The sequence below is a fragment of the Oryza glaberrima genome, chromosome 10 (assembly GCF_000147395.1).
Source record: "Oryza glaberrima chromosome 10, OglaRS2, whole genome shotgun sequence".
In the NCBI taxonomy this organism is placed as follows: Eukaryota; Viridiplantae; Streptophyta; class Magnoliopsida; order Poales; family Poaceae; genus Oryza; species Oryza glaberrima.
Genome location: NC_068335.1, coordinates 20766710 through 20892130, shown reverse-complemented (window position 1 = coordinate 20892130; position 125421 = coordinate 20766710). Strand labels below are relative to the sequence as shown.

The window sequence follows — 125421 nt, the reverse complement described above, 5'->3', positions numbered from 1 at the left end:
AACAGTATTTACTCTCTCTCTCTCTCTCTCTCTCTCTCTCTCTCTCTCTCTCTCGATGGACACCGTAATCGGCACCATGTTCATGCCAAATCTAGCCAAAAATCTCTTGACAGATACGTCTGCTGCTTAATTACTCCGATACCATATCATCACGCAATTTGTTTGTTTAGTACCTTGCAAGCGAGCTTTACTTAACTGAACATGAACATATATAAACTAACCCCAGCTGAATGATAATCAAATAATTTAATCGCTCCCAAGTTGCAGTTGTTAACCCATCCATCGCACGAGATTAAACATAGTACCGACATCAGATGCAGATGTTTCCACAAGCATCCACATCAAAAATCATGGTGCCGGAGGGTCCTACATACGATTGGCACAAATCGAGACTGCAAAAATCATAAAATTTGTCTCCTGTTGAGGGTCGCCTTCTCTGCTGCTGTCCCAATTTGCAGCTCAGATCCAATCAGTTTTTAGTTTTGGTTTCCGAGCAATTAGCTCATGCCATGGAGGTGTGAACTCTCGATGGTGATTAGACTAATTGCAGTTCTCAAAGAAGAAAAAAAAGATTAGACTAAATTAATTTAATTGCTGCTGCAATCAGACTACTGGCAGCTGCACCGACAGGGCCATGTACGATTAATCGAGCGGTTAGCTAACTGCCCCATGGGGGGAAGAACAGGGATTAATCAATCGATAATCCGTTTTCTTTTTTCGGTCTCTGTTAATCAATCATCAGTCTGTGTTTGGGATTGCGAAATAAAGTATTCAGGGGCTCACATGGCATTCATTGTTCGATGTGTCATGTCTCCTCTAGCTCCTCCAATCTCTGCAAAAAAAATATAGTATACTTCAAACAAAGCATCCGTTTTTAAATCAGCTGAACAATCAGTTTCAGTGCTGCAAATTAAAATTCAGAATGAGCAACAATCTCCTACTACAGAATTCAGATTGCTCAAGCGAGAACGACATGTCTGAATCCTCGTTTGGTTTATCTGTCGCAGCTAAAATCTAAATTCTTAAAGTTAATTTTAAAGCTGATTTTCCTTTCATTATTGTAGTTTAAACAACGCTTTTTAAATCACTAATAACATACATATATAAAAGTTTTACTCGCAAGTTATTTTTAAGTTGGTTCGTGGCTGTTACTGAGATTAACACGGCCTGTCAGGCTGTCAGCATGGTAATCTAGGTATGGTAGAAGTAAGTTGAGTTCATCGATCTGCAGTTGGATATCTGCGTCAGTTTTGTTGATTGGTGTGGCGTTGTTAGGGCCGCACAATGAGAGATTTGACCGGGACAAAGGGCAGCTAAGATAGATAGGGAGGCAGGCAGAGAGTAGACGTCGCACGCTTTGATCAAATCCTGGCTTAGAAGCACCTCAAAATTGAGACGTCTCGTCCGAATAAAATGGACGAGAACCAGATGCCATTTTCCTGTTTCTTGTGGTCACCTCCATGCATGCATCAAATCTTTTTGTTTCTTTCATCCCAAAAAAAGAGATCTCTCTTCTTCTTTTTTTATAGGAAACTATATTGGTTTGTAGACAATGGAAGTTTTTATTGATCTCGATTGTCAAAAATCTACAATTGTAACTATAACACTGTTGTTTTTTTTAAGAAAGCAGTAATTGATATGGCTGATTAATTTGAGAATTGTGTATGTGTTTTCATTGTTCTTTTAGCTATACCAATGATATGGGTATGTTAGTTGCAATTGGCGTCTAAAACAATTCTAGCTAGCTAAGTAGTTCGAAGAATTAACACACAAGCGATAAATTATTGTGTGACGAAAGACTAAGACCAAGCATGTTTAGGTCAACGAGTAGTAGCAGCATGCAGCATCCAAATCGTAGGGTGACGAATCAAGCTGCTATCCGTGCACATTCCTGTGGCGTTGATCAGTGAGAGGAGCACTGTCTTGAGGCATTGAACCACGTTTTAATTTGCAAATCCAAATTAGGCGTGATAATCTGATGGCCCTGTTGATTTAGATTGTTGAGCTGATTAATGTTGCGGGATTACAACTTAATTTTAAGTATGAATTAAATAGTTTTAAAATAAACATAATAAATAGCTTAAAACAAACCGTCTAAGTTGACCAGTAATACAGTAAAAGAAATGCTTTTTGAGAAATATATTTTTCGAAGTTAGCAATGAGCAAATAATCCCTTTAATATCCCGTGAATAAGCTGAAAAGAACAAGGCCGATCGTCTCATCTAAAGGCTGGATTGATTGCTAACTTGCTACTAATGATTTTCCAAAGCACTGTAACTGTGCTTTCATGTGTACTCCCATGGGCCATGGTTAGGCTGACTAAACATAGTGGTAACATTCGATTTCAATATTTATCTTGGGTCCTAGTTAAATCCTCACCAACTCTTTCACATGTACACAGTAGTCCAATGCCCCACTAATGACTGTGCACATGACAGTTTTTACAGTATCTTGTAGTAGATCAACACAACACCAAACAATTTTACTGACATCATCAAAAGGAACAGTTTTACTGAAACTGAGAAAGTACTACTACTACTAACCGCTTACTAGTAATTAACAAAGTCTTGAAGATTACACTCTCTCTGATAGTCTGATGAGAGAATTAAATACAGCTATGAAAGATTGCACCTTTTGTCGATAAAAGCAAATGGTGCCTTGGCACGCTGTCAAGCAAAGAAAATTCAGGGAGAGGAAGGCTTCAGATTGAAATGTTGCTAGCCGGCAAGAAGCAGCATGGGGCCTAATAACTGAAGAAATGGTGCATTGATTGATTGGAGATCGAAGAACTCTGAAGCAAGCAGTGAGCTGCTGCACTGCAGCAGCAGCTTGAGATCTTCAGAGAAGTTCAGAGAGTTCATTCAACTGGTGGATCGTCAGGGTCAAAACCCAAAAGCCGATCGAGGCAGGCAACAAATGATGACGCATTTTGGATGAGCTGCATCAGCAGCAGCACAGCTCCAGCTTTACACTTTACTCCATCCTTTTGGTTGCCAATTGATTATACTCGTCGCCTTTGTGAGAGTTGCAGTCGTGAACATGCTCATCGAGATGCAAGCTCGCACGAACAGGATGTAGCATGTATAGCAGCAATGGATGTAAAAAAAAAAAGGCTCATGATGCAGAATGAACTGCAATGGAGTGTACTACACATGATGACACTTTTATTAAGTGTCTATTATGCTTTCTGATGAGCTGATGAAATTTGGTAGTATGGCCATGGAACTGCATTGATGGCACTGGAAGAACAGTGGATGGAACTTCACATGGAAGCGAATTGAAGTAGTGGTGTTTCATTTTTAGTTCTTTCTCTTTTCACATCTTATTACTGCTGTCGATGTGTAGTGCTTCCATTCTAGGAGCAGTAGAGTTTCGGCAAAATGGCAGTAAAATTCTCATGAGTGGCAGCGTGGGATTCTGAAAGAGACCGGTCATTTTGTTGCCGGTACAAAGTGAAAAATGTACTGGAGTACTAGTGAAACAACAAAATGGCGAGTCGAGCTTGAAATGAACAGAAGTTTCTGGCAAGCAAAACAACAATGAACAAAGCAGCAACAGCAGTAGTAGCAGCAGTGCACATGAATTGCAAACAGTATTATGTCTGAAGAAATTCAGATATCTCCTTTTTACTACTACCACTACTCCCCTGCATCATCAGGAATTTTTGCACAGCTAGGCTTTCGTCCCTGTTGTGTTGCCACCAAAATGCTTTGATAGATACAGTAGCCCCAAAGCCGTGCTCCCTTTAAGACAAGTTTTTATGCAGCATTGTTCAGGGAGAGAGAAAGTGATGTTGCTACGGCCTGTTTAGATCCATCTTAACAAATTCTACACTATGTCACATCGAACGTTTGAACACCTGCATGAAGATTAAATATAGACTAAAAATAACTAATTACACAAATTACGACTACTTTGCGAGACGAATTTTTTAAGCCTAATTGCTCCATGATTCGATAATATTGTGCTGCAGTAAACATGTGCTAATGATGGATTAATTAGGCTTAATATATTCATCTCGCGGTTTACTGATGGATACTATAATTAGTTCTTTTATTTAGTGCCCGAACATTCCCCATGAAACTTTCTATATAATAACCGACGTAACACGCTAAAACTTTACACCTCTGGATTTAAACACTCAGCTCATTAAAAAAAATTACATTAAAAAAAAGAGAGAGAAAAGGAGAGAGGAGGAAGAAGAAGAGGAAGGCAAGTACTGAGCGAGAAGGCCACTTTATTGCCTTTTTCATGTTGCACGCTATCATTTCGAGATCAAGACGCTGCCCTCAACGAATAAAATACTCTCCCCTCCCCCACACACCCCTCCACACCCCTCCCTCTCCTCCTCTCCTCTCCTCTCCTCCTCACAAACATAAACACAAACACATCAAGAGCAAGAACAACAAGAGAGAGAGAAATCAAACTCCACCACCCACCACGACATCGAGCTCGCAAGCAAGAACAAGATTGCAAGAAGAAGAAGTTGTTGTTGGTCGAGGCGAGGAGTAGGAGGAGGAAGAAGGAGTTTGTGTGTTGGTGTTATGAGGTGTTGGATTAGATGAGAGGAATGCCCTTTGGTGGGAGCGCGCGAGAGGGGCACGCGGGGACACTGCTGCAACACCACCTCATACACGGCGTTGGCCTCGCCGCGGCCGGCAAGCTCGTCTCCTCCTCCTCCTCCGCCGCCGCCGCCGCCGGAGCAGGTGGGTTCTGGGAGCCAAGGTCGGTGCTCGACCACCGCCACAGCCCGAGCCCCAGCCCGCCTACCTCGGCTTCCACGCTGTCGTCGCCTCTCGCCGACGTGGCGGCCCTCGCCGGCGCCAACGCCAAGAACGTCTCCGTCTCCCCGCCGCCGCCGGGATGGGGAACGGGAGGAGGAGGTGGTGGGGGGGAGGAGGTGGTGGCGGCGAAGGAGGAGTGGGTGCACCAGCTCACGCCGCTTGATATGGGGCTCGGCGCCGGCGAAGGGTGGGATGCCGCCGGGAACGTGCTGTCCGACGCGGCGGCGGCGGCGACGTCGGGGATGGCGCCGGACAACACGTTCCTCCGCTGGATCATTGGCGGCGGCGAGGACGCGTCCGCCGCGATGGCAGGGGTCATGGACCCGCCGGTGCTCGAGCTCGACCATGGCGGCGGCGGCGGCGGCGCGCCCGCCGCGTTCGGGCCGTTCGCGCCGCCGCCGGCCATGGAGGACACGAAGCCCGTGGTGCCGTTCGCGGCGGGGCACCCCCCGCCGAACTTCCTCCTCCAACACCACCACCACCACCCGCAGCCGCACGCGGCGTTCTTCGGCGCCCACCACCCGTCGTTCGACGCGGCGCCGCCGCCTTCCAAGCGGCACCACCCGATGGCCGCCGCGCCTGCGCCGAAGCTGCCTCCGTTCCCGGCGGGCGGGTTCGTCCCCGCCCTGAAGCCGAAGGCGGAGGCGGCGAACGACGAGGCCGCCGCTGCGGTCGAACAGCTAGCCGAGGCGGCGAAGCTGGCCGAGGCCGGCGACGCCTTCGGCGCCCGCGAGATATTGGCGCGGCTCAATTACCGGCTCCCCGCCGCCCCCACGGCCGGGACGCCACTGCTCCGCTCAGCCTTCTACTTCAAGGAGGCTCTGCGCCTAGCGCTCTCCCCCACCGGCGACGCCCCAGCGCCATCGGCGTCGACGCCGTACGACGTGGTCGTCAAGCTCGGCGCCTACAAGGCCTTCTCGGAGGTGTCCCCGGTGCTCCAGTTCGCGCACCTCACCTGCGTCCAGGCGGTGCTCGACGAGCTCGGCGGCGCCGGATGCATCCACGTGCTGGACTTCGACATCGGCATGGGCGAGCAGTGGGCGTCGCTGATGCAGGAGCTCGCGCAGCGCCGCCCGGCCGCCGCGCTCAAGGTGACCGCATTGGTGTCCCCGGCATCGCACCACCCGCTCGAGCTGCAGCTCATCCACGAGAACCTCTCCGGCTTCGCCGCCGAGCTCGGCGTCTTCTTCCACTTCACCGTCTTCAACATCGACACCCTGGACCCCGCCGAGCTCCTCGCCATCGCCACCGCGGGCGACGCCGTGGCCGTGCACCTCCCCGTCGGCCCCGCCCACGCCGCCGCGACGCCGGCCGTGCTCCGCCTCGTCAAGCGCCTCGGCGCCAAGGTGGTGGTCTCCGTCGACCGCGGCTGCGACCGCTCCGACCTCCCCTTCGCGGCGCACCTCTTCCACTCCTTCCACTCCGCCGTCTACCTCCTCGAGTCCATCGACGCCGTGGGCACGGACCCGGACACCGCGTCCAAGATCGAGCGGTACCTCATCCACCCCGCCATCGAGCAGTGCGTCGTGGCCCGCCACCGCGCCGCCTCCGCCATGGACAAGGCGCCGCCGCCGCCGTGGCGCGCGGCGTTCGCGGCGGCGGGGTTCGCGCCGGTGCAGGCGACGACGTTCGCGGAGTCGCAGGCGGAGTCGCTGCTGAGCAAGGTGCACGTCAGGGGGTTCCGCGTCGAGAAGCGCGCCGGCTCGCTCTGCCTCTACTGGCAGCGCGGCGAGCTCGTGTCCGTCTCGGCGTGGAGGTGCTAGAAAGCCCTCGCCGCCGTCGCCGTCTCCGGCGAGCGGCGCAGCCGTGGAGCCGACGTATCAAGGAGCCGCGGATTTTAGTTAGGGACTAATGATCCTGCTACTTCTTCCTCTCCAAGTGAAAGTCAAGTGTTTTTTTACCCTTTTTGTGTAACTTTTTTTTACTCCTTTTTTCTTCTTCTTCTTTGTGTTGCTGTAATGATCTCAGCTGAGCTGATCAGTGAGCTGATTAGTGAGTGTCCTAAGATTGTCGTGTCACCTTGCAGCTTGGCTCTGCTTCTGCTTCTGCTTGTGCAGATGCAGAGTGCCATGTCGCAATGGTGTTGTACTGGTACAGTAGCTGGCGCATTCTACTTCACCATCATCCATCCATCCATCCCCCTGTGTTACTACTCGATTCCCCGTGAAAATCAATGGCTATGGCATTTGAAAATTTGTTCTTCCATTTTGATCACCAGCTTTGACATGTTTTTTGTGTCGTATTCTGAATTCCTGTTTGTACAATTTGTGCAGCCCTCTTATCAAAGAAAGAGAGAAAACGATGGAATGTACACCTGGTTATTGTATTAGTTGTAAGGACTCCTTTGAAACATAAGAATTTTACGAAAAAATATGTAGAAATTATAGTTCAGTTCCTACGAAATCCTCGCAAATTCCCCTGTTTATAAAAGAGTGCAAAAGGTATTAAAAAACGACCGATTTGTGGCCAATTGACTTAGGTGGTGTTTGGTTGAAGGGACTAAAGTGGGGCTAAACTTTAGTCCCTCTCACAAAAACATAAGTCCTACCGGGACTTATGTTTTTGTGAGAGGGACTAAATTTAGTCCCTGTTTCCAAACACCCCCTTACACTTGATTTAGAAATTCCACGAGGAATTTCGCGGAAGTTTCGTAAAATCCATTACATTCCCGTAAAACCGAGAGAGATAAAAATTCCGTGCAAAAATGGAATACACGTTTATGCTTCACTCTCCAAGAGTAATAAGACAACTGGAAAGGTAACTAGATGATACTAGCAGGCAGGATTAGACAAGAATTTGCGTGTGGTTAGGACGTAGGAGCACACGAGAAACGTTCAGGGTTTTCCGGATAGTTCTACAAGGTGGTTTTATTCGAAACCACACTTCTTCTATTTATTTGATATTATGTTTTTCTCTAATATTCGTGTCTTTTTAAGGATATAGCAGCACACACAGTTGCAAACAGCAGCCTCCGGAGCTAGCAATCGCGAGGTAGAACTAGAAGAAACAAGGATTGGGAATAAAGCGGCCATGGGCGACCCAAGCAAGCATAAAGGCGTCAGACAATTTCTTTTAGCTCCTCTTCTACGAGTGGGATTCTGAACTGCACTCGCCCAGCAACAAACAAGCCCCCTATATTTGACAGACTTGGCTAATCAAAGCTCAACACTAGATTAGGTTAGTTGCCTTGCCTCCTTAGCTGTTAATCATAATTCATGCTACATCATGGGCTCATGGCTTCTTCAGCAATGCATCTTCCATCTACTCATAATTCTATTATACCCTGTCTGCCTATGTAGTGTAGTAGTAGTAGTATCGTTTATCTATCAATGTGTTTTGGTATCTGTCACTTCTTGTTCTGCATAATAGTATATATTGTCCATACTTCAGAGATGTGTACAGTTTGTTACTGTAATGTATTGGTACTATACCAGTATTAATACATTTATTGGATTACTGAAAATGATTACCAATAAGACTATAGATATTAATTAAATATTTTAATAAATAAACTTAACAAATACTAGTTTAGGACAAGAGATCTAAACAATACTACATCCGTCCTAAATTAGTGATCGCTTTGACTTTTTTTCTTATAACGTTTGACTATTCGTCTTATTTGAAAAATTAGTGCAAATGTATAAAATGATAAGTTAAACTTAAAATGCTTTTGATAATAAAGCAAGTCACAAATAAAATAAATAATAATTTTAAAATATTTTGAATAAGACGAATGATTAAAAGTTACAAATAAAAACTTAAAGCAATAAGTATTTTGGGACGGAGGTAGTACAGCGTAAGAAATTATGTTTTAAGAAAAGTATCATTTATCTATTAATATGTTTTGGTATCTGTCACTTCTTGTTCTGCATAGTATACTGTCCGTGCTTCAGACATGTGTACTGTTTATACAGTAATACTATGGTAACAAGCCTATGTAAAAAAAATACAGAGATTAGCCATGCAGGCAATGTGTACTGTTGCCATTGTCTGGGCCTCATGGTGGCTTCCTTGTTACTCAAACGACATAATTAAAAGCATACTTAAACATTGGCTCCTTTACTGTTAATCAATGCAGCTGAAGCACACCACCATCCTGTTACTGTTATTGCTTTATGCTCCTGCCTTGCACCTCTAATTCTGTTTGCACTGGACCACAGGGGAGTGATGATTTGTCAATCCGAACTCAACTGTTTGGACACATGACAGCCTAACTAATTAAGCTCTCTAATCTGCTCCTTCCAAACTGGAAGGCCACATTTAATTTAGATTATTGAACATATTATTGTGAAGGACTATCAATTTAATTATGAGGATAAATTAAACATTTTCAGAGACAAAATTAACAATAACATGAAACAAACAAAAAAAATCTAAGCTATGTAATAGATGAAGTTTTTCCTTTCAAAAACTCATATTTTCCGAAACATGGAAAAATAATCCGGTGATCCAAGGCCATGTTTAGTTTCCCCCTATTCCCAACTTTTCATCAGATCATATCACATCAAAAACTTTCCTACACACATAAACTTCTAACTTTTTTTCCAAACTCTCAACTTTCTTCAAACTTCTAACTTTTTTTAGGAACTAAACACACCCCAAGCTGAAAAGAACCAAAGGGAAGTAGGAGGATATGGGGGAGAGAAAAATAAAATCCTGTCAGAATATAATGTCTGTCTAAAAGCTTCAGATAAGGGCATTGCATTTGGCAAGCACTGTTGCACATTGAAGAACATATGGTGATGGGGTGCCAACGCGTTTTGTCTTGGTTTTTTCCCCATCTATCATGACAGAATTCTTCACTGCAACATGAACCGAATCCTTGCTTGTTCTCCAGCTGCTGCCTCTGCCTGTGCTGGAGATGCAAAGGAAGGGGGGCAATCATGGTGTAAAGCGTCCATGCTTTACTGAAATGGCGGCAAAGCATCTTAGGGTAAGGTGATTAGGGTACCGAATTCGTCCACGTTTTGTGCACCCTGGTTAACGATGGGGAATAAAACATCCTCTCCAATTAGCCTGAGGTTGAGAATAATATTGTAACTTGTAAGATATAGATGGCATCATCACTGAGCGAGTGAGACTGGAAATCACCTCATTGGGTTTACAAGAGGGCAATGTATGCTCAAACTTATGGATGCAAGTCCTTGTTATACCATATATACATTTTTTGTGGTTTTGAGGACTTGCTATACCATATATAAATTCCATCGATGACATTTACATCAGCAAAAACATTTATAACACGAGTTTAAACAAGCAAATATCATTGTCATTTCAAGTAAAATCACTATGAACAGTGTTATTTGTTCGATTTCGAAAATTAAGGATGAAAATGTGGTCTTTTTAGTTTAGAGTGAAAATATACTTTGAGCAAATTTTAAAGAACAAATGAAAACTTTCTCTATCTCCTAGCATATCTCATTGTCTACTTGTTGGCCTAAATTTGGACCCAAAGTTATTTTTAGTTACTTTCTTTTACGGCTTAAGTTAATGTTCTTTTTCATCTCCTGCTCTATTCAGTGGAAAGGTACTGCTGTGCTGTTTTCCGTTCAAAAAAAAATGTTCTCTTTCATGCTACTCACCGAATTACTGAAACAGATTATTTACTGCACACTTTGAAAAGTACATTTTCTTATAAATCTGTCACCTAACCATTGTTTACACCACTTATTTCAATCATACACAATAATCCATCCAATGATCTAAATCACACTACTCTATTAGGACAAAGGAAAAAAAAACAATAGCACCACAAGAAGCATAACAGAGTGGAAGTCAGGCAGAAGATCTGTCCAAACTCCAAAGCTTGCAATGCATTTGCAGCCAGGATTGGAGTTCACCAAGAGAGCATGGGGCTGGAAGACGAACATGTGGGGCCATTCCCAAAAATTTTCATAGAATCCCTGCATTGTCTCTCGCAGTCACTGCTGCTCATCAGCCTCTCACAGACCTGTTTGCCTGCTGCTGCTCTCTTTTCATGCAGTGAACCTGTTGACCACACACACACACACACACTGACTGGGCCCCGGGCCCCACCCACGCCTGTCCAGCATCGGTCAGTGAGGACTTGTCGATCCGATGATCCAATCCGTGTCGGGCGGTGTGGCGCCACCAAACTGGCGTGTGGGCCCCACCTGCCCCAACCCTTTGCCACCATGGTTTTAGGGCACGGATCCTATGCCGTAACGGGCCCACGTGTAAGTGGCTGTCATAAACTGTGTGTGGACAGTAGTATTGTAGAGAATCCTTATTACCGGTAGTTTCAAAATGCGACCATAACCGCTTGGTAAAGTTGTGAACTTGTCATGTTCAAAATAGGCTTTGTTCGGCAGCGATTGCTAAGGCTCAAGTCCACGACAACTAAATCAATATACTCACCCGTCTTAAAATATAAAAGATTTTATTTGGATATGGTATGTCCTAATTCTACGAATTTATTAATGTTTTACGTTCAGATTCATAATACTAGAATATATTATATCCAATCAAAATCCTTTATATTTTAGAACGGATGGAGTAATAAAAGTACTCCTCAGAGCTGTTTGAAGTCTATTTGTAATTGGATTTCAAACATGGCTAATATTGAAAGTAAAATTCAAATCGAAAAAAATGTTTAGTTTCATCTTTTTATCTTTCATTATTGAATAATGAATGGTAACCGGGGTTTATGAACGGAGCCGATAGGAAGTGGTAAACGTACTCCTTCCTTCTGTCCAAATTCATAATAATTGAAACATTATATCCTGTATTAGGTAGTTATATTTTAAGATGGACATAATACTTTGTAAAACAGTAACAAGTCGCATTTATAAACCCTGCTTGCCGCTCTACTTTTTTTTTTTTAAGTATACATTGCTTGCTTATGCTCGGTTGCTAAGGCATGTGCTCCATAATTTGGCGTTTGCCATGGCTAGATCTGGTTTGATTTCCCCTAGTTTGTTTAACATCCGAATAAAAAACTTACCAGTCTAAACAAATAGCAGTAGTGTTTTGTTTTGTTTAAAGGCTAAACAAATACTTTGGTTGGCAGAAGTGGCCGATGCATGCCATCGATGAACTACGCATAAACAAATCTTTCTACTACTAACTTAGCTTGTAGCCACCAACAAGCAGCCTCAGATTACACAATACCCATACATGCCTTCCCCCAAAGTCCCAAACCCTAAGGTACAGGCACAGCCACACCGAACTCCCATGTGTAGCGTGCCAATGTGTCGACTTGTTGCCAAACAGCTACACAAGAATGCATGTGGCTTGCATCACTCACTCATGGCATGTTGCTTCTTGGCCTCGCCGTTTTTTGTCCTCTCCTAATCCTCACTCAATTACCTTACCTAGTTTTAGTTACTTCATCCGTTCCAAAATATAAATATTTCTAGCTATAAATCTGAACAATTGATTCATAGAAAAAAAATGTTATATTATGGGACGGGGGAGTTACTACCTTACCCCCAACTGCTGCAACGATGAACAGCAATCTTTTGTATCATGCAAAACAAAACCAAAATCCTCACCGTGATACAATGTAGTAGGAGCTAAAATGCTTTGCCTGCTTCCATCGGTTGAGATGGAGCTTTTGCTTGGGATGAGCTCCCAGTTTGAGCCACACCGTTTGTCATCTCTCTTCTCGCAATGCAACGCCAGCTCGTCTCGTGAAGATAGGGGGACACTGAACAGAACTTGACTGGACTTCACTTGTGATGTTTCAGGACAGGCACATCAAGAACAGCAGCAGCAGCATTGGATGGGTACACCAGTTTAACCTGGGACTCAGCTCCAGAATGGCCATGGCACCGTATGCACAAACCGGATAGGTTGAGATGGGCTCACTGGAGAGTCACTGGAGAGCCACAGTGTGCAGCAGGAGCAGTAGCAATAGGTCAGGTTAACATCATAGCCAGCAACAACCAGCCTCACTGTTCCCTTGCCAACACTCTTCCAGCTTCCCACTGTAACAAGAACAACCCCACCGTGTGCCGCTGACGGGTGGGCCAGTGACGGCGACGGCCGGCGACGTACGAGTGCCCGTGACACACGGGACGGCGATGGTGCAGGCCGGCCGGCAGTGTGCATCCAATCCAACAAAACTATCTGTCCCGGCCATGCTCACAGTCCCATTCTGGGCACAAACCGCAGCAAGGACCGCGTGCTTGTCATCACTCTTAAACCGGCCGAGCTTGTTGCTGCACTGCCTATGCCTTAACACTGTTTCCTCTTCATCGCCACTGGCAGGCAAGTGGCCACACTGGAGTACGGGACACTGCAGGAGCAAACTGGCAAGAGACCTGCATAGTAGTTACAGAGATGGATGTTAAGCTTGCTGATAAATTCAGAAAAAAGTGGTACCACAGTTCAAAACTTCAAAGTAAGTGAGGCCAAGATCCAGTCTCAGACACGGTGCATCTTTCCCAAGGCGTATCTGTACTGCCAAAATGTACCATTTCTGACGAGGTATTTCGTGAATCATTCCTCAGCCATCCAAATTGCTCGCAATACAAAAACAGGCTAAAATGTGGTTTGTGCCGGCGACTCGCAAAGCGCCCAGGGACAAGAGTTCGCTTTATTCCCCCCTCCAACATCTGCACATTTTAGTCGTAGCTTGGTTTCACACCTCCAACCGTTAAAGTACCACGAATCAATCGCAGAAAGAAGGTGCACTGTTGGTTTAATTAAGCAGGACTTGAAAGTTCAAAACCAGGGAGGGGAATCAGAAGCCAGTAGACACAAAGGCCTCCAGATCTCATTCAGACAGGTTCAGATTTCATTGCGGAAGCCAAATAGGAAATGCAAGCATAGTGGCCAGTGAGTAGTAGTAGCACATTGTGGGCTCGAAGTACCCCCTCCCTTGGAAAGAGCTAAAGATACGCAACTTTTAAGAGCCAAAAGGAAAAGAAAAGGCAGTGAGAGATGAAGCAAAGAGATGGATGTGTCATGGTGAAGCTGCCTTGGAGAGTGGGATTCGGTGCCAACTACAAGGTTGATGCATGGGGTCGCACCATGCATTGGCCAGCCTTTGTATCCTCTTTTCTCTAAAATAGAGTTTCCGATGAGGAAAAGATAGTATAGGGCTGTTAAGCCCTCACTGTAGCTAGTAATAGCCTAGCAATATCCGTACGTGCAATGCCTATGAATTGAGCTTGCAGAAAATAAAAGGCAGTAAAGGAGGTAAGCAGTAAAGAACGATAGATTTTTATCTACTTTTGATCAAAAGGAAGGAAAGAATGACCAGAATGATGCATTTTTTTTCCCTACGGCTGTTTCCTGGGCTCTCTACGATGAAAATCAACAGCTCGAGTCCCTACTCGCTACTCCCTACCACGTGAAATGATTTCAGGACTGCAAAGTTGATCAATGAGAATTGCTATTACCTCTCCACTAAAATAAACAACTTAATGATTTCAGGACTGTAAAGTTGATCAATGAGAATTGCTATTACCTCTCCACTAAAAGAAACAACTTAAAGACAAAAGAGGTAATAGAAATCTATAATCAATATTGGGGGGGTTAATCTGATACAACATATTTGCAATTCCCCTCGCCCACCTCCTCCTACAGTTTAAATTCACTAATGCAGGCAGTTACTATATTTAAGTTTTGTCGATGTGAAAACATGGAAAATGGTTCATTTGTCAGAAAGTTCAAGATAGGTTTTACAGAACTTCACTAAGACACATAACTTAAGCCAAGCTAAGAGTAGCATAACATTGTTAGCCAATTGCCTGGCTCCTAAATGGAAGTCAAGTCACAGTATTATACAAGACATCACGAATCAGTTCTTTGATGGTGATGGAATTGTGCTCACAAGCAATGTCATTCATCTGAAGTAATAGTCATGGACAGGGCATAAATAATGGCAACATGGTTCAATGGTTGTCTGGTTGATATTACAGGTCAACTACATATGCTATATTTATGCTGAAGAATTGCATCCACTCAAAGTTATGTTCAGAAATACACAAGCAAAGATATGCCAAATAGATGTCCAAAAATCCTAGCTCAAGTTGGTGACAGGATTATTGATCCACCATGCAATAGATGTTTTAAACAGTCAGTTACCTTGGTTATCTTCATTCCAAAATTCAATCCAAACTGTGCAGATAACTTATGTTTTCCCCCTGAGCCAACAAGTATTATATGTATGATCTGCATAAACACTAACTTTATCACAAGCTGATTAAACTTGAATATACCTTAGAAAGCTCCGTTGAGGGAAAACAGGCAGAACCTTCACTAATGTCACAAAACCAATGCAGAGAAACTTGTATATGCAAAAAAGGAACTAGGAAACAACATGACAAAATCATCAACGCAGAAGGGAATCAAAGGTATTGCTCTCAAATCCTTCATTGCTAAGAGACTTCCGTGCCGGCAAAGCTCATGAAGTAAGCTTTTCTCCAGAATATAATGTCCGTATCAAACATGCAAATTTTGTTTCTAATACTAAATGCGCAACGCCACTTGCCTATCACTAAATTGACAAATGAATTGACATTACAATAATATCCAATAAAAAAAATTCTGCAAAGCAGGAATGTATCACAAGAAATTCGCTAATGCGTCAATACCGAACCACATGTCTGCCGTAAGGCATCTGATCAATGAAAAAGAAGATGAAAGCAGATGCTCTTTCATCTTCCTGAAGAAGGTTCTTTTGCGAAATATAATTTATAGAGAACCTTTGACACATACTTTCCATGATGGCTAAAGTATGATAAATGTACCTGGAATGTTTATCATGTTGATGAACCGGTCATGCAGAATGAGGTTACATCTAGACTGTGAGTATTGGTTATCCCATAGTTTACTGCAGGATGACATGCATATCCTTCAGGAGTAGATCATGAACTTTCCAGACCAGATACAAGTGTAAAAACAGATGAATGACAAAAATAATCATAGTCATTATTTTCTACCCACGATAGTAAATACATGTAACAGTAAAGGATATAGTCAATTGCTACCTGATAAAAAATATAAGCAAATCGATAAAGCTGTTCAAGAGTTGCAGTGTAGCATAAACAATAAAGTAATAAACAAGGCAAACCAAAAATTTTAATCCCATTGAAGTAAAATACATGAATTATTTAATTCTCTCTCCCTCACAACGAATGCATCCAAGCAAGCAGAGACCTGCATAAACTAGTACTATATATTATAGCGAACTAAACAGATTACACTTAAGGTAGCATTGCAATAAGAAAAAGTAGGTGTAGGTATGTACGTGTGCAACTATATATTGAAAACCTTTTGAAATATTTGAGCTACAAGATACAGAAAGAGAAAATAGCTTATCCTTGTTTACAATTGCAGAAGAGCAAAACTAACTAATTCAATAGCAACATATCGATTTCCCTGGAAATTTTAAGTGTCTTATTACTTGAAATAGGGTGGTATGCCATACAGGCTACTTAATAACACGAATACTATATCATATTTAAGTTCATTGCATAAAGATAATTTAAGTAGTAGACATCGGTAGGTATGCATGACACACACTGTGAAATATGTAGCTGCTCCAGTAATGTACCATCAAATGCAAACAGCTTCTGACCAAAACCTGATGAGAGGACCCTTAAGAATCTCATCAGCTTGTTTGTCAACACTTATCTCCAGGTGTTCAGAGATAACATATTTGATCTTTTTAGGGTTTATCATGCTCTACTAATGTATTTGCCTGGGATTATAAGCTTGGTCTGTTATCTAGAAGTTCATGTTGTTTAGTCATCTTTGGTTTCTACAAAACCCTTGCAAAAATTTCTTTGTCGACTTTTATTCTTCATACTATATATATTTCAATAGAACTACTGTTCTCCTAAAAAGTACAAACATGTAGCAAAAGCTGATATTTGACAAAACTATAAAACCTGTGCGGCTTAAGAGTAACAATCTGCATAGATATACAAACAATGACATAATCACAAGGGACAGGTGCTTTTTACTTTTTGAGTAAGCCCGATCACTACAGAATACAACCATCTTCATAGGTTAAGTAATGCTACAGTTAATCTGATAAAGAAGAAAGAGAGAAAATCCACATTGGAGATGGAGATGATGAGGTCACGAGATCTCCAAAGATTTCAAAAGCAGACTTATAGGGAGAATATATATGGCCATATGGGAGTGCACGAAATTACATTTACTTTAAAAAGGGCCCAGGTATGACAACAAGCTTCCTAAGGTCAGTGCAGGACTAGACATAACCAACAAACATCGCTGGAGCTTCAGTATGTATTCGATAGAAAGTGCAGCTAAAACATGGATCAGCATTTAGGTTGGCATCAATATCTGCAGAGGCCATGTAAAATAAAAAACCTACTACATTATGAAAATACCGACCATGTAATCGATTGTATCAAACTTGGAAAGCGTGATATCATATATTGGTCTAACATCAGAGAAGTGGACGATTCTGCTAATTTCTAAAATAGTTCAAAACAGTCAGTACTGAAAAACTAAATTCCCTAAGATCACACATGGCATGTCATTCAGCTTTACAATAAATAGATACATGCAATACTATTCTAAGGAAAAGGTTTTGCTGTATGATGCTGTTTGCTGAAGGTGGTTGTGCATTTATCAGTTTGGTGGTTAAAGTTCGCTGTGCTAACAAAGCCTCCTACAATAGTAAGCCAACACTTTCGAATAAATCAATGCGTATTCATTTTACACAACATAGTTCCATAATTGCACTTACCTGAACATGGCCCAACAAGTGTACAGATTGGAAAAGTGACTTATCTTGCTTACAAGTTAAATTCATAGGCTCTCTGAAGTTAAATCAATAATAAGTACACAAGGAACATGGTATGCTATAATCTAATACTTTTGTTGCTTATACAGAAGTGTGTAAAGATCATCATTAAACCTACTAAATTGATTGTAAACTATTAGCCCTATTTAAGGTATAAGGTTTACATGGAACGAACTGTAAAATGTTACCTATGAAACACTGAGGAGAGCCAATCATCCTTCTAGCTTGAGAGAGGTTTCGGCTTCCCTCGCCTTCTACATCCTACTCTTCCTCGATATCCCTGATCGCGCAACCACATCCTCACCCATGAAGCTCCATCCATTGTTGTCTGCAACAACCTCTATCGACCCATCCCCTTCCCTCACCAGCGGAATCGAGAAATGCAGCTTCTGTTGCAGTGCATCAACCCAATAACCAATTCCCAAACCCTGTTTTTCTTCAGTCTCCTGCACCCTCACCTTGGAGAAATCCCTGAGCATTGTCCTGCCCCTCCAAGCCACCATTTTAACATTACACAGGTAGCGCCCCCTGATCGGAATCGTCCTTCCTCGCCCTAGAATCTTCATACCACCACCCTTCTTCCCATTGGGGATGGACGGCGCGAGCCGCGAGGCCACGCTCGATCCCCATTGACCTCCTCGTTCCCATCAGCGGGCGCCTCGACTCGAGATTGGAGCTGCCCAAACCCCTCTCACCACACCGGCGCACTCATCGGCGCATCCTCGTAGTCGTAGATCCACGCGAACTCCCGGCTCTCGCCGCGGCGAAGATGAGGTCGTCGTCCTGGACCGGCGCCGCCGATGGATCTCCCGCTCGCGAAGACCAGCAGCGCCTCCGACATCGCCGCCGGCGCCAATCCATCCATCTGATGGAGAAAAAAAAAACCAAAAATCCAAACCAAACCGATCAAAATTCACCTTCGCAAATCGAACACGGATGCCTCGCACGAACGAAATTGAGATACTGGGTGGCGAATTCGATCGGAGACTCGCTACTTTTTTGGGTGGTGGATTGGGTTTCGTCAGCCCCGAAACGCGAATCCGAAGGAATCATCGGAAAAATTCTGGGGTTTTTGTTCGTAGAATATTCATATGCTTGACTGGCTCACTGCCTAAAATGGAAGAAACCAAACTGGCTATAGGCCGAATTCCAAACAGAACATGAAAGAAATTTGGGCCTTGAAGCCCAATAATACAAGTACACCTAATTAGCCCAGTAGCCTCGGCCTGACAAATTGTCCACAGCTCTCAACTAGCCCGTGATCTCAAGGCCCATAATAAAAGGATAATTCAAAATTCTGGCATCCTCATCCACAAAAGGAAAAAGTACGCCGAAGGTCCCTCAACTTGTCATCGAGTTACAAAATCGTCCCCCAACCGCAAAACCAGATATATCATATCCCTCAATTTACAAAACCATTCACTTTAGGTCCCTAGGTGGTTTTCAACCCGGTTTTGTCTGACGTGGCAACTGAGTCAGCGTGGGACCCATGTGACAGGTGTCCACGTCACCTCTCTCTCTCTTTCCCCTCTTCTCTCCTTCCTCTCTCATTTTTCACTTCGATGTGGATGGCGGCAGCGTCTTCGACGCGATGGGGAGGAGGGCCGGCGTGGCCGGCGGCTGGCAGGGGAGGAGCGCTGCGGAGAGTAGGGCCGATGCGACGGGCGCCGCCACCGATGGCTGCTGTCGTGCAGATGGCCGCGGCGGTCGTCCCCCTCAACCGTCGGCCTCGATGCGGCCCAGCAATCCGCTCACGTCCACGATCCTCTCCGTGCACCTCCGCGCCGGGGACGCGTCGTTCGTGGAGGTCATCGTCGCGCAAGCGCGGCCGCGTGGGTGTTCGACTTCCGGTCGCCGCTCGTCGACCTCCTCGCCGTCTTCGCCGTGCGCTTCTGATACTCTGCTGAGGCGCGGCGTACCTGTGGGTGGTGGCGATGAGCGCAGCGGGGTCGGTCCGTGGTCGCGCGCGCCGCCCATCCGCCTCACGCCGCCAGGTAGCTGATGGCGAACCCGCCGCCGCCGAACGCCATGCCGTACGAGTGCATCACGTCCTACTCCACGCTCTCCGACGGCGCCCCGACGTAGTACATCTCCGCGTGGTCGTACTTGTTCAGCACAGCCACCAGGTTGTCCGGGAAGAACACTGTGTCGTTGTCACCTATCACTCCCAGTGCATCGTATCACGTGGCACAACCATCGGAAGAGCACCCCGGAACGGAATCATGGCAGCGGCGGCGACAACGAATAAGCTCCAGACGATGCGGTGGAGCGACCTCGACGAGGACGATGACTACGGTGGCGGCAGCAACGTCAGCACCCTGCTCCCACCGCGTGTGGTCATCGGGCCGGACGAGAACGGGATCCGTCGAGTACCGCTTCAACGAGGAGGGGAAAGTGGTGAAGGTGACCACCACCACCCGTGTCCGTGAGGTCGCGCACACGCGCGTCACCAAGTGCACCGTCGAGCGCCGCGGCTGGGCCAAGTTCGGCGCCGCCGCGCACAACGACGACGCCGACAAGCCAGGGCCCCACCGGTTGCTCGTCAAGCCAGACATGGCCGCACATCTCCCCGGGGCACCACCACAGCTCCGCATACCCGCGCCGCTTGTCCCCGGCGCGGAGGTGCACGGAGAGGATCGTGGACGGGAGTGGATTGCTGGGCCGCGTATAGGCCGACGGTTGAGAGGGATGACCGCCGCGGCCATCCACGCGACAGCAGCCATCGGCGGCGGCGCCCGTCGCATCGGCCCTCCTCTCCGCAGCGCTCCTCCCCTGCCAGCCGCCGGCCACACCGGCCCTCCTCCCCATCGCGTCGAAGACGCTGCCGCCATCCACATCCAAGCGAAAAATGAGAGAGCAAGAGAAAAATGAGAGAGGAAAGAGAGAAGAGGGAGAGAGAGAGGGGTGACGTGGACACCCTGTCACGTGGGTCTCACGCTGACTCAACCGCCACGTCAGATAAAACCGGGGTGAAAACCACCTAGGGACCTAAAGTGAACGGTTTTGTAAGTTGAGGGATGTGATATATCTGGTTTTGCGGTTGGGGGACGATCTTGTAACTCGATGACAAGTTGAGGGACCTTCGGCGTACTTTTTCCTCCACAAAATGGTTTCAAAATGCTTTGCTATGCATAAGCTTATTTGAACAGTTGTTTTTTTTATAAAAAAAAACGAAACTGTGCCTTCCTCTCTCCCCTACTTAGAGCAAGTTTAATAGTATAGCCAACTACTAGCTTCAAATCATTTATAGCTAATATAATAGTTAATTCATACAATAGTTGCTTACTATACTATTAATACCTGGTCTTACCTGTCATACACACATTACGTTTTTGAGTCTGTGCTGTAGCTGGCTACAGATCTGTAGCCCGCTGCTCTTCTATCTCTTTAAAATATGTTTATAGCTGGCTTATAGCCTGCTATTGTACCTGCTCTTATGACAACTAGGCTATGTTCGCTGGATTGTGTTCCTAACCGGAACAGTACACACGGAAAACAGAACGGTCCATTAGCACATGATTAATTAAATATTTGCTATTTTTTAAAAAAAGATGGATCAATATGGTTTTTTAAAAGCAACTTTCGTATAGAAAACAAGAAAGATAAGTTGGGAAATCTGCGTAGGAACACAGCCTAAGCGTGTACGGAGTAATCAGATAGCTCCCTTGATACTTGAACGTGCCCTGCATGCCGTACACGAGCAGAACCTGCATAGATCTTGAACTTGTTGCGCTCATCAAAGAGGTCAGAATGCCACGCATCTCTGATCAAAACACACACATGTTCGATCGGCTTCCACGCATAGTGCAGGTGTCACCTGTTGTTCAGCATCGTCAGCCCAATTGCAGCCGACAGGAGTATTCTCCAGAAACCGCACGTGGTGGACAGATTTTGTGATGACAGAATGAACCCTGCCTGAGCTGCACGATGGTCTGTTCGAACGCTGAATTTGAACGATAGCCTTCGAAAACGTGTGAAGATTTTACTTCAAATTCCCGGGTCATCCGCGAAGCGCGCATCTGGAATACGTAAAATGGTGGTGTTTTGTGACGATAAGTCGTCCGTGCAAACGAACTTGCTGGAATTTGAAACGCGTTTACGGAACGGAAGCCTCTCGATTCAAGATAAGATCAGTGCAGCACGAGCACATCATTTCGTTGATGATTCAGTTTATTCAGAGATCACGATCGATTGATACACCAATGTCTGTTCTTTTTTCAGAATGATAGGAGTATTTACAAGTTTACGACTTCTACTCATGACTCGATCGCTTCACTCCCAAGTCCCAGCAGCAACACAAGCAGATAAGGCAGCCTCAGTCTTCTGCCACCTCACTTTCACTCACGTCCCAGCATTGCAGCCTTGAACCTCCTCACAAGCTCCTTCCTGAAATCAACAACAAATCACCCAAATTAATCTCATCAATTCATATAATTATAAAATCTGTCGCAAAGATTTGAATCTTTTTGGTATAAAAAAACGATGGGAGATTTTGATTTGTGGATTGCAATTACCGGAGCAGCTGTCTGTCGAAGGAGGAAGACGAGAGCAATCCCCTGTTCTCCTCTGCTCGTCTGATGAGGTACGGGATGATCTGCTCCACTGGACCGTACGGCAGGTACTTGCTCACCTGGAACCCGGCGTTGCGGAGGCCGAGCGAGAGGCCATCCGCCATGCCCATCAGCTGCGCGAACTGCAGGCCGCGGTCGCCGCCGCCGCCGATGCCGAGCTCCAGCGCCCTCGCCGCGGCGAGCTGCCCGGACTCGACGTTGTGCGTGGCGAGCGTCACGGCGGCGGCGCCGCGGCGGACGCGGTCGAGGAGGAACGCGGCGCAGCCGTTGTAGCAGTCGTGGGTGTCCTGGATGCTGCGGTGGACCGGCGACGGCACGCCGAGGGAGGCCGCGAGGCGGGCCTCGCGCGCCAGGTACGCGCCGCGGACCAGCTTGAGCGCGAGGCACACGCGCTCGCCCTGCGCCGCTCGCGCCATGGCTTCCAGCCGGTCGCGCGCGTCGCGGAGGTAGGCCTGGACGGTGCCGTGCACGATGGGCCTCCCGCCGCCGTTGAACGCCAGCGCGCCGGCGAACGTGAAGTAGTCGATCGCCGGCTGCACGGTGGCGTACTCGGCGTCCACCAGCAGCGGGATGTCGTACTCCGCGCACCGCTCGCCGATCGCCAGCAGCCGCCCGTGCGCCATCTCGAGCTCCCTCTCCTCCTCCGCCTCCAGCGCCGGCGGCTCCGCCGCCGTCAGGTACAGCGGGCTGGAGACGCACAGCACCGGGAACCCGTGCACTTTCCATGGCAGCTTCGTCGCCGGGTGCTTCTGCTGCCACCGCAGCAGATCACTCGCCTTCTCCAGCAACGCGACCGGGCACAGCGCCGTGATCTTGATGCACACGCTCGCCTGCAACGAACACGCAAAAATCCCAAAGCAATTCAGCAACCACACAAATACTGTCTTAGCTTAATCACTGTGCTAATTATGGTGTAGTAATCTCGTTCTGTAGTGTTGTTGAGTGTAATTAAGAGTGATTAGAGATGTCTAAAAAAAGGATTAGTTGATGGTATTAGGAGGGTTTTGATGAGAAAACGGGTGGAATGGAAACGAGCGGCGGAGAGAGCATGTCGGAATCATGTGGCTAGTTTTCAGGGCCCACGAGGCAGTGGCATCCGTGCGATTCACTGGCAGTTTACTACCGGAAGATTCCCAAGGAATCCGCGGGTCCGCTCGCGCAAGATTCCGTCCTACGTGGCAGCCTCCTGGTCCCACAGCCACGCACGCCGACAGCGAGGAGAGAGAAACACCGGCGAGGGTTAAGCGGCGGCGGCGGCGACTCACCGAGCCAGGAGGCAGCGCGGCGGCGACGTCGATGGCGGCGAGGAATCCGGCGGCGTTGCGGTCGCAGGCGGGGCCGTCCTCGGCGTCCTCGATGCCGTAGTCGAGGATCCCGCCCATGCCGCCGCGCCAGAGGCGGCGCACCGCCGCGGCGGCCTCCTCGGCGGTCTCCCCGGCGCAGAAGTGCTGGTACGCGGTGGCCCTCGCCGCGGCGCGCCCCGCCGCGCTCCCGGCCACCGCCGGCGACCTCAGCGCCGCCGTCGCCACGTCCACGAGCGGGCCCACCGACAGCGCCTGCAGCACGGCGAGCGTGCGCACCAGCGACGTCGACCTCTCCCCGGCGAACAGCCTCTCGGTATCCCCAAACTCCAACACCTGCGCTCCCTGCACCTGCACCTGCTCCTGCACGGAAGACGCGACCTCCTCCACCGCCTCTGCGGCGCCTCCGGCGGCCGCGACGGCCGCCTCCGGGAGCTTGGCTGCGGCGGCGGCGGCGAAGGAGGCAAGCACGCGCTTCTGGATGCGGGAGGCGATGGCCATGGAAGGTCGGACTTGTGCCTGACACACCCAAGAAAACACAAACCAAAGCAAGAAATGCTCTCCTCGGAGGAAGAAGAGATTCAGAAGAAGGCAATGAATTTTTCTCCGGTGCAAAACTAGCAAGACGAGGAGGAAGACGAGCACCAGGTCGGGGCTTATAAAGGAGAAGGAGGAGGAGGAGGAAGTAAATTGATCAAAAGGCTGTAAATTCGCGAGCTGGTTGAGGTTGAGGTGAATCCAAGAATGGAGGAGATATTGCGGGTTTTTTTTGTTTCTATATATAAAAAAAGAAAAAAAAAAGGAGAAGACTCGCGACAATTGACAGGGAGAGGATGAACGAGAAATGGGCTGGAAAACAAACGGAAACACGACCAGAGTGAAGGCGAGGTTAACGCGCGCGTGAGGCAAAAAAAAAAAAAAATATATCCATGCAACGGCGTGTGAGAAGGGACATGACGAGGAAAGCGAGCGGCGAGCGAGATCGCCGGAGGATGCTGCTGACTCGGCCCTCCCTTGGAATGCGTTGACTGACTCGGATCCTGCGTGGCTGGATGGATTAATCTTTTTTGTTTAATCCCTTTCCTTCCACGCCTCGATCTCTTTCCTTGCAAGCATGTACTCCAGTAGGTAAGGTTGTCAGGATCGGGATACCAGACAGTATCATTTTGCTTAAAGTAATATCAAATTGTAGAATCGTATCATAGTATCGGAATATTATAAGATTTTCTTTTTTAAGTTTAATTAATATTTATATTAATTATATATAGACATTCTATATAAAAAAATATAGTAATTATATATGTCATGCAAATAGAGACCTTTATCAAGAGAAACCACGTTGGTTTTGATATATTTAACTGATTTTTATATGAATTTGAGCATATTTATTTACATTATTTTCAAACCAAGATATTTTAAATAATATTTTGTAGTATCGTAGAGATCGTATAATCGGGATACCACCTAAGATTTCGTAGGATCGTGTAGTAATGAATAGTAGGATCGAGATATTATGAAAATTAGGATACTATGTGGGATCGGTATCGTTTCGGCTTGGTAGGATCGTAGTATCGTAAGATACTAGGATAGAAATCGGGATACTGACAACCTTGGTAGTAGGAGTAGCACTTTCCAGTTTCCAGGTCTCTTTTAGGTGTTTCTCAAAAGGAAAAAAAAAAGTCATTTAGGAACTGAAAAAACGTGCTGGAATCCGTTTCTCTTAAAAATTGTGCTGATTTTGAAAAGAAAAGATAGAGGATAATTTACAATATATAGACGGGGTCTACAGAAGGAATATAAATATGTTTATGATAAAGACATTTGAGACTATGCCCTTTTTTTTTAGTATTGTGCTCTAATTTACCCCCTTTTTGTTTACTCTCTGGTTTTACGACTTTAATTTTTACCACTTAAATCTCTCTGGTTCATTTGAGATTTTTGGTTGTGCTAAATAGCTCTGCTGCAAAATGGGATAGTTTATCACGACATGATTAATTAAATAATAATCATTATAAATTTTGAAAATGGTTTATTTTATTTTAAAACAAACCTGTATATATAAAAAGTTTTTTTTAAAAGGTAATACGAAAAATAAGTGGTCAAGACAGTAAGTTTTATTAATCCACGAGACTTTTTTTTTTAAGAATCACAGTACAACACAGACACCCACAAAGCACACGCACTCACCCCTATGAACACAGGCACGTAAACCCTACCCCTATAAGGGGGTTCGAAGACTGGGCCGGTAAATTCTAGAGAGATTGATGAAGTCACCACAGACGTCTCGCTGTCGACGGGTACGTCGCCTACCACTAAAATCACAACGCCGTTAAAATCCTGAAAAGTTTGCTCCCATGGGGAGTCGAACCTAGGACCTCAAGTGATACTGAGGCTCTTGTAACCACTAACCTATAGGCCCTTTCGCGAGACGTTTTAAAATTCTAATGACAGCACTAGCAATCTGCACCATTCTTCTTGATGCCGACGGTTTCTTTTTCTTAAGGTGATAGTTATGGTTTTTACTCACCTATAGTTGTTGCCTTGCTGATGGCTGGATAATCAGCAAATTTCAAAAGCCATTTTCTGACTTGACAGCATGAAAATATATAACCTTGCTATCCCTTTCTAGTTTGAATTTGGATTAGTCATTACTAGAAAATAGAAATGTTACTCTGACTTACTTTTTTTTTCTCACACGATTTAACTTGTAACACATATATCCGACTATTTTAAATCTAAACATGGGTTTTGTTTGGAGAGCTTAAAATTCTGAGAACCAGCTAGTTGGTAGCCAGCTTCAAGAATGTGAAAAAGCTGGGTTTTCCAGTTTCTGGCTTCTAGTTCATTTTCTGTATTATACAACTACAGCTTCTTAAAATCTGAATCGGAAGCTAAACTGTTTGGGTGAGCTTCTAATTTTGGATGTTACATAGGATTGGGAATTCAGGGTCCTCTGCTTTGCCAACTGCAGAGTCATCAGTATCCTCCTTGCCTTCCAGGTTAATTTCAGCTCTCACGAAATGCCAGATCAAGCTGGGAATCTGGGATACGACGAGCAGGATATGAATCCCTACAGCAAATTAAAAATTCTCATAACTATTAAAGAAAATATATGCTTTGGTAAAAATGTAAAATGCCTGACCTGAGTTCTCTGTCGTATTGTGTCTCCTCGGAGGGCGACCGGTGCAGCCAGCCAACGGCGGCGGCCGGCCGGGACTGCGGCCAGTGCAGCGCGCGCCCCACGCGCACGCACTCGATACCGACGGCTGTGCCGACAGCGACGCGGACGGCCGTGGCTCGCCGGCGGTCGACGTCGCCGGAGACAGCCGCTGCAAATTATGACGGCGCGCCCACACACCCACACACACGTGAGGCTGCCTGCCTGCCCAGCCTGGGCTTTGCTCATCAGCATCAGACAGGATCAGATCACAGTCTTAATTAGCTGCTGCTGCTGCTGTACTAATTAATGGAGTAGGAGTACTTACCATAGATGCATAAGCTGACACTCGCCTGAGCTGGACCTGCATCAGCGTCTACTGTACCATGATCTTGATGACTTGATGAATCATCGATGCGTCGACCTCCCGGTTAGCTGGCGCGCCGACTTATCGATCCGTGCGTGTTAATTAATGGCAAGGGCTCCCACATAACCGTGAAACTTCTGCTCTAAACCCTGCGATTATAATACGTTATCATCTCTGATGGTTCAGCCATGTGAGCTATTGCTAATAAAGAATTGAATTGCAAGTTGCTGCTATGTGTATCGTCGTCATGGCGATTTTGACAGTTCTGCTCCCTCCGTGTCCAAATATATTTTTCAAACACGTCAAACGATTGCACATTAGTATATTAGAATAAAATTTCATTCTTAATATATTTGGATGGAATACTTCAGTCTACTCGGCGAAAAAGAAGTATATTACAAGAAAATAAAGTTTTACTTACACAATGCGATAGGTCGTACCGGCCATTGCTGAATTACAAGAAAAGAACTGCAGGGGGAGAAATAAGGAAAAAATAAAAACTAAAAGCTGCCGCTCCTAAAAAGAGGGAGAGAGGAGGTGAAGGAATCACATATCCTCCCAACAGGGCCCCAAGCTCCGCGCCCAAATACTTTTTACTATTGGCTGTCACTGTTCCAATTTTTATCGGTTAATGGTTTTCTTAAACTCTGTCCGTTTGTGTTGTGTAACTATAACTCTTTTCTTCTAATATATTGACATGCAATCTTTTTGCGCGTTCGTTTTTTTTTTCTTTTTCTTTAAGATGGTTAGACTATGATGAGTGGGATATTGAATTATTGATACTTATGTTTAGGACGTAACTACTTTGATAATACCAAACTATTTCTTAAGATTTTTTTTGTTGTAAAAAAAGACGTACAATCAAAGTTGAAATTTGAGTAGTTCAGTCTTCACCCGATAAGTATTCCATGGAAACGGAGGGATCGGAGTACCATATTTTTGTTAGCTACACGGCTCTTTGTGTGTGACGGTCGGCATGTATATATGGTGGTAGATGCCAGCAACCTACGCGGCCTTTGCCGCGCCGTTGCTTAGCTACTTCATCTCTAATTATCTTCCTTTTGGCTAGTGGTTGAGGCAGCGGTTGTTATCTGTCTCCGTTGTCGCCTTCCTGTTCTTACTCTTGATTTTGCTGTCGATTTCCTCAGCTCACAAGGGTCACAGTCGCATGCATCTCTGAATTGAATTTTGCTGTCGATTCTTGCAGTTCAGTTGGATGCCGTGATCAACCACTGTACTCAGCCGCGGTTAATTCTCTGAATCTCTTTTGTCCCACACGGCGAGAGAGAGAAATTATCAAATGAAAATGAATCTGACGAAGCTTCGTAAGCCGCTTTCATCTTACGACGATAAAATCAAGTCAAATCAGGCCAAATTACCCGTCGGCCTAGCTTTGCGTGGGATGCGTTTGGTCTCGTCTGCATCATCATCGCTGCCGGTGAAGTGGTAAGCCCGCCGCCGCCGCCGACCACCGCCTTGAGGCTTCCTTGGGCCAGGCTCTATGCGTTCTGGGCTTCACCTATGCACTGGGCCGTCGTGACTTGGGCCGTTCTCAGCTTTGACTTGGGCCGGCCTCAGCTACTTTACGGGGCCTGGTTGCTTCTTCTGGACTTGGTTTTCCAGTGGAATAAGTTCATCTAAGGTCCCTTAACTTGTCAACGAATCCGATTTCCGTCCTTCAACCGCAAAACCAGATACAACGGGTCCCTCAACTATCAAAACCTGTGCAGATTAGATCCCTCGGCGGTTTTTATGGCGGTTTTGGCTGACGTGGCGCCTATGTGGCTAATTTGACTCGGTCTCGATCTGATGTGGCACTGACGTGGCACTTACGTGGCAATTTGATCCGGAAAAATAATAAAACCAGTGGGACCCACATGTCAGTTTCACACACAAAATAATTAAAAAATGGTGGGACCCACGTGGGCCCCATATGTCATCCTCTTTCTCCCCTCTCATCTCTATCCTCTCTCTGTCTCACCGGTGGGAGAGGACCACGTGAGGTCCACCGTGCCGAGGCTCGGGAAGGCCGATGGCGTGCAGGAGGCGGACCTCGCCGTCGACGCCGCCGCCTGCTCCGTGCACTGCCACACCTACGTCGCCAAGGACACATCCAAGTTAAGCAGAGCACCACCGTTGCCACGAACACCATTTGATGACAACACTTCTTGAAGAAATCGATTGGATCAAGCAGGTGTTGCGGATGCGCAGCTTCCAATGAAACCTCGTCTACACGCGCACGTGCATGTGCCTCAACATCATCCCTCTCTCCCGGTCGTGCGCGATCAGGTGAGACGCCGTCGTGCGGCGACGCCACCATCACCACCAGTCCACCACCACCACCACCTCATCACCATCTCGTCGTCTCTAACCGTTCGACGCATTAATCTTTCACATACCTGTCGATACAGTGGGGCATCGACCTATCCAAGGTGGCGGTGCTCGTCGGCGAGAAGGGCGATACCGACAAGGAGCGCCTCCTCCCGGGGTTGCACAGGACGGTGATCCTGCCGGGGATGGTCGCCGCCGGCAGCGAAGAGCTCCTCTGCGACGAGGACAGGTTTACCACGGAGGACGTCGTGGCCATAGAGTCCCCCAACATCGTCACCCTCGCTGACGGCCAGGACATCGCCGCCGCCGCCGACCTCCTCAAGGCCATCTGAGCAAGCTGGATGCTCTGCTCTGCTCTGCTCAGCTTCACTTCACTTTTGCAAATTAAGCTTGCTTCCATAGAATATTGGAATGGAAGTATAATTAATCGAGTCGGCTCAACGGCGGCACGCGGCTGCAGCGGCAACCGGCGAGGGGAAGAGGAAGGGGCCTCCCGCAGCGCCTCCTTCTTCGCAGGGAGGGCGACGATGGCGGCCTCCATCTCCCCCGTCGTCATCTCCATAGGCAGGCCGTGCAGCCCCGGCGTGCCGCCCGGAGATCCTCGGTGTCGAGGTGGCTGCGGCGGAGACGGCCTCCCGCTCCTGCTGCCGCCCGCCACGGCCTCCCACGGCGGAGACGACCGCTGAGAGGCAAGAGGGGAGCTAGGAGGCGAAGCGGCGGCGAGGGATGTGGCGGTGGCAGGAGCGGCGGCGGAGTCGGTGGTGGTGTTGCTGGATAGAGAAGAGAGAGGAAAGGGGATAGAGATGAAGAGAAGGAGACGAGGAGAGAGAGGAAGAAGAAGGGAGGGGTGAGAATGACATGTGGGTCCCACCATTTTTTTTTCTGTGAAACTGACATGCGAGTCCCCGAATTTTATTATTTTTCGGATCAAATTGCCACGTAAGCACCACGTCAGTGCCACATCAGATCGAGACCGAGTCAAATTAGCCACGTAGGCGCCACGTGAGCCAAAACTGCCATCGAAACCGCCGAGGGACCTAGTCTGCACCTGTTTTGATAGTTGAGGGACCCGTTGTATCTGGTTTTGCGGTTGAAGGACGAAAATCGGATTCGTTGACAAGTTAAGGGACATTAGATGAACTTATTCCTTTTCCAGTAGAGAGAACTATAGGGCCATAAGGTCCAAGGACCACCGGCCCGGACCAAGGCACGATCATTTGGCCAGGCCCAAGCACGACATGGCCCGACTAGTGTCGGGCCCGTGCTGACACGGCCCGACAGTTGCCTTGGCACGATGGGTCGGCCCGTCACAGTACGGTCGAAGAAAAATAGTAGAGGGATACAAAATATACTTAATCAACCATATAAGGCAAGGCCCAAAGAAGAGAGTAATACAAAATAGATTATTTCCAGCCATATAAGACACATCCCAAAGAGTTGAGGGGAAAAATAGACTTATTCTATGGAGAAGCACAATGGACTGTCGTGCCTTCGGGCCAACCCAGCATGACCCGAGTCTTATTGGGCCATGTCTGGGCCATGTGTGTAGCCCATGGGCTAGCACGGCATGCCCCGACGTGTAGGTCGGGCCATGCTGACCTGACTGACCTTGGCCCAGCCCGGCCGTGCCAGGCAGCCCATTTGGCCATCTATAGAGAGAACAGTATCTGTAGAAAATATAAATCATTGAGAATCTGATAGGAAAAAAAACATTCAGAAACCTGTTCTTTCAGAATCTGATAGTAGGAAAAATCATCCAGGAACATGTTCATTCTGATTCCAGTAGGCAGCCAAGTAGCCAACGCAGTGACGCACGGACAGCCACCGTATGGAAATGGAGTCAATTCATGAAGCTAGCAATTGAGTACTGTAGTACCATCTGGAAATGGAGTCAATTCATTTCATGGAGCTATCAATCACTGTTGTACGAGTATACCATATGAAAATGGAGTCATTCATTTCATAGTAGTAGTAATTACTGTACTACAGTAGAAACATGTAGCTCCATGTTGGTTGGAAAGGAAGTATAAATGGAGATGCAGCCTTGCAACTGCAGGGAGCAGCAAAGGCAAAGGCAGGAGTGCAGGAGGACACAGTGGCATGGGGCTCAATATCATCATCAGAGTCAGGCCAAACCTGGGTCAAGGCTCAAGATGGTCCAACCTGTTGTTTGTCAGCTGATACCCATCTCTACCTGCTTGTCTTCCCTCGCGTATTCTCGTGGGTGGGATCACCAAACAAACCAAACTAGTGGTAGCAGCTCATTTTGCAGATCCAACCTCACCAGATCCACAAATTACCTGGCCCAATTATGTTCTTCAGGATCAGGATCAGGCTCAGGGCTACTAAAGTCAGAAGCAGATGAACCAAGCCAACAACAACCAGTGCAGTAATTGAAGCAGACACTGCACCAAATGGCGCGGTTTCTTGCCAAATTCCAACTCCCGCCTCTGGTTCAAAACTTCTGGAGCAAAGCAGTGCATATTCAGGTACAGTACAAAGCAGAACAAAGCAAATTTGTGTTCAACATATTGGTGTGAGCAGAATAGCAGTTAGAACCTTCTTCAAGCCGAATGAAAAATGCAACCACTGGTGCTAAAAAAAATCTTACAGAACTCTCACAAACAAAGCCATTTGATTTAACTAGATGGGAGTTACAGGAAATCTAGATTGACTCACAGCATGCCACATCTGCGTTTGTAAGAGTTCCGTAAGAAAAAAAAAATTGGTACGCAGGGCCAGTTCAATTTACCAGGCTCCAAAAAGAACTTGAAGCAATGGAGAGCAAAAGAGTGATGTTCTGTACAAAAAAAAGGGCAATGGCCATATTCTGTCTCTTGTAATTGGTTCTACTAAGAACCGTGTTTGCTTCAGGACTGATACAGATTTATAAACCTGGCAAAAATCTAATGGCTACTGCTATAAACTGAAGAAGGTTACCTCCATCCTTATGAACAGGTCAAAAGGATATTTTTCCCTTTTATCGCACATCCAAATGATCATGATCATAGTCAGATCATGACCGACAATGTTGTACATAATGACACAATTCTGACTTGTATTTTTGTTCCACCGGGGTTACTGGTCCGTTGATTATACTCTTCCCATGGGTGAAAACGGTGGGTCAAGGACGATGGATGGAGGTGTTTTTTCTTTTCGCCTCTTTGTTTTCTTCTTCTTGTTCTCTTTTGTGGTTACCGATTCAATTAGCTGCTTGACTTCATCCTTCAGGAGCATCTTCAGTGAGCTGGAGTACAGCTTATGCTTGAATTTCTCAATACCAATGGCAGAAGAAACTTCAGAACAGTGAAGCAAACAAATGCAGACTGAAAATGCCTGCAATGCTGACAACCGTGCGTGGAAATCCACCGAAAAATGTCCATTCCCAACTGCCTTCATCGAAATGGCAGGGAGAGCCTCTTTGTTACCCTGTTTCAATGTTTGGAGAGCACTAATCAGTAACGTTTGTTACTAAAGCATGTAAACTGCCGTGTCTATAAGTAAAGATGTAGTATATTTCTCCAGTACTTTTAAGGGAGGATTTAACAACATGATCTTCAACTACATCTATAAAAAATATTATGGCACTGCTAATTCATGAATATTCAGACATACTACGGTCATGATCTGAATGCAGGAATTTACCGCCTTAATTGTGTTTGCAGTAAAAGTATAACAAGGAGAAAAATTATAAGGCGTACCTGAAAAGGTAGTTCCATAGGATGCTTGCTTTCAGTCATCACTGAATCAACCCAATGACTATCATATGCATTGTCAAGGACAACAATTGGGCAAGACATATCCCATCCACCACAATCGCAACCTCCACCAGTCTTCAGGCGGTCAAGTAGAGGTGATGGGCTGCTTTCATCATCCCTCGGTAAACCATGTGCCCCGCCTGCTGCAGCCACTTTAATGGTACCGGATGATGAGCCGTCTTTCAATTCTTTGGATTGGGTTTTGTGGAACGGCACTTGGATTACAATAGCAGCAACCTCCAAATGAGGATGGAGATCTTCTCGGGACCAAAGACTAGATGTTGATGCATCCGAGTTATTCCTTGTATTATTTTGCCGCTCCATCAGATTATTCCTCTCTAGAGAACCCCTAGATATCGAATTATTTACAGCACTGCAGAATTTTGGTTTGCTGGAATCTGTACATTGAATTCTTTCAACAGCAGAACTTCGTCTCGCATGAGCAATATCATACAAGACAAACTCACTGATGGCTGAGTTATTCAGAACACCATTTTGTCCAACTTCAGAGTACAAATAGGAAGACACATGCATTTGGCCTACAATTGGAGGCAAACATCCCCGTCTATCCTTTGGGGTCTTTCCAACAGTACTTGTTCGCTTCCCTGTGCTATGGAAAGTGTAAATCCAATTCAATTCGTTTCCGGCTTTCCAAATGTTAGCATAAATGGATTCTTCTGGGCCCTTGGTACAGAACTCAAAACCAAAAGAATCATTAGTGGGATCCAGTTTAAGAACTGCATGAAGATGAGTTGGTGATGAAGTAACCGTCAAAACTTGAGCTTCCTTACTTTGCTGGCAATTAGGTGTGAGGCTTTGTTCAGTCCTTGAGATACCGCTCAACAAAGATTTCCGCAATACACGGCCTTTTCCTTCAACCAGCAGGCTACTATGTTTGGCATCTTCCTTTTCCATAAGAGACGGATTCCTAAGAGACTTGGACTTCATGATAGGATCCAGAATTTTCTTGAATGGACTAGATCGAGCTTTTGTGGTGCTGTTAGCACCATGAGTACTCTCTGGTGGACATGTAGCATCAAAAACACCAACCTTTGTTGACAAGGACTTGGGCAGTTTATTTACTAGGTCACCTTCACCATGCTTACTCCCATCAGAATAAACATCAACTGAATGTTGGCAATTCGATCTTGCATCTTTGCTACAGGTTCCTTCTATCTGTCTCGTGTGGACACTTTTGCTGGTGTCTTCATCAAGAGATATCTCCAGGAAACCATCTCCTGCACAATCTTTCAGCAGATTGCAGTCCTTGCGTGGCCTCCCAAGTCTTGAATGTTCATCAGGAAGCTCACGCAATGAAAGACTAAGGAACTCCCTGGTAGCCTGTTGAACTTTACTACTTGCATCTATGGAAGAACTCGGTTTGCACGAACGGCTCTGTTGCCGCGATAAGTAAGGTCCACTTGTGCTAGGCTGAGAGGATGAGTCCACAATCTCAAAGGACATAAATGAATCTCTACTGAGTGCAGAATCTATTTTCCTCCTTCCTTCTTGGAGTTTCCTCAGTCTGCTAACATCACTAGAACTCTGGTACATAGAGCCGCGCTTGTGCATGATGCTATCATCTTGGTATGCCTCACGTCGGCTTGAAGGCAAACTTTTGCAATGGAAATTTGGAATCTGCTCGAGGTGCAGTTCTGGTTTTCCATCTGGGCATTTCAACATGTGGTGTCTGCCCGGTTGCACTTCCCTGCTAGGACTGTCTGCCTCCTCATTGATAGATTGCATTGCTTCCTTAGCTACTCGTTGTCGAGAACGATTTCCCATAGATAAAACCTGCATGTCATCAAACTATTATACATTATTAGATGTTTAGGTCCGTAGCACTATTCAAAGAATCATTTTTTTTTTTTTGCTGCAGGAAAGGATTACCGCCTTCTTTTGTTTTGCCACCAAGCAAATAATTTCTACTAGTACACTGCAATGAAAAAGGTGGATCAATCTTAAGATCCACCCACCCTTCTGTATCTTATAAAGGTAGAAATCTACAGTCATACACAAGCATACAAGCAGTTTGAGCAGGGAATGATACTAAAATAACTAACCAAGAGAAATTGGGGTAACAAACTGGATGCTGGGATGCAAAACGAGATAGACAATAGAAGAAATGTTGAAATGATGCCCTCATCAGTAAAGGAAAAGGTGGGCGCAGTGGCGTCATCCCTAATCTTAGAACCATAAAAGGCAACTACTATAAACTCCATATTAGTAGCCTAGTAGGCAAGACAAGTTTAAGAGGAAGAACACAATATGCCTAACTAAAAAAAAGATCTACTTAATCTACTGAATATCCACCCTATATTATCAGGAAGGATTAAAAAAACTGTTCTTTTTTTTTCCTTTTTTAAGCGCAAACTGTTTCTTTTCTCATATAAATACAGTGCAATGCATTTCTTGCATCCAAGGAAACCTCAAATCTGTTAAACAAAATCTGAGAGAAAGATGAACATGTCCACATGAATGCCAGTCAAATCCCTCCACCAAACAGCCAAAACTCTTCCTGTCCAAAAACTCCACAGCACTCTCGCATCTGCAGCAAATCCAGCCAATACAAGTCCCACTGGGAGCTCTTGAGGAAACACATAAACAGCTTCCTCCAAAGAAGAGTTGTCCCTCTCCAGACTCCACCCGCAAAACCAATCCAATCTCAATCTCCCCAACCCAAATCCCCAACCAACCACCTCAAGAACACAGCCAGCCAAGAACAACATCTCCCATGAACTGAAAAACCTTCTGAAGAATGAATCAAGAAACGCCCATTACCTTTGCAAGGCGAAAACCAGATCAACGCTGAAGAAGAGCTAAGATTCCTCGAGCTCCTCTCTCACTCACTCTCCCTCTTGAGCGAGTGGAGTGAGGATGCAAGAGGCATTGGGGGCAGTCGCCAGCACACTCTTCTTCTTGGTTTCGCCTCTCCTCTTCCTGAGCTGAGCTTGCTGCTGGCGGCTGGCGAAATATTCTGAAATCTCTTTGCGCGTTTACTAGCTATACTAGCCAGATACGGAGATGAAATATCGTCCTGACACGAAGGACTAAAGTGCAAGATTGTGTAGGAAGTGAAGTGAGTGGCCTCGGATATCACGAGCTCGAGGGGGTGTCCTCCTCCAGCTGTTGATTAGGCCACCTAATGATTAATTAGTGCTCAATTAGTAGCAAAGGGTATTTTAATTGGCTCTCTGGGAGAACGTGTCATTGCTGGGGAGTAGTCACTGCTCACAGTGGAGTTCTTTCTTGTTTCTGAACTGCGTTACGATGCAGTTTAGCAGTACTACTGTAAAATACGCGTGAATATTAGAGAGTGACTTAATATCAAATATAATTAGGAAAGGTGAGGCTTCGAATTTAGATCGTCTAATCTATCATCTTATAGAGATAGCCGAAAATTCTTGGGCGTTTCTCTACCAGTACCACTATGATCTGCATTGCCTTCAAAATGGTCTTGTAAAGCTTCCTTTTTTTGTCGTTAATTCATTAATCTTTGCTGGAACAATATTCATATTAATATATAGAGTAAATAAAAAAGCACTGACCTTGGAGTGATGGACCAGTGCGGCGTTGAGAAAATTTTCAGCTCAAGACACGAGAAGAAATAATCGCCATCCTGGTGGTTGCTTGCAACCTGGACGATCTGAAATTCTGAATGCTGTTCGTCTATCTCGAGCCGGAAGAAATCATAACGCCGCTCCACCCACTATAGATTGCGTGCACTTGACTGGATCATATCAGAAGCTCTCCTGCTTCTTTCTGCTTACGGCCATGGCCCCCCACATCACCGTAGTAGCATATAGCACGGCTGCACGACGAGCAAGGCCATGGATGTCGCGCAGGAGTGCGGACGACGTCACTGACACGTGGCGAGATCTTTGAGGCAGGGAGGGTGTGGGGACCACTTTCTGATCACCGTGGGCTCCACTCGCCAGTCGCCACTGGTTGCTCTTCTTCTGCCCCCTATCATCATCCACCTCCAGAATCTCCTCTCCACCTTTGCCTCTCTCTCCCTTTCAGCTTTTGATGATTCGATCACCTGGTAACATATGAACATTCTGATTCAAGTTAGCTAAACAATGCTCAAAGTACTCTGTACTCACCATTTCATCAAGTAGGTAAATTTGATGTTCACATCAGACACAAAATCATCTGATCAAACTACCGACAGTGATTTCTTCAGGCTGGAACATATTCGGTAAAAACGAGCTAAGTGTTGAAAACTCGTGAAAATCATACCTAAAAGTTTTGTATATTGATGGAAAAAATATTAGAGATAAATGTAGATATGAAATACATTCTCATCAAATCTCAACTACAAACTCAACTTCGTTTAAGAGATTTGGTGAGAATATATTTCATATCTACACTTATCTTTAGTATTTTTATCATGAATTTACGAAACTTAGCTCGTTTCGAACATTTAGCTCGTTTTCACCGGATATATCCTCGTTATATAAATGTTCAGTTGCAAGAACTACTAGCTATAGCAGCATACCTTGACTACTGCCCTGTGATCGATCTTGAGCTTACATTAGGCTGAACAACCTAATGTATGTAGCTGGACAAATATTTCTGATGCGTTGGTCGCATTATACTTAGCTTAGGTTAATTAGCCATAGCGGCTACACATCTAAAGATGCAGTCACGTTGTGCTGCCTTCCAAAAGCATCAACAGCAAGCATGCAATGCATGATGCGTGGCGCGTCCCCCACAAAAAAACACAATCCGACGACTAAACAAACAAAAGCATCGTCATCAACATGGGGTGAGAACCTGTCGTCAAAGATTCTTGGCCTGATCCACAAACCATCAGCTTAATTAGTTAGCTTGTCTCCTAGCAATTACTACTGCTAATTAATCAGTGATCACACACTTGCTGCTGGTCCTGAGAGGCTGAGATGCCCTGTGCCTTTTACCCACATCTTTTACTAAAGTCATCCTAGTGCTAATTGACTATATATACTTGCTAAGTATTCTCTTTTTTAATCCAACAATTGAAGAAAAAAACATTGGAATTGGTCTATTTGCAAGGTGCAAAATAGCAGAAAAAAGAGAGAGAAGAAATTACTCAGGGTGCTGATGAGTTATGACAGAGATGCATGTGCTAACCTGCAGAAACCTCAACCCTGTAGCCTGTAACTCTCTGCAATAACCAAACAAGCGCTTGGTTCCCTTGCTGACGAGCAAAAAACTGGCCTGAATGCGACTATGAACAGTGTGGTATCCTATGTGGCTAATGCAGCCGTGCTTGCATTTCAGAGTAATCAAGTAATTGGTCAGAACTACTAGTTACAGAAGCAGAAGCGATATATAGTATTTATCATGCAAAATCGAACCTGCTAATATTCAGAGTTTCAGAGGAGGGATGATCCTGTTTCAGTAGCTACCTGTGAACTAACCCGTGCCGAATTTGTACCCCCGAAAAATCACATCCTGTCACAGTGTCATATGTTCGTAGCCGGTCGCAGCGATCAAGGTGACACCAATCCGAAAGCCTGAAGCTCTTAACTGTGTGAGTGCCGTAGTAGCAGACAGAGGGAAAGACAAGGTGACTGTAGAATGATTAATTGGCTCGCTCCATCATCCACTGTTCATGCACACGGCCATGAAATCAGACAAGGCAAACATTAGAGTACACTAGCGTATTTAATAATGTACTGCGTAGATTGGAAAAGGCTGGAGAAGCTAGTTTTACCAGAGCATTTCAGAAGTTACCTTGATCACGAGACCGATTTACTGACGAGCAAAACAATGTGCCAACAATTCGATGTTTTCTACAGGGTTTGGCATGGCCTTTGTTGTGCTTCTTGATTTGATCTGCAGTTCTGTGCACTTGATCCATGGATGCATAGATGCCAAGTACAAGAACTGGACACGGGAGGGTACTAGCACTTGATTAAGATCATAGTTAATTAGTAACTAAGAATATCGATGCATGGACGATGCTGCTGGATCCCGTACTGTTGTCTGCCCAAGGAACCCCTAAAATTAATCGAGTCAATGGCCCTCTTAACTTCAGGTCTTCAACCCTCGTTAGAACTAATTAAGCATCGTGGAGAAATTAGGGTTGGATGCATACCTCCATCCATGAATCTAGGAGTCACGCGCGCGCACCGGCGACGGTGGTCACGGCCACCGGCGATCGCCGGCTTCGCCGCCTCGCCGGATCTCGTAGCCTTGCCTCATTCTGTTCGGCCATCGGCCTGCAGGCTAAGTGGGCTGGCCCATAACATGGGCCAACCTTTTGGTCCTATGTGGGCCGTATCCGTTGGCGAATTGGGTCTACATTTTGGTGGACCTTTCATGGGCCTCCTCGACAGCCCGAGGACCAGACTGGGACGGCCCAGGATTTAGTGGGCCTGTTTAGCGATCCAAACAAGTATGGACTTTAAAGTCAGATAATCAGAATTGGGAAAAGTACATCAGAGGTCCCTCAACTTGTCATCGAGTTACAAAATCATCCCCCAACCACAAAACCAGATATATGATACCCCTTAATTTACAAAACCGTTCAATTTAGGTCCTCAGGTGGTTTTGACCCTGGTTTATCCGACGTGGCGGCTGAGTCAGCGTGGGACCACGTGTGCCCCACTTTTCAGGTGTACACGTCAGCACCTAATCTCTTTCCTCTCCTCTCTCTGTTCTCTCTCCTTCCTTCCTCCCTCTCGCTCTTTGCTCTCGCTAGGGATAAGCACGGCGGCGCGCGCGGCCTGAGGGTGGTGCGGCCGGCGATGGAAAGGGAGGCCGGCGACGAGCGGCGGGGTGGCGTGGCGATGCGGCGGCGGCGGGCCGGGCGCAGGCAGGCGACGCGACTGCGGGCGCGGAGGTGGAAGCAGATGGATGCGACGCCGGCGAGCTCAGGGCAGAGAGAGAGGGGGGGCGAGTGGAGGGGAACAGCGGTGCCGCCTGATGTTCCGCTCGAGCTGCACCTTCTTGATCTGATCCCGCTCCATCTCTTCTTCCTCGCTGGCGTCGTCCTCCTCCTCCTCGTCCGGGCTATGCCGCCGTCGTGCTTTCCGTCCGGCATCGTGCATCACGGTCACCTCATTGTCTTCGCTCTGCTTCTTGGCCATCGCTGCCGCCGCCGCCGCGGGGCACCCTCCCTATGCGGCGGGGGTGGGGGGGAGCGGCTGGCGACGGGGCGGAGAAGGGCGATGAGCACTCATTGGTGAAAAGGCTGCAGCGGCGGGAGCACGCTCATCGGCGAAAAGGCTGCAGTCACGGCTGGTGGTGGAAAGGCGGCAGCGGCGCTCGCCGGCGGCTGCCGCGTGTCGTCTCCGCAACACTGGCTTCCGTGGACAGTAGCCCTACGCCCCTACCCTCTCCTTCCCGCTAAGGAACCTCTGCGAGCTCGCCTTCATCAACCCCAAGGTATCGACCGCCGGCGAGACCGCGAGTTCCTTAAGGCCATCCTCGGCAAGCTCTAGGGCAACCCCGACGTCTTCCACCGCCGCCGCCTTCTTCGCCCCACCGTCACCACTGCGCCGCAGCTCGGAGGGATTCGGCGTGCACCAGGGTGCATCGTTGAACGAGGAGGCCCCGATCGCTCTCTCGATGGACGCCTCTCCCTGCCAGCCGCCACCACCTCGGGGGGATTTTGCTTCCACCTTCGCCTCCGCCATCGTCGGAGCTTGTCGGGGTCACTTCCCCCAACCCTCCGAGGCGATGGGCCTACCGACACGGACGGCGATACGGGCGCCGTCTCCGCTTGGAGTGTTGCCGCTAGCGACCAAGCAATCCCTGCCGCACATCGGCGCCGTCGTGCCCCTCCTCCGCCGCACACTGGACTCCGATGGGGCCGATGGTGGTTAGAGCGAGAGAGACTTTTTTTTTCTGTGTGTTATGACACGTGGGTGCTGACTCAGCATGGTTGACTGAAGTCAACTCGCCACGTCAGCTAAAACCAGTGGCAATACTGCCTTAGGACCCAATGTAACCTGGTTTTGTAAGTTGAGGGATGTTATATATCTGGTTTTGTGGTTGGGGGACGATTTTGTAACTCGAAGTTGAGGGACCTCTGATGTACTTTTTCCATCAGAATTTGTCGGACCAAACTTTGGTGGGCCAACGGCAGCATCTTATCCGTATAACTTGGGGGAAAAAGTACACCGGAGGTCCTTCAACTTGTCATCGAGTTACAAAATCGTCCAACCGCAAAACCGGATACAACGCATCCCCCAACTTACAAAACTAGTGCAAACTAAATCCCTCGACGGTTTTGACCCCCGTTTTATCCGACGTGGCGGTTGAGTCAGCGTGTGACCCACGTGGGCACCACATGTCGGGATGCCACATCATCTCTTTCCCCTCTTCTCTCTCAGTTTTCTCATCTAGGTGGGCAGGGCGGCCGGCGGGTTGGGGAGGAAGCCGATAGGGTGAGACGGGAGAGGAGGAGGTTCGGCGACCGGTGGGCAGGCAGGTCGGTGGCGGCCTCCCCCACGCCATGGACGACGACGGTGATGGCGGCCTCACTCTCCCCATCCTGTTCCACATCGGCGCCATCCGCCTCAGCTCTCCCCTCTCCCCGCTCTTCTCCTCTCTCCGCCCTCCAGATGGTCGACGTCGACCGCCGCCTGCCGGTGCGGCCTGACTTCCCGCGCCCCTGCCGCCGTAGCCCCTTCCTCTCCCGCAGCGCGCTTGCCCACCGCCGGCCGGCCGCTCCGGCCCTCGCCGTCACCCGCTTTGCCCACCGGCCACCGCTTGCCCGGTCCTCCGGTAGGCCGGTGCGGCCACCGCCGGTGCGGCTGCCACATCGCCGGTCGCCGGCCACCGGCCACTGAACCTCTTCCTCTCCTGCCTCGCCTCGTTGGCTTCCTCCCCAACCCGCCGGCCGGCCTGTCCACCTAGACGAGGAGAAAACTGAGAGAGAAGAGGCGACGGGCAGAGCGGCGGCCTCGCTGGCGCGTGCCTCCACGCTCGCCCACGCCTTCTTCTTCGGCTTCCACTTTTGGGTTGGTGCCGGCCTCTCATCCCGCGTGGCAGCCACCGTTGCCTCTCCGCCACTGTCGCCTCCGCCCTCTCCGCCACACGGCTCGCTCGCCCGCCACCGCCTCTCCGCCACGACGCTGGCCCGCTACCTTCCCCTTCTCTCGTGTCTCAGCCACCGCCGCATCGTCGGCCGGCCGTCAGACCTCTCGCCCTGGCGACCCCCTCCCCACCGCCGGCCGGCCTGCCGACGACGTGGCATCCTAACATGTTGAGAGGAAAGGTAGGGAGAGGCTGGCTTGCCGACGTGGCATCCTGACATGTGGGTCCCACGCTGACTCAGCCGCCACGTCAGACAAAACCGGGGTCAAAATCGCCGAGGGATCTAGTTTGCACTGGTTTTGTAAGTTGGGGGATGCGTTGTATTCGGTTTTGTGATTGGGGGGCGATTTTTTAACTTGATGAGGGACCTTCGGTGTACTTTTTCCTAAGTTGGGCGAGGGAAGAAATCCAAACGGTCCAATTAAAAGAGCGAAGTAAAATTCCAAATTAATTCGAAGAATCGGCGTCACCAAATCAATCTCGCCCTTGGTTAATCTTGTACGATTGTTGTGAAAATCTTAACATCAAATTAAGAGATTGATTTAATCAAACATTACACCAAATTAACCGATACACGTTTCAGCATGTACGTAGGAGTTAGGATAGGAGAAAATCACCAGCAATTAAGCCATTAATTAACAATGACCGGAAAAGAGAGCGCGTGATCTACCTACCAATAATTCCAATTCCTAAGCCAAGAAACTAACTAACTAACGTACGTGCTCACTGCCATTGTCGTCATCGATAATCGTCGGTTGCAATATCCTCTTTTCCGTTGCCATTTCGCTTTCCAAGCCTCCAACTTTTATGCTGTTCATGAGCATGACAGCGTGCATACATGGCATTACAGAATCTACAGATGCACAGGCTAGCTGCTCTGCTGAGATAGGCGCAGGCGCAGCGCAATCCAAAGCAGCTGACGCCTTTTGCATCCTGCCTTCTTTGTAGGCTTCGTCCTCCTACCTCTGCCATGGCTCAGCGACACTGGCCATGGCGGCTCGCCGTGTTCGTCGCCGCCGTCGTGACGCCGGTGGCTGCCGAGGAGAGGCTGGTGGTGGGCATGACTCTCCTCCAAGCTGCCACATCGACAGGAGCAGGCGAGGAATTCTTCTTGTTCTTCTTCTTCTTCTCTGTGTGCGATTTCTTAGTGTTCGATCGATTGCATTGCACCGCCGCTCGCCGAGCCGACGGCGAATCGCCGGCGAGGTCAACGAGAAAGGAAATGGAGATTCATTTACCAATTTACCATGCAATTGGAAAATTCCTTAATTAGTTGACCTTGCTAGGCACACACGTACACATCGTTTGCATTCTTGATCGTGCGCGTTGTTTCAATCGATCTTTGCAGTGTGCCTCGACGGGAGCCCGCCGGCGTACCACCTCCACCGGGGCTCTGGCGGCGGCGCCGGCGGCTGGGTGCTCCAGTTCGAGGGCGGCGGGTGGTGCAACGACGCGCCGTCGTGCGCGGAAAGGGCCGGCACGCGGCGAGGCTCCACGCGCTCCATGGACAGCCTCGAGGTGTTCTCCGGCCTCCTCAGCAACGATCCGGACATGAATCCAGGTGCGAAGTGTACGGCCAATATAAATTTCCAAGTTAAGTCACTGTGTTTCTTTCTCAAACAACAACAAGTAGCATTGCGCAAAAGAAGAAAAAAAAACATTGATTTATACTCCCTTCAGATTAGTAATCTAAAAACAAATTTTATCACACATTTTATATGATAATATCTATGCTATTTAAAATGATATTAGTGGTTGTATCCGAGTCTGCCTCCAATATCATCTGATATGTGGGGTCATAAGTATAAAATCATCAACTCGTGAATGGTATTGGAATTGCTAATTGTAGGAATTGTAAAGGGTTACATACAAAACCTTCAAATTTACCTTTCACCCCCTTTATCTAAAAAAATTTACCTTTCACCCATATATGAGTTATAAGCGTTCAATTTTGTATATCCGACCAAATGGCTTGTGAAAATAGACGAAGAGGATAAAAAAAAAAGAAGATCATCTAGCAACATATTTTAGTTTTGACTTTGGATATGATATTATATGTCTAATCGAGTGACTATGCTATAACTTTATAATTTTTTCTTTGCTTTTATCACTTATAATATCCACTGTAACACACGGGTAGTATACAGAAATATCAACAAATATATGATTTTAAAAGATCAATAGCGGTAACAATAAATATTATGAATCCGGAGGTAGTAGCTCGTAATGAGATGCCTTTTTCTTCAAATAACTTCGTACATTTACCAGTTCATACGGCAAGTTGTTAGCAACAACAGACGTTTCCGTTCTTGGTGGTACGTGAGTTTGCTTTTGCAAAAGGTGACAGCGAGCAAGTACAGTCACAATCGGGTAGGTACCATGAAGGGATGAACAGCTCATGGTCAAGAATAGTTAGTGCCGGGATGGAATGATAGATTCACTATGCAAAATGTGGAATCGTGCAGTAGTACATTTACTAGTCTAGACTCTAGAGTCGGCACATCGACATCAGGCTAGTGTAAATTCAGGTTCATCACCCTACAACACAACTTATTAGGTTTCTCGAGTTTTAGCCTTTCAGGTTGTTGTTTTAGAGGATTCATAATGTATATTTGCTTGTTTGGTGATGATTCAATCGTTCGACTAGTAATTTCAGACTTTCTAAGTGACTAATTAAGTTGGCGTTCCTAATCTGCTATATCACTTTTTTATTCTAACTTTGATTACTTTGATGCAGACATGCAGATTTTATACAGTACTTTTGTTTTCTACTTTCTCCATTTCATATTATAAGACTTTCTAGCATTGCCCACATTCATATAGATATTAATGAATCTAGGCACACACATATATCCACATATTCATGAATGTGAGCAATGCTAGAAAGTCTTATAACCTAAAACGGAGATAGTATTTGCTCTTCTTTTACCGTTCAATTATTCTATTTATCATTTAAACAAAAATGTAGGGATTTTAACATAGTGTTTGTCGTCAATTTGGCAGATTTTTACAACTGGAATCGTGTCAAGCTGAGGTACTGCGATGGTGGCTCCTTCGCCGGTGATTCAGAACTCAGAAATGGCGTACGCTTCCCTGTTTCCCTGACTGAAACAAAACATGTCTTCAATTGAATTGCTTGTGTTTTTTTTTCTTCTGCATTGTTCAGTACTCAACTCACTGTTTTGTGTTTTACCACTTTGCAGTCTTCAGTCCTCTACTTCAGAGGTCAGAGGATATGGGACGCTATCATCAGTGATCTCCTTCCAAAAGGCCTTGCAAAAGCCCAAAAGGTTCATTGGTTCTCCTGAAAACAGTTTGTTCCATTTCAGTATTTTCTGCACAAACTCATTTTACAATTTTCATCGCGATTAACTTAAGCTGGAATCCAATTCTTTGATGCCAATGTAAGCTTTTCAGAACTAACAATAACTTACTAGCTACTCCGAGAATCCTAAACGGCATCATAATTCATAACTCACTCATTCTTCAGGCTTCAGAGCTTGCCCTGTTGCCTTTGTTCTTAACAAGTTCTGAATTTTTCAGGTATTGCTCTCAGGCTGTTCAGCAGGAGGCCTAGCTACATTCTTCCACTGCGACGACCTCAAAGGACGTCTCGGAGATGCTGTCACTGTGAAATGCTTGAGTGACGCAGGATTTTTCCTTGATGTGTAACAGTGGAGTCTAATCAAGCAAAAAAAAATTACTTTGGTTGACTGATTCTTGAACTCATTGGGTTGAAACACAAAAATTTACTTTGGTTGGTGTCCTGCAGGGATGACATTACTGGCAACAACACTGTTGAACCTTTCTTTAGGAGCCTAGTAGCTTTGCAGGTAACCGACTAGTTAAGCGTGTTTCTGCACATTGGATTTCACATTATTTGGTAGTGTTTTAATTTTTAAAGCCATGAGTTTTTCACGCAGGGAGCTGAGAAGAATTTGAACAAAGACTGTTTAAGTTCAACAGACTATCCATACCAGGTAGTATCAATTAAGATTTTTTTTTATCTTCCCTTTCAAAGTACTGAATTTCATTGTTCAAAAGTTACAACTTTTTATAATCTTCTTGTCTCACTTCTCTGCGCAGTGCTTCTTTCCGCAATATATACTTCCATACATCAGAACCCCTTACTTCATTTTGAATTCAGCTTACGACGTATATCAGGTAAAAAAATGACATGGCGCAACTTGATGTTTTTTAGCATATGGTTATACAACTCGCAAGCAAAAACGCATGATTTTTACCTTTTTTGAACAGTTCCATCACAATTTTGTGCCTCCTTCATGTGATCCTAAAGGCCAATGGAGCCACTGTAAGTCGGATCCTGGTGCATGCAGCACATCCCAAATTGCGACTCTCCAAGGTTACCTTTTCTTTTTCTTTCTTGGTAGAGCTAAATACTAATCTGTGCAATTTTCATATAAACAATAGGTGCAAGTCTATTGCTCTTACGAAATTCACACTAAAGATTATTCAGATTTAGATTCCATTGAACAGGCATATGTGAGATTTCTGGATTCAAGTTGTTGTCTTCGTGACATTCTTCAGAGTTCTGAATCTGTCTGCAGGACTCAGGAATGCAATGTTGACGGCTCTGAAGCCGTTCCAAAATGAACAGGGTGTAGGGATGTTCATAAATTCTTGTTTTGCACATTGCCAGAGTGAGCTGCAGGAAACATGGTTAGCACCAAATTCGCCCAGGTTGCATAACAAGGTACTGGCAATCTACATGAAAATGTTGTGTATATGCGGTGTATTTGCAGGCAGACATAGATGATATCTGGTTTGTTTCAGACAATTGCAGAGCTGGTTGGTGAATGGTACTTTGAGAGAGGGCCTGGCATAGAAATCGATTGCGCATATCCTTGCGACTCAACTTGTCACAATATTATACCTTCTAATCAGGTTTGTTCCATTCTAGAGGAGTTTTTTTTTTAACACAAAAATACAGCATTGTATCATGTACCATATCCAAATAACTGTTTGCTTGCAATTCAAACAAAATGAATGAAACTGACAAAAAATGCTTGGTGACTAGGAATTGGGGATTTAGGAGTTTGGCAGGGGAGTATCCATGCCCAACTGTGATCAAATAACAAAGATTTCATTTAGTTTGGTGAATAAACTGAAGGATGAACACTGTTACAATGTAAGTACACTTCTCTGCAGAACAAAAAAACATCTTAATTGGATAGGATCATCGGACAGAAGGTTAGCATTAATACAATTCATATCTACTGATCCATTAAAGTAAATGCAAGAAAAAATCCAAAACAAAAATAAAGTAAAATGTATGGACTACTTGATCTTAGCCTGATAGAAATTGGGTGTTCAGTTGAGATTGCTGTACGTTGCTGTGGATGTTGCTGCAGCTGCAACCACAATAACTACTAGTTTATATCAAGCTATACTAGGCTACTGCAGCGCTGTGACTGTGCAGCACTGCAGCCACAGCCACAGCCACAGGGAACCGAACATCCCAAATGAATATGCAGACACAGTTAATCCTGATTCCTGAATGAACCAAATTTCAGTCCAAACAATTCGACATCTTGCACTCTGCATTTCTGCAACTAAAGACTGCACCCATGTTTTATGAGTTCCAACATCACTTGATTCATGTTACTAAATATGCATCTGTTTATGCAGAATGGAGACTCAGGCATCCACAATGGAGGTCCCTGCATGAACATTCCTCCCAAATTCTACAGCATCAGCCTACAGATGATTCTTTACCTGTCTATATTGCACATTGCAGAACAATTCATAATTTCATACGACATTTGATTGAACAGTAAAACAGAGCCAATGCTCTTGTAACCACTGATGTTCTGACACTTCTGTTTTCCTCTCACTGATACATGAAGAAACTATTAAGTCTATAACCTCAGCATAGTTAACAAAAAAAGCGAGAGAATATGCATTGCAGAAGCAGATTAACATGCTACTACAGTATCAAAAGCTCTACACAATTGATTAGCGCTTGAGATCACCATTGCAGAAGCAGGACTCATATATGACACTGAACTGTAAACTCTGTAAGAGGCTAAAGAGCTAAACCATGCACATCTGAGTCATGATGCTATCACTATCTTTACCCTGATTTGCTTGAGCTGCTTGACAATACATGAAGAGAAAAAATCGAAGCTTTTCACCTTGCGTTCTCATCCGGATCAACTGCTGGGAAGAACCAGAACGAGTCGCCGTCGGCGGGGAACTCGCCATGGCGGTGCGGCACCGTCTTCTTCAGCACCAGCAGATCACCCGGCGCCGCGCCCACCCTCGACTCCGACCAGAACCACGCCTGGCCACGGGCGGCGACGTCCACGTCGGGCAGCGTCGACGGCTGGTGCGCGAACAGCACGGTCCCCGGGGCGCGGCCGGCCGCGGAGGAAGACGGGACGGCCGCCGAGCACCCGCGGCCGAGCAGCAGCACGCGCTCGCCGGGGCAGGCGGCGATCGGCAGCCACGCCCTCGCGTCCCAGTTGAGCTTGTAGAGCGCGACGCGGTTGTGGCGCTCGTCCGAGAGCACGAGGAGGACGTGGCCGAGCGACTCCACGAGGTAGTGCCGCCTCAGCTCGAGCGACGGGAGCGCGAACCCCGTGTCCCTGCGCTGCACCTTGGGGTTCTCGTCCGCGAGATCGGCCCGCCACAGCCGCCTCCGCTCGTCGACGAGGTACACCGTGGCGCCGACGGCGACGACGTCGCTGAGGGCCGCGTGGTGGCGGAACCCCGGCGCGCGCAGCGTCTCCCACCCCTGGAAGTCGGCGCCGGGGCGGCAGAAGGCGAGGAGCCTGTCCGCGACCACCACGAGGAAGCACCCCGCCTCGCCGGCGGCGGGAGACGACGTGAGGACGGCGTGGAACCGCGCGTTCCACCTGGCGAACGGCCACGCCATGATCCTCTGGTCGCCGGTGATGGGGTTGAGCAGCATCACGCGGCGCGGCGCGTCCACGGCGACCATGACGACCCACCCGTGCCCCGTGGCGACGCACCGGTGCATGTCCCTCGAGGGCACCCGGTACCCGTACGACCGCCCGCCGGGCACGTCGTAGAACACGCGGCGCGCCCCCGCCCCCGCCCCCGGCGGCGACTCCCGCTCGGGGAGCATCAGCCAGGGGAAGGGCGGCGGGGCGTGGCCGACGCGGCGGCAGTAGAGGCGCCACGCGCGGTCGACGAGGCGGAGCCTGAGGTAGTCGGCGAAGGCGAGGAAGGGGGTGACCGCGGCGAGGATGGCCCCGCGGCGCCTAGGGTTTCGTGGGTTGCGCGCCGCCGCCATCGCCGCCTCCGCCGCGCGCCGCCGCGGCGCGAGCGACCGACGCATGCAGCCCACGCGACGCGACCCGACCCGACCCGACCGAACGGGTTCGACTCAGCCGCGCGCTCTCTCTCTCTCTCTCCGCGTCTCCTCGTGCGCAGCGCACGCACACGGCCACACGCCTAGCCTTTGTATGATCCCGCGACGCCACGCCCCTCTCCTATATACCCCCTCCGTCCCACATTATTGGCATTCTAAATTGTTTAGCACATATTAAAGTTAAAAAAAAGATTATAGTACCCTTTATTATTTAATAAAATATATTGTTGTATATGGAATGATGGTTGAGGGTAGAAAAGAGACAAATTTAAATTAGAAGTGATTAATGGGATAAGTAGTACTCTATTGTGACAACTATTTTATATCCTAAAAAGACAACTAATTTGAGACGGATGGAGTATATTTATATGAATAAAAATGTGAAATGGGGAATTTCCAGAAAAGCAAACTTGAAATCTAAAATTGGATACAAATGAAATGGTTTTTATTTCAGTATAGTGAATAATATTGAGGGAGTCTATAAATAAATAATTAAAGAGCTTTCAAGAGAAGTGGATTAATTATTTAATGTTAGTCTATATGGTTATTCAACAGGTGGTGATCAATTAGTCATTCCCACATTCTTCATGTTTTTCTTCAATCACAGAAACATGTTGAGCTTGAATACCAATGCATAAAAAACATGGGTAAAATTATCATGAAAAAAATCATTGTACAATATTATTTTTTAAAAGAAAAATCGTGCTACGAGAGAAAGCCATAGTCCAGGATGTACCATATCTCTAAGACCGCGTCACTACTCACTACCCAAAACAACATATTTTCTTTATATAAAAGAAATATGTCTTATGTGCTTGCGTAAGCTCTATTGTTTGCTCTTTGGCTTAGCAGCGGCAACAAAAAAATATTTTTTAAAAGTTGATTTTGATGTTTTTATCGTATTTATTTGTCAGCATTGGTTTTTAAGCAAGTAAAAATACATATAGGAAAATTTATGTATATTTTTTCGCTAATAACCGTTATGATTAGATGTAGGCAAAACGATGGGACTGCCAATCGCTTGATCAAGTATCTTGTAACGAGGTGGAGGTCGAACAAATAATTTATATTTTCTTTTGAAGATTTTGATGCTGTTTTAATGTAGTATAATTTTGCATGATCTCCAAATAAATGCAGGGTCTTGTCTATATTGGTATAGCAAATCTGCTGCTTTGATTTGCAGTAATAACTCGAGTTGGCCTTTTCACATCCATTCCAAAACCAAATTCAATGTATGCAGTATGGCACAGCTAAGCATCCTGCAGCCATCCAGCCAAAGGGCGTTTCAGTTCTCGTTTGCATGCAAACAAAAGGTCAATACTTGTAGTGCACTGGCAAGCATACACGGTGCTAGTCCAAAAACAAAATTCAAATCTCCCCCAATTCGGGGAGAAATCAATTTGATTAGCCCAATTCGGCCTGGATTCGGAGCGTTCAGAGCCTGGTTCTCGGACTGACGTGGCGGCTCATGAAGGCCCACCCAAATTGGATCACTGCTAATCGAAATCCATATTGGACCGGAGGAGAATTTTGGAGGAACAGCCCACGTTAATTGGGTCTTAGCAAAAAGGCCCAGGACAGGTGGCATCGTTGTCGGGCCCATTTTAGCCCATCCAAATCGAGACACATAGATCGGCCCAGACATGTAGGCCCACATAAGATTGATCGGCGGACTGGTACGGCCCATATAAAATTGCATTGTGGCCCATTTTGGAAATCCACGTGGCCCAATAAGGTTTGGCCCACCAGTGGACAGCCCGCCGTTACTGGTGCTCGTCGCCACAAAACTCTGCACTTCTCTGACAAATCAAGTGGTAATCAAGTCAGCGAGATGATTCTATCAGTTCTCAAAATAATTTTACAAGCATTTTTAGGCACAGCTACACCTACGTAGTAGTTTTGGTTTGTTGGCAAGTAAACCGCTTTCAGTCACAAAATTCCCGACGAAATTGATATATGTAAATGTAAAAAAAAAGTGTTTTTTTTCACCGGGCAATATAGATTTTTTTTTTCACCAGGGGCAATGTAAATGTGTTCTTGTTCCAGCCAGCACTAGGTTCTTGGAAACAGAAGGCCTAGAAGCAGAGAGCAGTGCTGAACAAACGGCAACACCGACGAACAATGTCAACTCTGACAGAGAAAACAAGCTAAGCTATGTTGACCTTGATGATGTCCTACTGAACAATCGATCTCCAATCCTACCAACTAATAAACAATCTAATCCTTTTTATCGTCTTTTGCACAATCACTCGAACTCTAGGGAAAAGTGAGACGATCAAATTAAGCAATTCGATTCATAATTCTCTCGAGAAAGCATAAGGTCAAACCATTTTTTTTTTTAAAAAAAACAGAACATCCTCTATCCTGTGCATTAATGGCGGGTACGTGCAATGCACGCCCTCTCAGTACTAGTAACATGCATTAAGCAAAAAGAAAAAAACAAAGATCAAAATATCAAAATTAAAAGGGCGATTAATCTATACCTAAGGTAGGCATCGTGACGGGCACGTAGTGCCCACGACTCCAGAATCCTGATTAGTACCCTCCAGATACAATTCTTTAAGTATGATAAGAGGATGTGATTAGTTGGTTAAACTAATTAAGGAGATTAATTAGCAAACGTTTGGACGCCTGAGCTAAGCATCTGCTGCAAATATTGTATTCAGGCATGCTCCCCTTGATGATGGCTGTGGCTGCCGTTTCATGGAGCTCATGTCTCTCATGCTCTGGGCAATGGCTGTCTCTAGCCATTGGAGCCATTCTGACGACGTTTTTACCCCGGATTTAGCATGTCTTTTCTGAGTTTTGGCTGCACTTCTTCCACATTTCAAGTTTCTAGATACTAATTTCATGTTGAATCTGCTTTTTTTTTTTAAAAAAAAAGGGGGAACACCAGTGACATTATTTCTAACAAAAAAGGGGGATACAGTATAATTACATGGAATAGTGTAATTCAGATTGTAGCAACTAGCAACAAGCTTGCTGCTTAAACTGAAAACTATCACTTCAAATAGGTGCAGTTAATAGCAAACTGTAAATGATGCTCTCAGATTACGTGTAGGTCAGAAAATGGAAGTGTCATTAGGCTTGGAAATTTATTTATTTTTTTTAAAAAGGCTTGGAAATGACTAATGAGCATGCAGTTAGTACAATATTGTCAAGCTATCAGCATAGCTAAACATGCTTGCACGCTGGGGCCTAATTAAACTAAAATTAATTAAAAGCAGAGGCAAACCGGCCATGCAACCACGCTGCTCCGATCCCAATAACAATTTTCGAGAGCTTCTATGCTGCTCGTGCGCAGCTGCAACTTTCTCCCCTCAAAAGAGGCAACCGGCCTGAACATTCTGAACGTGCGAGAGAGAAGAATTCCATTGCAGTGCCAATTTGTCATTTGTATAATCTCCTAATCCAAAAGAAACCATCCTCTGTTTAGCCGTCCGTAATCTCTGCACCGTCCATTCAAATCTCCTAATGCTAAAAAAAAGAGTTATTTTGCATGTCACACTTCTATCCTACTCTGAATCTCTGAAGAATTTCAACTCTGAATTTGTAAAGTTCAGAGCTGCGTGAGGTTGCACGAAACAGTGTATTAATGGCCGTTTGTGCCGTGCGAGATGGAAAGGTCGATCAGAGTTCTTGGCCATTCTGCACGCAAAGTTATACTGTAGTTAGTTGCTCGTACCTAATTACTGAATGCATCGATGATTAGTCATGAGTGTACTGTGACACGCTGCACTGGCAAACAACCTGGCCTGATGAGTTCATCGGCTAATCTCAATCATCATCTCTGCTGGGACTGCTAGTTCTGAACCTGAACCTCGCACGAATGCCTGAATAATTTGAGTTGCGTTGCGTCAGCGTCATACATTACACTAATCCTTCAAATCTATCACAATTCACAACTCATCAGGCCATGATTTGTTGCTCATCAATTAATATTGTAACCAACTTATCATCCAATCATTAGAATCTCTGTGGTCTGATTAGTTCATTTCAACTGGTTTGGTTGAACGTGATGTGAAGATGCTGTCAAATCCCTTTGTTTTTAACTGAACTTCCATGTGTACTTTGTATAGTTTCAGAGCAGGAATATCAGTAAGGATCAAATCCATTAATATCATGGTTGACTCTCCCCTAACATCAAGCAATTACTACTACTTTCCAAGGTCATTAAGCAAACATAATCTTGCCATGATTTTTATACCCATGCACATCCTTTCCACGCCTAATAAAAAATAAACAAAAATCAGCCATGTCTCCCAATGGCATGATCACTTGCCATGGACCAGAAAACACAAAACCATATGCAAAACAGCACATCCTTTGCTTACCATTGACTCCTTTTTCCATCCAAGCCTAAGCAAGAGAGGAAGCTGATGCAGGAATTCTTCAGAGGAAACATGAGCTTCCAATTCATGGCAAGAAGATCATTGGCTTGAGTGTCTTAGGAATCAAATCAACATCACAAAAAAAAGGTAAGAATGGCCAATCAATCCTTTTCTTGTGCCATCTTTGGGGGGGGGGGGGGGGGGGGGGTTCTATCCTTTCCATCTCCTTTGCAGCAGTCAAGAATATTGCAAAAGCAGTGCTTGTTTTCTTTCAATGTTTTTTTCTGAATCTTGGAGATGACGACGACGATGGCAATGCATGCATGCGTCCAATTGCACAAACCCTGCATGTAAAGAAGGTTCAAAAGCAAAAGCTTCTGAAATCTTTAGAGCATACTGGTCCTCTCAATTCCATTTGCATCTGCATCTTTATCTGCATGAGATGATTTAGTTTATGACTTGGTGTCGAGTAGTACTACTAGTAACCTCACTATCATCTAGAAAGCAGCGAGCTTTGTTGCTAAACAAACAGGGGCATTTTGCAAGATTTTCTCACCGCTGTCCTACATAGGCACACAAACATTGGCAAAATGTGTTTAAATTAAGCTACAGTTTCAAATTTAAACCTAGGACTAGGAGGTTTGAAATTTTTTTAGTGAGATGGGTTTCTCTTGTTTCGATGAACTTGTCGTGTCCATTGCAAAGAAGAACTCGTTATATATAAAGCTCTCTCTCTTCTTGTTTCTTGCAGCGTTGAGAGCTCGTCGGCATCAATCGATCGGCAATGGAGAGTAGCTCGTCGGTGTCGGTGTCCGACGAGAGCTCGGAGGCGAACGGCGGCGGGTGCTGCTCGTCGTCGACGACGCCGAGCATGGACGCGGTGAACCTGAGCCGGACGTTCTCCGACGTGTCGTCCTTCTCGGAGGAGCATGGCGGCAGCGGCAGCAGCGTCGACCACAGTGGCCCGTTCGAGCCGCCGTCCGCCGCCGCCGTGTCGAGGCTGATCGGCCGCCGCTCGCCGGCGGCGGCGGCCTCCGCTCTCAGCCTCAGCCGCCTCAGCATGAAGCCCCGCGCCGACGTGCTCGACCGGCGCTCCACCGACGACGAGCTGGAGCTCGTCAAGGAGAGGTTCTCCAAGCTCCTGCTCGGCGAGGACATGTCCGGCGGCGGCAAGGGCGTCTGCACCGCCGTCGCCATCTCCAACGCCATCACCAACCTCTACGGTACGCAGCGCGATCGACATGATCGCCGGCGAACTTGTTCTTGCTAATCCGCGACCACCATGACTAATCCGACGAGCTAATGCAGCCACGGTGTTCGGGAGTTGCCACAAGCTGGAGCCATTGCCGGCGGGGAAGAAGACGATGTGGAGGAGGGAGATGGACTGCCTCCTCTCCGTATGCGACTACATCGTCGAGTTCTACCCCTCCTCACAGACTCTCCCCGATGGCACCAAAGTCGAGGTATCCATCCATGATCCATCCATGGACGATTCAATGGATTTCTACTTACCAAACGCCATGGCTGATTGATTGCTTGCTCCATCTCCATTGCTGTTCATCCTGCAGGTCATGGCCACCAGGCCAAGATCCGACATCTACATCAACCTCCCTGCTCTGGAGAAGCTCGATGCCATGCTCATTGTAAGATCCCAACAAATTTGTCGCAAATTAAAAACATGCTGAATTTGACGAATTTTGGATGAGCTGAATTTCGAATTTGTGCAGGAGATACTGGAGAGTTTTCAGAAGGCGGAGTTCTGGTACGCGGACGCCGGGACGAGGTCGTTCGGGTCGGCGACGTCGTCGTCGACGATGTCGTCGTCGTCGTTCCGGCGGTCGACGCACCGGAACGAGGACAGGTGGTGGCTGCCGGTGCCGTGCGTCCCCGACGGCGGCATCTCCGGCAAGGCCCGCAAGGAGCTCCAGCAGAAGCGCGACTGCGCCACCCAGATCCACAAGGCCGCCGTCGCCATCAACACCGGCGTCCTCGGCGACATGGAGGTACCCGACTCCTTCATGGCCATCCTCCCCAAGGTAATTAAACAACATCACCAACTCCAATGCAACAGTAACATCATCATTTTTTTCCGATAATAGAAGCTTTATTAAAAATCAACCAAATACACTAATATGATATTTCCTCCGTTTCACAATGTAAGTCATTCTAGCATTTCTCACATTTATATTGATGTTGATGAATCTAGACATATATATCTATATATATTCATTAATATCAATATGAATATGAGAAATGCTAGAATGACTTATATTGTGAAATGGAGGGGGTACATTCTAGCTGAGCTTACTCCCGGCCTCCGTATGAAATGCACACGGCCACAAAACAGGATCTAACTAGACCCTCAACACAAAACAAAGAAATTAGTGATTATCAAGCCGTAAACTAGATAGCCACCCATACTTCAGGGTAAAAAAACTCCTGTGCCACCTGATCCAAACGACGCGATACCACCACCAATAGTATTTGTCGTCATCATCTTCTTCTTCGTCTTGTTCATCATCGTGTTCTTGGCAGAGTGGGAAGGCGAGCGTGGGGGACGGGGTGTACAGGGCGATGCTGGGGGCGGAGAAGTTCTCGCCGGAGTACCTGCTGGACTGCCTGGACATGTCGTCGGAGCACGAGGCGCTGGCGATGGCGGACAGGGTGGAGGCGGCGATGTACGTGTGGCGGCGCAAGGCGGGCGCCAGCCACGGGAGGTCGCGGTGGGGCGCCGTCAAGGAGCTCGTCGCCGACGACGAGGAGCAGGACAAGAACGTGATGCTGGCAGGCCGGGCGGAGAGCCTCCTCCTCTGCCTCAAGCACAGGTTCCCCGGCTTGTCCCAGACCACCCTCGACACCAGCAAGATCCAGTTCAACAAGGTAATCAAACTAACTAATCTACAATTCATACAAATGCAACAGCATTAGCATCCAACATTAGCATTCAACTAATCAAAGTACGCGAATGCAAGAACAGCATTGGCTTTCAACTAGTAAGAGCATGCAAATGTAAGAATGAAATTGGTACTCATGATTCAGCTGATCAAAGCATATAAATGGCAAGAACAGCATTGGTATTCAAGTAGTAATTCAGAGCATGAAAACTCAAGGATACCATTGGTATTCATGATCCAGCTGATCAAAGCATATAAAATGCAAGAACAGCATTGGCATTCAACTAATTCAGAGCATGCAGATGCCAGCATTGGCATTCTGTGATCTATATCTTCTTTTCAAATTCAAAATTTGATACGTTCCTGACCAAATGAGATTGGCAAAATTTTTCATGTAGGATATTGGTCAGGCAATCCTGGAGAGCTACTCAAGGGTGCTGGAAAGCTTGGCTTTCAACATCGTATCATGGATCGATGATGTCCTTTTTGCTGACAAGACGGTCAGGAAACAGTGAGCGACAGCCAGAGCGTCTGGACTCTGGATTGAAGCTTCCCAACAAGAGCTTTAGATGTTTCTGTTAGTGTAGCTGCCAAGAGAAAAAAAATTAAAGTAACAGTAGGTAGGGTGATTTTGCTGACCTTAGTGAGGGAACTGTAAGCTTTAGCTTGCAACAATTATGTCTTGTATGACCAGCAGTGGTTGTATGTATGAAGTAATCTGCTCTGTATTCCTTTTTGTTTCCTAACCTGGCCTTTCTGTCCTCTTCCTTATTACCAAATCATGGTAGTACTGCACAGGTTTAAGAGAGTAAAAAAATCTGTGGTTGCTAAGAACCTAGGACTGACTCACTGAACATGTATGAAAATACCTGGACACATAAAAAAGTTTCAGTTTAAATCTAGAGAGCATCCAATTTAACTGAATACGAGCTAATCCGCACTTCAAATCTAGACGCAAACTACCATTGCATTTGCAGATTTGCTGCCTCCATGATCCTACTCAATTACATCTCATACACTTGCGTCCATCGATGGATTGAGTCTTTGTATTCAAAATGGAAAATCCACCGAGATGATAAGTTAATAGCATAGCACGAGACAGGTAAAAAACAGGATAAGATCTGGTTAAACAAATATAGCTCCTCCCAAGAGCGAATTGCTGACATACAAAGATGATTCTCTCAAACTTTTGCTCGGCTGTATGGCATACAACTCGAAGTTCAACCCAAATATAAACGTGGTTTATAAACATTACAACGGTGAAAAAGTGTGATAACTAACACAAATACTAACTTAGTTCAACTTGAAAATAATAAACATAATAGATAATGCATACTACTCATAATAATCACTCGAAGCAGCATGGCCACTCTCATACAGTGTTCCATCCTCTGGATGCTTAAGCTCATCTCCACAGAAATAGCAGTGTTGTTTGTCAATGGGAAGACCTGGAACACCTCTTGGATAATGAACTCTGGCGCCATAGTAACCACCTGTAAAAGCAACTTGTATATGTTACTAACATTTTAAATAGAATATCGAAGTTTTGAGTTCTATTTTTGGACTAACCAATTTTTTCTTTCCCTTCAAGAGAGACCATGCAAGTGGGTATATATCCATTGTTTTCCCAGCGTACTTCCGCGAAAAATAACTCCTCCGAGTTCTTGCAATCGCCCTTTGCAATAAAATTTACATGACCATGAAAACCTTCGTCCAGATTTCCACAGCTAGTGATCGTCCTGACTAACTCATATTTGATCTATGTTTCAACAAAAAAAAAACAGATACCAGTAATTAGGCCACAAAGATATAGTGTGCATAATATTGCATTAAGAAAATGAAAATATACCAAGGGCCAATTTCAAACAAATTATTCACCAGACTATTGCCACGAATTATCTACTTGATTATAAGGATAAAATCAAATATTTTAAGAAATAAACTTAACAAACGCACACAAGCTTCCGGTGTACACACACCAACTAATAAATGTTATAAAAAATTCCAGAAAAAAATGTATACAAGTACTTCCAATAGTAGTACACATGTATGAAGTCTAAGCATCAAATTATTTTTAGCCATAACAAAAAAAAGAACATATGACAGCTTGTAAGAGTATAAATCTGCCAGATTTTTTTCTTCTTTTCTCTCTCCACATGATGAATTTAAAGATGAGACTTTACGCATAGGTGTAATACTATTAAATAAATGTACATGTACAAAATTTGCTAGAATTTTTTGTGAAATTTTTTAATTGGTGTACACGATCCATGCACACAAAGTTGTTTTCTCACTGGCGGTACAAGGAAAAGGACTGCGAGCGCGAAAAGACGGAAAAATAAAAAACTGAAAGTTGTTGCTACTATAGAGGAGAGAGGTGGTGGAGGAACCTTCCAATCTCCCAACAGGTCCTCAAATATGCTAAGCTATTCTCGATAGGGGGGCTAGCTAATTTGAGGATATGATAAGTACCTCGAGCTCGGACTTGAAGATAGATTTACAGAATGAGCTGTTGGCAACTCCACCTCGACCTCCATAAGCTGTGGTTTGTCATCATCAGGAAGTGGAGGACTTTTAACGAATAAAAGAAGAGAAAATCAATATATATATAATATAAAAGGGAAAAAAAAAGGAATCAGCATCACTTTTAATGAACGAACAAAAGGAGAATAATAAGATCAAAATCAATGAATAGAGCAAAGGGTAAAGAGGCACAACTTGAGATCCAATCCGTGTTGGGTCTCCGAGGGGATCAGCATGTTGATGTGAGCGGAGGAGGGAAGTGGAGGCGGTGGTACGGACGCGCTGCGGCAGATTTGATTGATTATAAGACCAAATCCCTCCAAATTAACAACGAACTTGTGGTGCTTATAAGGGTGGAGAGGGATGGATGAGCTAGTACAACTTACGCAAGAGGTTCGTATCCACCTCTTCTGAAAAAAAAAAACAAGAAGGCCTTCTTTGGTTATTTTTCTTCGGAGTAAGTTCACTTTTTGACTCTGAATCGGATTCGTATAATTTGACTTGTTTTGGAGAGCGGTTTGGCCTTCCCGACCTGGGGACTTGGGGAGAGTGCTTCCTCGATGCCTTCCGGACCTCAGCGAGGAGGGCTGCGGTGGCGGAGGCGGATCTCGGGGCAGTGGAAAAGGGGGGAGCTCAGCGGCGACGTGCGACGGGCGGCCGGTGGCTTGGGCGGCGTCCCCTCCATCGCCGGCGGCGGACGACCTCCTCGGCCCGCCACCGCCGCCGCTCCGTCCCTCGCTCGCCGCCCAACGCCGCCGCCGCTCCAGCCCTCTTCAGCCCGCCGCCGCCGATGGCCGATTGGCTCAAGAAGAACAGAAAGGAGAGACAGAGGGAGGAAGAAGGAAAGAAAGAGGGTGATATGTCAGTGGGTTCCACATTTTGGTGTGAATGACAATGTGTCCCACACGTATTTTTTTAATTTTAATACACTACGTTAACTTCACGTTAAACAAATCAACACGTCACATAGACATCACGTTAGCGAAACTATCCTTTTAAACCACCGAAAGAATCAAATACACCGGCTTTAATAGTTGTGGTTCTAATATATTCGGTACTAGTGTTTTGGGACACGAATCAGATCGGTCAATAGTTTAGGGAGTCAGAGTAGACTTATTCCTTTTTCTTCCAACAATTCCATTCCAAAAAAAGCAGTACGTACACAATTGGGCTTCTTTCTTGGGCCTCCAGGCGCTTCCGCAGCCCCAGCCTATAGCACTTGGATTTGTGGATTCATAGTTTCGGGAGTGGAAATAAGTCTATTTTGCTTCCATCGACCGCAAAAACGGATATAACCCGTCTCTTTAACTCCCAAAACCGTCTCTTCTTGGCTTCCCAAGAAGAGCTTTAGATGGTTCTGTTAGTGTAGCTTCCAAGAGATAAAATTAAGGGATAAAGTAACAGTAGGTAGAGTACAGTAGGTAGAGTGATTTTGCTGACCTAGAGAGGGAACTAAGCTTTAGCTTGCAACAATTATGTCTTGTATGACCAGCAGTGCTTGTATATGTAGTACTCCCTTCGTTTCAAAATGTTTGACACCGTTGACTTTTTAGCACATGTTTGACCGTTCGTCTTATTAAAAAAAATTTGTGAAATATGTAAAACTATATGTGTACATGGAAGTATATTTAACGATGAATCAAATAATATGAAAATAATAAATAATTACAATTTTTTGAATAAGACGAATGGTCAAACATTTTGAAACGGAGGGAGTATGAAGTAATCTGCTCTGTATCAAAGCATGGTGGTACTACCCAGGTTTAAGAGAGTGAATTCTGTGGTTGCTAAGGACTGACTGACTGAACATGAATGAAAATACCTGGATACATAAAAAAAAAGTTTCAGTTTAAATATAGAGAGCATCCAATTTAACTGAATATGGGCGAAACTAAAAATTAATCACCAGTCGTGGGGATAACAACGCAAAAGTTGATGGATCAAATGCCTTCTGCATACAAATTTAGTTGACCACAATGTAAATAATGCTACTAGTTGATTAGCTACAATGTAACAGATACCTGATTTCTAGCACTTTTTATGCTCTTTAATCTTTAGTAAGCCATCAGCCATCCCTGCACAAGCCAAAAACAAAAGGAGACAAAAATATTCACTGATAGCAGTTACAATAAACATGGTAACTCACATACATCACAAGCGTGGATTTAAATAAAACGCTAGAAATATCTTCTCATCACTGACATAACATGACTTGCAATATACACACATAACAAAATATCTGAAAAACTTAAAAAAGTAGTCATCGATAGAAAATTGCAGATAAATTTATTGATCAGAGCAGCCGAAGGGGAACTTTTACCCAAGTTCTCCCGGTTTTGTCCTAAACATATAATAGCAAAAATGTACTCCTTGTTGTACTTCAACCAACAATTAAAAAAAGAGTAAGATCCATGAATACATGGCAAAAGGAGGCCACCCTGATTCATATTACCAATGGATTATGGGAGACCCAAATCTTACTAGTATACAAACACCCCCAAGGAGAACTCCGACTAACTATATAATTATCTATGTCATAAAGCTAAATTTGAGCTACCTTGCAATGCAGCCTACTAAGCGCAACCCTTAAGAACAAAGGAGATAGTTTCAATAAATTACATCTAGGAACTATCCACTCCAGGGTTAAACTGAGTCCATCTTGATTGGAAAATGCTATAGCACTCTTCCACACCATGTTTTTAAAGTACAGAAGAATGCTCGATGCATTGCACATATGTATTTACAACCTACGGGTTTGCAACAAAATTATGAGGGGGAGGTGATAATTGCGCCGGTTAGCTGTCTTCATCCAGAGAGCCAATGTAAGTCAGGTCAGTCCTCCTCACCCTTACAGAATCCTTGAGAAAGCTGCAAGCTTTCAGATTGGCATGGTCACCGGTAACACCATTTGCAGAATTGCTGCCACTGTTGGTATTTGGACAGCTTGTACCGTCTTCCAGCAAAGTCCAAGGATCTATTTCCATGTTAGGATCCTGTGAAGGCAACGCTGCCTTGCATCTGCTTGAGAGATTGGTAGGAATCCAATTGAGGGGAAATTGTTGGTAAGGCCCTGCAGTAGATGTACTGCACTGGAATGGTGATAGTGCAGCAGAGGACAGTAGAGGAGGACCACATGTTATGGAGGAGAGGCGGGAAGTAGGTAGAATCGGCATAGCCACTTGAATCCGCCGCCTGATTGTTGCTGGCAACTCCATGCGATCTAATGCACACTGCAATAGAGCAGATAATGCAAAGAAGCCATCAGACCAAGTAAAGAGAAGTCACAGGCTTGAATAATTGCAGAAAGCAAAAGAGAGCAATAATATGCAAAAACTAAACAGACCTGCAAGCTCTTAGTGACCTCTTTATCAATTGTAGAAAGATCACGCAAAAATTTAACAGCTGGCTTGGAGCTTGGCTTAGTCTTCAGCCAACTTGGTTGGCTATTGCCAAGCAAAGCATGCAGGACACATAAAAGCCTATCGAATAGGTTTTCACTTGGACAAACAAGCAGGACATCATCCATGTAAGGTTCAAGTGAATCTGCATCTTCATAGACCACACGTGTTCCAACCAAGCTTAATAAGGAGGAAGCTAGCGTTTGCCTCATGTTACTACAAAATATCCAAAGCCAAAAAGTTAGAATATAGCATAAATATTTCAAGGACGTAAAGTGCAACTCTGTGAACTTAAGATGTCACACAACTAACAATTAAAGCAAAAGTATCGCAAGGAAAGATTAAGATAACTTATTTAAGCATGCTTAAACTCATATTTATCACATTTCTCCAGCTATTCATGGCAATCTAGAGGAGCCAGAACCCACTCAGCTAACTAATCCAGTCAAGCTCGTAATGCAAGTGATTCAATTCTCTATCTAAAGTCGATGACATGATTGTCATAACCACTGAAGGCTTGATTTGCAACAACCCACTACCCAAGTACTAACCATCCTGCTTAAATATTTATTAAGTTCTGTTAGTTGAATTCCAGATGCCACTCGCTGATATCTACTGATAATTGAAAAGTAGCCCTCTATTTTCATAAAGGTGTTCAGATTGAAGTCCCAGCAAACAGAAAAAAAAAAACTAAATCGCTGACTGTTCGTCCCAGACCGGTTTTCTAATTTTTAGGACAAATCATGTAATGCTAGAATGTGCCACAAAATCGTTAAATATTACCTGTCTGCAATAATTACTGGAAGTAGCCTAATGATGAATTGCAGGCGCAACCATATTGATGATCGTAAAGCTGATGCGGAAGGAGTAGTTGAATCATTAGGTACAGGGCTATGCTTCCTGATATTCGGACTACCACTGAAGATTCCTTTGCGGCCATTGGGTTTACTCAAACCTTCATTTCCTGAAGGATTTGAACTATTCAGTTTATTAATACCGTTCCACACTGCTGCTTTAATATGCTCACTGATCACACCCATATGTTTGATCAAATCACCAGCAAATACAACGCGAAACTCGCTAGAACTTCTGTCTATGCATGGCAAAACTAACTCAGCAAGGGCTTCCTGAGTAAAATATTTTTGGGTAGATCCATGCCCTTCTGGGCTTGTACCCACATTTAGCGACTTACTATTACTGGATTTTCTAGAATCAATCAAGCCATCAACTTCTCTTTCCTCAATTGAAGTAACTTCTAACTTCCTTTTGGAGCTTTTATTAGCATTAGCATATCCGACTAATTTTGACCATCCCCATGGCTTCCAAAACTGTGTCTTCATTGGAAATCCTTTGCGCTGAGTCAAGTTAACAAGCTGTTGTCTTACAGAGTTGTTTCCCAAAAGAACATCTTGCCCTTGTAAGAACCATTTGATACCCATCACGAATGACTCTTGTAGCTTTCCAAGAAGGTGAATAAGTTCTGAGTATAGAGGAGCAGCATCAGGTCTGACAAGTAGCCTAGACAAAATAACTTCAGTAAGTCCCTTTTCCCTTTCAGAGAGGGTAAAATTCTCAGCATTAGGGGATAGGGATCGAAGTGCTTTTACATATGGCACATTCTTTGGTTTCTCAATAAGAGATTGCTCATCCAAAAGCAGCCTCAACTCAACCCATTGCCAATGGAACTTTGCAGGCTGTAGGACATTCAGAATTTCTATAAGCCTCTCTGGAAACTTTACATCATTCTTGGTACTAGCTTCTGCACAACCAGGCTCTAAAGCATATGTACCATCGTCTCTCATTGTTACTGGTATTTCACAATCAAGAAGAGCATTCAGGAAAACCCGGGCACGAAGAGGTGAAAGAGCTTTCAAACATTCATCAGGGCTTCGAAGTTCAACGATTGCAGCAAACTCTGAATCACCAACATCCGCAGCCAGAAGATCATAGAAAAGATGCATGTTACGGAAGCAGACATCTCGAAAAGGCTGATGTCTTGTGATATCACTAATTGCACCCAGTAGAGACTGATAAAGCTGAATGTCTTCATGATTCGATGTACTGGTGTCATATAAATATGGTCGCCAAAGGACCATAGCAAATATTGAATAAGCTGGAGGAAGAACTATACCCAATGGAAGCGTCCGTTGCAACCTTGAAAAGGCAAGGACATAAGAATCACCTAGAATCTCTGCGATCACTCCATTATAAACTGTCTTACAGTTCCCTATTAGAATCTTAAACCAATGTACCAAAACTTCAGTGGAACTGTCAATTTTGAAATTTCCAATGGAGTGGGTCACACCATTTGTGCTAGCTTTGGAAATTCTTAAGAACTGCAGAATGTCCAAACCTTCTTTTAATCTTAGGACCACCATCATCCGCTCTAGACTGACAACCCCATAAATAATAGCTCCAACAACTAGTGCAGAAACAGCAGCAGAAACTTTTACAGCCTTAACATTAAAACATTTTGACGGATTACTTGGAACTTCATTTGCATGATTTCCACTTTCATCATGGGTCTCAGAAGACTGTTGACTGCGGTGAGCCTTAGGAGGAGCAAAAGATGCTGCAACAGCTGAAGAAGCTTCAACAGCAAGAGATATTTCAAATATTCTACTAAATCGATCACCTAAAGTTTCTCTTAGCAAGGCCAGAGAGTTTATGTGGATATTCAAAATGTGTTGAATCAAGTTTAATGAATTAATTGAGGTAACACCTGGATTGTTACCACCTGAAATATCCAAGTGTTTAGCTATTGCATGCCCAGCATTGTCAACAATTGCAGAAACAGCAGAAGCAACTAAAGAATGATCTCCATCTGGATTTGCTCCTCCATTTTGTCTGATACAGTCTGCCAATCCCAAAACAATGTCATGAGCAGTTTGATAGCTATCTTCCGTTTCAGAAAAAGATGGGTTCTTTGGTGCTGTAGCATTATTTTCCCTTAGGTTGCGTAAAAACTCGTCAGTTTGCCGTTGCACTATCTCCTTCATACTTGGAAGTACTCCTGCTTTCCCATTCAATTTTTTATGGACATGCCCATCAAGTTCTTCACCTGATGAAATTCCAGAAATAATTGAATCACCAGTGATTGACTTTCCACTATCCAGTTCAGCAAGCAGCCTTTTATCAGATGTGGACCTAAAATTTCTTTCCCACCTAGCAACACTAGTCACATCTCTGTATTTCCTTAAGAAATATCGAGCATAAGCAAAAGCTACTGAAGTAGACTGCCTTTCACCTGACTTATGAACAGTTCTATTCATTGAAACACTCAAAACCTCGGGCAAAAGATCCATTGCAATAAGGATGTTCTCATACCTGCAATATCCAAAAGACAAAGAAAACAATAATGTGAACAGCAAGATTGATTTTTTAGAAACAATAAAATCATTAGTACAGTTATAACAAAATTTGAACATGCATGTCTGGTTCCAACTACAGCTGATCCATTGGATACTTTGTACTACAAGATCTCACATACTCTTCAGCAAACACTAAGTTTACATCTGCAGCTGTTGCCACTGCAGTGTATTTGCCCATTTTTCACTTCTCACAAAGAAAAATATGCATGGCATTGTAGTTTACACAGGTCATTGATAGGACTCACTAGGTCATGATGAAGTGATGAACTACAAGTAGATGCACCAAGAGTGTTTTCCAACAAAGCATTCAATGACGCAAAACAGTCCAAACATGATTGCTTGAAAATCAGATGCATTGCCCTCTTCAAACAATCACCATTAAACCATATAAATGCTACGTGTATATAATGAAAAAGAAACGCCTTAAAATATTGCACAACACAAATACAGATGTATTATAGTGTGTTTCTGTACAGCCAATGACATACGATGACTTGAGACACAACTTGAAAGCACCACAAAGTATATTGGTGAATCTGCCATCCCCTCGAGTTGATGGGATCTTCTAAGGGTGTGTTCTATACTACATGTTCCCAACTTCTACTCCCTCGTTTTCCACGTGCACGCTTTCCAAACTACTAAATAGGAAAGTTGCTTTAAAAATCATATTAATCCATTGTTAAAAAATTTTATAGCTAATACTTAATTAATTATGTGCTAATGAGCCGCCCCATTTTGCGTGCGCGGGGGAGAAGTTCCCAACCTTCTCTCCCTTCTCTTCCAGACACACCCTAAGGATGAATAAATATTTCTTTTGTGCATGTGGCTTGCCTTTTTTGGTTGGATGTTCGCTTGCTAATTCTATATATTTTTTCCGAGAAAGATACAATTTCCAAGTTAAAAAATTTGATATATTATTTGAAATTCATTGCAGTGCATGGGTATTTTGCTAGTTTGGAAAGCGTGCACGTGGCATTTCAGTGTCTAAGAAGGGCCAAACAGAGAACACAACCGAACTATATTAGTCATAAATAGTAGTGGCAGAACAGAGAAACCAATAGAACCATAGAAGCCATAAAAAAATAGAATCTGCCCAGAATATTTTGTGCAAAGATGGATGCAAAAGTACAAAACCAACAAACAGACAGAGACAACACAAGTAACAGTTTAATTGGTGTTTTCACGCGTTTCTTTTTTTTTTTTTTGCACTCTTTTACCATTTGCAAATTCATGCAAAGACAAATTTGGAAAGAAATTTCTTAGTTACATTATAAGTGAATTTAAAGGACGAAAGTCAACAGTACTTCAGAAGAAAACAATAGAGAAAAAAAAAGCAGCTTACCTGAGCAAGGATGAGAACAGAAAAGCTTCGGCTACTTGGAAAACTTGGTTTTCTTTATGTTTTGGGTGCATAACACCTCTTCCAACTTGACCAGATGTGGTCATTCCAATATAAATCTTTGATAGAAGCCATATAAGCAACCTTACAGAGGAGAGTAAATCACAACATGTATCCATTATGTACAGCACTGACAGAAGTTCATCTTCTCCAAACCTCCATCCAGATGCAATTTTACCACTATGCTGCACAGTGGAGGCACTTATGGAGTTATTAGCCTTAGAATGTTTCACTTCATCTCCTTCAATTAGTTGTTTTATGGACTTCAGCAGCCAGATTGAAATGGATCTTCTTTCAAGCAATCTAAGTCTCTTAAGTGATTTGCCAACTTCAGCCAGAGTCAACATACTCATATGATAAGCGTCTTTAAGAATGTCAGAGTTAGTGCCAGGTTTATGGTGGGGACAACTCAGATTGTTATCACACACGTGACTAGTAGATGCCCCCTGGCTACCATCGATTCTAGCAGCTGCAAGTTGTGCTATATTTTGTGTCATTTGCACTACTGTTGCCTTACCTCCACTTGTTTGTTCAATTGACTGATGTATTGTTTCAACAGTAAACAATTCCTGCTTCTGCTCTTTCCTTGCCCACCAAAAATCTTCCTCATCTGATTGAACCAATGGGGACCCTTGGAAAGGAAACACGTTCTTATCCAACTTCTGTCTCTTGGTCCTACTACTATCCTTACAGCCAGTTTTTGCATGCCCAACATCTTCTTCTGAATCTACCAAATCTGTTTGTCCTTTCTTGGTTTTTTTTGTTTCTTCTCTTCCTGATTCAGCCAAGAGTGTAGAGTATCCCAAATTCAACAGACCTGATATCATAAGTTTTACCTCTTCTACTTGAACTGCCACTCTGCCATGATTATCATCTGTTGAATCCATTAGAAGATCAGGCTGTTTCTGAAGGCAGGAACTCAAAGGGACCCTGCCTTCAACATTTGCATCAGTAGCCAGACCACTTGAAAGCTCAGAAAGCACAAGTCGACGCTCACTAGAATATGTTGACACAATTTCATAAAGGACTTGATCTTCAGCAATCTTAGCTTCCTCAAGGATATTAAATAAGCAAAACCCTGGCAGGTGCTTCAGAATTTTGTAATGCCTCGTTTTCTTTTCCAGATCAAACAAGCTATCATTCCAAATGGTGATTCCACTAACAATTAGTTGTCTCACATATGTCTGAGGATAAAATATACCACTGCGAATAAGTTCAGTCATGAAAACATCCACACTTTTGAATCCCGAAGCATCACTAATCTCATGTTGATCCAACCAGCATACAATAATGTCATGCAGTGGACCTGGACTGCTGAAGATATCCTTTTTGTTATTCTCATCAATGCTACCTGTACTGTCTCTAAATCCAGAAGCAGTCTCCATTGCTGTCACCTTGATAGAAGAATTATTCAGAGTACCACTTTTAAGGTGATCCTTCATTGCAAGCTGACTGCTGCTCTTGGAAGAAGATAAATTATTTATCTCATTCATTTTATCCTTCAACAGGGAAACTGCCATATAGACCTGAGAGAAATCTTTGCTTCCTGAAAATTTTACATTTTGGCATTGTGATGTACGGCAATCACGGAAAGTACATGTTGCCCACTCACAAATGAAAAACACAGAGCAGACAAGGGATAACTCAACAGCTCCCATCCACATCAGAGAAGATCGCAAGCAAGGGCTGACTTCTTTAATCCATGTTTCTTCCATCAGGGTATCTGATAGATAATTGAATACTGATGTATATGCTGCTGTCAAGTTTCCAGTTACAAGTGCTTTGTCCAAAGCTTGCACTACATTGGCTGCCCCACGAACTTGAAGATTAGGATTAGCAACTAAAGAAAGATCAGATGCACGTCTTTGAACTGAACAAATGGCATAACCACAAGAGAGGTGTCGAGATGCATTCTGTCTCCTAGAGCTAGCAATTTTACCACCACCTGCTATTTTCAGAAGAGCACCTTTACCGTATACATCAGGAGCCACAACTGATGGAAGTGGAAAGCAATCCAAAGAAACAAATGTATCGGGAACAGCAAGTATCAAGTACTGCAGTAACTCAACTAAAGCAGAGGTAATGGATGACCTTTTTGGGTTATTCTTAACACTTAAGCTGCCAGGAGAAGCATCACTGAGACGTTGAATCAGTATTTCCACCAGCATGTGGATATATGTCTGTGAGAGGGTTATGGTATCAACCAAAGAAAGTACAATAGGCAAGAGTAATTCTAAAACCTCAGTTGAGTCTCTCTCCTGAAAGGAAGTGGGTTAGAAAAAAAATTGGCATTAGAAGATCAACATAGCACTTGAGAAACATCACTAAGCATGAACCTACTTTATCAATGTACTCTGTACCTGGAGCTGATTAAATACCCATTCGATAAGTAACGACGGAACAAGTAATTGTTCCATGAGATGACATTGAACAATACGAATCATATACGACCATTTAAAGTGTAGCGAAGGCTCCTCAACATCTGCACTAGCAGGTGATGCCCCGGTTTTTAACTTAATTGGGCTGTCTCCAGCAACAAGGCATGGCAATGACTGTTCTTGAGAAGATGGAAGTCCAAAAAAGCCATTTTTAGAACACAATTCGTCCAAAAGCAGCTGCAAGTATTCAATGACATCCTTTGTCCAGTGCTGAGATCGCAAACTATCAGGAGCAGCAGATGAAACATTATTGGATGATGTTTGAACCTGCAATTAAAGAGGCATCATCAAGCGAACATCATATAATTTTCTAATAAGCATGAAATAACAGAACTAAATTCTAGTGAGCAGTAGCAGTTTGGCACAGAAATAACGGACCTGATTAAGGTAAGTAACCTTCACAAGCCATGATGCTCTTAACAGTGGGACATTATATCGGATAAGATAATTAAAGAGTGACTTCCTCCGAAAACCACGAGGAACTTGCTCTGCTAATGACCATAGACGCCTGTTTGGTTGCACAAGGGCCTGCAAAGGAATGAATTACACAGCCATTTCAAGTCAGGTGGAAGATTAAGGTTGCAATGAGATTCCTCGCAGATCGGCAAGACAAAAAAGAAAAGACTTTAGAGAAAATCGTTTTCTAATTATATTGCAGTTAGTCTTCAATTCTACCAAAAAAAAAGTTGGTACCAATGTCGCCCTAAATCTGTAGTTTCTTAAATGAAACATTAGGTGAGATGGACGGCACAGTGCTCCCGTTTATACATAGTGAGTCCAGTTTGAAATGCATCAGTTTGATACAGTATGAAATGTTTCAAGAACTCATAATATACAGAAAGATAGCTACTTAAGATGAAGGGTTATTTGGATGGCACACTCGCCGCACTTAATTGTAGCAAACTTGCCTCACTTTATTCAATAAAGTGCATAAATGAAATGAAATATTACATTACAGGAAAAGAAGATGAGAATGACAGGCTAATTTGATTGACCTCAATCCATTTTCTGCGTGTGTCTTCATTGCTATGCATTTGCTCTGGATACATCCCAGGTTTTGTCAGCAACGAGCCAGAAAGAGGGACCCCATAAACTTGGCCAGCCTGTTAGGAAAGAGTATTTGGAATATTTTAGACCAATATTAACTTTAAAAAGTTCAAAGTTTTGCAGGAAAAATGTAAATAGATGCTAGCTATCTAGAATTAGGTGGTAAAAATCTAATTAATGCAGTTAAGTCCCCATTTGTCAAATTTTCAATACAAACATTTTGAAGTTGTGAAATGGTTTAACAGATCCTAATCATAGTAACTACAACAAATCAAAATACCTTCCTCTTCTGAGCACGAGATTCATTGATCGCTCTGAACCGCTTCTTTAGTGCCTTGATAAATAAAAAATAAAATTGTTAGTCAAAGTATAAGTTTTTTCACAAGACATATCAGTTAGAGAAGGAAAGCACAATAATTGGGTAGGTCAAAGGGGGAAGAAAAATATTAGATTCAATCCATTCAACTATTCAGTTCAATCCATCAACCTTAGGGAAAAGAAGCAATTCTTCAGCATCTTCCATATGGATCCACGTATTCACATAATATTAATCCTAAGTTTCTGACAGACTATGCAGCCAGTAACAATCCAAAGGTGGCAATTATCCAAAATTAGCACCAAGTAGGCTGTAGAGTTTTGGCTGTTAACCCCCTGTGATGCATATCTCAGCTTATATATAAAAGATGTGATTCCCATAATTCTACCCATCTTAGTTCCTGATCTCCAGCAGCATTCAATCATGCCGCATAGCAACCTACTTCTCACTTCACTCTGACAGGAAGAAATGTTCTAACAACATAAGATTGCATGAAAAAAAAAAAGCTAGTTAGGTTGATGTTGGTTGCCTTTTTACCTCCTTGCATTTTGTAGCAATATCTGGTTTGCTCAAGTATGGAATCTGACTGAGTACAATCTCTCTGGCTTCCTGTAAAAACACCACCAGGAACAAATTTCAGTCAAAACAAAACAAAGAAATTGCGGTCCTAATGTACACAAAATTATGGACTCAAGATTTTAATGGCATGAGACTCGTGAAAATGAGACAAACAATATATGAAACAAGATTAACCCTAGATAAGCAGTGTCACAAAAAAGGGATAGGATTTGAAACTTTTGGTTTCTGGAGCACACCTCAATTCCTTCAACGGTATCCTTGTACCCAGATTGCACATATTCTTTGGTTAAGGTCTCTTCTGCACAACTCAATGTCTGGGGATAGAAGTCAGGTGCACCAAGCCTACAAAAATCCATAGTACAAAGGAAACACTAACTTTTAGTTGTTTTCGAATACAAATATGCAACTTCTCCATGCAAATGAAAAAAAAAGTAAGAATATTGAAGAATAGAAAAGCTAGATATGAGAAAATGGAAAACATTTATGTACATAGTCAATAAGACAATAGGAACAAATCAGTTGTTGAGTAAAACATGCCTGGCATTGAGTGGTTCCTTGTCACACTTCAGCTTGTAAGGAGCTACCTGTGGTTGCCGCCTGAAAAATAGAATCATAAGCATATTAGGAGGTTCATATGCTCATCAGTCAGCACTAAGTTAATGTCTTAACAAACATAGGTAGAACCTTAGTCTGAACAAAATGTAGAGAAGTCCTTTGAAAAAAATTAAATGTGGAAGATCATACATTTGAAAGTGCTACTCCTACAACTAATACCCCCATTCTTCCTGAAAGAGAGAAAATAAAAAAGGAAAGAGCTAATGTTCTCCTATAATTTCTTGCTGAGATTTTAAAGCAAAATTGATGCAAACAGAACTATTCGACGGTGTTGGCGATAGCTGTTTCCTAGAATCAATATTCTAGCAATTTTCTCAAAAAAAATATTCCAGCAATAAAATATTATCCATGTGAGATGTCACAGTACAGCATTGGCCATGGTTACATTCTCAGCTGGTGCAATTGTAGTTTACCCGCCACTAACAAATAATCTTCCCATCTTCAGCTGGAAAATAAGAAGAATACAATCTTGTCATCCATGCCAATCTAAATGCATTTGAAGTCCCCATAAGAACAACCATCCTATAAACTACCCGTCAGTTACTTGGTTCAACCATATTGCTTAGCAAGGTGCAGGAGAGATGTGCCAGAGTGATGTAACAGGATCTTGTGTTTGTTATCTTTGATAATGGAACGTGGGGAGTTACCCTCATGGAAAAAGCATTATCTATTGATCAATAGGTATAAGCTGATAGTTACATTATGCAAACAGGTTTTTTGTCTGTTCCGTTTGCCGACCTCTCAAACTGCTAGTAAGAAGCCTCCATCAGCCAGAATAAGGTAAAAAGTACTCCCTCCATCCCATTTTGATCATTTCCTAAAGTTTTTGAAGTCTTCCTAAAATGATCATCATCTAACAAGTGTCTTTTTGTTTATTTGTGCAAAGAGTACATGTGCATCGTTGAATGTGTTACATGCAACCAACCAAGATTAATTTCTATTGGTGCAATGGCATGCAATATTTAAAACATGAGCAATCCACGGGACACGAAGCGATGAAACACTTTAATCGATGAGGATTAATTTGAGAATGATGAATATTTTGGTGTCTTTGGTCTTGGTGTCATTTACTTAGAGGATGATCAAAATGTGATGGAGGGAGTAACAACCATAAAAAAGAGCACTGTACAGTGAAGATTGTTTGACCTACTAAAGAACAAAATGTTTTCTCTTTCATTTACCATAACTAACAGTGATACGTTTTCAAATGATATCACACCATAAAAATTAAAAAGGCAATTTTTATGATATTCGTCTAGTTTTTGAATTAAAAAAATGTCCATCTGATTCAAAGGACAAATCCCACTAGAGTAGACTGCGACTGATTTTGATTGAATTTTTGTTCAGAACACAACCATCTCTAGTGCCATAATTTTAAAAATGGACCTGATCAGCAGACAGTGACTCATCCAAGTTGGACACAAGATAATCGAAGCAAGTAAGCAACTCTGAACTGGTGAAAATACAATTCGATGAGCTAGTTTCATGATATATTGAAGCAGCGGCGGATTCAGGGCCCGGCCAGCATGGGCAGCTGCCCGGGCTCCCAGTCTTTGCCGCAATGGACTTCGGTGCTGTTCCTCTGCTAGCCAATGGCATTTGCTCCCGGGCAACAAACGGCACCAGGCGTCATGCTTCTATACGGTGCAGTTTGTAGTTAGTATGGTGTCCTGCACGACTATTTGAGCACCAAAGCAGGCTTTTAATTGTGCACTAGTTTAAGACAGGTAGAAAAAAATGGCAAACAAGCAGAACATGTTATTGGACTCCTGATGCTGATAGATTATTGTCAGAGGTCACTATCTCTCTTCTGCTTTGTTATATTTTTTTAAAACTATGGATAATTAATACCTAATTAACCATACCCTAATCACTCGTCTCGTTTTGCATGTGGACCATAATCTCATCATAGATGTCATCTCAAACACAGCCTAAGCATGCTCAGGCCCAAGAAAATTTCTGGATCCACCACTGTATTGAAGGAATCAATTGGACCGACTACTTCACAAATCACATCAAAGGGTTTACATGCAACATGGGTTTCGAAACTGGGACAATGAGCTTGAATTAACTACTTATTCGTACCAGGAAAATTGTGACTGTTTCTACCAAATAACAATCAAGTATCATTTTTCCATCTTTTCATTAAACCAACAGTTGAGCTGTTAAACTGACCAAACACTGAACAGTCAATAAATTCACCAGGATGAACACTGGCAAGACTTTTGAAGCAACAACAATGGTCCAAAAGTTTGCTATTGTTTTTCTGAATTCCTTTTTATATTTTGAGATGTTCCTTTTAACTTCTGTAAGAACAAGGTTTTGTAACAGACTACATGGCAGTGGCCAAAGTATTATTGAATAATATACTTTAAAAAATATCAGTAGGAAGTTCTTGTCTTCTTGATATGAGATGGCTTTCTTCAGGTTAGGTCATCACGAGTAACGACAAATCACAGTAACCATTGCCGTGGTCACCTACTGGTTGCTAACGTTGCCACATTATCGTCACATCATCATTTCTTCTACCGTAACGAGTTAATAACTTCACAGCAATCACTATCAGCAAATATCACAGTCTACAAAGCCGAATGCATTGGAAACAAGACTACTTGAGAGGGGAAGAAAAACAGCAACCACCTCAAGTTCGCGGGGTAATTGGCACCATGGAACGAAGAAGGCTCCAGCCTGCCCTTCTCCCTCCCTCCTGCCACCACCCCCCTGCCTGGCACGCCGCCGCCAAACCCAGCATTGTGCCCAGCGCCCGTGTACCTTTGCATCTTCCCTCGCAATCACCACAACACTGGCCCAGCCATGGCGACAGAGCTAACGCAGGCCATGCCTGTCCCAACTGAACTCCCATTTTTATTAAAAGAAAATAAAAACAAATTGGTATTAGTAACTCCAAGCATCGAAGCAATCCGGGGGAAGAGAACTGCATGTGCTGTGTTTGGAATGGAGGGCGAAGAAATCAATCCATGTCGGATTGATCTCCATTCCATCCACGCCCGCCTCATGGAAGCGTTGCGGGCGAAGAGGAAGGAAGGAGGAGGAGGAGGAGGAGAATGACCTTGAATCCGATTCGAGCCGAGGCCCGCGCCGCGCCGCCCCCTCCGAACCTGTTCGCCGGCGGCGCGCGCGACGAGGCCGCACAGGGTGGGAGGAGGCGGCTAGGGCGGGAGGGCGGGCGGCGCGGGCGGGAAGGAGAGGGCGAGCCGGTTTTCTCGCCGTGACTCCGGGCCTACTCGCCGGCGGCGAAGGCGGCGGCGGCGGCGGAGGAGACAGAGAAGGGCGGGGGCGTGTGCCTCCGGCACTGCCGATCGGAAAACGCACAAGGGAGATGGAGAGAAGTATTGGAGTGGAGAGAAACAAAAATCCAATCTCTTTGAAATTGTGATAATTGATTTTAAATTGGTTTCTTTTTGGGTTATTTATTTGACAAAAAATGGCCCCTTTACACGTCTTGGTTTTGTTTTCTTGTTTTCTTTATTTGTTTGTATTAGGTGCTTTGGGCTAAAAACAAATTAGTAAAGTATAATAGTTGGCGTAGAGATATTGAGAAAAATGAAGAGTCTATCACGCAACGAGAGAGAGGCCCGTTTGAATTCACATGGATCTCCATAGCACGCACAACAAACTAGTTTCAATTCATGTGGGTCTCTATAGCAAACACAACAATCTAGATGGATTGGAGCAACCGTGTTGTAAATAGATGTGAGAAAGTGAAAGGCTTGTTACCAATAGATAAACTAATCCAAGTTTGTGGTGATCTTTATGGCGTACACACCAAACCAAGATTATAGATCTATAGGAACAACTCAATAAGAAAGTAGTAGGAAGTAAGCGAAAAGTCAACCGTCAAAACAAGAAATCAATACTATTTTGGATAGATCTCAACACCATAGGAAACAAGCTTAAAGATTAGCGATTGCCAGGGTAAAAATAACATGGAGAAAAGGAAAAATCCATAAAAAAAGATAAACCAATCCAAGTTCGTATGAATCTTAATAGCATCAATAACAAACTAGATGGATCAATGCAACAAACTTGAGAAATTAGTTTAAAAGCAAAAGCCTGTCTCCTCTAAGAGAAACCAAATATGAGTTCGGATAGATCTCCAATCTATTTCGATTCAATTACGGAGTAGAGGGCTTGAAAAACTATACCTTTTAGTCAGACATCTTGGTGGAAGAGGCTTTGACGATGTACCAGAGGAGAGAAAGAGGAACTGATGCGAGAAATTTGAGATGAATAGCGAATAGAAGATGGAGCGACAGCGAGAGAGAGAGGAAGATAGATACCTCAAGGGACCAAGGAGGGGTGTATTTATTGTTGTTGCTAGTGCTAAGCATGCATTGTCGCCTGCTATCATATATGTTGCTCTGACGTCATATGCATCGTTCACATTTGACATATCCTCTACTGGTGACTCATATTGACACCCTCTCATCATGCTAAGCCAAGCTTCTCCGTCATCAAGCGCACCGTTCATGTTAAAACATTTCTAAGGTTGGTGACTCACCTTGACAATCGTCCCATTAGATATGATAAGCATGTCATGATGGCAACTTTCACGTGGCGCATATAAGAGTGGAATTGCATCCCTCATTACACATTTGTAATGTGCTCTCTCTCTCTCTCTATAAAAAGAGCTCAACATCGTCATTTTTTTTATTTAAAGTGCGACATGCTAACTCCCTTTTCTTTCGACTTTGGTAATCTAATATATCCTTATATCTTTCATCTTTGCTAACTCCTTGTGAATTTTTTGAATAGATTACATAATGATCAAAATAATTTGAAGTGCCCATACTTTTAATCTCTTTGGACATTTTTTTTGCTAGCACTCAATCATGGACATTTCAAATCTCTTATACTCTTACTCCATCCGTCCTAAAATATAACAACTTTTAACCCTCTGGGTTTGTCCCAAAATATAACAACTTCTCCACCAACATTCTATTCCCAACCAATCACAACCCTCCACCATTCACTTTTCCCACCTACGTCCATTACTCATTCAATCACAACCCTCCACCATTTAATTCTACCTACTTTCTTAATAACCGTGTCCAACTATAAAACTTCATATATTCTGGAATAGAGGGAGTACTTGTTAACCACAGTTTTTTTTTTTTTAAGAAAAGAAGAAGAAGAAGAAAAACCTGTTGCTGTTTTGCACAAGCACAACTGCGAACGCGAGAGGTCCAGTGACTAGTGGTTTAGGCCATCTTGCAGCAGACTGAAAATAAAATAGGCCCAGTAGCCCATCCTCACAAGCCCATAAATATCCGGCAGGGCTAGTGGTTTAGGCCCATCTTGCCGCAGAATCCGCCAGCTTTATTAATTATTAACCTCTTCTCCGCCATTTTTTCGCTCCACCATTTTCGTTCTCGCGCTCTCGACGAGCCAACCATGGCGGACAAAGTGAGAGGATCGTGTTCGTCTCGTCGCCCACCGAGGAGAGGAGTCCGCTCCAGCCTCCAGCTGCAGACCAGCCGACGAGGTGAGTGGATCGATCCCCAAAATCCCAATGAATCCGCGTTCTCTTTTCGGGGTTTATTCGGTTGGGGATGTCGAAAATCGGCAGCGGCATTTGGGAGTAGTAGCTGCGGCTGCCCTCGTACGTGCCGATTGGAGGGAGGGATTGGTGTTTGGAGTGACCGATTTGCCGTTCGAATGCGTAAAATTTGGGTGAATTACGCACCGATTGGTCCATTTTGTAGGAATAATTTGAATCGCTTCATTTTATTTTATTTTATTTTTTGCTGGGTTGTTGGGTTTGGGGGCAGTTCAAACCCAATGCGGCATACATGGGGATCTCACGGTGTCTGGAATTTTGAACAACGGATGAATTGCGTCCTGTGCCGACTGCCGAGTGCTTGGGTGGTGTGTAGTGAACTGGTTAATCCCAAGCTCCCGCCTCCCGGCACTTCTGGATTGGGTGGTTTTGACAACTGAGCCGCGTTGCAACTAATGTAGTTTGCACTTTCACTCACATTAGGAGTTGGATTTTGGATCTACTTGTTTTACCGGTTGGTGTGCATGTTGGCAATTGATTTAGTAGGGATGCTTATTTCTCATCCTTTCAGTTGCACAAAATTTAGCGCGCAAGTGATTCTGTTATTTGTGCTGTTTGGATTTGGCATGCTCATGCTTCTTGGAGGTTTACATGTATTTTGAAGCATAATTCAAATAACTGAATGCATGAAAACTGTAAGCTTACTGAGTGTTGTTCAGGAAAAGAAAAAACCTCAGTTGAAATGTATATTGTGTGATTTGTTTAGAAAGCCTTTTACACATGTACTTACAAATACAAACATGTACATTGAAGTGATCTAGCCCTCTTTGTTGACAAGCGTATCGGGGTAAGGTTCACAAACATGCACACAATGGACAAGAGAAAAATTCGGACTGCTGTATGCCTGGGTGCCTAGAGGCATGGCTGTTACAGACTGTCCAATTTGATCCAAACAAACTGAACAAGTCAGATATTCACAGCATTGTAACTTCAGCTGTCATTCACAAGAAACTGTCCACTCCAGTCAGACATTTGGACCAGTAAATGTCTCCCCAATCACATGATACTTTCCTTGGGCCGCCAGAACATAGTGCCCTTGTTATTCTTCCGCATAAAATGGGTTATTGTCAGCATCAAAATCAAAACCTCTACAGTTCATCTACATACTGCCTATACTCGTCACAAAGCAACACTGATAAGGGATCTGATCAGAACTTCAAATCCACAAATCAAAAACCGCCTCATCTATCAATTCATCTAACACAAACTCCCATATCTCCACGACAATTCCTTCTGTCTTTGATCTAATGTCCATCCATGCCTGAACCTCCAAATCCCTTTTAATTATCTGTTCCAATGTACTTGGGAAACTACACTTGAGATAACCATCAACATATTTGTCAACTTCTGAGATGAGTTTTTCTCCTACCGGAGGTGTCCGTATGTCATGTTTGACAAAAGATAACCAAGAAGAGAGTCTAAAATATCTCTCTTGGATCTCTGTTAGTGCTTCACAGATGCAATCAAACAAAATCTTCATATCATCTATTCGGTCCCCTTGATTCTGTAGTTCTTCGAACATGCAAGGGCTGATTAATTCATCCTCTAGATACCACACCTCTAAATTTTGCTCTGCACATAATTCTGAGAGCTCTAGCACCAGCATTATATAATCTAACCTGGCATTCTTATCCTCCCAAAAGACCTTTACACCTGATTCATTATCTGGGAAGTACAGGGTCCCACAGGAAACTTCGTGCAGCTCATCTGTATGTCATAAAATGGTGAGTAATACAGATACTAGAGTACATAATATTTTTTATCTGTGCAGGGAAAGAAGATAAACTAATTTAAACCATTGTTCTTGCAAACAATTGTATTAATTGGACTTACATTTTTTCATTGTTTTGCATTCAGGAGAGCTGTCATCTTCATCGAATGAATCAAGAACCGATACAGGACTTGGCTGTTCTTTCTTCTCATTGCTTTGCTCAGGACAACCATCTGGTAATTTTGGTGATGATTTTGGTTCAGGTGTTTTTGGATCTTGTTGCTCCAAATTTTCAACCATGCTCTCAGGAGAGCTCATGAACATTTGAACAGGTTCTTTTCCTTCAGTTCCTTCTAATATTTCCTATAAATAGAAGTATGAACATGTACATCTTAAAATACACTAACAAAAGATGGAATAAGGCTAGGCATTCATTTGAGCTTACTGGCAAGGGGCTGTCTGTGTATTGTTCTGCTGGGATGCACTGTATGTTGCAAATTGTTTTGGAACAATCCAATTTGCCAACTCCTTCAACAGGCACGGTGTCTACCTCATCAGTAGCATATATGATACCTGCTCAATATTCAGAGTTATTTCTATTTAAAGAACAAAAGAGCACTACGCAGACCACTCTGATGATAATTGTGAATACTAAAGTTACCTTCTTGGGTGTCTTCTTTGATGCCACATTCTTCTAGAACCGCCACCTGATCATCAACTACTACACTAGTACTATATGCATTGCTCTCTGAGTTATCATGCAGTTGGCTTCTCTCTTGGGCTGGTTCTTCTACATCAACAGCTTTTACAAGACAAACTTCTGGCTCTTCAGGTGAGAAGGCATTGTGGCATTTTCCCTTATGGTCACTCCTAGGAGGTGACACGTTGTAATGAGGTTGAGAAAGCATTCCTTCCAAAGATTTTGATACTTGGGCTGTCGGATAGCTGGCAGATTGACTAGTGTTCTTTAGCATATCTGCTAAATGCTTCTTGGCTTTCTCATAGAAGATAGATGCTCCTGTTGTATGATCACTGATTTCACTCTGGCTGTCATTTTGTTGCTTTTGCTTACTGCTGGCTGAAGATTTGATTCCATTCTTAAAATTTGATGCAGCTTTGTCTGGCAAGCTCCCTTCAGTGAGATGTCTAGGATCCTTATCTTCAACGACAGAATCTTTGAGCTGATGTGAATCTCCTGGAAGGTTCTCTGCAGGTATTGCATTTTTCTCTCTTTTGCTGTCACCAGTCACAATTTTGAATCTCCTCCTGACTTCCTTGATTGAAAATTTTGAGCTTTCCCTTCCACTGAATTCTGGAGCTTGCGATGTACATGGTTGCTGATGTAAATATCTTGAACTTGTAGTCTCTGTCTCATCAATCCGTCTTCCTTGATTTGGCTTTAGTATAACTATTTTGCTAACAGGCTGGGGTCTATTGGTTCTTTCTGGCTTTTGCTTTCTATCTGACCTATCCTTTCTCCAGAAGAACACATGCTTGGTCTCTTTACCCTGTGCTTTTGTAGCCAACTCATGATTTGAGCCCCTTTTCTCTTCAAGAATACTAGACCGTCCAAGACTTTTGTCAGGTTCTAACTTGGTTGTTAACCTGCTATTTTGGTATTTTCGGATATTGTCTAATATATGTGAATTTGGCTTCTGAAGCAGCTTCAGGAAAAGTTCATTGTTTGAACTCAGTATTTCTACCGCATCCTTGAATTCTTTGAATTGAGCTGCCCTGCTGTTAGAACGACTATTCTCACCCAGTAGCCCTTCTCCCTTGCTCTCTGGAGATTGCTCATTACCATGAGTGGCATGGGGATTATTTAAATCATTGAGCTTGTTATGGATTAAGGACTTCAGTGAAGGACACAATTCACTCTTATTCTTGCAATCACCATGCGGGCATTCACCATGGCACCTATAAATTTCACCTAAAAAATTTGCCAAGACAGATTCAAGATCATATTCTTCAGAATGATTCAAGCTCTTGGAACCCTGAGAATACACTGATCCCGATAAATAAGACGCGAAGATGTCCGTGTGCTGATTTAAGGCTGCCACTGGTTTATTTGTATGCTCTGAGCCTCCATCTAGGGAGACATCATATCCCAAGTCAGGTAATCCTCTTTGAATCTCATTGCTTGGAATTTTTTTCAAAAGATTTACTTTCCCCAATTCGTCCTCCATAAGTTTTTTGACTGTTCGTTTCTGTGAAGCGCATTCTTCTTTGTTCTGAAAAGAAGAAAAGTAAAATGATGTTTAGGAAAGTTGCGACTTTCAGATGCATGCATAATCCAGTATACTGAAAACAATGATTTGGTTGTAATACAAACTAGCCATTGAGTTGCTTTGTAACAAGATGCTGTCCAATACCAAATTGTGTCAGTGTTGCTATTGATAACAAAGATGATTTTGGTGTTTATGGTTAAAACAACAACAGATCATGAGACAGTTACTTGCTTAGTTCTTGTAACTTACATCATCATCATCATCTGTTTCCACAAATTCACTGGAATTCTTAACTGAATGCCTTCCGTCTGAAAAATACAGCGTACATCATCAGAATAATCATCCAACAGCATAAAAATTGGATAGAAAATTTATGCGTTACTCAGTTGAACTATCGTAGCAATCACCATTGACTAATTCTCGACTGTAAATCAGACGCACTGATAGGTCTTATATGACTTCAACAAGTGATGCAGAGAATGAAGAAACTACGCTGCACAGGCTCCTGAATTAAGTAATGAAGCCAGCAAGAATAACCAAGTACACGCAAACAAAATTTTGATAACATTAGCATTTTTTTCTTGTTTTTATTGAAAAGATAGTGAGCATTGGGTCAAATGACAGCATTTTTTGAAGTAATAGAAACTTGAAGCAAAACACGTAGCTTTTTCCGTACTGCTATAAGAAACTACAACTTCATAGCAACTATGATTACCGAAGAAATTACCTGCTAGCTCCCGGAACGTATGCCTCCTGCTCACTTGCTTTGTATCCAATAAGAATTTTGCATCACGCCGGAAATAAAGCATGCGCATGAGGCCCCACACGCAGCCTACATTGTTTTCCTCTTGTTCAGTGGACCGCTTGTGGCTTCGCCTTCCCATTTCAGATAATCAGCGTTCTTTCTGTAGTGGAAATAACTTTTCTTGTATCTTCTATTGATTGTTCAGTTCATCAGGGAGTTCACCGCTAGCCGGATTTCAGAAACACTGCATGCAGATCAAGATCAGCAACCGGACATATATTGATGGAAAATGGCAAATATCTCTGGAGAAGCCAAAACAGAAGAACTGTGCTTTGTTCAGCAGCATAAGGGAGATGGCTGGCCATGGAAACCTGCCATCCAAGGTATCAATGTACTGTTCTTGTTTTTCTTATATTAAAAAAGCTAATCGTTTGTACAAGCTGTTAAACCAATCCAATTAATTAAAAGAAAACATGGTAAGGACTAGGGAGAACCCCTGAATGCTTGACTGAATAATCAATACAGAACCATGGTAAAGAGAAACCTGATGTCAAAAAAGAAAAAAGAAACCGAAAGTTTCAGTTAAATTTCTGTACAACCAATCCAACTAATCCAATCAATTAGTTGCATAATATTTCATAAGTTTCCCCCCTTTCGCAAGCATGGGAGCTCATCAAACTCCCCACTTCATGGATTAAAACAGAACTCCAAACTTTCAAGGGTTCCAAACAAATCAGAGACAAAACAGCCTAACAGTACAAAACCAACAAGAAGCACATCCAAGAGCAGGGCTTCATGCAAAACCTACCTGGGAATGCAGAGATCATGAAGAGAAGCTCCAGCAACCGGCCCTCTCTTTCTCCCCTCCTCTCCTCTCTCTCACTCAGCAAGTCACATACAAGAAGAGCCAACAGATTACTCAGAACATGTTCTTGACCATGTGAACAGGCGTTGGGACCTGCAACCTTGAGCTGTCCATCCTTTCGGCAATCCGGCGACGACGAAAGGAATCGGAGGCTTTTCTTCCGCTGTTAGCTAGCCTAATCCAATTCCTGGTCAGTATCAGGCTATCAGCTTTACTCTCCCTCTCTTCTTCTTCAGTCTTCTCTTCCCTTTGTTTTCCTTCGCTTTGCTTTGCTTTGTGGAATGAGCGCAGCACGCTAGCTACGGCACCACAGCAGCCCACCACATGCCATTTCTCAAGTAGAACGGACTTTCGGCAAGTGCGCCACCGCTTTCCAGTGCAGAAAAAGTGGCAGTAGACAATAGCTGCAAGCAAGTTACAATTGCTGGACCTAACTCTGATTAATGGCTGTGTGGTTAATCCCTGTGGTAATAATAATGGACTAATGGTAAGTAGTAGTACAATGAATCCTGTGGGGGCACACCGATGAAAAAGATTGACACCACTACCATGGATGGAATCGTGTAATACTAGGCAATAGAGATCTTTCCTTTGAAAAGAAAAATAAATAAATAAATTGGTTTGAGATAATATTGACATTTTTGTTTCTAAGGCCCTTGCTGAGGAAAAGCCAAAAAGAGGAGCGCGTGTTACATGTCAAATATTGAGATGGCGATTGAGTGCTACTTTGCTAGATGCCCAATACGGCACAGACTTTAATTGCCCAGCGACAATCTGCAGGGGCGATCGATAGTTTGTTACCTGTCCATCCGAGAGAGAGCTGCTATACCTCACCTCCGATTTTCAGAGAGCACTAGTTTTAAGGAAAAAAAGAACTTGCAATATCTGTTTCTGCCTACACGTTCTATACACAGTGTAGTGTTGTGTACTCTGCCTTGTGCTTAACAATATTCCAGATAAGTATACAAGTTAAACAATCAGGTAGGAGTAAAAAAGTAACAGTATGCTAAGAAAAGATGCTCTTCCAAGATCAGTTTGTTTGATATACAGCTAATTTTTGCAAGATGCATTACTTATTTCAGCTCTCAGACAGGAGTTAGTGGTTTAGATGGGATCTATCTGGTGGCCCAAATCGTGCAGTTTTCTATCCTCACTTTACACCTGGAATCCGATTCAAAAGGCAACCTGGACCCCACCTGTCAGCGACTCCCATCCACTATTCCAACAGGGGTTAGGTTAGTGTAGGGACTTAACCCTAAATAATACAGTACTCCTACTACCCTTGCGTTCCACGGAAGGCTGCTGTTGTGACATGGATCGTGTGTTTGTGAGGTGTGATGCAGGACACGGAGACAGCGGTGGCCTGACGGATCACCGGAGCCTTTTTGTCATCACCTTCCCTCCGGTTTGGTTGGCCTCACGTACGCCACCAAACCAAATAGTAGTAACCAAATCCGTTAATTAATTAATTATTAACTCCTACTTTGGGGACCAAATCAGCCATCAGATTTCTCCTACTGAATAGTAGCAATAATATGTTAGCTCAATGCGATACAGTATTGAGGTGTGTGTTGGTGGTGATTTTTTTTCTTTTTGAAACCTAAGCCATCTACCGCTGGTTTTATATTAAGAGAGGGAAAGACTGTACTGATGTTGGTGGTGATTTGATTAAGATATTACTTTGGTTGGTTGGGTGGCATTGTACTGTACCTGCAAACTACTCCTACAGCTACATGAGATATTCCCTATCTTTGCCAATCAAAGTTGGGTGTACTTAGGAAATCAAGTTGTGGCCGTCCACTCCAATATTGTTCTTGTAAGAAGGAATTTCTTTAATTCTTTTGTAGAGATTTCAGACCCTAGATTTATAATGGGTACCTCCAAAATATTTTTGTTAGAAGAATCACATCATACTACAAGAAAATCTAGGCCAGGCATAATCTGTGAGCATGTAGCAGATAGTAGTAGACAACATCATAGCTGTCTGCCCTTCATCAATTGATAAGTCTCTAAATTATGACCATCTCGTCCCCATGCACCACTCGATAAATTCTTGTCCCAGAAGAAAAGGGGCTTCTTTGTGTCTCATTGGATTCGATTGTGAGCGGGGCATCATGCCTGCCTGGATCGAGGTTTCGACTTTAAAGTATGCTGTAGCTTGGCTGATCATGGAAACACACTCTGGATGAGACCACCTTTGCAAAACTGTTTTCGACAATCTCTCATTGAGTCCTGTACAGTCATCTGCCAACTTTTCTTGGTACAGTATTTCTTTCAGGAAAAGTGAGAATTATTTGTGTTGCTTACGATACGCTACTATTTGTCCTTGGGAAATTTTGATACAACCCTGTATGGGAGGACGATCGAGCAAAGGAAAAATAGTGTAATTTTTTTCCTACACAGGATTTCTCTTCTGCTTAACGAATGAATGGATGAATGCAATTACACATGCTTCTTGAGCTCCTAAACTTTACAATTCTGTGAAAACTTTATATGAATTTCTTAAGAAATGGTTTTAAATCCGTTTTGAACTTTATAATTAACTCATTTATTTGTACTGTTGAATAATTATCACAAGTCAATAAGCTATTTAACTATTTGCCCGTACCTCTTTTCTCTTCCTTTCAGAAGTCTAAGCTACATGGCTCCGAATCCAATTAAATAGCAAAAACTTGAGCAAATTAGCTATATCAAAACCCTCCTTTCTTCCAACGTTTATAATACATGATATCTTTTGCATGCACAATCCTATAATTCCTTCATTTTCCCCATCATGTGGTTTTCAATCATACAGAAAACGATAATAAAAAAATTACATGCACTATCCTTTTTCACGAACATGCAAAAAGATTGCACGTCAATAGAAGGAAAATAGTTGTTACACAATGTAATTAGCCAGACAGGCTTTTGCCAGGGGAAGGGAGAAAAAGCAAAACAAAAATTGCAGCTAGAAAAAGAGAAAAACTACTACTGTGGCTAAACGTAACTCCGATTAGCACGAAGGGAGCAGAGCCATACTACATTCCCAAGAAACACCAAAAATAACAATGCTAGCTAAAAACCATAGATGACCCTCCGAGAGGATGGACACCATAACAACTGAGACCGAAGAGAGCGCAGAGTCAAAAACCCTGAAGTTATGTTCCTTCCATAACTGCTAAGAGACCAGGAGGACCAAGGAGTCGAAGCCGGCGTGAATATGCTCAGGCAAGCAGGCCCTAGAAGATGTACACCAGACCTGAAGCCAGCTGCTAGGGGGGAGAAAGGGTAAGCCTAACCAGGAGGCGACAACACACAGTGCCAGACCTGTCGAGCGAACACACAGCCGAGGAGGATGTGGTTTGCCATCTGAAGATCCTGATTACAAAAGAGGTAGGCTGAGTGGCTATTGATGCCACATTGCCACTATCTCCAGGTACAACAAAACTTTAAGATGATGGCACTCTTTGTATAATGATCACTTCTTTCTTGTGATCAATCTGCAAAGCAAAGAATCGTCGTGCTGGCTTACAACAAGTGTCGACAGGGGCTCGTGCATGGTGGTCACATTCAGGGCGAAGCCTACACACTCCTGTTAAATCTGATGAACCCCAGCCTATGAACTCCTATTAATTCACCTGTTCGTTGCATCCCCCTGGTCCTTTCTCCCCTGCCTTTATGTCTCATCCGTCTTTGTTAAATGGGGGCCGTGAAACGCAATGGCTTAGACGCATAGTCATCAGGTTCGGTAAGATCCTAATAAAACGATTGTTAAAGCAAAGCGTAGTACCGAGTAATTATAATACTGACAGTGCTTTTGTGTGCTTAGCTTGCAATATACTATGTGTTCATGCAGTATGGTCGATCGCTAGCTGTCAGCACTATACTATACTGAAGTGATGCGATACCGTAATCTTGGCGTTGAGTAGAGCTAGCGTCTCTGTCTGTCCCTGTCTTTTTATCATAAGTTTCTGACCGGCTGCATGTACGCATTTTGCCGAGCACAGGTCACACAATGACAAGAGCGTAGGGTCGTCAACAATGCATTAAGGCATAACGAATATAAATCGGATCAGTTGTGAGTTGTGATCTGGGGTGTGGGCCCGTGGGTGGTGTGGGTTGGTGAGACAGTGAGTTTCTTTGTTAAATGCTGATTCGCTGAACTAGGAGGGGAGAGATGGGATGGAAGGAATATATTGACTATCAGCAGCATCTACTGCTACTATATGTATGGCCGATTTAAAAAAGATACCAGTCACTCTGATTCATGTTATAAGTTGTTTTAATTTTTTAATCAAATTAATAATACATTTTTAATATAAAACAAATATATTATGAAAATATATTCAATGCTAGATTTCATGAAATTAATTTGGTGTTTTAGATGTTGATAAATTTTTCTATAAAAAAATTAACTAGAAAAAAGGTAAAGAAAAACTTATAATAGAACCGCAGGGAGTATAATCCATAGATTATTACAACTAATATCTATCTGATAATATAGATAAATTAAGTATTTAAAAATAAACTCAATAAATAGGTTAGAATAATTGGTCTAAACAACACATTTGAAACAACTTTTTTTAGAGAAAATATATTTTGAAAAAATGGGCTAAATAATCTACGGTAATAATCCAACAAAGTAGAATAGGCCTAGTTGTTTGCTGACCAATTAAGGCCTCCTATGGCAATGGCAAGCTCGGGATGCGATCACGTTGCAATTTGATCGATCTACTTCAATTTTTCGGAGGGGTCCAAATCCAGGGCCAAGAAGGCAAGAACATCATCGATATCAAAATCTTTTTAATTAATTTCTTTCTTTCTTTTCGTGTGAAGACAACCAATGTATAAATAGCATACGGGATCAATGTGTACGTGTACGACGAAACACATCTACCATCGTCGTGTTTATAAATTTTGGAGAGAAAATTGTTGCAAACAGGCACACAAAACTAGTATAAAGCGTCATAGTAAAGCATTGTACCGTGGACCTAGCTATGACCTGATTTGATAATAACAGGGAATCGTGACAGGTTGCGACTTTGGAACACCTTCGCTAGCTAGCCTCAGACAGTTGGACCCATATCTATTTCTACTTTGATTGCGTCATATTTAAGCCTTTTTCTACGATCTACGCTATATTAGTAAGGAAACTCATCTATTTTTCTATTTTGATACCGTAATAGCTAGGAACAGCATGTTGAGATGAAAGAGTGTAAATGGTGTAATTAATTCATTTTCTAGCAAAAGAAAGAAATGACCGTGGCCAGCCACGTTGAGGCACCGAAATTACCGATCCACGGGAATTAGACCGTAGACTCTGTAATTCATTAATTTGAGAACAAACAATGATTGGGAAAAAAAATCCATGAACTATATAAATACTCCTATTGTTTTTCAATAGATGACGTCGTGGAATTTTGAACATACCTTTGACCACTCCATTTGTCTTATTAATTTTTTTTGCGCAAATACATAAAATATAAATCATACTTAAAGTAGTTTTTAGTCATAAAATAACTCATAAGAAAATAAATGATAATTACATAATTCTTTGAATAACATGATGATTAAACATGTGTCAAAAATCAACGACATCATGTATTAGAAATGGGTATATTACTACTTAACGTTCTTATGGTTAGTTTCTTCATTCATCATTTTGCCGGATTTTCCTTTTTTGTCTGAATAAGAGCACGCGCAGAGGCTCCCAAGGAAAAAGATGCAGCAGTGTAGGTGGAGGGCCGGTAAGGGCATACTGGGCCTCGGTTGTCTAGGTATTGGGCCTAGCTCTCCGGACGATTGGTGAAACTCCAACAAAACCGACGAACGAATGTCCCCAATGGCCTAATCTTTTCTTAGTGTCCGGAGAAGGATTATTTCAGCCTTTTTAAAATGTACTCCCATCATCAAACAAGTGTTAAGCATATTTTTTTCTAAAAAAAATTGATCATATTTGTAGTTTCTATGTACTAAATTAATTGTTAATCTAAACCCTAGAAGCCATCATAATTCATTGGTTGCATGCATACATATAGTTTATTGGTTTTGTTAAATGGTGGATGAGTTAATTCCTCCTTAATTTTGATGATAAAATAAAAAGTTTTATACTTTTTAGATGTAAGAGTACTCCGTAGGTACTTCGGTAGAGTGTATCCTGTCATCATTCACGTTGGACGTGGTTTAGGGGTGCGTTGTCAAAAACAACATTTTCATTTGAAAACAGTGTATATCCACTTATTAATGTAGAGGCTGGTTTTTTTTATCTACTAGAAAATAGGCGTGTCATGTGTGCATGATAACGCGGTCGTCCGAGTCCAACTCAATAAAGCATCGTGGGTGCACAAGAACGCAACTGAGTGCGCTTAGGACACATTTTTTTTCTCACCCGCATCGCTTCCCCACGCAAAAACCACCATATTCAGTCAATTTATACCATTATAATATTTGAGCCTGCTATGATCTAACAAGTTAATAGTAAAAATCATTATAATTGAAATAGATAAATTATTTTTACCCGTTGCAATGCACGAGCATTTTTGCCAGTACCTCTTAAAACTGAGTCACTGGATCATTGAACCGATATCTATACTTTCTATAAAGTTACAGCCCACTAATTCTAAATCTCAACATGCAACCATACCACATCATCATCTATTAGCAATAATTATATATATATATATATATATATATATATATATATATATATATATATATATATATATATATATATATATATATATATATATATAATCTCATGCAAGCATATAACATTATCTACAATTTATTTAATTCCACAAATCAATATGCAAGCATATCCAATAACCACACTCACATCATTTGCACAATATTTTAACAAATATATCTATTATTTTTATAATATTTAACATATACTTCATGATAAGTACTAATAAACCCTGATGTTTTACTAACAAAATATATTGAGAATTCTCGTAGCGAAGCGCGAGGAATCACCTAGTATCAAAAAATGAGCGTCAATATAAACGTCTCGCTGTCGACCGTGGTCCGCTCTGCAGCCCTTGCCACCGCCTTGGTGAGGCGGGCGCCGTTGGTCAATGTAGCAGCCAGCTACTCCCTTCGACCCCATAAAAAACCAAGCTAGTACTGGATCTGACATATCCTAATATTTTGAATCTGAACATAGGCTGATTTTTTATGGAACAAAGGCAGTACCTAATCGATTTTTGAAGTTCATTCACTCATACTCCTAGTGGTATTAATATCTCATATCTGTCTGTTTTCAACACATAGCACGACCACTACGAGTAGAATCCCTTAAAAAGAAAAACAGATGGAAAATAAAAGGCAGCGATGGTCTTGGGATGTGAATGTCTCGTGTGTTTTTTTTCCCTGAAAGGCTGAAACTACCATCAAGGAACTTGTAATAATAGATCCATTACATAAAATATTCATATTCATCATCTAGACCTACGTATGGAAAGCAGACATCACTGTGGCCACCCAAATATTGAGCACAAGTGGGATGCCTAAGTTCCAACTCCCAACCTTGGCACCCAAAACAATGACCTTTAAAAAGGAAAAGAAGAAGAGTTATTAGTACATATTTAAACCAACGAAAGAAAATTATCATGTCATGTGTTCACAAAAGAGAGAAACAGCTGAGATCCACCTCAGCAAAGAACAATGTAAGAGTGCCATCTGAATCTTTCACCACAAAGTTGTAGTGTGCATATACTTTCCCATGTTCATCAAAAAGAGTATATTCTTTCAGTTCCATAATCTCTAACTCGGCAGGCTGAAATAAACATAATGATATTAGTCCAGATATGTAAATCATTTCCAACTCCCAACCCATAAAAAAATTTTTCAACTTTGCCCAATTAGCCTAGGCAAAACTAACACTTCTAGAACAAGACAGATTTAGAAATTTTGGATTGATGGTCGAACCAAAATATATCGCCATTAATTTCGTGGTTCCATACCGGCATATTTTTTTGCTTGGTATACACGCGTAGTGGTATTTTCAACATCTTGCATTCATCCTGTCGTTTGCGTTTTTCCAAATCTTCAGGCAATCGCCACTTCTCTGCGAAGGGCTTAGCATAGCGTTCGCAGGCAGCAATAAAAGCATCGGCCAGTTCCTGGTCATTTTTATATGGCGATGATCGAGTGGAATCACGATTGTCCAGGGGCTGTAATCCCACATATTCTCCCCCACTGCAAGTGGATATAAATAAATGTAAACAGAAGCATTCCTATAGCTTGCTATTCTCCTACTTCAACTAAAGCATGCAGTGAATAGATTATATTTCTAATACTAGGCCTGTTCATTTAACTATTTTGTTGTTTTGGTACATAATAAAAACTTGGCTTAGCTTACCAATTGAAAGATGGAATTCAAGCTAAGGAGGAATTGGCTAGTTACACATCGAGCAAAAACCTTAACTTTTTTCCTTTTAGGAATTCAAGGAAGCTTATGGTCCTAGTTTTTATCGAGGAAATAGTAGAACTACTCATATATATCATTAAAGAAGAAGCAAACAAAGGCAGGGAAAGAAAAATCAGATTTCAGCGAATGCCACAAAGTTCTAAAATAATTATGGTTTCACATGTTTGGAGCGTGCACAGTCTTTCCATCTTTCAGTGTTTTACTCTAGCCACTGTGGTTCAAATCCAAACCCTGTACAAATATTTATGCACGCACAGTGCGCGCTTCAATAAGCTATTGAATATTTTAAGATTATGGAATTTTCCAAGAATCTGAATGCTAGAAAGCCTAGAACGTTTGCTAAGGGTATGAAACTCGTCAGGGTGTGTGAGTTCGCCTATTCCGTGTAACAAACAAAATTGGGTGCCTCTTTAATCTCATCATGGACCAGGTTACAGCGAGCACAGCTGCGTAGAGCCTGCAATCTTTAAGCTAAAATTGAAGGAGGCCACATACCTGTCATCATCAATTTTTGGGATAGAAGTATCCGAATCGCTGCCCGGCACCGAGTTCAAATCCATCAAGATTGCTTGTTCCTTCACAAAACGAAAAAAAAAAAACCCAATCAGTAAGTGTTGGCAGTCTGCGATACAGAGATAGATACAGTCCGCGGCTCCGGGCGAGTTGGGGATCAACAACTCGTTTGGGGCGGGCAATCGCGTTGGCGCGAGGGGATCAGCAGCAGCAGCAGCGGATGTGGCGGCGAGGGCGTGCAGTGCTAGGGCTCGGTCGCTTACACTTTGGACGGAGAACGGCAGGGCGAGGAGGGGATCGAATCGGGCGGAGGAGTGACGGATATTTTCCTCGGAAGAAGTATTTATTTCAGCCTCCTGCCTGATTTTCCCCCACATTTGAGTAGGTTTCCTTCAAGTGTATCCGATCAGGATTACTACACCTTTTGGTAAGATACAGATTTTACCTTTCTCGGTAAGATACAGATTTTATCTTTCGTTACCATGTTTTTTCAACTACTGAACGGTATGTTTTGTGTATAAATTTTATATATACAGTTGTTTTAAAATATCAAATATATCTATTGTAAAGTTTGTAATAATTAAAACTTAATTAATTAATCATATGGTAATAGCCTTCCCGTTTTAAACTTCGGATTTGTCTGGATAGGAGTTGTCCGCTCATTTTTTTAGGTGTTTGGTAGAAGTTGTCCACTCATTTTTTTAGGTGTTTGGTTGAAGCACAAGGGTAGCATATGATCACCAGATAGATAATATTCTATTTAGATACTGAATGAATGGGTGCATCCGGTCGAATTGGTCGGACGAGGCACGCCAGGGGGTGGCTCGCCCTTGTCGCTCATACATGGTGGAGAGCTAGTCACATCCCGTACGTTCCAGTTCCACTGCTCGGAACGGATGCCATCCCCTTACATTCCCGTAATTAGAATTACATTCGCTCGTTGCACTTGCAACACATTGACATTTTACTATGAACTTAAAAATACAGGTGGATAAGGTCCCTACTGTGTTCATCACATATGGCACAAGTATAGCCTCCACAACAGAACTAGTACATAATACTATAACATAAATTTAACGAGTATAAAATGAATGGACCAAGGGTGTGTTCACAACCCCTTTTTCCAACCCATCTCTCTCGTTTTCCGCGAACACGTTTTTCAAACTGTTAAACGGGTGCGTTTTTTGCAAAAAATTTCTATACGAAAGTTGCTTAAAAAATCAAATTAATCCATTTTTTTAAAAAATAGCAACAGTAATACTTAATTAATCACGCGTTAATGGACCGCTCCGTTTTCCGTGGATACTGTTCCGGCTGGCAACCATAAATGGCGAACACAGCCCAAGTCTTGTGGAGTTGCAGCCCCTTTATTTAGACCGTGTTTAGATCTAAAGTTTTTCTTCAAACTTCTAACTTTTCCATCACATCAAAATTTTCCTACACACACAAACTTCCAACTTTTCCGTCACATCGTTCCAATTTCAACCAAACTTTCAATTTTGGCGTAAACTAAACACAGCCTTAAATATAAGCGGTCTGCAGCACAGATATCCTGGATGCCTTAAATATAACATGCAACTTCATCATCTATATCTGAGAATATAATACAGATATCCCTATGGCCACCGAAATAGTCAGCAACAGTGGGATGCCTAAGTTCCACGCCACACTTTTGGCAACCAAAGCATTTACCTGAAAAAGGGGGAAACGGAGAAGGCATTAGTGCATGTCTTATGAAGAAAAAAAGAAGACGACGAAAGAGAATATAATTATCCTGCCATGTTTTCACAAAAAAGCGAGAAATATTAGTATAGATGCTACCATTGTCATTCTCTTCCAAAGGGCAGCACAGGTAAATGCCACTGTCCTCTTTGCAGCAGGGACATGTCTCAGCAAAGAACAAAGTAGTTGTGCCATCTGAACATTTCACCAAAAAGTTGTAGTGTCGGTATTCTTTCCTACCTTCATGAAAAAAACTGCTTCCTTTCAATTCCACAAATTCTAACTCAGCAGCCTGCAACATAAATGAGATCAGTCCAGATGTGTAAATTGCATTTCCAACTTCCAATCCACAAACGAACATTCAAACTTTGCCAACTTTTGCCTAACACTTACAAAATACCGCTGAATTAGTAATTTATGAGGTTGACTAGCCAAAATGTATCATCATTATTTTTGTGGCTCCATACCGGAATATTGTTTTGCTTAGCATAAGCGTGCAGTGCTATTTTCGCGATCTTGACATCACGCTTCCCTTTGAGTACTTCCATCTCTTTAGGCAACGTGAGTGGCCTCATATGGCGTTTGGATGCAGCAACAAAAGCATCACGTAGTTTGTTGAATTCGTCCTCACTGCATGTGAAAATATGAAAACATAATCTAAGGGTGGCGTTCTTGCTGCTATTAAACAAAATCAGGTAGTGAATAGATTATGTTTCTAACACTAGGCTATTCATTTTGCAGATTTGTTGTTTTGGTCCATATATTCTAGCGAAACCTTATTTGTTTTCTTTGCAAATAATTCAAAGGGGGTCATGAATCTCTCTCCCTCTCTTATGAGGAACCAGTGGAAGAATTCACATGTATTATTAAAGGAGAAGCAAACAAATAGCTAAAAGAATAGAATAGCTTTAAGTGAAAACCACAAAGCTGTATAATAGATATACTTTCGAATGTAAAAATAGCTTCAAGTGAAAAGCACAAAGCTGTATAATGGATATACTCCCTTGGACGCATCCTACAAATTATTTGCATCTTTCTCTATTGCATATGTTTCTCCCAAGCATCATATTCATAATTGTTTTACTCCACCCACCAATCCCGGAAGCGTGCAATGCAATCTTTAACCTAAAATCGATCGAAGTAGGCCACATACATACCTGATATACATCGAGATCGATCGAGATTGCTCGTTCCTTCACAAAAGGCAAACAAAATCAGCCCTAAACTGAAATCGCGCGCAGATCGCGAGTTGGGGATCAAGAGCGGAGATCGCGAGGGGATGAGCAGCAGCAGCGGAGGTGGTGGAGGGCTGGAACGAATCGAGCGGCGCCGCGCCGAGGAGTTGCGTGTCCCCCAAACTGTTTGATATTTACCTCGTCCGGAACAAGGGTTATTTCAGCCTCCTGGCTTTCCCCTCATTTAAGTCGGTTTCGACTTAAGATTCTTGTAATAATCTGATTATCGAATCAAATTACTATAAACTAGACCTTCCTTTTTTGAACGCTCACGGGGGGAAAGACTCCCCACCTGAATAAGATTAACCAAAACCAAATACTGTACAAGAGCTGAAAACAAAGAAAGGGGCACAGGCGCCCCAGAAAAAAAAACCACAACAGGCAGCAAAAGAAGAAGAAGACCCAAAAACGGGCACAGACCAAGTTACAGCAAATGCAGCGGAAGCGAGAAAATAGCCTTCCAGATGGAGACCACAAAGCGGTCGTTACTTCGAAAGCGGTCAGACCAAAGACCTGCATCCTAGATACAGGCCTGAGAAGGCGATCGATGAACTAAGGGGATCCCTTGGATAAAGCTATAGTAGAATAAGTCATGAGTTATTTGTTTCTCTGGATTATTAGGTTTAAAAAGCTAATGTCTATAAGGGCATCACCAATGTTTACTACTTCCTCCGTTACACAATGTAAGTCATTATATCATTTCCCACATTCATATCGATGTTAATGAATCTAGACATAGTTTAGATTCATTAACATCGATATGAATGTGGGAAATGCTAAAATGATTTACATTGTGAAACGGAGGAATTATCTCCTTTGTGAATAAGGGTGGGTCTTGTTTCAGTGGGTATTAGTTATTGTTGTAGCTACAATATTAAAAGAACAAAAGTGGGTGGTAAGCTGGGTCCCACAACCACTAGCCATGAGAGAGGGAGGAGAGAAACTATTTGTTTATTTCTTATGGCTCGGTAGTAAGCACATTACCTGGTATTTGTTGCTTACTACTCCCACAGTGTATACAACCGGGCAGTAATAGTATTTTATTTCTTACTACCCACTTTATATGCACATTGTGAATGCTCTAATGCTCTCAGCTATTGTGGAATAGGTGGAGGATGAGACGGCGACGACCTGGGGAAGGAGCCAGGGCATAGGTGGGGGCTTGGAGAAGGATTCACACGCAAGGTTAGGGCTTGAGGGAAGGATCCACGCGCTGGGTGTGGGCTTGGGGAAGGATTCACACGTGACTAGGGAGAGAGGAAGCGGATGCACGCGCGGCCGGGGGAGACGCCGAATTTGTGCACGACTAGGAAGAGAGAAAGCAAATGCGTTGTGGCCGATCTGTTGGGTTCGATGACAATGTTGGGTAATTTGCATAAAACTTTTAAGCGTAGTGGGGCTTTAGCTATCCAATAATATGAAAAAAAACACGTTAGAGGAGATTACCAGATTATAGTAATATGGCTTATAGATTATAATTATAATCTACTTGTTTGTTTCAGATTATAATAATCCTAAGCTGAAATAAACATGGTCTTAGTATAAACCAGGATTTATAGTCAGACGTGACGTAGAGAATGCGTCTCGTGGGAACGTTCTATACTACCTCCGTCCCATAATAATTTTATTTCTAAAAAATTAAAAACTGATTAACAACCAACATAATTTACCGCAATAGCTTTTTTTTTTAACTATGCTGTTTGCTTTTCTTCGTATGGAACCAGATGCTATATTGTACATCGTTGAATATAGCGTCCAGGTCTGGACATTCGGCGTCCACACCTGGACGCTCTGGTACTCGCGGCAACTATTAGAAATCGACCTATGATTTATAGTACTATAAGTTAATTAATGAGTTATTAATTGTTATACAAAAGCATACAGTGTACATCACAATATTGTAGCACCGTTCCAGAGTAGAACCTACACAGAACATAAATTACATGCCGCTTTGCTGAAGCCCATCCGAGAAAACGTTCAGCAACACAACCTTTCTACTTGCGGGTGATTCTGAAACTAATCTGTTATAAGTAGGTACATTAATATTAGTCAATAGTCATCAAAACAATACTCTACATCTATATATTCAGAACAGATATCCTTGTGGGCACCCAAATAGTCAGCAGAAGTAGGACGCCTAAGTTTTATATGCTGCACTCGGCACCCAAAACAATAACCTTATATAAAAAGAAAAAGAAAATAAGTTAATATTAGTACATATTTAATTAAACAAGATGAATGAAAACTACAATTTTTCACAAAAAGAGAAATCTTATTTACCATTGTCATTCTCTTCCAAAGGACAGCACAGGTAGACGTCCTTCTCCTCTTTGCAGTTGAGAAAATCCACCTCAGCAAAGAACAAAGTACGAGTGCCATCTGAATCATTGATCACCAGAAAGTTGAAGTGTGCATATACTTTCCCACATTCTTCAAAAAGACTCCTTTCTTTCACTTTCATAATTTCGAACTTGGCAGGCTGAAACATAATGATATTAGTCCAGATAGGTAAATTCATTTCCAACTTCCAATCCACAAACAAATATTCCAACTCTACCCAGCCTAGGCAAAACTAAAACTTATACAGATATAAAAGTACAAATTCAGAAATTCGAGGATGTCTAGCCAAAATGTATCATCAATGTTATTTTCGTGGATCCATACCGGCATATCTTTTTGCTTGGCATGTGCGTGCAGTGCTATTTCCACCATCTTGCATGCCTCCTCTTGTTGTTCAGGAAATAAAATCTCGTATGACGAGGGGAACACACCGCTCTTGTAAGTAACCATTAAAGTAACATACAGTCCCGTGTCAGATATATATCGGCTAAGTAGTCTAGGAGTGGGATCATCCTCTATCTGTAGTCCCGCAAAATCACCCTCACTGCATGTGAAAAGATATGAAAGCATAATCATCCCCAAATGCATGTGAAAGTCTCATGACTCGAATGATATAGTGAGCATCGATTATATTTCCATAAACCTTTAAGGTGGTTCTTGCTTCTAAAATCAACTAAGCAGGCTGTGAATATAATATATTTCTAAGGCTAGGCCTATTCATTTATCTAATTTGTTGTTTTGGAACACCAGTTAAAAAAATGATTGGCTCAATTTCATCTTCCTCACAATAATTAGACCGAGACTGAATTGCTTGGTGCCACCGAATGCCCTTCCCTACCTGCGGGTCAAATTGCATACCCGCGCTACTCCAATAGATCACCGGGTGCAAAACTGGGGTCTACACCAGCCTCAACGGGGAAACTACCACCCTAAGCTCAATAAGACTTCGACTAACCAATATTTTTATCACCTTGCATTATTGCATAGGCCTCATGTCTACAATTATCTAAGTTATACTTTTGAATAAGCATCAGTCCCTGCGTGAGGAAAGCCTTCAATCCATGTCTATCTACAGTGGCGGACGCAGGATTTATTGGTCAGGTATTCACTCAAACAATTGCAAGCATCTTGTGCCTGATGTTTGGTGGACTAGGGTTAGAAGATTTGAAGCAGTTGACTAACTAAGTGTTGTGAGCTAGGAGTGCAGGAGTATATTTGTTGAGAAAAAATATTAGACAATCGAGTATATATACATGTAAATACCTACATATATTAAGTTCTTTTGTGAAATTTTTGGGTATTCCCGATTATAAAGGGAATACCCACTGCTTCCATCACTGTCTAGCTATCCCTATCTTGAAGGTTAAACATCTTCGGTGTAGTAGTAGTTTATCCTTAGGTGTAGTAGTAGAGTTGTGGGTGCATGACTCTACTCACTATGGTTGAAATCCTAGTGCCAACATTGATGCATGTGAGGTGGGCTTCAAATAGGAATTTTTTGTATAGGAATTTTTTAGGAATTTTCCTGGCATCCATTCTGTGGAAGGTTTGTTCAGGGGAAGCACTTGTCAGTCTATGTCCATCTATAACTAAAAAGAAAAAAAAAATATTCTAGTTGCCTCTTTAATTTCGTTTAAAACTGACAAGGGGGTGGAGGTAGATCTAATAAATCTCATCTCATCAGGAACCTATGGTTACAGCCTTACAGGTAGCACAGACCACAGAGCATCAGATTATTTAACCCAACGACGAATTAAGATTCTCGGTTCTAATAGGGTCGCACAAACTATGCCGCGAGATATAAACCTTTTGTCAACAACTTTGTTTCGTCTTGCCTAGTGTTGTAACTAGCTGGATGTAATTATTTCCCAATTTTATACTCCTTCTGTTTTATATTATAAGACTTTTTAGCATTGTCCATATTCATATAGATATTAATAAATCTATACACATATATGTCTAGATTCATTAACATCTATATAAATGTGGGCAATGCTAGAAAGTCTTATAATATGAAACGGAGGAAGTAATACAAAGATACGCAAGCCTTGTGCGTGTTCTCGAAACAAAAAGAAAAATAAAAATGGTCGCATACCTGAAATCACGGTGCTTGCGACGGCATGATGAATCGAGGGTCACATACACCGTGACTGATCGTTCCTTCACAAAACGCAAGCAGGTCAGTATGTATATATATTTACAGTCCACCGAGAAGAGATATCAATCACTCCAAGGACACATTCACACGAGAGGAAGAAGAGGGCGCTCACCTGAATCCGCTGGCAGATCGCGAGGGTGAGGGCGAGGGCGAGTCGGGGATCGACAAGAGCGGTGGAGGTGACGCGGTCGATCAACTTGGCGACGGCGAACACGGCGAGGGAAGTAGCAGCGGAGGAGGCGGTTGATGGCCGGCGGTGAGGGCGTGTAGCTAGGGCTCCCTCGGCGTCGTCGTCGGGGTTGCCGTCGCTTGGAATTTGGGGGGAATACATAGCTTCCGCCTCAACGCGCAACGAACGCCGACCGAGGGAACGGCGGCCGGCGGCCGGCGAACGGATCAAATCGAGCAGCGGCGAGGGAAATCGGGGGGAGAGAGAAAGGTGTCGATTTATTTCAGCCTCCGGCGAGCGTGTCCGGAATATACGTAGTGAGCTGCGAGCGTATCCGAGATTCCGATCAGGTTTCACACCCTGATTGTTACTGATCCGGTTAAAGTTAAACTGCTTTTAAATTTGGATCAAGTTTATAGAAAAAATAATAAAATATTTATAATATTAGATTAATTTTATCAAATAAATAATTAAATATATTTTTATAATAAATTTGTTGAAAATATTATTACTTTTTTCTGTTAAAGTTCAAGCAGTTTGACTTTAACCAAAATCAAAACGTTTTATAACATAAAACGTAGAGAGTAATTACGAAAATACTTTACCTCGGGTGACTGGCGCGGGGGAGCCGGATCGGGCGCTCCCCCTGCGCACCCTCCCTCCGTGCACACCTGTTGGGCCCACCCACTTCTACCTCCATTTTTTCCACGAAAGATATTTCACCTAATGTACTTACAATGTTTCACTATTTATAAATCTAATGTTGCAGTGAACGAAACATTAAATCTTTCGCTATTTGCTGAAACATTGTTTTTATATAAGGTGAAACAACACCCGATTTAAACGAGTGAAACATTTTCGATCTACTTAGTGAAACAATTCTGATATACATGGTGGAACATTTTGCAACATTTAATAATAAGCTATTTTTTTGTCGGAATATATCCATGTGTGGTCTTGTTTTGAAGATTTAATTGCAACGAATTTAATTGTGCAATCGAATCATGATTTGGATAAGTAATTTAGAAGAAAAATCAGTTTAAAATAGTTTTATACGTAAATCGGGCGCTGACGTCAGCCCGATTTTACTCCAAACGGATCGATCGCCCGAGGCGTATGCTCGTCCGAGTAATTACCAAGTCATTGATAAAATAAAAAGTCATTTTTTTTTGTGTGGGATATCTAAAATAAAATAATAGAATGTTCCTTCTCCCTCTTCATTTTCTTCCCATACCTGATATCCATCGAGATTGAGATTGCTCGTTCCTTCACAGAAGGCAAATAACAAACAAACCGCGCGAGGGCGAGTTGAGGCGGTCGATCGCGTCGGCGAGGTAGTGGAGCGCTGGCAGTCTTACACTTGAACGGACAACGGGCTTCCGATCCCTGGGAACGACGACCGGCGGCGAACGGATCGAATCGAGCGGCGCCGGAGAATCAATCGGGAGCGGAGGAGGACCCGTTGTCTGATATTTTCCTCGGAAAGAATGGATTATTTCACCCTCATTACATTCTCCCGTTTAAGAATGTTTCCGTCGGAGTATATCCGATCAGGATTATATTCAAGCCCGATGCTCCGTTCAAAAAAAAGCCCGACGTGGTGTACAAGTGCATGGGAACGTTGTAAACAGCGTCTATATATGCTCTGCATCGTTTGCCATATACGTTGTACCGTTTGCTATTGAGCTAATAGGTTGTGGCCTATGGTACGGTGACTACTAGTTTAGTTTATTTTGTAATGGAGGGAGTAGATGTTTTGGTGATCAATTCTCATATATATCTACCTACTTAAAAATTTATTTGCATCAGGATTTTAGTCGGTTTTCACATGACACACGACACCCTTTCTAGATCACTTCCTACCGTATGCTATCATAATTTTAATTTTTTTTCCGTTATAACGCACGTGCACATTGCCAGTATAATACTGTAATATACTTAAAGCATGTTTCTACTGTCTGTTTTCAACACATAGCACCACGACGAAGAGTAGAACCCCTTGTAGAAAAACATAGAAAATAAATAGCTTTATATAACAAGTACAAAAGATGATCTTGGGATGTTTCATGATTCTTTGATGAAACATCGACCCATCAAGAACTTGGACCCATTTGAACGCTCAGCAGTATAATCTTCCTACTTGTAGGTGATCCTGAAAACCACTCCCTTAAATAGATCCATTACATATAACATTCATATTCTTCATCAATACCTACGGGTAGATAGCAGACATCACTGTGGCCACCCAAATATTTAGCACAAGTAGGATGCTTAAGTTCCAATTCCCACCGTTGGGACCCAAAACATTGACCTTTAAAAAGGAAAAGAAGAAGAGTTATCAGTACAAATTTAAACCAAACGAAAGAAAATTATCTTGCCATGTGTTCACAAAAAAGAGAAATAAATCTTCTTATATTCGTACCATTGTCATTCGCTTCCAAAGGACAGCACAGAAAAACATCCTTCTCCTCTTTGCAGTTGATATCCACCTCAGCAAAGAACAATGTAAGAGTGCCATCTGAATCTTTCACCACAAAGTTGTAGTGTCCATAAACTTTCCCATGTTCACGAAAACGAGTATATTCTTTCAGCTCCATAATCTCTAACTCAGCAGGCTGAAATAAACATAATGATATATTAGTCCAGATATGTAGAACATTTCCAATTTCCAACCCACAAACAAAATTTCTAACTTCACCCAGTTAGCCTAGGCAAAACTAACACTTCTCGAACAAGATAGAATTTAGAAATTTGAGATGACGATGAGCCAAAATATATATCGCCATCGTTTTCGTGGTTCCATACCGGTATATTTTTTTGCTTGGCATACACGCGTAGTGCTATCTTCAACATATTGCAATTTATCCTGTCGTCTGAGTCTTTCCAAATCTTCAGGCAATCGCCACTTCTCTGCAAAGGGCTTAGCGTCGCGTTGGCAGGCAGCAACAAAAGCATCTCTCAGTTCCTGGGCATTTTTAAATCGCGATGGTCGAGTGGGATCGTAATTGTCCAAGAGCTGTAATCCTGGATCTTCTTCCCCACTGCAAGTGGAAATTAATAAATGTGAACATATATACATATGCTATTCCCCTACTTGAACTTAAAGCATGCAGTGAATAGATTATATTTCTAATACCACGCCTGTTCATTTAACTAATTTGTTTTTTAGATAATATTTAACTAATTTGTTGTTTTGGTACACAATAAAAACTTTAGCTCACCAATTGTAAGATGGAATTCAAGGAGGAATGGGCTAGTTACACTACATCGAGCAAAAACCTTAACTTCTTTTTCCCTTTTAGGAATTCAAGGAAGCTTATGGTCCTACTTTTTATAGAGGAGATAGCATAAGAACTCATATATATCTTTAAAAGAGGAGCTTGGCAACCAAAAAAAATCAGCTGTTTTCAGATCCTGCAATCTTAGGAGGCCACATACCTATAATTAAGTACTATTTGGGTAGAAGCAGCGGGCTTGCGAGAAGATGATCCGGCGAGGGGAGCAGCAGCTGAGGTGGATGGCTGGGGGTGAGGGCTTGCTGCTGCTGGAGCTCGGTCGCTTGGGAGATACATTATCCTTAAACCTTCCGATCTCCGGCAACGACGACCGGCGGCGCCGGCGGGGATTCGGGAGCGGAGGAGGGACGATATTCAGTGGGCACTGATTTTTTTTTTTTCCTTCCCCCACTTCTCTTTTTAAGAAGGGTTTTTTTTTTTTTTTTTTTTTTTTTTTTTTTTTTTTTTTTTTTGGTTGAGTCCGATCAGGATTCATGTCCGACGTGGAGTGCAAGTGCGTCGCTGGGAACGTTGTCCAGAACAGCGTTTGTACTCCGCCCGGCGGCCGGACACGCTAACGGCAATCCTAACCGGAATTGTAGAAAATATAAAAACATTAATTTTTTATAAACATTTATCCAGATTCGTAGCTACAAATATTTATATTTTGTTGGGGACGGAAGGATATCTAATATATGTTAGTTGGTTTCTCATGTTTAAAATTAACTAGCAAGATACACATGCTTTGCAACGGGTTGAATTATATGAGTATATTCATATGTGTTAAGAATTTTGTTCTTTTTTGCTGTATCTAGTGGCGGAAACAGCATATGATGAATGTTGGGTTGTTCGATTTCTCTTCTTGCTCTCAATTAGTTTCTCTCATGTTCCGTTTCCACTCTTAGTGATTGAATTCAAAGGATAACGGATCCTCCATTTTTCCCATGGTTTTCCGACTCCACTCTTAATGATTGAATTCAAAGGATAACGGATCCTCCATTTTTCCGGCGGTTTTCCTCTAGTTCGAATGAGCCCTCATTAAGGTGAAGGAATATGTATAGATGGCCACCCAAATAGTCCGCAGAAGTAGGATGCCTAACTTTCACATGCTGCACTCGGCACCCAAAACAATATCTAACCTTAAAAAGAAAAGGGAATTAAGTATTAGTACATTTTTAAAAAAATGAAAGAAAAACATAATTGTTACAAAAGGAGTGAAAATTCTAATTATACTACCATCGTCATTCTCTTCCAAAGCACAACACAGATATCCGAAGATGAGATTGCTGGTTGCTGCTGGGCCAGTGGTGGTGGGGGGACATCCCCTGACCAAAGTTCCGTGCGCGACTAGGTTGGCTGGCGAAGTTGCAGTGTATGCTGGGCGTAGACTAGGCGAAGTGGTTTGTTGACGCCCCTGGTAGCCACACCACCAACCTTTGACTTGCTCCTCTGGCAATTGTCGTCAGCGGAGGTGAAACTGCTTGTTGTGGCAGTTGGATGCTTTGAGGAAGACCCGCATTCACTTGTTGAGGAAGATTTGGAATTGTGCCTAGAGGATCGATGCTAGGTTCAACCTAGACTGTGATGTCGAAACCTATGTCGTCAAAGCAACACCTGGGACTATAGTTTGGGGCGGTGTCATGTGAGCCTACCAGAGAGATTGGACTTGGGATTGAAGCATGTTCGGCATAGGTGCTCGTGCAGCTACGCCGACTCTTGCCGATATAGTTACTGTTGTTGCTGCATCTAGTGAAGCATCTCCTGCAACTTGACTACCTCATAACCTCATACTCCGGCCTTGGGACCAAAGCAGCTTAGCTCGTAGCCCGTAGGCACTCAACTTTATCTCCTCTTGAGGCTTGCTTGTCCGAGTTCATTGCCAGAGGTCCCTCGAGCTAGGCTTTGGCTTAGGCTTCTAAGGCATACTCAACATAATTTTCGACGGCACCCGCATACCTCTGCAGAACCACCCTCCTTCTTGTCAATCTTCTCTTCGGCGGCATTGACTTTGGCTAGGCTCCCCACGGACGGCGCCAATTGTTGTCGAAAGACAAACACTTGTCCTGGTGTACGGAACAAAAAACAATAGTTGTATTTTTTTTATTGAACGCCCTTTACAATACACTACCTGAGAGCTATCTATAGGTTTACAACACCAAATCTAACCCTATGGTTTACCATGTATAGGCTTTTACATTTTTACCCCTATATGATAAGGGTATCTACAGGGATTTTTTTTATGTCCTTGGCTCACTTGAGTCTACTAGGCCTTAGCAGGCCAGGCTTAGGCCGCTAGCTAGGCGTTGTCAGCCTACTCCAATGCGTTTCACCACAGCTCAGCTCGCCTTCGCCTTGACTCGATCTTGGCAAGAGCTCCACTTGGCTTCACTGTGTTCCATCGTGCTTCGCTTGCTTCGATGGGCTAGTGAAAGAGCCTCATAACCTGCCTCCAATAATACGCATGGACAAAGTCCCCATACAATCGTTTTTTTTTTGCCGGGTCGGCAGAAGAAAGGCTTTTTTGCCGGGTCGGTGGAAGAAAGGCCGATCAAATTTCATTAAGATGGAGGCTATGTACAAATCCCCATGCAGTCATGACAATATCACATACTAGCACCAATCTAAGTAGAACCCACAACAAGCATACGTAGAACATGAATTGACTATAGCTAGTACAAAAGGAAATGATCCAGTCTGGTGAAGTTCCATGCCCCTTTGCTTAAATTACCTTCCAAACATCGATATGAACGTTCAGCGTCACAACCTTCCTACTTGTGAGTGATCCTGAAGCCGATGTCTTTAGTAGGTTCATTACATAAATTCGAAATATTCATCATCTGTATCTATGTACGGCTCACAGATATCCTTGTGGCCACCCAGATAGTCAGCAGAAGTGGGATGCTGAAGTGCCACGTCCCACACTCTCGACATCCAAAACAATGACCTTAAAAAGAAAAAAAAGTATTAGTACACATTTTAACAAAATGAAAGAATAAATACAATTATTCACAAGAAAGGAAAGATAATACCATTATCATTCTCTTCCAAAGGACAGCACAGATAAACGTCCTTCTCCTCTTTGCCGTTTAGATCCACCTCAGCAAAAAACAAAGTATGAGTGCCATCTGAATCTTTCACCAAGAAGTTGAAGTGTCCATATACTTTGCGACGTTCCGTAAAAAGACTCCTTTCTTTCAGTTCCATGATTTCTAACTCAGCAGGCTGAAACATAATGATATTAGTCCAGATACATTTCCATCTTCTAATCCACAAACAAATATTCCAACTTTACCCAGCCAAGGCAAAACTAATACTTCTAAAATAGGGTGTGTTTGAGGAGATTGAAAAGATACGTAAAACGAGGTGAGCCATTAGCTCATGATTAATTGAGTCTTAACTATTTTAAATTTCAAAAATGGATTAATATGATTTTTTAAAGAAACTTTCTTATAGAAATTTTTTACAAAAAACACACCGTTTAGTAGTTTTAAAAGCGTGCGCGCGGAAAACGAGACTCAATCTCCCCTATCTCCCCAGAACGAACGATGCAAGATTTAGAAATTCAAGGTTAGACAGATATTCGTGGATTGGTACCAGAATATTTTTTTGCTTCGCATACAAGTGCAGTGGTATTTCTAACATCTTGCACTCATTCTGTTCTCTGAGTCTTTCCAAATGTTCGGGCATTGGCATCTTGTATGCCCAGGGCAAGTTACAATTTTTGCAGGCAGCAATAAATTCATCCTGCAGTTCCTTGAAAGTATATTCATCAGATGGTCCAGTGGGATCATCCCAGGTTTGTAGTCCCGCAAAATAACTCCCACTGCATGTGAAAAGAAATGAAAGAATATTATCCCCCATGCATAGGAAGGTTTCATAGTCAAAGATATTGTGAGCATGGAATTCTATTTCCGTAAACCTGAGTGTGGTTCTTGCTTCTAATTCAACAAAAGTAGGTCGTGAATAGAATATATTTCTAAGGCTAGGCCTGAGTATTTTGGTATGTCAGTCAATAAAAAAAATGATTGGCTCAGTATCCTCTGATGAACAACTCAGAAGAGAGGGTCACCAGGAGGAACTAGCAAAAGATTTACTATATTGTTTCGATAAAAGAGAAACAACCAAACTAAAAAAAAGAAAGTTTTCAGTGAATAGCACAAAGTTGTATTGTAATAAATAAATATAGTTTTGACATATATGGAGCTTGTTCATTTTCTTCGCTCTTCTTTCTCTTGCATATGCCTCTCCGAGGCACCCCATACTATTGGCCGATAAAAAAAAAAAACTCAAAATCAGTCACTATCATCCCAATGAAGCTCAATGAGACTTGATAAACCAATAGTTATATTATCACCTAATAGCAGGGGTAATGTCCACTCTTATCGAAGCTGTGCTTCTGAATAAGCATCAGTCCTTTTGTGGGGAAACCATGAAACACAAAATCAATCCGCATGTAGCCTATTTCCAAGGTTCAGTAAGGCACAGTAGTAGAGTTGTGGACTTTGTGGGTTGCATAACTCCGTCCACTACGGTTCAAATCCTAGAGCCTAAATTTATGCATGTGAGGTGTGCTTCAAATAGCAAATTTTCATAGGAATTCTGTGATGTACATGGAATTTTCCTAGCATCCTTCCGTCGAAGGTTTTCAAGGAATTCTCATGTATATTTGCATCCTCCATCTATAGTAAAAAGAAACAAAATCCATATTCTAGTTGCCTGTCTAATTTCGTTTGAAAAAGGTTAAAGGCTTACAGTTAGCACAGAGCTTTTAACCCAAAAACGAACTAAGATGCTCGCATATATATACCTGAAATCATCATCATTTTTTGTGGTAAAAGCACCTGAATCGTCACCAAGCTTGTGATAGGATGATAAGTCGAACGTGATTGATCGTTCCTTCACAAAAAACACAAACATACATATCACTATATCAGTTATAAGTATTTACAGTCCGCTGACAAGAGATGCCATGCCACGCAGATGGCGAAATCCCCACTCAAACAGTAACAATGATCGAGGCGCTCACCTGAAACCGCGCACAGATCGCGAAGGCTAGGGCGAGGGCGAGTTGGGGATCAGCTTGATGTGTGGCGCGGTCGTCGATCAACTTGGCGAGGGCGAACACGGCGAGGGAATCGGCAGCGGAGGCGGTCGAGAGCTGGCGGCGAGGGCGTGCTAGGGCTCCGTCGTCGGGGTTGCCGTCGCTCGGAGGTTGCGGGGAATACATAGCTTCCGCCTCAGCGCGCAAGGAACGGCGAACGGCGGCCGGCGGCGGGCGGCGGGCGGCGCGAGGAGGCGTCCGGCGGCGGCGGAAGGCGAGCCGATCGAAGCGAGCAACGGCGAGGGGTTTAGGAGCTGAGGGACGATGCGTCGCCGTCGGATGTTCTGATTATGTTTAAATTACGGATGTGTAGCTTTAGGATTCGGACAGTAAGTACCAAAGGAAATTGGGTCTTTTTAACGACAAAATTCTAGATGATCGTGGATTATGCTTTCCTTCTTGATAATAACTTTATGCAACTTCATGACGCCAAACGCGTTGCTACAGAAAATTGTACTATGAATCTATATTGGTTAAGCTTCTTGATGACATGCCCTCAGGCACGAGCGTATTTAAACGATGTTAATGAGTTGTAGTTATGCGCTTGTTTGGTTTAGAGCTAATTTTGTCATTTACCTTATCAATATTTTGGTAAATACCCAAACCTTGGAAAATTTTGCCGCTACTAAATTTGGTACTACTATCAATTTGTAACTGTGTGATCAAAATTAGCTTCCATCTAAACAAGCACTATATATTAGCTCCAATGGGAAGTATCGAGCCCTATCAGTTGGGTGCTATTAGTTTTCCTCCAGTTTTCTAAATAGGGCAATAACACTATAATCCTCTTCAATAGCTTTCACTTGTGCGCTTGGAATAGTTGGATCATATGACAAAACTGAACTAATACGAGTATAGAAGTTAAAAAAGGCTCAAGTTTTTATTTGACTACTTTCAAAAGACGAGGATGAAAATAATCGTTTCTTAGTTTAATATGAAAAATAGGGCATAGGAAGATCTGACTCTATGGGAGCCCAAAAAAGAAGTTAATTTAGATTATCTAGGATATTGTAATCAACATAGCAAAATAGTTTTATAATTGTCGATATTTCAGTCAGGAAAGCCTTCCACGTTTGATTTTTCATGCAAAAGGCATAAAGCTGGATGCATGGTGTCGTTCCTTAGCAAAACTGCTTCGCGCTAATGCACTGCCGTCTATACATATACAGCAGGATGTCACACCAACAAAAACTACAAAACTGAAGGGTACACATGATCATAATCATGTCCATCTTTTGAGTTTTGATGTTGATGAACATTTTATTACTTCCTAACTCAGTTGCACAGTCCAGCCTAGCCAATCTTCTGCCTGGCCCATCTGCAGGCTTGTCAATGAAGTATATAGCTGCTGAGACACGACACCAACTCCTTTGTTGCCAGCATATTCGACCCTGCAACGAAAAATCCATTGCATAGTATGATGGAACTTGGAAGAACAAACTTTCTCTGACTTCGGAAATTTTACCAAGACAAGTCCATCTTAGTAGGAGATCCAACAAAAAAGGTTAGCCACGACTTACTAGCCACTAGTGAATAATATACACCTTTCAATTGTTTTTATATGGCTTTAGTGGTTCCTTTATTCAAGCAACATGGGGTGAAGAATTGGCTAGGTTTCGGCCCATTAGATAGTTCATATGGCTTAATTGGTGATTTATTTGAGGAACAATACATAATACGGGTGTAAGGAAAGGAAACAATTTAAATTTTGACTTTTGACTACACATACAGCAAACGGCTGAAATTTCAAGGAAGCAATGTTCTAAAAGTCAGCACTGGGTGCCACCTAGGAGCCTGGTAGCCGCCACAATTAGGAATTAGATGGTGTATTAGAGTGTTGAACTTTCTTGGGTGGTGTTCTGTTGCTATTTTAGTGTTATATAGTCTAATTTTCATGTAATATGCTTGCTAATTTCTTGAAACAATGCAAGGAAGGATAAGAGTATCACCTTTTCCCTTGATAGGTAATACTACCCACAGGAGACACTACGACAGCAGTTCCTGTGCAGAAAACCTCATCAGCTTCAAGCAGCTCGTCTACTGACACAAGTCGCTCCTCGACCTTCAAGAAACAAAAAACATTAATAGAAGATTTCCCAAAAAATTGAGAATAGATGTAACAATTTTCAGTAACAGATTGAGAACAGTGTTTTGCTGCTTCTAATTGGATCGACATCGCTAGGAAAAATAGGTTCTATCTTCTTCAATGTAGCCGTAGCTCATATGAACCTAACCATGAATATAACCCTTGGTAGATTGAAATATAGATAACCCATTGTTAATATTCACAGCGAACAAGAAGGATGATATGGACAAATAGAAACATGGACTTGGATACCTAGCAAATACACAAGGATCAATGTTGAATACCTAATGCTGTTGTCAAAGATATCAAATCACAGGCTACTAATTTGAGCTACACTGATAGTAAAACATCTTGCTTGTTAGTTCATGGGATTGATGATTAATTTACCTGGAAACCCTTGCTCAGAGCAACATCAATGATACTTTTCCTTGTGATGCCTGGCAATATTGTTCCTTTTACTGCTGGAGTTGAAATGACATTGCCCTGGTGCAAAAGCCAAGAAAAATAATAAGGGTGTGTTTAGATGGGGAACTAAACGGGCCCTAAATAGATCTCAAGTCAAAAGCAGCATGTATAAGATATTCCTTCAATTTGTTGACTATCCTTATGCAAAAATAAGCAATAAATGTTTTGTCTGCAATGGAAATACAAAGTCCACCATAAACTAAAACAAATACAACAATAGTTTGCCATTCAGGATATGACGCAGACAACCTGGCTGAACCTAATAGGTGTAGAACAACCAATTGTTAGTACGATATTATCCTATAGAATAGTCATGGCACTGTATTGCTAGCGAACCAATACCTATGACCATGTGTTGTGGATATGCCTGTGGTTTTCATTTAGGTAACAATTCACAGAGGTTTATGCATGGTAGAAGGTACTCCCTCTGTTCCAAAATATAACAACTTTTAGCCTTCAGGATTTGTCCCAAAATATAACAACTTATCTACCAACATTCTCTTCCCAACCAATCACAACCCTCCACCATTCACTTTTCCCACCTACCTCCACTACTCATCCAATCACAACCCTCCACCACTCGCTTTACCTACTTTCTTAATAACCGTGTCCAACCCTAAAACTTCTTATATTCTAGGACGGAGGGAGTAGCAGTTTTGAGTTTGTATGTTATGAAATTAGATCCCTTGACACATTATCTCCATCATTTATAGAAGTACACTAACCCACAGGGTATGCATTTACTTATGGATGTTGCTAGCAACTAACACATAAAACACATCTATATTTTTTGGGTACTACCATGCTATCTGTTACAGATTTTCAAAAGTTTTGAGCCAGAAGCCTGTTCAGTCTAAGAGTATCAAATATCTACTTCAAAGAGTGTATGACTCATTTCATTTATTTGAAACCTCTTTAATCTATACAGACATAAGGACATACATCTATCAGTAAAGAAAACAAAGCTGATCGTTAATACTTAATAGAGTAGGTTACAAATCTTAGCATCGGTTAATTTACTGTGGTAGCTTTCAGAACTAAAAAGGCTAATATTAACTGGACCTACAGGAGAAAGTGTTCAAATCAAACTAACAGGTATTATTGACAGCATAAACACACCTTGACAACAAAAATATTACATGAAGAAACTTCTTCAAGATACTTTTTGTGAACAGCATCCAAGTAGAGAACATCAGAATAGCCCTTTTCTTTTGCAATCTTTTGTGCCATCAAGACCTATGCAAAGACAGTATATAAATTAAAGCCAGTGAAAATAATAACAGAATTCGACATAGAAGATAGCAGAAAATAATAATGATAAGATAGCAGGGAGATATAAGTCGTCATGCAAAATAGCATTTCATTTGAAGTATATCTGATGGTTCAATTATTTTTCATTTCACAGCTTCATAATGGCCTGTATGTTCTTAAGAGAATTGCACTGACAACTCTCCTTTCAACCACATGTTCACATCAATAGAATGACTGTTCCGTAGTTTAATATTTGCAGATCTGAACTAAAAACATTACATCAAAAACATCAGAAAGAGAAATATCAGGTAGCGAAGTTGCAGAAATAGCCATGACAATAACTTCCGCATCAAAGCTGTAAGTAATGGGTTTCAAACTTGACTGTAGAATTACCGAGGCATAATTTCCTATGGTCTTCACACTTCCAGTTCCACCAGGGGTTGCACGATGAAACTTATCTTCAACTATCAAATTTATTGGAGCTAAACCTTCCTGAAGATATGAGTGAATAAATTAAATTAAAAAAAATCCATGATACATGAGCTGTTTAGAAATTCTACATTCAACCATCAGTTATCAACAACCAACAAAAGTGGAAAAAAAAATCATAAATTCATAAGTCAAGTTGCTGCGAAATATATATTCAGAAACACGGTGTCAAGTAGAACGCAGATTATAACAGTATCTACCATAGCTTTTTTTTATTTATTTATGGCAACAACGCTGCGACTAAAAGAGGGAGCAGAATTAAAGAAAAAAACACAAACCTTAAAGTAGTTCCCCACAGGGGAGACAAATATAATGAACGTATACTCAGGAGCAGGTGCAAGACCAAGAACAGCACCACTACCCATAAGTAGCGGTCTAATATATAAAGAACCTTTACCGGTAGGAGGCACCTGGAATTAAAAATTATTTAACAAATGATTAAATCAAGAGTATGAACAGCGGCCTAGCCCACTACGAAATGATTTACTTTTTACAGTAAACCCACCCATCTCTTGTTTGCTAAAACAGTCTGCTTTACTGCATCCACAAACTGCTCAACACTAGGCGCAGGCATGCACATTCTTTCTGCACCTGTTCTCATTCTCAGTGCATTTTCCTCCGGGCGAAATAATAAGATAGAGTCATCTGTTGTTCTATATGCTTTTAGACCTTCAAACAATCCCTGTAAATAATTATAATCTTTTAGGACGAAAAGTATTTAAAAATGCTCAATTTTCCTTATCTTCAGTTACCACAATGTACTCAGGATATATGAAGCAAGGAGATCTACCTCCAATACAAACCTGTCCGTAATTAAGGACTCCAGAAGATGGGTTCAGCGCTATAGGTCCAAATGGAATCATTTCACCCTCAGAAAAATTCCCGTCCTGTCCGCATTTTGTGATATACATGTAGTCGGTCTGCACGATTCCAAAACCAAGGTTCTCCCAATCTAAATCGGCTACCTCAGATGCCTTCCTGAAAATATGCAAGAGTTGCCATCAGAATTATTCCTGAAATGACCAACACATCGTCACAATTTGACAGGCAGGTCCCCTGCCTGGAGGGATACAGTTCAACGAATCATGCAGCTTATGGTAAGAATCACACACGTGTAGTCACTTGCTAGAGAAGCCTCGCATCTTCTCACGCCTCGAGCCTTTAGTGGAAGCGACGACATCGAATAAAGTCGATTCTGAATCTGCAGCAGCGAGAAAACACCAGTATCAAATACAGTATTTTAATAAAAAACGAACATAAAAAAAAAACAGCATGGACTTCATCAATTTAATCTCCACAAGCACTTCACAAATCCCACCTACAACAACATATAATCCAAATCCTAAATCTCCAGTTCGACCGTACACGCCAATCTAGCCACCATGATCCACGAAATCTACAGCACAAACGCATCCAGGAGACCGTGCAAACCAAATACCGGCCTAGTCGCGCGCGTACCTGAATAGAGGGCGGCGACGGCGGCGGTGAGAGGGGCAACCGGCTACGCCGGGCGCCGGCGAGCGGGGCGGCCGCGAGGAGCGCGCCACGCGTTGCTGCACCGTACTCCATTTGCTGCTCTCTCGTGAGCTCCCCCGCTCTCTCGCCGGGGTCTAGGGTTTCTGCGGCTACTGCGGCGGCGGCGGCGGCTCGGGAGAGGCAGCGGAGACGGAGACGACGATGATGGCCAAATCGGACGGGAATGGCACGGGGGCCAAATGGGGAAGCGGCTTTACTCACAGAACCTTCTAGCCATTGTAGCCTATGTGAGACCGACTGGTGGGGCCCATGCTGTGTGGGCCCCACTTGGCAGTGGCTGGGCTCGGGATCCCGCGGGTGTGCACGGGGGGTGTCTGGAATTCTGGATGAGGAGCGCCCGGTAATCGAGCAACCAAAATATAGTTTTTTATCCACATGGTTTTCTGGCAGGTGGGGCCCGCGCACCTTCACACTCAATGGTGTTCGTGGCTGCCGCCGTGCGGTGCCGGTACTGCGGTGGGTATCGAAAAGGGCAAAAAGAAAAGTGGTGCCTCGAAGAATAGGCCGACTTGGCTTTGGCTAGCTCTCTTTCGCCACGTCGGAAGGCAATTTTATTTTGGTTTTTCTTGGTAGGATTTCTTTCTCTTTTTTTAAAGGTTTACTCCTCTAATGCAAAATATAGATATTTTTAGCACAATAGTTTATTCCAAAATAGAACTATTTATTACAACCATTTTCGATTTAATTATCATATTCGCTTCATCTTCACAAGTAATCATAAACTTTTCTTTAATCATTTCTATCAACTTTCTTAATACTTGTATCCATTTTAGAAATGGCAACAATTTATGACAGACGTGGCAGTGGTTCTGCTCTTATTGACCTGTTACCTCACTCTCAACATCGTTATATATTCAATTTTAGCGGCATAACTGTTAAAGTCACATACATACATACATACATATATATATATATATATATATATATATATATATATATGGGAGTGTATCCTATGTACACATGCCCTCGCGTGTACACACCGTGTACACCAACTAAAAATTATCACAAAAAATTCTAGGAAAATTCATACATGTACTTTCAATAGTATTATATCTACGTGCAAAGTCGCATCTTCAAATTCATTCTACATAGAGAATAACAAAAAAGATAAAATTCTGACAAAATTGACCTTAAAACTGTCAGATTTTTTATTTTTTTTGTCACGGCTAAAATATAATGAATTTGACGTTAAGATTTTAACCCTAGGTGTAATACAATTAAAAGTTTGTGTATGATTTGTTGGTGACATTTTTTAGTTGGTGTGCACGTGAGGGCCTGCGTTTCCTATATATATAATATGATACGAAGGACAATCAGACAAATATTATAATTTGATAGTAAAAAATAATGCATTGGGGGTGTTCAATCTTTGCTACCAGCTGCAATTGCCACCGTGAGTTAATACTGAATACCCTCATTGCATGACTACTAATGTTGTGGTTGTCCTCCTTTGTCTAATGTGTGATATCGATCTATGTGTAAGTTGACACAAACATCACAATGTGTAATGCTCTATCAACCAAACAGGTATAAGAGAAGCGTATGCTAATTACCGGAAGAAGTTGAAGTATTGTGGAGCACGATTGCTTAAATTCTAAAACATTCAACCGCAGAAAAATGACATTGCTAGCTTGCAACATATGTTTTTTCCACAGCAGCGTTTGGATTGATTTATTTTCAGCTAGGGTGCCCATTCAGCTATTTGATACTCTCTTTTTCGTGAACGCGTAAAAAAATTACATGTCAATATATTAGAAGAAGCGTAGATTTTTAAAATACACGACACAAACGGCCGAAGGACATTGTCAGGGAACAGGAGAAAAACGGATTTTCTTGGGTTTTCTTGCCACATGCTCTATCAACATATGTTCTTTTGCACAGCAGTGTTTGGATTGAATTGTTTTTAGCTATTGAATTAAATTGTTTTCAGCTATTTGATGCTCTCCTTTTCACGAAAGTACAAAAGGATTATACGTCAATATATTAGAAGAAGCAGAGTTTTTTTAAAAAATACATGACACAACGGTCGAATGCCATTGTCAGGGGGAACAGGAGAAAAAAAAAAGGCTCTTTTCTCCTGGGGCATCGCGTAAAAGAACAAATTTGATGCTCTCCTACTCTATCAATATATAAGGCAATCTTCTCGCCTTCTTTTTATTTATTTTTTTAAACTCACATAATCATGTCTCTTCTGGTATCCGATAGAGATGTTTCTCTAGTCCAAGTCAAGTGTTGTCCTTTTATTTTTTTTTTAAATCATTGTCCTTTAAAATTTTAGCTACTTATTAATCAGCATGCACAGACCTAGATCAGTCGCTGCTCCCTGGTATTGGATCCGACCGATCGAGTGATGTGCTCTCATCCATCCATAGCCAGATTATCCCTGCAATTGTTTATTTTCATTGCCAAATGAACCTTAAGTGATAAAACTTTTTTTTGTTTGTGTCAATCGCATTGTTTATTGGTTAATTCTCTGAAAGTGATAAAAGGGCATTTTATTTGTGTAACCTAATGAAATACTAGTTTTTGATATGCATATTGTGTTTCTCGTGACTGCAAGAATATGAACATGTCACTAGTTTAAGGTGTGTTTGAAAGATAGAGAATAAAAAAGAATAAAAGGATATGCAAAACAAGGTGTGTCATTAGCGTATGATTAATCGAGTATTAATCATTTTAAACCTAAAAATATATTAATTTTATTTTTAAAATAACTTTTCTATAATTATTTAAAAAACACACACCGCTTAGTAGTTTAGAAAGCGTGCGCATGATAAAGGAGGATATTTTTTCCCAATATGCTTGAAACAACCAAGGATTGTTGACATGTGTCGACGGGTGATACCCGTAGACCGGATATAGAGGGTATTGGGGTACGTTGGTACAAGGATCTACGTAGTACGACATCGAACAATCAAAAGACAAGAATTATATTGGTTCAGGCCCCTTGGTAGGTAATAGCCCTAATCCAGTTGATATGTGATTATATGGTGGAAAACACAGGTTACAAAGGGAACAATGGAACTTGTCGGATCCGACGAGGTCGTAGTCGAGTGGATTCGACTAGCTCTCGATGACTTGGCTCCTCGCAGACTTCGGCTTTGTAGGCTGTGTGGGTTGTGTTGGCTCTGAGATTCGATGATCTATGCCCTCCCTGGGGGGTCCCTTTTATATCACAGATCTGGAGGTCTCCAAGTAGGACTTGGAGATATCAGACCCAATATGATACGTCGACGACCCAGTTCCGTCCGAGCAGGACTCTTCCCATCTGTAGATTTCGTGAAAGGTTTCCTTAGGATATGTAGAAAACATCCACGTGTGCGTGGGTATGCCATGTCGATATGTAACGTATATCGAAGGGTAGAGGGTATGCCTGACCCGTAACCCTAACAGTAGCCCCCGACTTCTGCTTAAAATGAACTCGTGCAACCATTTACGACTTCGGGTGTCGAGAACGTTGTCATTCCTGGTGCGAGGACCGCGGAGATAGAACGTAGTCGAGCATGCCGTTTGAAGCCCAACGGTCACGAGTGAATTTTGAACTGAAGTCCAGAAAACTGCCACGCGTAACGGGCCCAGAGATTTCCGGCGGGGATCTCTCTCTGTTCCTTGGAATTCGCACCGTCGGTAGTGCGCTTATTTAAAGGAATTTTGGGAGCTCATTTTGAAGTCTGCCAACCTTGTTGAACACACACCGCCTGCCAGCGCTCCTTGCCTTCTCCGCCGCCGCAAGAAACCCTAGTTCGCCAACTCAGGCTTGTTTTCCGGCGATCTTGGAACTGCAATGGATCTCGGCAAGTCGTCTTCCACCGGCGCGACGTTGAAGAACCTTCAGGAGGACAGCGCCCTTCCCGGCCGTGGAGACATGGAGAGAGAAGTAGGAGGTACTGATCCTCAGCCCCCCTTAGGTCGCATGGTTGCGATCGAAGATTACGTTCTTTGCGGTTTTCTTCCTCCACCTTCCGAGTTTCTTCTCCTGGTGTTGAATTTCTATGGTCTTTCTCTTCTCCATTTGAATCCTAATTCCATCGCCTTTCTTAGTATCTTTGTTCATCTCTGTGAGGCCTACATTGGGGTAGAGCCTTTTCTCGATCTCTTCCGTTTCTACTATGAACTGCGTTGGATGGAATCCAATAGGGTGTCTGGTTGCATCGGGTTCCGACTTCGTGATGGCATGAAGTCGCGTTATATCCCCTTCCAGTGTCCTTCTTCCCGCAGTAAGTGGCGGAACAGGTGGTTCTATCTTGAGATCAAGGACTCGAACCCTGTCTTCGTTGTTCCCGAGGATCAATCGGACAAGATTCCGGCCTGGACCGCCAAGACCCCTTTGACCCCCTCTCTTCAGTCGTTTATCGACATCATCGATGATCTCCGAGAACGGGGCTTGTCAGGATATGAAGTCGCTGCAGACTTTGTCAGTAGGCGGATCCAGCCGCTCCAGGCTCGGGCCCATCCAGCCTATAACTATTTCGGGTCGGATGACGCGACCCGGGTTTCTCCTCGGGGTATCTTTCTCGTATTCATCTTGGCGTGCTTGTACTCGCGTTCCTCTTGACTTATCAAAAGTTGGTTTCCGTTTAACAGGTCTGAGCAGCGAAGCTGTGGAGCGACGCGTCGGTCAAGTGATGATCAGCGGTCCGACCATGGCTAGCGACATCCCCGTGCCCCTTTGTGAAAAGGGGGCGGCGGAACGCAATGAAGCCATCAACGTAAGTGTATTTGATAAGCATCTCGTATTCTCCTTTCGAAATCACCTTATGACCTGATTAAGCATAGGCCCTTCCTTTGACTGACATCATCGGGCCGCTCGCGGACCATCAGGTGGCGACATCTCTAAAGGAGAAGGTTGTCAAGGAGGCATCTGATGCGGCCACCACTAGCAGTGGCAAAGTCCTAACCAAGGCGAGGAAATTCTCGTCTGTACTCGGACATCGCCGCAAGGCAGCGACCCTCTCGGTAATTTCATCTTGTCGTCAGATCGTGCAGCAAGGAGGGTTTCTTCTTACTCTGTATTGATTGTCTTTCAGGCTTTAGACGCGTCCCCTCCACCTCCACGACGACAGCGCATTGTGACGATCGGCGAGAAGTAAGTAAATAGATTCTTGGATTCTCGTGCTTTTCGTTCAAATGGTGTTTGATTCGTGGTTGTCCGTAGGGAGGCGCGGGCGAAGGCTGCACGGGCCAAGTCCGGGGGAGCTTCTAGCGCGTCACCTGCCACGGCCTCGACAGATGTCGTGCCTGTGACCGGGAGCTGGGAGGCGACGCTTAGCGGCCCCGTCAGCGATCCCGCTGCGGGTCGTGGTCTGCCAGCGGCCGTTCTCACCTGGGAGGAGCTCCAAGTCAAGATGGGGCGCCTTCTCGAAGCTGGTGCTCGTGGCATCAGCAGCGAGATCTCGGAGGCGAGGTCGGAAGCGGCGACGGCGAACGCGCGTGCTGTGAGATTGGTGCGCGAGCTAGCTGAAGCCCGTGAGGACCTCACGAAGATGAGGGAGTTGGTGGCCGGCAACGAGCGTCAACGGAAGGGGCTCGAGGACCGAATGTCGGAACTCGGGAACAATCTCTCCGAGATCCGTGGCTCGTTGCGGGTCACCTACACTGGCCTCCATCAGCTCGCCGAGGAGTGCGGCGTCAAGTCCACGATCCCGGCGAATCCCGACGAGTTTTTGCTGACTTCCTCTCTTGCGGAACTGGCGACAGCGATGGGGGAAATCCCCTCCAAGCATGCGGCCAGGATCGCGGAGGAGACGTCGAATGGCATCTACACCGGGGCGTGTCACGTCCTCGCGTGTGTAAGGTTGTCGCGTCCTGAACTCGATCTGCGCGAGATCTTGGATCAGGGGGCGGCAAGCGACACGCGTAAGGAGGTGATGGAAGAAGTCGGTGATCTGGGGGAGTCTGTTCTGCCCTTTTTTGAAGAGTAGGACTTCTTGTATTTGTTATATATTGTGTAAATCTTGAACTCTGGCCGCCTTCGTTCGTGCGATTACCACCCTTGTCCAATTTTGTATGTTGATCTCGGGAGTTTTTGTCCATTGTAGAGATGTTGATGATGAGGATGTCCAGCAGCGCGGGCAGCCTGAGTCACTGGTGATGATTCCGGTACTCGATTTTGAACCACATGTTTCGTCTGACAATATGGATCAAACTCTTGATGCAGAGGCCGGGATGGCAACGGCCACCTCAAGTGAGTAGCCTTTTCACCTCTTAGTGACCTCTTGATTAGGTTATTTATGTTGTAAAGGAGGTATCCAGCTTGTCTTAGTGGTCGTCACGTTTAGCAGATCTCGAGGGTGCCCTTGCAAATCAAGATCGTCGTATCCAATACTGGAAGACGAAATTTGAAGTGGCGGAACTTGAGAGAACCATGCTGGCCGTGAAGAAAGAGCAGGTTGTGGAGACGCTCCGAGGTCGCGAGGTGTGGTTCAACTCTTACTTGAGGAGTTGCTGTGCCTCCATGGCCAGAGTATGCAGGGAACTTCGAGTAGTCCGCGGTGATCCCGAGGAGTCGGCGGCCGGGTACATCTCTTGGCTAAACGGGGCCTGTGCCCAACTCGATGGCATCGGCAAGCATATCGACGAGGCCTTGAAGCAAGAGTGTCGTCGAGCGAGCCGATACGCCGGAGGGCACGTGCTGGCTTGCCTACGAGATCACCGCCCGTGCCTGGACCTCGAGTTTCTCCGCCATGGTTTTGCTCGTTCTCGGAGAACTCCGGTGGAGATAGACCATCTGGCGAGGTCGATGTCGCCGCTGGCCAAGAAGATCTTCCAGTCTATGGACTGGCGTTGGCCTTCTTGGTAGTACTCGTGCCCTGTCACAGATATCTTAGGGAAAGATGTAATGTAGTGGAAAATTTATGTAAAAACTGTAAGAATTATTTTGTGAATAAAGAAATATTCCTTAAACAAATGTATCTTACTCTGGATGTCGTGTGTAAGAGTGTGTTTTCAGTTAACGACTTTGGTCAGCCGTTTGAGTCGTACACTCTCCCTACCCCCAGCCTTGTCGTCGGAGGAATTTTCTCGGAGGATAAGGCTCTTGGACCATTGACCTGCCTTGGTTGAATAAGCTCTGATCCTAGCCCCCAGCCGTGAGTTTGGAAAATTGATTTCCGATTGCACGGCTTGGTTAATACACACGGCGAGAACTCTTACACGACCAGATCTTACATGGTCTTTTGTCTCTACAGGATCTGACAAGGCCTTATCGGCTCTGGGCCTCCCCAGCCGAAGATCCCTTAGGTTCCTCAAAGACCTTGTCGAGACGGCGTAAAGGGACATAAGAACAGGTTTCAACGCTAGGTGTCATCAGAGTAAGGGATCATCGGGTGAAAACACTTTGATTGTGATATGGGACCTAGAAATAGGCTTTATTGATACTGTAAGGGTACTTACAGGTACAGTGGTATTGACTCATACATAGAATTTACGTAGTTGGTCAATGTTCCAAGAATTTGCTAATTCGTGACCGTCGCCGTCTGCGATTTTGAATGCGCCTGGCCGCAAGACTTGTGTGATCGTGTAAGGTCCTTCCCATTTTGGTGAGAGTTTGTTTCGCCCTGCTTGGGTTTGAACTCGTCGGAGGACATAGTCGCCGATCGAAAGTATGCGTGCTCGGATGCGCTTCTCGTGATAACGGTGGAGGGACTGTTGATAGCTGGCTACTCGGACGGCAACTCGCTCACGATGCTCCTCGAGAAGATTTACATCGATATCTCGCTGTTCCTCCTGGTTCTCGTCGGAATACTTCTGTACTCGTGTACTCTGATGTTGTAGCTCGCCGGGGGGCATGGCCTCGGAGCCGTACATGAGGAAGAAGGGTGTTTCCTTATTGGACGTTGTCGGTGTGGTGCGTACAGCCCCATAGTACTGATGGGAGTTCTTCAACCCACTTTTTGTCTTGTGACATGAGCCTGTCGTAGACGCGGGTTTTCATCCCTTGTAGTACTATGCCGTTTGCCCTTTCGACTTGTTCGTTGCTTTGAGGGTGAGAGACCGAGGCGAAACATATTTTGACTCCCAACCCGATGCAGTAATCTTGGAAGTCGGCGCTGATGAATTGGGAGCCGTTGTCGGTTATGATGCGGTGCAGTAGTCCGTATCTGCAGAATATCCCTCTGACGAATTTGATGGCGTTGTCGGCCTTGATTTCCCCCGTGGGCACTGCTTCTATCCATTTGGTGAATTTGTCGATCGCCACGAATAGGAATCTGTAGCCGCCCTGTCCTCGTGGGAATGGCCCAAGTATATCTAGCCCCCAGCACGAGAACGGCCAAGTCAGAGGGATAGTCTGGAGCGCTTGCGCGGGTAGCTTTGTGTGTTTGAATTGACAGGCTTCACATCGCTGGACCATGTCGAATGCATCTTTAAGGGCGGTTGGCCAGAAAAAGCCTTGTCGAAAAGCTTTGCCGACCAATGTCCGACCGGCGGCGTGTGACCCACATATGCCTTCATGTATGTCGAGGAGGAGGTGTCTGCCGTCGTTGGTAGAGACGCATTTGAGAAGTACCCCATTTAACGCTTTTTTGTATAAATCGTTACCGACCATACAGTAGATGTTTGCTTTACGGGTTATTTTCTCGGCCTCTGTATCGTCCTCGGGCAACTCCTCGCTGCTGATGAATTTGATTAATGGGATGCGCCAGTTGTCTGTGGTTTCGATGTCAGCAACGGCGCGTTCTGCCTCGGTGACCTCGGAGCTGATGTCAGGGGTGTTCGGGCTAACTTCGCCACTAACTTCTTTCACCGATGGCTTCGTTAGGATATCGAGAAAGGTGCCGGGTTCAAGTGGTTCTCGTCTAGACGCACGTCGTGCTAGGTCGTCTGGCTCGACGTTGTCCTTGCGATAGACGTGTCGGACCTCGATCCTATCGAACCTCTTCTCTAGCTTCCTGACTTCTGCGAAATACTTGGATAACTCGGGGTTAGAGCATTTATAGTCTTTGTGCACCTGGTTCGCGACTAGCTCGGTGTCCTCTTTGACGATTAGTCGCTTGGCGCCAAGTGCAGCTGAAGCTCGTATCCTGGCGAGTAGTCCTTCATATTCTGCAGTGTTATTGGTCGCCCTGAAGTTGAGGTGGATTGCGTGCTTGAATTGATCTCCGGAAGGAGACGTCAAGATAAATCCTGCCCCTGCTTCTTGGCTGTTGAGTGCGCCATCGAACGCCATTGTCCATGTTTCGTTGTCGCCTTGGTTGTTTGATTTGTTGTCTGGCATAGTCCAATCGGCAACGAAGTCGGCGAGTACCTGGGATTTGGTGGCTATTCGCGACAGAAAGTGGACATCAAATTGGCTTAGCTCGACTACCCATTTTGCAATGCAGCCGACAACGTCTTTGTTTCTCACAACTTCTCCAAGGGGGAAGGAGGATACAACTGTTACTCTGTGAGCTTGAAAGTAGTGGTGCAGCTTCCTTGATGTCATGATGACTACGTAAAGCAGTTTTTGGATCTGTGGGTATCAGTGATCAAAGATCGATAATTCGGAAAAACACCTCCCGGCAAGTAAACCGGGCCTGTAGCTTGATGCTCGGCTATTGATCCATCGGCTATCGTCTTCATCATGTTAGACAAGGTGTTGACTAATACTCCAGATTGATTGATCAGAGCATTGTGTACGGCGTAGTCCACTCGATCTTGGAAATTGTTGAAGAAATCTTGTGCTGTCTCTCCATTCTGATTAAGATTTCCTCCTTGTGGCTCATGAGCACCATCACCTTGAACTGCATGTACCTCCTGAGAGCCGTCACCCTGATTCTCTTGAGCCGAGCCATCTAAAACTCTTTTCCCTTCTCCCTCCTTAAAAGTACTGGTCTCAGGCTCATCGGGAACCACCTTTACCTTGTACTTTTGAGCAAATGTTCTCTTGCGAGTCTGTGTGAATGACCTGAAGAACTGTTCTCGTGCTTGTTGCATCATTGCTTCAAAATCCTTCTTCTGGTCAGGTGTGAGCTTTTCCGAATCAACAGCCATAATATTCCCTTCATTGACTTCGTTCAATCCTAGCTTTTGGATTTTCTCTTTAACAGTACCCGGGCTAGCCGAGGATGGCGACGGTGGCAGCTTCTCGGCCATGAGGAAGATTGATTTCTGACTTCTAATTCATCCCACTGGGCGTGCCAAAAGCGTGTTGACAGAAAACACGAGGCCTGGGAGATCCGCTTAACTCCAGTACAGGTCCAAAACTCGCCTTCGGGTGTATGAGCGTGCCAGTTGATTTGATCCTGCAATCAACAAGAAATAGAACAGAGAAACCGCAATTAATCCTATAAATGATAGCCGATCGGTTAGGTGCCGATGACATATCATTTATTTCAAGCCGATGTCATGCGTACATCGATCGGCAAATATCAATAAGTAAATCAGAACTAAATCTACTCGATCGGCTATAGATATTAATGATATATAATCCTTATATCGATATATACTTAAATCAAGTGATTGGGATAGATCGGTTGTCTTGCCGAGACAGTATAAATCACTTAGATCGAAATATATATTAATAGTGGGATTATATACATTTATAGCATAGCCGATCAAGTGGATCTAGCATGTATCGGCTAATACTCCGATACTACTCTATATTAAGATGTTAAAGCAAGTAGAATATACCAAACAGAAGCCTAATATACCTAGATGCGACAAGATCCTAACATAAAGGGCAGATTTAACATATAGATTAAGTATATGGAATAAAAGTAGTTAAATCAGATAAGATCGGCTGAAACTCCGATACTACCCTAATTGGCAACCAGAAAGCAGGCTAGAGATTGCAATTCTAAGCATGACTTAATAGATCAAACTCAACTGATGCAGCATTAAGTATGAAAGGAAGAACGATATCTAGACAATCAAGCCGCTGGAAGTTTCATAGAGTGGTAGATATATCACATAATCTAAGTTAACGTCATTATCTAACCTCATCGGCTGCCTTCCATTAACAGATGTTAGCCGATTATAGGTTAGATAGAGATATTATCGAAGATTATGTGAGATATATGATAACTCGACGAATTATATAGACAAGATTAGAGTATCATAAAGATGGAAGCACTAATCCTGAGAACATAAGTCATCATGACAAGTTTTACCTCTTGTTGAAGATCGAAACTGATGCAGCTCAACCCGAGAGTACGAACTCGTCAAAATAAAAGTAAAGCAAAAAAGGGTGGCGATGCGCCGAGATTGTATTGGATGTGTGTTTTTTTTACATAGGGCTCGGGT

At 43.5% G+C, this 125421-nt stretch overlaps 13 protein-coding genes, 2 long non-coding RNA genes and 2 pseudogenes across 22 annotated transcripts; 4 read left to right on the top strand and 13 right to left on the bottom strand.

The window, feature by feature from the left end:
- Positions 1-4242: 4242 nt before the first annotated feature.
- LOC127753303 (scarecrow-like protein 6) lies at positions 4243-6989 on the top strand. The gene has a single exon (XM_052278785.1). The coding sequence runs from the start codon at positions 4562-4564 to the stop codon at positions 6545-6547; it is 1986 nt and encodes a 661-aa protein (XP_052134745.1). The 5' UTR covers positions 4243-4561; the 3' UTR covers positions 6548-6989.
- A 5194-nt stretch (positions 6990-12183) lies between these two features.
- On the bottom strand, positions 12184-17794 carry LOC127752510 (uncharacterized). Of its 4 annotated transcripts, none has more exons than XR_008012379.1 (3): positions 15506-17794; positions 14841-14927; positions 12184-13363 (listed from the first exon to the last, which is right to left on the bottom strand). It is a non-coding gene; the product is annotated as an uncharacterized LOC127752510 (long non-coding RNA). The 4 variants fall into 4 exon arrangements; XR_008012381.1 differs by having other exon boundaries at positions 12184-13069; XR_008012380.1 differs by having other exon boundaries at positions 14841-17794.
- Positions 17795-21687: 3893 nt separating this feature from the next.
- LOC127785659 (proline dehydrogenase 2, mitochondrial) lies at positions 21688-24635 on the bottom strand. The gene is made up of 3 exons (XM_052313054.1): positions 23372-24635; positions 22050-22936; positions 21688-21921 (listed from the first exon to the last, which is right to left on the bottom strand). The coding sequence occupies exons 1-3, from the start codon at positions 23906-23908 to the stop codon at positions 21873-21875; spliced, it is 1473 nt and encodes a 490-aa protein (XP_052169014.1). The 5' UTR covers positions 23909-24635; the 3' UTR covers positions 21688-21872.
- Positions 24636-32004: 7369 nt separating this feature from the next.
- On the bottom strand, positions 32005-36073 carry LOC127753235 (uncharacterized). 3 transcript variants are annotated; one of them, XM_052278711.1, is made up of 4 exons: positions 35802-36073; positions 34911-34956; positions 32964-34814; positions 32005-32691 (listed from the first exon to the last, which is right to left on the bottom strand). In XM_052278711.1, exons 3-4 carry the CDS (start codon positions 34803-34805, stop codon positions 32356-32358), a joined length of 2178 nt encoding a protein of 725 aa, XP_052134671.1. In that variant the 5' UTR covers positions 34806-34814; positions 34911-34956; positions 35802-36073; the 3' UTR covers positions 32005-32355. The 3 variants fall into 3 exon arrangements, with proteins under 3 accessions (XP_052134671.1, XP_052134668.1, XP_052134670.1); XM_052278708.1 differs by lacking the exon at positions 34911-34956 and having other exon boundaries at positions 32964-34829; XM_052278710.1 differs by lacking the exon at positions 34911-34956 and having other exon boundaries at positions 35802-36072.
- Positions 36074-42885: 6812 nt separating this feature from the next.
- On the top strand, positions 42886-47943 carry LOC127785996 (pectin acetylesterase 9). Of its 2 annotated transcripts, XR_008019886.1 has the most exons (13): positions 42886-43150; positions 43402-43614; positions 45057-45136; positions 45257-45343; positions 45597-45721; positions 45826-45886; positions 45977-46033; positions 46140-46217; positions 46311-46416; positions 46622-46767; positions 46848-46958; positions 47092-47202; positions 47703-47808. XR_008019886.1 is itself a non-coding variant. In XM_052313318.1 (12 exons), exons 1-12 carry the CDS (start codon positions 43024-43026, stop codon positions 47838-47840), a joined length of 1329 nt encoding a protein of 442 aa, XP_052169278.1. In that variant the 5' UTR covers positions 42886-43023; the 3' UTR covers positions 47841-47943. The 2 variants fall into 2 exon arrangements, 1 of the variants encoding a protein (XP_052169278.1); XM_052313318.1 differs by lacking the exon at positions 47092-47202 and having other exon boundaries at positions 47703-47943.
- On the bottom strand, positions 47849-49457 carry LOC127785997 (uncharacterized). The gene has a single exon (XM_052313319.1). It carries the CDS (start codon positions 49375-49377, stop codon positions 48205-48207), a length of 1173 nt encoding a protein of 390 aa, XP_052169279.1. The 5' UTR covers positions 49378-49457; the 3' UTR covers positions 47849-48204.
- Positions 49458-54265: 4808 nt separating this feature from the next.
- Positions 54266-57381, top strand: LOC127752875 (rop guanine nucleotide exchange factor 3-like). Its single transcript, XM_052278314.1, has 7 exons — positions 54266-54380; positions 54493-54964; positions 55050-55204; positions 55310-55384; positions 55469-55777; positions 56277-56621; positions 57034-57381. The coding sequence occupies exons 2-7, from the start codon at positions 54526-54528 to the stop codon at positions 57148-57150; spliced, it is 1440 nt and encodes a 479-aa protein (XP_052134274.1). The 5' UTR covers positions 54266-54380; positions 54493-54525; the 3' UTR covers positions 57151-57381.
- Positions 57382-57744: 363 nt separating this feature from the next.
- Positions 57745-61853, bottom strand: LOC127785956 (uncharacterized). Its single transcript, XM_052313282.1, has 5 exons — positions 61778-61853; positions 59691-59927; positions 59108-59175; positions 58205-58394; positions 57745-58128 (listed from the first exon to the last, which is right to left on the bottom strand). Exons 1-5 carry the CDS (start codon positions 61851-61853, stop codon positions 57971-57973), a joined length of 729 nt encoding a protein of 242 aa, XP_052169242.1. The 3' UTR covers positions 57745-57970.
- Positions 61224-75661, bottom strand: LOC127786315 (mediator of RNA polymerase II transcription subunit 12-like). Its single transcript, XM_052313673.1, has 13 exons — positions 75392-75661; positions 74962-75172; positions 72244-72303; positions 71943-72048; positions 71665-71736; positions 71092-71145; positions 70760-70867; positions 70143-70292; positions 69687-70031; positions 67270-69584; positions 63340-65883; positions 62502-62772; positions 61224-62388 (listed from the first exon to the last, which is right to left on the bottom strand). The coding sequence occupies exons 2-13, from the start codon at positions 75099-75101 to the stop codon at positions 61954-61956; spliced, it is 6600 nt and encodes a 2199-aa protein (XP_052169633.1). The 5' UTR covers positions 75102-75172; positions 75392-75661; the 3' UTR covers positions 61224-61953.
- Positions 75662-78553: 2892 nt separating this feature from the next.
- On the bottom strand, positions 78554-83813 carry LOC127752477 (uncharacterized). Its single transcript, XM_052277867.1, has 7 exons — positions 83395-83813; positions 82569-82830; positions 82091-82149; positions 80275-81844; positions 80059-80186; positions 79736-79976; positions 78554-79609 (listed from the first exon to the last, which is right to left on the bottom strand). Exons 2-7 carry the CDS (start codon positions 82723-82725, stop codon positions 79059-79061), a joined length of 2706 nt encoding a protein of 901 aa, XP_052133827.1. The 5' UTR covers positions 82726-82830; positions 83395-83813; the 3' UTR covers positions 78554-79058.
- On the top strand, positions 81592-85307 carry LOC127752478 (uncharacterized). Of its 2 annotated transcripts, none has more exons than XR_008012372.1 (4): positions 81592-81729; positions 82792-82969; positions 84534-84686; positions 84795-85307. It is a non-coding gene; the product is annotated as an uncharacterized LOC127752478 (long non-coding RNA). The 2 variants fall into 2 exon arrangements; XR_008012371.1 differs by having other exon boundaries at positions 84784-85307.
- A 5461-nt stretch (positions 85308-90768) lies between these two features.
- On the bottom strand, positions 90769-92751 carry LOC127753092 (uncharacterized). The gene is made up of 5 exons (XM_052278559.1): positions 92638-92751; positions 92357-92436; positions 91395-91629; positions 91082-91207; positions 90769-90978 (listed from the first exon to the last, which is right to left on the bottom strand). The coding sequence occupies exons 1-5, from the start codon at positions 92749-92751 to the stop codon at positions 90880-90882; spliced, it is 654 nt and encodes a 217-aa protein (XP_052134519.1). The 3' UTR covers positions 90769-90879.
- A 1031-nt stretch (positions 92752-93782) lies between these two features.
- LOC127753094 (uncharacterized) lies at positions 93783-95703 on the bottom strand. The gene is made up of 4 exons (XM_052278560.1): positions 95254-95703; positions 94564-94726; positions 94196-94388; positions 93783-94066 (listed from the first exon to the last, which is right to left on the bottom strand). The coding sequence occupies exons 1-4, from the start codon at positions 95262-95264 to the stop codon at positions 93936-93938; spliced, it is 498 nt and encodes a 165-aa protein (XP_052134520.1). The 5' UTR covers positions 95265-95703; the 3' UTR covers positions 93783-93935.
- Positions 95704-97192: 1489 nt separating this feature from the next.
- On the bottom strand, positions 97193-100308 carry LOC127753088 (uncharacterized). The gene is made up of 5 exons (XM_052278551.1): positions 99942-100308; positions 99767-99831; positions 97996-98215; positions 97612-97810; positions 97193-97508 (listed from the first exon to the last, which is right to left on the bottom strand). The coding sequence occupies exons 1-5, from the start codon at positions 100158-100160 to the stop codon at positions 97381-97383; spliced, it is 831 nt and encodes a 276-aa protein (XP_052134511.1). The 5' UTR covers positions 100161-100308; the 3' UTR covers positions 97193-97380.
- A 2059-nt stretch (positions 100309-102367) lies between these two features.
- LOC127753093 (uncharacterized) lies at positions 102368-103712 on the bottom strand (annotated as a pseudogene).
- Positions 103713-105806: 2094 nt separating this feature from the next.
- Positions 105807-108643, bottom strand: LOC127753086 (uncharacterized; annotated as a pseudogene).
- A 700-nt stretch (positions 108644-109343) lies between these two features.
- LOC127753085 (branched-chain amino acid aminotransferase 2, chloroplastic-like) lies at positions 109344-114390 on the bottom strand. Its single transcript, XM_052278549.1, has 10 exons — positions 114124-114390; positions 113778-113866; positions 113469-113643; positions 113171-113347; positions 112944-113075; positions 112570-112668; positions 112045-112161; positions 110848-110943; positions 110324-110436; positions 109344-109765 (listed from the first exon to the last, which is right to left on the bottom strand). Exons 1-10 carry the CDS (start codon positions 114232-114234, stop codon positions 109645-109647), a joined length of 1230 nt encoding a protein of 409 aa, XP_052134509.1. The 5' UTR covers positions 114235-114390; the 3' UTR covers positions 109344-109644.
- Positions 114391-125421: the final 11031 nt, after the last annotated feature.

Excerpts from the sequence above, each read along its gene's own strand:
- LOC127752875 (XM_052278314.1), top strand. The coding sequence starts at position 54,526 with ATGGAGAGTAGCTCGTCGGTGTCGGTGTCCGACGAGAGCTCGGAGGCG. Across the intron at positions 55,385-55,468 it reads AGCTCGATGCCATGCTCATT|GAGATACTGGAGAGTTTTCA; the intron begins GTAAGATCCCAA and ends GAATTTGTGCAG. Across the intron at positions 55,778-56,276 it reads TCATGGCCATCCTCCCCAAG|AGTGGGAAGGCGAGCGTGGG; the intron begins GTAATTAAACAA and ends TGTTCTTGGCAG.
- LOC127753235 (XM_052278708.1), bottom strand. The coding sequence starts at position 34,820 with ATGCAGGTTTTATCTATGGGAAATCGTTCTCGACAACGAGTAGCTAAG. Across the intron at positions 32,692-32,963 it reads CTATGGAACTACCTTTTCAG|GGTAACAAAGAGGCTCTCCC; the intron begins GTACGCCTTATA and ends ACATTGAAACAG.
- LOC127753088 (XM_052278551.1), bottom strand. The coding sequence starts at position 100,160 with ATGTATTCCCCCCAAATTCCAAGCGACGGCAACCCCGACGACGACGCC. Across the intron at positions 98,216-99,766 it reads CGCAAGCACCGTGATTTCAG|TGAGGGTGATTTTGCGGGAC; the intron begins GTATGCGACCAT and ends TTTCACATGCAG. Across the intron at positions 97,811-97,995 it reads CCAAGCAAAAAGATATGCCG|CCTGCCAAGTTCGAAATTAT; the intron begins GTATGGATCCAC and ends ATTATGTTTCAG.
- LOC127753094 (XM_052278560.1), bottom strand. Across the intron at positions 94,389-94,563 it reads CTAAGCAAAACAATATTCCG|GCTGCTGAGTTAGAATTTGT; the intron begins GTATGGAGCCAC and ends TTTATGTTGCAG. Across the intron at positions 94,067-94,195 it reads TTTGGAAGAGAATGACAATG|GTAAATGCTTTGGTTGCCAA; the intron begins GTAGCATCTATA and ends CCCCTTTTTCAG.
- LOC127753092 (XM_052278559.1), bottom strand. The coding sequence starts at position 92,751 with ATGTGGGGGAAAATCAGGCAGGAGGCTGAAATAAATACTTCTTCCGAG. Across the intron at positions 92,437-92,637 it reads TGCCGTTCTCCGTCCAAAGT|GAACAAGCAATCTTGATGGA; the intron begins GTAAGCGACCGA and ends CGTTTTGTGAAG. Across the intron at positions 90,979-91,081 it reads TTACATTGTTCTTTGCTGAG|GTCATTGTTTTGGGTGCCAA; the intron begins GTGGATCTCAGC and ends TCCTTTTTAAAG.
- LOC127785997 (XM_052313319.1), bottom strand. The coding sequence starts at position 49,377 with ATGCGTCGGTCGCTCGCGCCGCGGCGGCGCGCGGCGGAGGCGGCGATG.
- LOC127785996 (XM_052313318.1), top strand. The coding sequence starts at position 43,024 with ATGGCTCAGCGACACTGGCCATGGCGGCTCGCCGTGTTCGTCGCCGCC. Across the intron at positions 46,417-46,621 it reads CCAAATTGCGACTCTCCAAG|GACTCAGGAATGCAATGTTG; the intron begins GTTACCTTTTCT and ends ATCTGTCTGCAG. Across the intron at positions 46,768-46,847 it reads CGCCCAGGTTGCATAACAAG|ACAATTGCAGAGCTGGTTGG; the intron begins GTACTGGCAATC and ends GGTTTGTTTCAG.
- LOC127753303 (XM_052278785.1), top strand. The coding sequence starts at position 4,562 with ATGAGAGGAATGCCCTTTGGTGGGAGCGCGCGAGAGGGGCACGCGGGG.
- LOC127753085 (XM_052278549.1), bottom strand. The coding sequence starts at position 114,234 with ATGGAGTACGGTGCAGCAACGCGTGGCGCGCTCCTCGCGGCCGCCCCG. Across the intron at positions 112,669-112,943 it reads CTGTGGGGAACTACTTTAAG|GAAGGTTTAGCTCCAATAAA; the intron begins GTTTGTGTTTTT and ends TCATATCTTCAG. Across the intron at positions 109,766-110,323 it reads ATTACCTATCAAGGGAAAAG|GGTCGAATATGCTGGCAACA; the intron begins GTGATACTCTTA and ends TTTTCGTTGCAG.
- LOC127785659 (XM_052313054.1), bottom strand. The coding sequence starts at position 23,908 with ATGGCCATCGCCTCCCGCATCCAGAAGCGCGTGCTTGCCTCCTTCGCC. Across the intron at positions 22,937-23,371 it reads CCGCGCTGCCTCCTGGCTCG|GCGAGCGTGTGCATCAAGAT; the intron begins GTGAGTCGCCGC and ends TGTTCGTTGCAG. Across the intron at positions 21,922-22,049 it reads TTCGACAGACAGCTGCTCCG|GAAGGAGCTTGTGAGGAGGT; the intron begins GTAATTGCAATC and ends TGTTGATTTCAG.
- LOC127752477 (XM_052277867.1), bottom strand. The coding sequence starts at position 82,725 with ATGGGAAGGCGAAGCCACAAGCGGTCCACTGAACAAGAGGAAAACAAT. Across the intron at positions 81,845-82,090 it reads AAACAGATGATGATGATGAT|AACAAAGAAGAATGCGCTTC; the intron begins GTAAGTTACAAG and ends TCTTCTTTTCAG. Across the intron at positions 79,977-80,058 it reads ACACAGACAGCCCCTTGCCA|GAAATATTAGAAGGAACTGA; the intron begins GTAAGCTCAAAT and ends TTCTATTTATAG.
- LOC127786315 (XM_052313673.1), bottom strand. The coding sequence starts at position 75,101 with ATGCAAAGGTACACGGGCGCTGGGCACAATGCTGGGTTTGGCGGCGGC. Across the intron at positions 72,049-72,243 it reads AAGGAACCACTCAATGCCAG|GCTTGGTGCACCTGACTTCT; the intron begins GCATGTTTTACT and ends GGATTTTTGTAG. Across the intron at positions 71,737-71,942 it reads ATACCGTTGAAGGAATTGAG|GAAGCCAGAGAGATTGTACT; the intron begins GTGTGCTCCAGA and ends GTGTTTTTACAG.
- LOC127785956 (XM_052313282.1), bottom strand. The coding sequence starts at position 61,853 with ATGGTGTGGAAGAGTGCTATAGCATTTTCCAATCAAGATGGACTCAGT. Across the intron at positions 58,395-59,107 it reads TCTTCAAGTCCGAGCTCGAG|ATCAAATATGAGTTAGTCAG; the intron begins GTACTTATCATA and ends GTTGAAACATAG. Across the intron at positions 58,129-58,204 it reads TGAAGGGAAAGAAAAAATTG|GTGGTTACTATGGCGCCAGA; the intron begins GTTAGTCCAAAA and ends TTGCTTTTACAG.